Raw genomic sequence first — 136,491 nt, 5'->3', positions numbered from 1 at the left:
GAACTGGGAGAACACTGGTGCCACTAGGGGATAGAGAAGCGGCAGAAGAGGGGGATGGGGCCATATCATAAGCCTGGAACTGAGTAAGTCTGACTCACCGGCCCCCTCCTAATTCCTCCCCTGGATGGCCTCTGCCCACCTTCCCACCATTCTGCCACTCCTCGCTCTGGGCAGCAGGGGGCTCCCACCACACGTGGATGAGAGTTGCCGAGGTGGCAGCCAGCCTGGAGCGACTGACTGCCCCTTTGCAGGGAAGGATGTGGGCCTCCATCCAGTGTAAAGCCCTGGTCTGGCCAACCTCCTGGTCTACTGGGGCATGCAGGCTCCAGCAGCGCAACAGACCCGCAGACACAGACGGGTAGGAGCCTTCCCCTCCCCTTATGCTGGCCGGTCTTCCCTGCAGGCCTGGAGCTAGTCCTGAAGTCTGGAGACTCCATTTCCGTCTACATTTCTGGCCACGGGGCTCTGAATTAGTTGTCTGCGCTCTCTGACGTGATTTTCCTCCCTGATAGATTGGGCCAGGTGAGTTCTACGGCACGATCCCTTAATGGGGATGTCCCTGTACCAGGGGGTCTCAGGCCTGGGTATAATGCTGCTCCCGGCCCTGGAAAGAAGGGGAGACAGCAGAGGATGGAGGAAGGAGCAGGAGCCAAAAAAGCCATTTACTGTGAGAGGACACAGGGGGCAGCGGTGACAGCACCCAGAGGGCCTGGGTTAAGGTCCAGCTCTACCCTGTGCAAGTTTCCTAAGCTCTCTGGGCCTCAGATTTCCCACTGATAAGATGGAAATAATTAAATATATGCAAAATGTTTAGAACAGTGCTGGGTAACTGCTCGGGGTTAAGTGCCGCTGGTATTATTACCACAAGGCAGACTGTGTATGTGCTTTCCTGGAGATACAAAACAGGCTGGGGCCATTGGAGGAGGAAAGATTCACATGGGCAGTAGGTGGGGAGATCTGGGAAGGCTTCTCAGAAGAGGTGCTCATAATAGTCAGGCCAAGCAGAGGCCTGGGCCCTCCAGCCGGTGGGCCGGTAGAAGGCAGGAAAAGGTGAAGTATTTCTGAGACTCCCGTAGGCCCCAAACACAAAGCACTGTGGGACAAAAGGACGCAAGGTTGAGGGAGGCCAACGCTGACTGAGGCTGAGCTGTGTGCATGATGCTGTAACCCCTGTGTCTCCGAGCTGCAGCTCTGACTGCACAAAGCTGACTGGGGCATCCAACAATGCAGCTGACAGACGGAGCCAGCCCAGCCTGAGGGAGGGCAAGCTTGGCACAGGAAGGTCAAATTGGGGTAGGAAAGGGCCAGGGGACTCTGAGAAGGCAAGGTAGACCCCTGCCAGGTTCCTGGGAAGAGGAGCCTCTCCATCCCAAGTCCTGGCACCCAGAGCTGGCACTGGGGCCCTGTGCCCAAATGCCAGGGGATGGGGGGCAGGCAACCCAAATAGAGCGGCAGGTGTGAAAGATTTGGAGAAATTGATTTATTAGGGACGATGAAAGGAGCTAAATATGTTTGCCGGCTCAGCGATGACTCAGGCGTTCATTCCCTAGGGGTCTGCAAGTGTGAGCATCAAAGAATCAAAGACAGGCCTCCTGCAACCAGGGCACTGCCAGCCTGAGCCCCTCCTTTCCTGTGATTAAAGGACAACCTCCGAGTGTCCTGAGAGCCTGGTCTCGGAAGGGCACCAGAGACCCAGCCACTCCACCCTGCGTGTCCACAACCCCTCCAGACATCACCCAGAATGGCTGAGCCTTGGAGTAAGACACGTCTGGGTTGAAATCTTGGCCTTGCCTCCAAACTGCTGTGTGATCTTGGACAAGTGGCTGATCCTCTCTGGACCCACATTGGGTGGGAGGACTCAGCCCAACCAAGCCAGGCCCCACCTCCCCCTCCCTGCCTGCCGGTGTTGTTTTAAGCATACCCTCCTCTGCCTGAAATCTACCAACTGCTCTCCAGGAGAAAAGCCAGACTCCACAGGGCCTCATTGCAGCGGAACATACTCTTTCAGCCCAGCGCTGAGCTTCCAGAGAAACTGGATGAATCAGAGTCTGCAGGCCAGAGGCAGGGCAAGCAGAGGAGGCAGAAATTACCTCACCATGGGAAATCACGGGGGGGGGGCTAGAGCAGGGATGTGGGAAAGCATTGGGAGGCTTTAGCAGGGATGTGGGACAGCACTGGGGAGGCTAAGCAGGGGGTGCAGGAAGGGGGATTGAGGGGGCTGGGAGGAGCAGGACTTGGAATGGAACAGAAGCAGGACCAGACTGACCGGCCTGCATGGGTAGCCTCTGTCAGAATGGCACCTGAGAGGCAACCGGAAGGGGCCATTTCGGGGTGTTCCCTCCCACTTGTGGGGCTGGATTAAGGAGGCTGGGGCAACTGTAGGGGGCTGGAGGAGGGAGGGCTGCGGGGCTGGACAGGAGCAGAGAGTACCTGGGAGAGGAGGAAGAGGAAAGAGGCGTGATAGGCTCAGGGCTCCCAGGCTAGGGCCTGTGGAGGTGAGGGCAGTCGCATTGAGTGACCTCCAGGGTGGAGAACTTTAGCTCCAAGTTAGACAAGGGCCTGGGGCTGTGCCAAAGTTTCCCCCACCTCCCCCTTCTGCACCTCTTATCTTGGCCTCTTCCTCCCCCTACCCTCTTTCCCATGTGTCCCTCCCACTTTCTGTGATATGGCCCCCCTCTGGCTTGGTCATCTAGTCCTGGCCCAGTGGCGTCTTGCCAAGCACCTGAGGCCTAATGTCTGCCTGCCATCCTGGGTTCCAATCCCAGTTTCCCATCCCCGCTATATGGCTCTGGGCCAGACCCTCCACTACCTCTGGACCTCATTTCCTCAACTCTGAGCTGTGACTGCTGACTCTTGAGTTAGAGGCTGGGGCCCTACCAGTAGTCATAATCCCCAGAGTCTCCATGATGACCTGATGCCACAGGCTGGAAGGCAGGGAGCTACTCAGACCTTGGGCCTACCCTGGAGGAAGAGGGGAAAACTTTAAAGAATCACAGAAGTCCCTGCCCCTCCCAAGCCCACCTGGTTTCTCCTGGACCCACAGTGCTAAACTAGATCTATGGTGGGAGTTGTTGGGGACCCCTGGCACCTTTGCCCCCAGAGGAGACACTTAACCTTGCAGGGCTCCTTTTATTTTCTCCAGTGACTCATAACAGCAAGTACCCTTCAAAATTAGCCCACAAAGACCCAGTGTTCCAGATACCTGGACAGCCCTGCCCATGCCCTACCATGCCCAGCATCAATACGTCGTGGCCAAATCTGCCAATCTTAGAGTACGGATAATGTCAGGCTTTCTGCCAATGCTGTTTCCAACTTTCCAACACTCTCCAAAGTGGGTACAATTAACCCCACTTCACAGGTAAGGACTCTGGGGCTTCCTCTGACCCAGCCAAGAAGGGTCTGAGCCAAAATGGAACAAAGGCCATCTGATTTTAAACCTATATAAATGTAGGGTGGCCACAAAGACATTGTCCAAAATAGGACCTTTCTAGGAGTACTGGATTTGAGGGGATGCTGGGGGGAAAGGAGCAAACCAGGACTGTCCCACGTACCCCAAGACATATGGTCACTCTAGAGATTAGACAGATCCATAAGAACCCAGCAAGAAAGTAGGGTCATCCCAGGTGGCCCTGTGGACCCACCCAAAGGAATGAACACCGCGGCTGCTTTGCCCTGGGGAAGCAAAAGGGAGCCACTGTATCCAGAACAGACTGGGTTCAGCCCTCTGCCACCACCCAACTCCAAGGAACTCTGCTTCTTGCCGAGTCTCCCTCAGTCCTGCCCCTAGTAGTGTGTGGACTGCTAGTGAATTTGGTGGGCCCGGTCTACCACACCCTGTCATAAGGATTAGATGTCACTATTATATTCTGGATGGTGTCTCTTTTAGGGCAGAATGTGGGGTCTAAGAAGGAGGGCTCTGGACAGAACCACCAGACATGATAGAGGCTGTCCATCTCATCCTTTTAGGAGCAGTTGGCAGCCTTCTTCCTGCAGGAAGTCCTCCCTAACTGCTATAGCCCTCCAAGGCTCCTTTAAGCCCCCAGGGGTTTCAGAAAAACAGGTATAATAGCCCCAGAATCTCCAAAGGAGACCCAGTACCTGATTCTGTCCCAATCTTAAGTGTTCACAGTTTGGCTTCGTGGTCTGACGCTGTCAGACTCAAGGAAGGGTATAAGCTTTCGCTCTATTAGACTGCAAGGCTTGCAAGCTCTCTCCTTTTCCACCTCCCCCTGCTCCTTCATGGGGCCTTCCAGCCCTATCCAGGAATGCCTGGACACGTAAAACCATCTTTCCCATTCCTGCCTGAGGAAGAAGTTAAGGCACATGCCTCATGCCTCGATCACCCAGCATGGAGGCCCCATGAGGAAGACGAGGCAGAAACCAACAATGATTGAACATCCTTCACCTTCTCTCATCCTCCCAGTAGCCCACAAGGTAGACAGGATTATTCCCATTTAACAAATGAGGATGTGGAGGCTCTGAGAGTTTGTGGCTTGCCCAGAGTACCAAGGCTAGGCAGTGGCATCTGATGGTGTTATTAAGGCAAGAGGACAATGTACACAGCTATGATTTAATAAAAAAAAAGAAAAAAAAAAGGGCAAGAGGACCCAGCAACCAGCAGGAAAGCTCCCACAGAGGTAGAGGATTAACTCTGTGACCTTTCCAGCCCCTTTGATCCTTTGAGGCTAAAGCTTAACTCTCTTCTCTTTCTCCCTCCCCCAAGGGATTTTCAGTTAATAAACAAGAGCCCAGAGAGAACCTACCTTTGATCCAAAGAAATTATTTTTAATAGAATGTGTCCCCCATTAAAAAACATGAAAACATATCGTAGAAAATTAGAAAAGGCAGAGGTGAGGGAAAAAAAACTTAGACCCAGAACTCCTCAACTCGATTTTATCAACATTTCTGAATCTTTGCAGCACATCCGCTTTATGTGCTACATGTCTGCAATGTTACTGCATATACAATTGTGTAACCTGTGTTTAACTTAATACCACGGAATCCAGATGTCCCCATATGGACCAGTCAGGGAAGGTTACGTTATGGTGTGGTAACAAATAACCCCCAAATCTCAACAGCTTCACAGATAACAAGAGGTTATGTTTTGCTTGCGCTGTATGTCTGGTGGGGGGTGGTCCGGATGAGGGTCTTCTGCTTATCATAGTCACTCAGTGATACAGGCTGAGGAGGGATCATCAGGGTATGGGCCATCAGAAGGACTGTCTGGACGGGACGCATCACTTCTGCTCACATTTCATTGGCCCAAGGAAGTCACATGGCTACCTCACTTCAAGGGGAGGGGAAATATCACCCCACTGTCTTCCCTGCAAGGAAGGAGAACAGAAATACTTGGTGTGTAGCACTAATGCCAATTATACCCAGGGGGACCAATTGTACCCATTTGCTCAGGATCAAGGAGTTTTCAGAACACAGGACTTATAGTTTTAAAGCTGGGAAAGTCCTGGGCAGCCCAGGAGGAGTTGTTCTCTCTCCTTGTACCACATTATATATTCTTCACAAACTCATTTTCAAAACTGCACAGGAACCATTTTGAAAATAAGTCATAGTCTTTTTCCCAATCCTCTACTTCTAGAGACTTAGACTGTTTCCATTTTTTGCATGTTTATAAAGACCTGGCCCTAAATATCTTCATGAATAAAACCTTGTCTACAATGGCTCAGGCTCCGGGTACCTGTTGTCCATACACAATTCAAAACAGTTGGACCAACACACTTGCCTTTTACAGTGTGCAAGGGAAGTTCTCAGTCCTGTAGCATCAGAATCCCCTGGAGAACTTGTTAAAACAGAGTGCTGGGCCCCACCCCCAGAGCTTCTGACTTGGTAGGTGTAGCATAGAGCCTAATCCTTTGCATGTTTCCAGGTAATGTTGCCAGCTGCTCCAAGACCACACTTTGAGACCGATTGTCCCAGTGGTTAAATGCCCCTGCTTTGAAACCTGACAGTCTGACAGGTGACTGGCTCAGCTGCTCACCAGCTGTCTAACCTTGAGCAAATTATGTAAGTAGCCTCTCTTAGCCTAGTTTCCTATCTGTGAATTGGAACCATTGAGAGGATTAGGATAGACTGGCCTTTGTAGAGCTCCTAAAGGACTACTGGGTGGCAAAAGTTCAGTTAAAGATGGTCATGGTTATTCTGTGATAGATTAAATAACTTCATGTTTCAACGTATTTGTTAATTTGAATGGAACTGCATTTATTAAAATTTCCACTCCTTTTATATCTCGGTGGGGATGGAGTTTTTCCATGCAAGAGTTAAGCATTTGTGCTGCCTTCCTAGTGAGAATCATCCCTCCTGCCCTTTGCCCGTTCAGCGGGTTTCTCTGCCTTTCCTCACGTCTGCTGGGGTTCATTACAGAGCAAAGATAACAAACACCTATGGCCTGTTCTTGTTCGCTGCAAAGATTTTTTCCAAGGTTGCTGCTTGCCTGTCTGCTGGGGCCATTTTTCTGGCTTACAGAGTGGCCGAATCCATCTGACTTTCCCATTTTTATTTCCTCTATCACCTTTAAGCTTAGATTGGAGCCCTTCTCCAGAATGTGACAAATATAAAGGAAATGGATTTTGAATGATGGCACTTCTTACACCTTGACGGCTGGCAAGGGAAGGCACAATCAGGAACAGGTGGGGCCTCAGCTCTGCCCCAAACATAGTCATGTTGTCTCTCTCCCTAGCTGCAGAATCTCCCTCCAGGGAGACCCAGAGCAGTCCAGAGCTGGATGGGGCTATGGAAGGTCAGTCATCCATCTTCCAGCTGGAGACAGGAGACAAGATGGCCACGGGAGCTGGAAAACCCCTGGTTCAGGACTCTCCTCATTGCTTTGGGGATGGCCATTTTGCCTCTCTGAGTCTGTCCTCTTATCTACAAAATGGGCGTGATAATGCCCAAGACCACCCACAGGAGGTGAACGGGACTGCAGCCCCCACTGCCTTTAGTGCAGTATTGGGGCCAGGTACATGCCCTACAGATCAACAAATGGGGTTCCTAGTTGTACCCTATTCACTGGCGAGAACCCCAAAGTTCTGCCTTTGTTCGGACAGAAAATGTCCTGCAGCACAGGCCTCAAGTCCCTAGAACTAGGCAGAAAAGAACCCCAGGGCCTCCAAACTCTTGCTTCCTGGCTTTGGAGCAAGACCCCAGACCTTCCGACTGCAGCTCGGGCCATCAGCTCTGCGTGGGAATGGTGGTACCCTGGCTCCCTGGCCCAAACAGGCCACACTTGTCCCAAGAGCGCCCGGGTAGTGGTGGCTGGCAGAGCTGGTCAGGCACGGCGCCGCCTCCAGGCCAGCAGAACCTCGCGCAATGCTGGCTCCCGCGCCATCGCCACCAGGGCGCCCTGCAGGGTTCTAATTTCCATAATAATCAGCCATAGATCTCCTGAAAAGGCTGGGAGCGGCCACCGCCCACCCGGGAAGCTCCCTCAGGCGGGCGCCCCCCTCCCCACCTTCCCCCCATTCCCTCCCACCCGCAGCCTAGAAGGAAGCTTCATTTTTAAAAGCTTTCGAGAAACCCTCGGCACAGGAAGCAGCTGGGAGACACCCAGGGCGTCATTCTCCGCCTGGAGGGGGCTGGCAGAGCCAGGAGGGGAGGCAGGAAGAGCCGGCACAGGTGTGGACTGGGCTCAGATTCAAAGAAGGGAGGAGGGAAACTGAGGCAGCCAAAGGGGGACACGTTTCTAGGCACATTCTCACTGCAGCCTCACAGTGACCCTACAGGTGGATTCTCTGCTATGCCTCACTTTACAGATGGGGAAACTGAGACCCAGAGAAGTTTCAAGTCTCCCAGCTGATGAGTGGCTGAGTGGGGACCTGATTCTGTGTTGCATGATCCAGAGAGGGTAGCCTACCCTCCTCGCCCCCTCCACACACAGAGTCTCCTCCCAGCCATGGCATCCTGAGAGCCGGTGCACTCTTCACCTTAAGATGAACCAGACTGCAAGGGACAGACCAGGGAGCAGACTGAGCAGAGCCTCCAGGAAGGGGCCTAGGCTGCTGCCTGTGCTTGGAGCTGATCTGGTCAGGAAGTCATTGGACCTGAATAACCTAGTTTGAACCCCAGCTCTGCCACCCCCATTCCTCCCCACCACTCTCTCCCAAATTCATTCACCTGTCCTGTTTTGGTACAACCACATGGTTTTTATTTTGGAATATTTAAAAGAAAAAAAAAGATTATTTCCTGACATGTGAAAATTAGAAAAAAATTGAATTTCCAAGTTCATCTACCTTGTTTTATTAAGACACAGCTTCTCCCATTCATTTCTGGTACTGGCAGCTTTTGGGCAGAATTGAGTAGTTCAACCAAGATATATGGCTCATAAAACCAAAAATATTCACTACCTCACCCTTTCCAGAAAATGTTTGCCCACCCCTGCACTAATGGGACAAAGGACGAAGTCTCTCAGCCTCAGTTTCCTCACCTGGACAACGGGAATCTTAGTAAATAAAGATTGAATGGAAAGACTGGTGAAGACCCAAGTTAGCTCCTGTCTACTCCCTTCTGGAAATACCCTTTATTTGTGTCAAGCCCCTGCTGCTTGCTGCCACCCCCATCCCTAATCACAGACACTGGGATGGGGGCACTTGGAATTCAAAATGTTCATCATCTGCCCCCAAGTCCTGCTCCCTTTCCAACCCGTCTCGAGCCCCCTCCCCAGTCAGTAACCAAGTCTGACTGCTTCTACCTCCTACACCCCACACTGTCCCTGGCACATGCTGGTCCTCAACAAACATTTTCTAGATGGGCAGACAGGTGACTACTCTGCAGTCCCCCTTTTCTCCATTCTCTCTATTCTGACCTCCATTATGTCCTGGGAAGTCCCCTGTTCCCTTTTCACTCTCTCTATTTCCTCCCCCACACTGCAGCCAGGGTGACCTACCTCCTTCCTGGCCCCTAATTACCCTCTCTCTCCCTTAAGGCCACACTCCCCAGTGGTAGGCATGAGTTACTGGAATACCACCTCCCTCTCTCTTACCTAACAGCCAAACTTAACTAACACCCAAACTGCTGACAAAGCCCAAGAGTGTCAGCCCATGCTGTCCCTCTGTCTGGAATTTTCTTCTTTATTCCAAGTCCATGGGTGTGGGCATCATCTACCCTGTTTCCTCGAAAATAAGACCGTGTCTTATTTTAAGGTGTGCTCCCAAAGATGCGCTAGGTCTTATTTTCAGGGGACGTCTTATCTTTCCTGTAAGTAGGTCTTTTTTTCGGAGGATGTCTTATTTTCAGGGAAACAGGGTACTTAACCCCGCAAGACCCAATTTAGGCCCTGAGTCTATGAAACCTTTCCACTGCCCCAGTGTGCAAAGCTATTTTGGTACCAGCAGGACTTCATCACCCTTATGAAGATGTGTGAATTTCTCCGGGTGAGCCTGTGACCCCTCGAGGGCCACGATCATGAACTGGTATCTCCAAATCATCAGTCCCAGCATAGGCAAGCCCCAGAGAAGACATTTAATATTAATAAATTCTTAATAAATGAATCGAGGAAGGAAGGAATTAATACAGATGGAATTGTCTCCTTCCCTTGCTCAACAACTTTCAAAGGCTCCCCAGTTCTCTGTAAGGCCAGCCATCAGCCTGCTCTTCAAGTCCTCAAGCCCTATATGAAGCGGCTCTGGTCCACCTCTTCCTATTTCAAACTCCAGGCCTGTCTTCCCTGAACAGTCCAGAGCTCCAAGTATTTGCTCAGGCAGATGCCCCTCCCTGTTTCTCTTCCTCACTCAGCCCCCTTTGTACCTGTGAGGGTCTTGGTCATCAAAGACCTTACAGACCTTCAGGGACCCAGGAGCACCTGAATTAGGGGACCAACTACTCCCACAGCAAAAGGCTGTGAGCAGGGGCTTTGGCCAGGAGGACCTAAGTCCAGAATGAATCCTTCCAATGTCTACTATGGAGATGTTGCCTCACCTCTTGGAGTAAAGCAAACTAACACCTGCCTCAGAGAAGCTGTTATCTAAAGTTTCCTGGCACACAGAAGGTGTTCAATGATGGGCTGCTATTTCCAGCCTGGCAGCCTTCCTGCCCAGAAAGGAGTCTCAGGGAACAGCTAGAGCTCCCCACAACCTGCAGCCCTAATGTCTTGCACTCTCTCCCTCACCCCCAACAGCGGCTGCAGCCAGCGACTGATGCTGCTGTGGACAGAATGACAATGAGGCCAGGACCTATGCAAGCTCATCTCATCAGGAACCCAAAGCTGGGGCAGAGGCTCAGATGGAGACAGGGCTGAGGAGGGACTAGACAGGGACAGAGCAGGACTGGGCGGTGGGTAGGAGGGGGCAGCACTGGGGTCAGAGTTACAGATGAAGACAGGGCAGAGCTAGGCAAGGCAGGGGACAAGGTCGGGGCAGGAGCCATAATAGGTTGGATCTGGGCCTGGAGATGGGGCTGGGCCAGAGGTCAGGACAAAATGACCCCAGGGGCAGGAAATGAGCCCATGAGAGAGCTGAAGGTGTCTCAGACCAGAGGAGGGAAGGAGGGAATATGAGAAGGAGTTGGAGCAAAAGAAGGGGAGTGGGAGCAGGGAGAGGAGAGGTGGGAGCCACCCATGCTGAGATCCTGAAGGCAGCCCCACCTGCACCAAGCTTCTTTGGCAGGTGGGACCACTCCAGAGAAGGCCAGGACTCACCCAGGCCCCAGTGAGAGGGTGGCAGAGTCACAGATTCCCTGCGTCCAGACCCAGATGGGAGCAGGAGGGCAGGTATAGAGCAGGGTGCGATAGAAGACAGGGTGTGACTGGCCCAGACTGCTAACAAACCAGAGAGACCACTGCCACCCCCTTATTCGAGCCTGGCACAGGGGCTCACTCCTGCCCAGGTCCTGCTCATCCCAACTCCCTACCTTTGCCCAAACCAGGTCCCCATCTGGGATATGTTTATTTCCCTACCTCTACCCCAAACATTTCACCCTCTGAGCCTCAACTCCCCTCAGTCGTGGCCCTGACCCTTCCAACCCTGACTTCCCTCTACATTACTGTCTCTTCCTCACCCTCAGAGCTCAATGAAACCAGGGTTACTTTCAAGGGTGCATGACGGTACCCCATAAAGGTGCTCAGTCCTCACAAACATCATGGAGAAGTGTCATAGCCTGGTTAAGCTAACACTCTTGCGACTCTGCTGGGCCAGCTTTGAGTCCCAGTAGCTTCATTTTCATATAGTAGATGCTTCATAAATGCTAGGCTCCCTCCTCTTGCTCCACTGATAGCTCAGAACATGCACACAGCAGGTGCCCAAAAGTGGCTTCTGGGCTGAGCAAAGGTGCTCTCCTGTTCCCTAGGGGGCCACAGCCCTGAGAAGACACTTGGGTGTCACACCTGCCTTACCTCCAGGCCCAAGCCGGAGCATGACAGCTTGGGAGAAAGGCCCATTGCTCATTCCCCTTGAGTCTGCAGCTCAGGCAATCAATCGGTCACCATGGAAACCAGCCCTCCAATCAGAGGCAGGCACTTCTTAACTGAGCCATTGCCACCTACCCACCCACTCAGGCCTGGCTATGCAGGTCCCTCACCTAGGACTATTGGGGTTGGGGGTGGGGAGGAGAGAAAGGAGGCTCTGGTACTTGCTTGCATCTCCCAAGACGAGCATTTTCCTCAGGGGGAAGCAGCCGCTCCAGTTGCCTCCCTGATTTTTGTAAGGTTAGTCCCTATACATTGTGGCCCTCAGTGTTCAGGGCAAGCTCAGGGGACCATTAACTCATTGGACATAAGGGAAAGCTGAGGTTCCACTGTGGAGCTAGCAGCAAAGCTGGTACAGGCCCCTCCCTGAGCCCCACCTTCCACCCTCCTCCCTGACCTGAGGAATGGGAGCCAGAAAAGGGAAGGCAGAGGAGTTCCTGGCCCCGCTGCAGCCAGCACCTGCCTTCCCACTAAATCTGTGCCTGGCACTCCTAGTGCCCATTAGCTCCAGGCCCACTAGGGACCATTAGCCAAGATCTGTGGACTCACGCCTGCCCACCCACGCTCAGCTGCAGCTTCCCTCTCTAGGCCACCTCCCCACTGCCAGCCAGGACTGGACAGGGCCCAGGCTCTGTTTCAGAGAGCCCCAAGTTCAACAGTTGGCTCCTCACTGGTGAGTCTAAGCAAGCCAGGTAACCTCTCTGAGTCTCAGTTTCACTGTGTGGAAAATTGGATTAATAATGCCCGCCTTATAGGAGTCAAACAAAGGCCAGGCCTGGTATATTCCTTGTACCCAGTAAATGTGAGGCCCCTTTCCCTATCCCTGCCCCCTCTCAGTACCCAAAACTGTCCCTTGGAGGTGAGCTGAGGTTCCTTCAAGGCATTCATCCTGCAGGAGGAGGCAGAAGGCAAACACTACTATTCCCTTTTTTTGTTTGTTTTGAGACAGAGTCTCACTCTGTCCTCAGGGCTAAAGTGTCATGGCTTCAGCCTAGCTCACAGGGATCTTCAGACTCCTGGATTTAAGCAATCCTCCTGCCCTAGCCTCCCCAGTAGGTGGGACTACAGGCACCTGCCACCATGCCTAGCTAATTTTATTTTTCTATTTTTAGTAGAGATGGGGTCTTTTTCTTGCTCAGGCTAGTCTTAAATTCCTGACCTCAAGTGATCCTCCCACCTTGGCCTCCCAGAGTGCTAGGATTACGGTGGGAGCCACAGCACCCGGCCAGATGCTACATTCTTAATAACCATCCCAGGAATTGGAGACCAGCCTGAGCAAGAGCAAGACCCCATCTTTAAAACAGAAAAACTAGTTGGGAGTTGTGTCGGTTGCCTGTAGTCCCAGCTACTGGGGAGGCTGAGGCAGGAGGATCACTTGAAGCCAGGAGCTTGAGGTTGCTGTGAGCTACCATGACACCACGGCAGTTTAGCCTGGGCAACAGAGTGAGAATCTGTCTAAATAAATAAATAAATAACCAGCCCAGGAAAAATGAAATAACAGATGAGATTTAGAGAAGAGTAGCAACTTGCCCCCAGACACTGCTAGGAAGGCGTAGGATACAAACCCAGGTTTGTCTGACTAAGACCTGAACTATCTCTGCAACAGCCCAGCCCTGCTCCAGCCACAGCCTGTCACTCAGGACTACTACTATTGCCCAGCTCTCCACTGTGCTCAACAATGATTGCCTGCTGTGTACCTGGGACGGATGGCAGGTACCCTCTACTCACAGAGCTGCAAAAGGGGAGTCAAGGGAATGTTGAGATATGCTGGGGTCCTGACCTGGTTGAGGATGCTGGGGAGACTTCTGGAAGGAAGGAAGAGGCTAGCCTGGCTTCAGCACATACAGCTGGTCCTGCTTGCTGGCCACTCTTTGGAGCTGCTGCCCTCTGCCTAGAAGTCCCCCATTTTAGTGCCCTGTCTGCTGGGACCCACAGGGTTCTGTACAGAAAACCATCTGGCAGAGTGTACTAAGCCCAGCTCATCAGGGAGCAATTGTCTCAGCCCCACCCTCTCTGACCCCAGCTTCCTCTCTTCTTTACTGAGCACCTACTATGTGCCATACACTGCATGAGACACGTTAGCCCAGTTCTGCTGGGCTGTCCCCTCTTAGAGATGAGAAATGGGGGCACAGGGAGTTAAGTGGATTTCTCAAAGTCATACAGCTGGTAAATGGCAGAACCAGGATATGAACTCAAATATGTGAGACTTAAAAGGCAAAACTTAAAGGAAGACACTGGGGGCCTCCTCTACTGGGTCTGGCTTCTCCCCCGTAACTCCTGTAGGACAGAATGGAGAGACTTGCTTCCAGCTATTATTACATGTCTGCTTCCCCTTCCCTCCTCCAGAAAACAAATTGATTCATCAAATTACACCTTTAATCTGTCCTGGGAAAGGGGAGGAATGGGCCTCAGCACCCCAGCAGGAAACAGGGCTGGTAATCAGCCCACCCGTCCTCCCCAGCCTGGGCACAGTCCCCCATGCTCTATCCTCCCATGATTAAACACTAATTGCTGCCGCGCTCTCAAATTGAGGACTTTAATTTCCCGAAACGAAAAGTACATTTCAATCAGTTCCTCTCCCAAACCATTCCTTCTCAGGAGCCAGGATGAGAACACAAGCCCCTCAAGGCCATAGAGAGATGAGCCCCCTCCCACATGCCTGCTGTCCCCACCCCCACAAGGGCTCTTGAGTGCATGATGAGTATCCAAGAGACCCTACAATGTGGGCTCAGAAAAGTGAGCAGCCCCTCCCTCCCCGCCCAGGGCAAGGACACTGGGACTGTGGTCCAGCTGCCAGCTCCCCCCCACATACACACACCTGGTCACAGTCTGGGCATTGCATGCTTCATCTTAGCCTGCGGGAGGGGACAGAGGCTAGACAGTTAGACACCTGAGCTTTAGTTCCAGCTCTGTTGGAAATCTCCCTGCTTTGGGTCTCAGGAGGAGCCTGGGAAGCAGCTCAGAGTCAATAGCTGGAAAGTTTGTGCTTCCCAGACACAGGTCTAGGGCCAGGACTGGGCTGGCTGCAGAGTCTCCTGAGGCTCTGGATCACCAGGTTGGAGGGGTGAGGCAGGAACTGACATTTTTTTAAAAAGGTCTCCAAATGTTCTAAGATGTGGCTGGGGTTGAGGAATTGCCAGGCTAGTGCAGCCCCTCAGTTGGCAGATGTGGACCCAGAGATGGGGAGCAGCTAGTCCAGGGTCACACAGCAAATCACAGAGGTAGGTCAGATGATGGCTAACAGCCCTTCCAGTTTGGACATTTCGGAGAAGGAGATGAATATACACAGTGGAGTGAGGCGGGGGTAGCACCCGCTGTTATGGAGGGGAAGGGCTACTGAAAGATACAGAGTCAACAATTTCCACCTGGGAATGGCATTGTCTCCCCAGTATTAGATGTAGACCTTGAGTCATTTATCCTTCCATCCCTAAAAATAAAGAGGAGGCTGGGATTTGAACGAGCTCTCCCCAAAGTTTGTTCTAGGTCCAGAATCCTCCTGCCAGGCCAGCTGGAATCATAAATGAGCATCATCAATCATCATAGCAGATATTTATTAAGCATTTACTAAGTCTTGGACCTGAACTAAGCTATCAGCATGGGTTGCTTCTTTCTACCCATTCCACCGTCCTAAGCAAGGTTCTCTTATTCCGCTCCAGTCCCCTGATAGATGTCGCTCGCCAGAGGTCAGCAATGACTCTGCTGAGATTCGAACCCAGGATCTAAGGGTGCCGACCGCGCTCTAGGACCCAGCGGTGCCCAGAAGACCCGGCGGAGACACGCACAACTGGGCCCTGAACTCAGTAGCAGGGCTCAGCGGGGGCCTTCATTAGCGCTCAGCAACGCTGAGACTGCTCTCGACAACCCTGCCTGGGCTCTCCGGGCCAGACCAAACTTGCCGCGTACGCCCAGGAACAGCCGGAAAGGGGACGCGGGGTGGGAGTCGGTAGGGCTCCCAACGCTCAGGGACCCGCCCGGCCTGGAGCTGGGGTAATAGAGAGTTTGAGGCAGTCGGAGGTGGGGAAGCATCAAACAGTCCGAGGGCGGCGTCACAGAGCGGCCCCAAAACCTCGAAGGGCGAAGCCCCTGAGACCCCCCAGCCTGCCGCCCCGACATTGCCCCGCCGGCCTACACAACACGTTATGCACCCATTTTACAGACTGCAAGTCCTCGGTGAGGCGGCTGGGGCAGTACTAGCACCAAGTCGTCACCTGGAGAAAGGGTCTGGTTGGCCCCTGCCAGAGAACTTGCATGGGGCAGAGAAGGGCATCCTGGAAGGCGCCCTGGGCCCCCACCTGAGAGAAGAGACGACTAGGGGGACGTGGGGCAGGGCTGTGGGCCCCGGGGCTGCCTGCTCCCACCTGCAGCCTCCAGAGCGTAGGCAGCAGGAACCCGAGCCTCTCCCGGCCCCGCGCCTCCCCCGCCTCCTCTCCCTCCCGGCTCCAGTCTCCGCGCTCGGCTGGCCACCCGCCCCGCGCCGCCGCCGCCTCCGCCGCCTCCCGCCTCCCGGCGCGCCCCAGCCTCCCAGCGCGCCCCTCCTCCTCCCACCTCTCTTTCCTGATACTGATCCCCTCTCTTCACCCAGCCTGTTGACTACGGTCCCTACCCACCTCTCCACCCCTGCTGTGTAGCTCTAGACTAGTGTCTTAACCTCTCCGAGCCTAGATTCAAATGGGAAAAAAAAAAAAATCAGAAGAGCTAGGTGATGGAATGCCACCCCTTAAAGGGTTAAAAGGGGGAAATGTATGTGTATATATATTTCCTTTTCCATGCATATGTTTGCGTGTCTCTGTGCAGACGCCCTGAAAGCCAAGCGAAATCGCTGGCGAAGCCGGCTGTCTCCGGGGAGGGAGCCTGCTCCCGGGAGGAGGAGGGAGGAGACGGAGACTCGGTATTGCGCACACACCTTTTAAATATTGAAATGTATAAATGCATTAACAATTCCAATGAATAAATAAAATAAAACACAAACATTTACAAAACTAAACTTTAATAATAATGCTGGTGAGGATCAAGCTAGATAGTGCGTGTGAAGCAGACAGGCACAGGAAGTTTCAGTAAAGCGTCCCTGTTTTGATTGTCACAGCTCGCTAGCTTGCTCTCTCAGTCCCTCTCTTCTCCAATTACTTCAGGCTTCCGCCTCCTTGACCACCCCCTCTCTGCAGCCCCACCCTGTGCTGGGGCACCTTGCTGCCCACCCCCCATCTACTCAGAAGGTGAACGGGGCTGCAGTGGGGAGGGAGGGGCATCCCCCTGAGCTCACAACATCCAAATTTAACCTTTGATAAGAGAATGGGAAGAGGTAGTTAAAAAAAAAAAAAAAAAAGGTGAGTGAAGCCCCAATGGACCACTAGACTCCCTTCAACATGCCTCCCCCAGGACATAACCCCCCCCCCAACAGGCATACTTGGTTACAGCATCACTCAAGAGGCGTTCCTCCTGTGTGCTGCAGAACCCCTGACCCTCTTCTCAGTGACAAGCTCCTCCACTCCCCACCTCCTCAAGCTGTCCCCTTAGTGTCCTAACAGGCAGCAACAAAGGCCTGAGGCCAGTCTGAGGGTGTGGCAGTGTGGGGCTGGGGGGCTGCCCAGGAACTCAGAAGAGGTGTTCTGTGGCTGGGGAGGGGAATCACCCCAGCAGCTCCAGAAAGCCTGTCCAAGGGGTGAGGCTGGCTGGGAACCCAGATAACTTCAGTCTTGGGATGCCCTAAAAAGACCCTCCCCACCAGCTTTCCTGCCTCCTGCCTCCCCCCATCTGGGCTCCCATCTCCAATGCAAGTTGTTGTGGGCCAGATACTGGGCTGAGTCTTAGCAGGGCTTGCCCAGTGCCCACCTGCTAGCCCCCACCCTCTCTGTCCTTGAGGATCAGGTCAAACCTGGAAGCTTGGCATTCAGGCTCCCTAAACCCAGCCCTGCCCAGCAGCCTGGAATCAACTGTAGACAGTTCTGTCTACATGATCCCTATCCCCACGCAAACGCACTTATTCCCAATTCCTGGATTGTGCTCTCTGCTTTGTCTGCCTGAGTGGTCCCCTGGCCTCAAGGTGGGGTGAGGTGGCCTCAAGGTGGCCTCCCTTCTGAAGGCCCACTTCACACACACATACCTCCCTTCCCTTTCTGGGAGCTTGAAGGTACTCACCTGCCTGCCTTTTGTGAGAGCACTTTGTCTGCAATCACAGCCTAGCCCAGTGGAGAGCACAGAGGCCAGGGTCTGACCATGAAAACGACAGCAAGTTTGCCCATGCCATTGGCACCCAAGTCCTGCAGAGAAACAGCCTTCTTACCTATGCCCTCAGCCTCTGAAAGGCAATGCGTCGCTTTAACAGATGAGAAAGCTGAGGCTCAGAGAAAGTGATTTCTAGAAGACCACATAGTCCAGGTTTCTGCTCCCATATCAGTGGGCTCCCCGCTGAATTTGGCCCATGGGAGACCCTCATAGGAGCCTAGAGGGCAGGAGGACGGGAGAAGCCAGGGGTCTCTTCCCTTTCTGTCTGCCTTGCTCATGGCTCTGGCCAAGTCTGCTTCCTCCACGGAGCCAGTTCCCGATGGAATTACTCCACCTGTTTCCATGGCCTTGAGAGTTAAGAGATACCACCTCCTCCTTCTGTCCCCCTATCCTGAGAGTTAAGAGATATCACCTCCTCCCTTTGTCCCCCTATCCTGAGAGTTAAGAGATACCATCTTCTCCCTCTGTCCCCTGTCCTGAGAGTTAAGAGATATCACCTCCTCCCTTTGTCCCCCTATCCTGAGAGTTAAGAGATACCATCTTCTCCCTCTGTCCCCTGTCCTGAGAGTTAAGAGATATCACCTCCTCCCTTTGTCCCCCTATCCTGAGAGTTAAGAGATACCATCTTCTCCCTCTGTCCCCTGTCCTGAGAGTTAAGTAGCACGACTTCCTCCCTCTGTCCCCCTGGCTTCAGGAAGCTGGGATTTCCTACCTATGCTAATCTTTCCTCCTTGTCCCCTTCTAACTCTTCTAATCACCCTGTGCGTCCAACCCCCTATAGTAAGTCCCTTCTTTCACTGTGCTGATTTCCATTTCCAGGTTTGACCCTGAGAGATACGAAGTAGTCCCAAGTGGGCCAGCCCCTGACCAGCCTCCTTGCCCCACCTCCCCTCATGACGTCTGCTGCTTCTTAACCTTCTCTGAGTTCTACCAAGCAAGACTCTGGGACCGCTGGGCCATCTCATGTGATGTTCCCTCTGCTTGCAATGATCTTCCTGAAGCCCCGGCCTGGCAGACTTAGCTACCACTCTGCATAGTAGCCTTCTCTTAGGGGGGCCCTCCTTGATGCCTAGTCTCAATCCAGCTTGCTTCTTAGACCCTCACAAAGCCCCAACTTATCCCCCAAAGCCTTGGGCACTACCTATGGCTAATGCATCATCCGATTATTTGCTTGATGTTGGGTTTTGCCATTGGGTCACAGCTCAGGAGAGCTAAGAGAGCAGGGTACATCTGTCCTCCTCACAGCTGCAGCTGTGGCGCAGTGTCCGATGCAGTGCTGGGGCATAGCCATTCTCAGAGAATACTTAGTAAATGGAAGGGTCAGTGAGTGGCAAGATTTGCAGATGAACACGTGAAATGGGCCAGATAACAAAAGACCTTAAGTGTTAGAGTAAGAAGGTACGGGAGGTCCACGAAAACCTTTCAACTTCTCTTCTTTCACCAGAGACCTGACTTTCTGTGTCCCCAAGCTTATACTGAGGGCATGCTTTGACCCCACAGGGTTGAGGGGAACAGAAGAGCAGAGGTGCACAGGGTGTGAGGAGGGCACACAGCCTGGGCAAGTTCCATAGCCCCTCTGTGCCCCTTGTTTACTGCATGATAAAAGATGGCCATCTGATCATGCTAAGGGAAACAAGCAAGACACAGAAGAACAAACATTGTGTCATTCTACTTACACGAAGTACCTGGAACAGTTAAATTTATAGAGACAAAGAACAGTGGTTACAGGGGCTGAGGTGGGAGGGGGAGGTCATGGCTTAATAACTTCCTCTTTGGGACGATGAAAAAGCTCCAGAAATGGAAGTATGATGGCTGCACAGCATTGTAAATGTATTTCATGCCACTGCCTCTTGTAAGTTTCTATGGTAAATTTTATGTTACTTATATTTGACTATAATTTAAAACACACCCACCCTCCCACTCCAATCTCCACATTCACACAGGGGGGGCTCCTCTCCAACCCACAGGCCTGCCAAGGGTTATTCCAGGGGAGGACGTGGGGTCATGAGCCCTGAGCAGCTATGTCAAGCCAGGGCTGGTGGACTGGCTTCCTGGAGCTGGGCCCCTCTGAGCTCAGGGTGGAATAGAGACCTAGGACAGAGACCTAGATAGAACCCAAGGACACATGTGGAGCCAGAAGGGGTCCGGAAACTCCACCGGCCTCCCGCAGCCCTTGGCCCCTCACCTTGTCAGCACCTTCACCTGTGGCTGGGCAAAGCTCTGTCCCTTCCTCAGGAGGGTGACGTGGATCACAAGACCCACCTCCCAGGAAGGAAGACTGATGCCCCAACAGCCTCAGAGATGCCCCTGGGGTCTCAAGGTGGGACCTGTGACCCCGCTCCTGAGCTACTTCTACTGTATTTAAGTCCAGCCCAGCACTGGAAGCTGCTCTGGACGCAAGGTGCTGCCTGGCCCTGGCTGGCCCTGGCCTCCCACCCACCTCTGAGAGCCTCCCTCAGTTGACAAATGCCTCAAGAGTCTCCCCTCTTTCCCTTCTCCATCACAGCCACCCTGAGAATATCCTCACAGAGAAGAAAGAGGCAGAGGAGATGCCTAAAAAAGCCAAATATCCTGGTGAGAAGCTGCTATTAACCTCCTGGGAAGCTCAGAGAAGAAATAGCAGGAAGCGGGGAGCTAGCCGGGCCTCCTCAGCAGTGATGGAGAGCTGGAGGCGGGTGTCAGGTGGCGGGTGGGTGGAGAGGCGGCTCTGGAGTCCAATGATTGCTATCACAAATTTCACGTCTGGCAGCTACCACCGAGAGAGCACCTGCTGAATGCTCAGGGGTCTCTACAGACACCGTAAACCTCCAGGCCAGAGCCACAGGTTTTTAACCCCATGGCACAGATGAGAAAAGTGAGGCCAGGCAAGGCAATGGGCAAATGGATACGGCCAAGGTCACATGGCTGAGAAATGCCTGATCTGGAGCCTGGAAACCACATCTGTCTGAAGCTAAAGTCTGAGAGAGAAGTAGGCAGATGGAGAGGAGAAGGAGGAGAGAGAGAGATGGAGAGAGGGAGGAGTAGAGACCGCAAGCAAGAGGGAGCTCATGGGGAGGATGAGGATAGACACCTGCTGTCCACCAGCAGCCACGGGGGCAGCTTACAACATAAAAGGAAAATGGGTGCTGAGTGGCTGGATGTGGCTATAGGAAAAGGTGAAGGTACCGCCTTGAGCAGCCCAGGCTGCCTCCAAAGGCTCTGGCTGTAGCTCAGTAGGAACTTAAGGGGGCTCAGTCCCTCCACCCCATTGCTATCCCCTATGCAGTCCTGCTGCCCCAGCACTGTGACTGGCTGCCGTGGGACTTGATCTCCCTCCCTGCCCATCCCAGGCCAACCTGAACACCTATGGAGCCCAGGACCGCTCAGCACAGCTGGGCCCAGACTGAAGGGGAAAGTCTGAAGACCTTGGTCCCTGCTCAGCCGCTGGAGTGCTATATGGCCCTGGGCATATCACTTTGCCTCTTTGGGCCATATTTTCAAGATGATTGAACATTTTCCAGATGCTTCTATTTCTGGGGTTTTCACACTGTCTGAGAACAGCTTCAGCTCAGAGAAAGCTCTTTGGCACTATCTGGAGAGAACTGTTTCTGGTGTTCAAAGTCTGGAATCCTGACTCCCATTGCTTCATTAAGCACCTGTCACGTGCCAAGCACTGGTTTAGGAGCCAGAAATACTGGTTTCTTTAGTGGCCTCTAATCCTTGACGATGCTGAACTTCGGCTTTTCTTGTGTGTAAAATGGGTCAGTGAGGATGGAGCCCCTCCCCCCAGAATGAGGAAGAGGCACGAATGAGACTGTTTAGGAGAATTCTGCTTGCAGGCAGGCAGGTCACTACCAGGATCCTCCTCCAGCTGGAGCCGTGTTGCCAAACATGGGCCACAGGTCAGGCTTGGTCACTTACACTTGCAACCCCCAGTGGGAGCCCTGACCCCGAGATAACCTGGCACAGGGTTGGCACACCATCTCTGCTACCTCCCAGCCCCCCTCACCTCCATGTATTCTTCACACCCCTCCCACTGGACAGGATGAGGGCTTGGTCCCTGAAGGCCATATCCTTAAGATGACCTGACCAGAGGAGGTGACACCAAGTTTTCTTCATGACTATCGCTGTTCAGGAACCTTCCATGACTCCTTGTTGTCCTACAAATGATACAGTTTCTCCCAGCTGTTTCAGACCCTTCCGAATTGGCCCTTCTGACCCCCTCTCCCCTTATTCCCCTTTCTCACTATTTTCTCTAGCCACCTCTGTGTTTCCAACATGGCTCTGGCCACAGCCCAGCCCCTGTCTTCTTATGGAAAGGTGGAGGAGAAGGCCACTCCAGGCAGAGTGACCAAAGTCTCTATGGTGCGATGAGAAGGGCGGGGTCCGTGGGGTCCCACCCCTTCGGTGCCAGGCCAGTCCTGTAGGCTGCCAAGTGTGGTGGCTGTTTCTCTCTGCACCCTCCTTCCCAGGTTCCAGAGCTGCCCCTGGGTTTTTCCACCCAGCTCCTCCGGAAATCCACTCATTTCTCTAGACTTTCTCCAGGGGCCTGGGAGCTGCTGAGCTTCACTGTTGATTTTTCACAAGTGATTATTGGCAGTGGAATTTGTCACCTGCACAATGAAAGGAAAATGAACCTTTCTCCAGAGCCAGCCCATGTCCCTGAGGAGGCTCCAAGAGCTGGGAACAAGGTGTGAGGGGAGCAGGGAAGAGGGGAGGAGGAAGTGGGGGAAGGGAGCAGGGAAGGGGGGAGCAGAGAGTCAAATTTACCCCACTAGGCCAGGCCCAACAGGAGGGGTACAAAAAGGCACAGAGTGCTTGAGAGAGTCGCCCAAGGTTGCACAGCAGCAAAGGGACAGCTTACCTGTGCCCATCTGGCACACAATTAATGCTAGCAAGGTGGGTCCCTTGAGGCTCAAGTCACAAAAGCTGAAAGGCAGATGGATGGTCTCATCCAAGGCCTCCTCTGTTTCACAGACAAGGAGACTGAGGCCCCCAGAGGGGCAGCCACTTGCCAAAGACACACAGCCAGGCAAGAGTGAGGCAGAGGCCAGACTTGCAGGCTCTGCCCCTCAGGTGAGATCCTTCCTTGATTCAAGGAAGCCCGAGAAGTGACGTGGGTAGGGCTCCAAGTCCCCCCTTCCCTGCTACCCTCTGGTCCTTCACTCTCCTCTACCCCCCAAGTCATGGGCTCCATAATCCCAGCTCTGACTAGCTGGCTTTGGTGACAACTGCCCTCCCTGAGCCTCAGTCTCACCACCTGGAGATGGGTGCCACACCAGCCCATTTCTGGGTCTGTTGTGGGGATACATGGACACAGAAGACAGCCTGGCCGCCACCTGCCTCTCCCTCCAGGCCGCCTCCAGTCTGAGGTTTCTGTCTCTCAGCCTCCACCCCAGGCTCCACTGTCTGTGTTTCATGCCTCCTCCGCCTCCACCTTGGCCAGCTTCCCTCCCTGCTGCGAGCCTGTCCTGCTCCCTCCCCAGAGCACCCCATGCTCAGTGCTGAGAAGATCCACACCCATCTCCCTTCCAGTCAGGGAGCCAGAGGAAGCAGCACCCTCCACCTCCATGGCCTTCATCCTGTCCTGGCCTCCCCTGACCTCCAGCACTCTCCCTCTTCAGCCCCAAGTCCCTCCAGGTCCCCTTCAGCCACCTCAAGCCCCCCAGACCCACCCAGACCCTTCTAGTCCCTCAGAACCCCAGACTTTACCAGCCCTCCTCAAGCCCCCCCCCCACACCCTCAGACACCTCTAGGCCCCTCCAGAACCCCTAGCTCCCTCTAGCCCCCCAGAACTCCAGACCCCCAGAACTTTAGACCCCTCAAGCACCCTCCAGATCTCCCAGCCCCCTCCAGTCCCTTCCAGTCCCCCAGAATCTCAGACTTCATCCCTCAAGGCCCCTCCAGACCCCCAGGCCCTCAGACTTTTCAAGGTCCCTCCAGGACTCCCCAATCTCCACCAGCTCCTTCCATCTCCTTCCTCCCCCCCAGAATCTCAGACCCCAAGAAAACCCTTCCACCCCCCAGCACCCCCAAGTACCCTCCAGCACCCTCCAGCACCCTCCATTTCTCCTCGTCATCCCGCTCCTGCTCTTCCCCAGTCTCCCCTGCACCTTTTCTGCCTCACTGTCTGGATCCTTCACTCCATGTCAAATGGGGGTGGACCAGGGCGGTAGGTGGAAGTGTCTGGAGCTTAGAGTAGGACTGGCCTACTGCCCAAACCCACCTGTCCACACCCACCTGCCCACACCTACCTGGCAGCCAGGACCAGAGACTGGAGAGTCACACTCAACTCCTGCACTCTACTGGTGGTGGTCACCACCCCTCCTACTGCCCAGTCCCAGGGCCCATTGGCCTCTCCCAGTACTGAGTGACAGACACCCCCCTGCACTGGGTGTGCTGGCCTGTGTCCACACCTACCATGCACACGTACACAGAGCCCAGACCCATCACTCAGACTTACACACACAGACTTACCCACAGGCACCTCACACAAACACACACACCCCTCACCCAGGAGCCCTGACCCCATCCCCAAAGCACTGCCACTCTCAGGGGCGGGTGGCAGGGACATAGGAAGCAGAAGGACAGCAGTTGAGGCCCTGGCTTACTGCACCCGAGGAGTTCTGCCCCAGAGCCCAGCTCTCCTGCCCCGGACGGGCTGCCTTGCCAGCCCTGGCCCACTACGATCCCTGATCCTTGGGAAAAAAATTGCCCCTTGTCCATGTCCTGGTGCTTTTGTTGGTGCCTCTTACTGGGACCCACTGGGACCCCGCCTTCTCCAGAAGACTCCCCATGCTCCAACCTTCAGCAGAAGCCCAAATCTTCAGCATGGCCTCCAGGGTCCTCAGAAGCGGCCTCTATTGACCTCTCTCTTCTCCCCACACCACCACATGGGTCCCTTCAGCCACTCCTCAGGTAGTGTTGCCTTACTGAGGGCTGAGCTTGGGTGAGATTCCCAGCTCTACCGCTTCTTAGCTCTCAGCCCTTGGGCAGGTGGCTTGTATCAGCTCCTCCACAATAAAATGGGCCAGTCATGGCACCCACCTCACTGGATGGGTGGATTCATTTATGGGAGGCCCTGAAAGCAGTGCCTAGCACCTAGACCCTAGGAAGTGCTCGGCGTGAGTCATCCACCCCTGTCTACCTCCGGGCCCTGGCCCACGCCATCCTCTCTGGCAGGTGACCCTGCCCCTCCCTGCCCACTCACGCCACTCTCCCACCATAGGCCAGTTCAGGGGTCTGTCCCAGGAGGCCACTACCCTGACAGTCCTGGCAGAGCAGGCCTCTCTCGTCTGGACCTCCCTCCACCTCAGTGCCACCCCCATGACAGGAATGAGCTTGGCCTGCCACCTGTCTGCACCCCCTTCCCAGCCTCCCCAATGTGCAAGTGCCCCGAGTCCTGCCACACTGGCCTCATCCTTGCCATCCTTAATCTCCCCCGCGCCCCCCACTTTGCCTGTCATTGTGCAGTTTTCTCTCTGCTGCTCCCTCCTCATCATTTTCAGAAGCCACCTCCTCCAGGAAGCCCCCACCATGCTCTGGGTGGCGATGCACAGGCCTTGGATCCAGGATGACATGGGTTCTCTCCCTGTCTGTGTGACCTCATGCAATTTGCCCTACCTCTCTGAGCTTGAGTTCCTTATGCATAAAATGAGTTAATAAACTCCTCTGCCAGAGAGTTGATTTCCTGGCACACAATAGGTGCTCAGCAAGCCCCCAAGGCACAAAGGGCCACAGCTTCCTTCCTTTTATCCTTGGCTGTGGCATCTGCTGACCTGTACTGCCCCAGGCACAGTGATGAGCAGTCCCTATCCATCTTCACTTGGAATCCTCTCCACTATACTCTTAAAAAAAACTTCACTAACCTCTCTGGGCCATAGTTTCTTGGTTTCTTCATCACTAAGACGGATGATAACACCGACCCGGGGTTGATGTGAGAATTAAGTGAGATAATGCAGGAAAAACACTTGGCCCTGCGCCCGGCTCAAGACTTGGCAGCCACATCATTCCTGGGTTTATAGTTGAGACCTGATTATTGTTCTGCCCTGAGGAGCTCAGGCCTGCGCACACATCGGGCACTGCCCCAAGTGTCCCAGACCAGGCCCCCAGCAAAGAATTGTCATGGAGAGGCCTGGAGAGGCTGAAGCAAATCCCGTGACTGAGGCAAGTCCCGTGACTGAGGCCAACCCAGCCAGGGACTCAGAGTGCCTGCTGGCCCAGAGCCTCCTGCTGCCCCTCTGCCTCCCCACCTCAGACCCTGGGTGGCCCTGGCAGCTACTGTGTCCCCACTCCACACGTTCCTCCCACCTTCTTCTTATTTCTCTTTGGTATCACTTCTCCAAAAGTTCATTTTGAAAGAAATCGATTTCCAAGCTGCTTAGAAATGCAGTTTGGTTTTTCATTTTGAAGAAATGGTTAAGGAAAAGTTTGGAGACTTAATCACTGTGGAAGGCCGTGAAAATAAAGAATTCCTCTGTCCTTGGCATGCTTTTGCTGTGACAGCAGAAAACAGGTGCATACAGGGAAGCACACAGCTGCAAAACACACAACCACACTCATGCACATACAGGACACGCATGCACGGATATTACACACACCAGAATGTGCCTACACACATGCACACACATCCCTCAGTGGAGCACTCTGCACCCACTCATGGGCATCTACGGCCCTCCCTCCAGCCCCCTGAGCAATGCAGTTCAATGCATCTTGCTGGTGGACCAACCCTATCTTCTTTGTTTTTGAGACACAGCCTCAAGCTATTGCCCTGGGTAGAGTGCCAGGGCATCACAGCTCACAGCAACCTTAAACTCCTGGGCTTAAGCGATTCTCCTGCCTCAGCCTCCCAAGTAGCTGAGACTACAGGCACCTGCCACAATGCCCGGCTATTTTTTTGGTTGTAGCTGTCATTGTTTGGTAGGCCCGGGCCGGATTCAAACCCACCAGCTCTGGTGTATATGGTTGGTGCCTTAGCTGCTTGAGCTACAGGTGCCACCCAACCCTATCTACATTATTTCTGGTAGGGCTTAACTACCACCCCCACCCCAAAGGTCCTTTTAAGATCTGAAGCTACAAGTATTCATGATAAGATATCATGCCTCACTCAAGAACCTTCACCAGCTCCTTATTATCTGGCTGGATAAAGATCACATCACCTCCAGCTGCCGAAGCACATCTGCATTCAATATCACTTCTGCCCCAGCAGCCCCAGTTGCTGGGCCTATGCCTAGGGCCTGGGACCACAATCTCCATGTTGTCAATGAACCTGAACTGAGAGGTCGAGGTGCTCACCCAAGGTTATATATCTGATAGGTCAGCGGTTCTCAACCTGTGGGTCGCAACCCACAGGAACTGTATTAAAGGGCCGTGGCATTAGAAAGGTTGAGAACCACTGTGATAGGTGGTAGTACACACAGACACACACACACACACACACGTAGTCACTGAGGCTCCAATCTATCATTCTCAATCCATTTCTGTGCATCTGCAAGATTACCCTGGGAGGTTCATAATATCTGATACTCTAAGTCAGGGAACCACCCAAAATTCCTTGGACCTGGTGACAGAAGAGGCTATAAATTCCATCTAGTCTATCTTCTCTTAAATTTGAACCCCTCGACAATATCCCTGCCTACAGCTATTCAGCCTGCATTTGCACATCTCCAGGGCCAGAGAGCTCACTCCCACCATCTCTGATGTCTGGGGAAGATTAGAGTCCCTCCTTATGCTGAGAGAAATTCTGGCCCCCAGAGCTTCTCCCCTCTTTGGTCTTACTTAGATCTCTACTCTGGGGCTCTGAGCCCTTTCCTCTTCAGTAGCCACCCAGCCTCAGAGGGCCCGCTGTGATGCTGTCCTTATTCCAGGCCCATTGGCCAAGGACACAGTACCTTGTAGGCCACTTCAAGCTTGGAAATTCACAGACACATGCGCACATGCATGAGGCACCTTGACTTCAGGCTGGGGAGGAGAGCAGGGGCTACCCTCGCGGGGGTGGGCAGCCCTCAGGAGCACCATGAGAGCACCGTGCAGAGAGCAAGAAGGCAGCCTCCTGCACACTGTGTCCTAACTGGGGCTTCCAAGCTAGGTGGAGACGAGTGTCGGGCGGGGGGTGGGGGGGGGAAAGGGGTGAGAACAGAGAGCCCTGTGTTGGGGGTAGGGAAGGGATGAAGGGCTTCCTGAGACAAGAGAGAGGAGAAAGGAGGCTGAGTTGGGCAAAATGGCCCCAAATTGTGGAAGGGACAGCCTTCCTGGGGAGTCTCTGAGCTGATCAGTCCAAGCCCAGCTATGCAAGAGAAAACAAGGTCCAGAGGGTGAGGCCCAGCCTGTCAGACCAGACCTTAGAGCAGGACAGGTGCAGGACTCCTGTCCCCACCCTTCCACATGGTCTGGCCTCTCTCTTCTGAGTCCCAGGAGGGTGCTCAGGGGCTGCCCTGGGCCCTTCCTCTGTCCTCAGCCCCAGGGCCCCAGGACCTGCCAATCCGTGTGCCAGCTGAGAAAGGTGCAGTCCTCCCCCAAAGGGGCAGCTGAGATGGTGGCAGCAGGAGAGGACATGGAGGTCAAGCAGGCCCTGCCAGGAGGGCAGCTGAGTTCTACCCAGGTGGAGGGGGGTAGCAGAGCACAGAGGCCAGGTTGGGAGAGATGCCATTTGCTTGGTGGAGATGGTATCAGGGAGGCATCCTGGGAGAGACAGGTATGAAGCCATGAGGGCTGGGGAGATCTGCCAAACTGGGGCTCCTGGCTCCTAGGAGCCACCTGTGTCCACACTTCTTACACATTGACCCACTGGTTGGTTTCCCATTTGCTACACCCATTTGCCCACCATCCAGCTGGGCGGCCCATGCATGGAGCACCTGTGTGCCCCGCCCCTGGTCTGGGCTGGGCTGGTGACTCTCCTGGGTCTTTGGCTCCCCCACGCAATGTGTTACACCTGGAAAAAGACCCCACCCCAGCATCAGGGCAGGTACACATCCCAGCCCTGCCACTTAGCTGCCTGTGATCAGAAATGGAGCCAGGAGGCAGCAAATGGCTGCGCAGGGACTGAGGCGGGTGGCCTGCAGCCCTGCCCTGGGCTCCTCCCACAGGGACAGGCGGTAGAGAGGCACCAGTGCATGAGGCACAGCCTGGGGACCAGCCAGGACCTCGGCCCAGATTCCTTGCACCTGTCCCAGTTTGGGGCAGTCCGGCCTAATTCTTCTCAAGGATGTTTGGAGGTTCCTGAGAGGCCCCCCAGGGGCCCTTCCCAGGCCCACACAGCAACCCATGGTATTGACAGCCCACCCTCACTACCACCAACTTATACCCCGCAGCTTCTTCCAGCCCAGAACATTCCAGACTCACTGCTTTCAGGGTGTGGTTGTGCCTACAGAAGTTAAGGCTAAGCTTTGAAATTTGAAATAAAAATGTAAAGCTTGTGTCAGAGCAGCACTAAGCGAAAGGAGATTCCAGCCCAACCCCTGGGCACAGAAGGACCCAGGGGAGCCAGCTTTTCCTCAGGACAGTTGGGAGTTAAGGGGCTGCAGAGGTCCGGGCCTCTAGAGATGCCTCTGTGAGTAAGAGGAATGCAGCAAGGGCTGATGAAAAAGAAAAGTTTCTGGAAGCAAAAGAAGTTACATTTCTGCCACTTCAGTTTGCAGCCTGAAGGAGGTCCCTCCTGCCACCACAGTGTGTAGCTCAGCGAAGGGACAGTGCTAGGTGGCTGCAGGAGACACAGTGGCTTCAGTGAGCTTCAGCCACCTGGGGGTGAGGGGAGCGAGGTGAGCACTCAGGCCCACAACCAGCCCCACATTGTTGGGAGGATTGGAGACAGACCCAGACCCCCTCCTTATTTCATCCTCCCTCCCCTTTCTGGCCCTTCCCAGCCTCCCGGCACTGCACCCATGTGGGGCTGAGCGCATATGAGAGAGAGATAACAGAGCCCCCAGGCCTGTCATCTGCGCTAATTATGGGGGATGAAAGGGCAGAAGAGGCAGCTCTGGCGCCTACCCAGCCCTCCGCCAGCAGCATCAGAAGTTCCAGTCCCACCTGCTCCATGAAACTAGTCAGCCAGGGACAGGCAGGGCCATGCCCTCCCATGACCCCTGAGGTCTCCAGACAGTCTCCTTTCCCCACCTCCAAAGCCCCCGGAAAACCTACTCCCCCTCACCACCCCATACCCCCATCTCAGGATCCTCCCTTCCCAGACCCCTCACTCCTAGGCCTGGGAGGCAGAGAACCTATCCCACTCCTAGGCCTGGGATAGGCTCTCCCAACCTATCCTGCCCCTGCCTCAGCTGACCCTGTGCCCCAGGTAAGTCCCTGCTTCTCTCGGGGCCTGAGTCCTCTTTCATACAAGGGGGTGGCATTTCCAGATTCCCTCCCGGCTGCATGATCTGCCAGCCTTGCAGTGACCAGTGTCCAACTGCCTGTCCCCAAGGGGTCCAGATGCTTTCTCTCCTTGCTCCTCCCTCCTGCTCCCCTTCTCTCCCTCCCGCCCCCGCTTTTCCTCTCCCCTCCACCCCCAGCATCCAGCAGCCTCCTTGCTCCTGTCAATTAGACCAGCTCTGGCAGGAGGCCCAGAGCACAGGCTAGGGCACCCAGCTGGAAAATTGGGTGTCGGGAGCTGCCTGGAATCCTAATGCCCTGGCCCTGGCCCTGGCCCTGCCCCCTCCCTATTCCTCACCTCTCCCTAAAGGCAGGGCCTGGTGCTGGCACTCCTCCAGCTGCCCTGTCCTGCCAGGCCTGCAGGCTGCTCACTGCTCTCACCCTACCCTTGAGCCACCATCCCCTCCCAAGGCTTGGAGGAAAGAACACTGGTCTGGGAGTCCAGAGGCCTTCATGCCCAGTTCACCAATCTTCAGAGTGAGGTTCTGCCCAGAGCCCTTCTGTCTTGGCTGCACACTCCGGACCTTCAAGCCTTCTAGCCTCCACAGCAGACAGCAGCTGGGTCACTCTGTACCTGCCCTGGGGCTGGCCCCATGTTTGTTTGGTTTAGTTTTCCTTTTCTTTGTTATTTTTTGAGACAGAGTCTCACTCTGTCATCCTGCATAGAGTGCTGTGACATCATTATAGCTCACAGCAACATCAAATTCTTGAGGGTTCAAGCAATGCTATTGCCTCAGCTTCCCAAGTTGGGACTACAGGTGCCTACCACAACAACAGACTAGTTTTTTTTCTATTTTTAGTAGAGATGGGGTCTCGCTTTTGATCAGGCCAGTCTTGAACTCCTAAGCTCCAGCCATCCACCCTCCTCAGCCTCCCAGAGTGCTGGGATTACAGGCGTGAGCTACCATGCTAGTCCACTTTTGTTTGGTTTTCAATGGGAATGGTTATAGGTCAGGCATGGGGCTCTGCTGTCCACAGATCCTCTCCTTCCCTTCTGTCACAGGAACCACCTTGCTCATCTTCACTCCTTCCTGGCCTCTAAGTGGACGGAGCTGCCTGACTCTGAGTTAGCAGCCACCCACTTAGGTAACACAAGTCCTGGCCATCAGCACCTCCTGCCCTCAGCCCAAGGGTGCCTTCCTGACCTGCTCCCATGAAATCCAAGAGTCAAACAGCTTAATAGTTGTATTTTGTAATTACTATTACTTGTCATAATTTTTTTTACTTGTTACTCAGATGCCAGGCACACCCTCTCCAGCTGGTGGAGCCCACACAGGATCCCAGAGGCGACTCCAGCAAGCGTCAGGCAACCATGGTCATCAAGTACCTCTTGTGCGTCAGGTAGGTGCTAGGACTCTGCGGACACAGCAAAGGACCCCATCGATGTGTCCCTTTGTCTCCCATTCTACAAACAAGTAGATAAGAAGATGGATTATTTCAGAGTGACCACTGTCATGAAGGAAATGATACAGGATGAGGGCCTAATGACTCAGGCAGAACGGCCTAATGACTAGGCTCAGGAAGGATCTCGGGGAAGGGGACATGGGATGTGGCCTAAGTGACAAGAAGCCAGTGTGAAAAGCTTGGGGCACATCATTCTAATGGAGGGCGCAGAGAGTGCAAAGGCTGAGGCTGTAGCAAGCGTGGCTGGTTAAGGAGCAGGTGGCTGGTATGGCTGAAGCGGCCAAGTGGTCAGAGACACTATCTGACCCAGATCACATCCTGCCTGCACGTGGACTCCTGGAAGTTGTTTGTGATGAATTCTAAGTGCAAGGAGTAGCCACTGGAGGCTTTAAGTGCGAGAAAAATGTGCTCTAATGTTCTTTTAAGTGATCTTGCTACTCTGGCTGCTGGCTGCAGAAGGGTTGTTGAGGATGGAGGGGAGGGAACAGGAACAACAGCCAGGAGGCCACTTTAAAGGATGTCACAATGACTCAGGCAAGAGATGGGACATGGGCCCAGCGGCTGTGCAGAGGGGACAGCAGTGGCTCTGGCTCATAAGAGTCTCTTCAGTGTGTTCTGCCCAGGAGAGCACGAAGCCCCTTCCTGGGACCCTCTCCCCCTTCCTCGTTGCCCTGCCCCCCCCCCCCATACCTTGGTTCCTTTTGATTCCTTCTCTCCACTGAAGTCCCAGCATGGGTTCTTCTCTGGCAACCAGTCCTCAGCATGGGTTATCAGTCCTCTGCAACTGTCTGGCTCCATGGGGAAGGGGTGGGAGCTCAGGTCCTCAGGGAAGGAGAGGAAGGAGCAGAGGCCCTCTTGGGGTCTACTCCAGTACTGGTACTTTATAGAAGACAAGCAGACCTGTTCACACTGCAAAGATTAACCTCCAGCTGTTTTTTGTCCTGTAGCTTATTACGCTAAGAGCATCTGTTCTCTTCGAAGTCTTGAGTCCTTTACAAAAGGTCCCCTCCTATTACCTGAGCCTGGGTGATGCCGGGGTCCAAGACAGCATGGAACACTGTAGGCAAAGGAAAAGGCAAGCCACAGAGTGGAAAAAGAAATTTGCAATAGGGGCTCAATTGCAAATCAATGAGACAAGGCGAGATTACCAAATAGAAAAATAGACAAACGACTTGAACCCACATTTCACAAAAGAGGATAACCAAACGGTCAATAAAGAGATGAAAAAGTGTCCAACTTCATTAGCAGGGAAATGCAAGTTAAAATCACAGTGATTAGCAATTTATACACCTACTGGAGGGACTAAAATGCAATCGAAAGACTGTATCAAATTGGGCAGGATGTGGCAGCCAACCAGAGCTTTCACCTGCAGCTGATGGGCGGGTAAATTGATACAAACATTTTGAAAACTCTGGTCATATCTAGGGAAGCTGGACATACATGCTTCCTATGACTAAGCGATTTATTCCTAGGTTTATACTCAACAGGAATGAGTACATATGCCCCAAAAGACTTGTGAAAGAATGTGCATACCAGCTTTATTCATGACGGTGCCAAGCTGGAAACGACCCAAATGTCTATCAAGGGTAGAATGAATACATCAACTGTGGTATATTTCACAGCAATGAGAATGATCCAACGTGAACGCTGCACTCGCCATGAATGAGTCTCACAGACACATTGCTGAGGGGAAGAAGCCAGACGCAAATGAGCACATACCACACAATCCTGTTTACGTGAACTTCAAAGCACATTAGAAGTCAGGAGCGTGGTGATCCTTGTAGCCCTGGATGGAGAGGATGTCAGGGAAAAGGAGGATCTTCACCAGGAAGCTATGTCTGGAGGTGTTCGTGTTGTGAAAAATCCATCTTTTTGATCTGTGTGCTTTCTCTATGCGTGTACACATATATGTTCACTTTGATCATGATTAATTTCAGAAAAGTTATTACCTTCAAAAATAATGAAACACTGGGCGGTGCCTGCAGCTCAAAGGAGTAGGGCACCGGCCCCATATGCTGGAGGTGGCAGGTTCAAACCTAGCCCTGGCCAAAAACTGCAAAAATAATAATAATAATAATGATAATGATAATAAAAACACTGAAGAAGTGTTTAGAGTAAAAAGAATAAGGAAATTCCAGAGAGCTGAGCATGGGGAGGTTCCTAAAGGGTATGTGATTTATAATATCCTTTATTATAAACCACTAAACACAAGTAAGGGTTTCCCTGAGCTTTGCGAGCCAGTCTAGTAATTTAATCAAACTCAAAGAGGGAGTCCTGGGAACCCCAACTTGAAACCAATTGGTTAGAAGTTCCAGAAGCACAGACTTAAGGTTGGTGTCTGGTGGGAAGGCAGTTTGGGGGATAGAGCCCTCATCCTATGGCACCTGATACCATCTAGTTAGTGTCAGAATTGAACTGGAGGTCATCCAGCTGGTGTCCACTGCAGAACTGATTGCTCCTTGGTAGTGGGGAGAAACCACTCCTCCCATGTTTCATCACAGAAGTCTGTGTTGATGACTATTGTGTTTGAGAGCAGAGTTCAAACAGTTTGGAGTTTTTTCCAAACACAGAGACAGATAAAAGTCGGGGTAATATTATTGGAAAAGAGATTTAAAAGAAGTAACAATTATCAGGCTTGGCGCCTGTAGCTCAGCAGCTAGGGTGCCAGCCGCATACACCAGAGCTAGAGCATTCGAACCCAGCTCTGGCCTGCCAAACAACAAGGAAAACTACAACAAAAACATAGTCGGGCGTTGTGGCGGGCACCTGTAGTCCCAGCTACTCAGTAGGCTGAGGCAAGAGAATAGCTTAAGCCAAAGAGTTTGAGGTTTCTGTGAGCTGTGATGCCATGGCACTCTACCCTGGATGACATAATGAGACTGTGTCTCAAAAAAAAAATAAATAAAATAAATTAATTAATTAATTAATAAATAAAAGGAGACCTTCCATTTCACCTCGCAATCCCCCCCCAAAAGAAATAACAGTTATCAAACTGCAATTCCTCTAGAGATTTCGGGGGTTTTTTTCCCCCTTTTTCTTTTTTTTAGACAGAGTCTAAATAGAGTTCTGTGGCATCATAGCTCACTGCAATCTCAAACTCTTGGGCTTAAGAGAGCCTCTTGCCTCAGCCTCCCAAGTACCTGAACTACAGGTGCCCTCCACAACACCTGGCTAGTTTCTCTCTCTCTCTCTCTCTTTTTTTCTGTAGAGACAGAGTCTCACTTTACTGCCTTTGGTAGAGTGCCACGATGTCACAGGACTCACAGCAACCTCTAGCTCTTGGGCTTCCACGATTCTCCTACCTCAGCCTCCCGAGTAGCTGGGACTACAGGCGCCTGCCACAACGCCCAGCTATTTTTTGGTTGCAGTTCAGCCGGGGCTGGGTTTGAACCCACCACCCTCGGTATATGGGGCCAGCACCCTACTCACTGAGCCACAGGCACCACCCTAGTTTTTCTCTTTTTATTTTATTTTATTTTATTTTTTTGTAGAGACAGAGTCTCACTTTATGGCCCTCGGTAGAGTGCCATGGCATCACACAGCTCACAGCAACCTCCAACTCTTGGGCTTAAGCTATTCTCTTGCCTCAGCCTCCCAAGTAGCTGGGACTACAGGCGCCCACCACAACGCCCGGCGCCCTACTCACTGAGCCACAGGCGCCACCCTAGTTTTTCTCTTTGTAGTAGAGCCAGGGACTTGATCTTGCTCCAGCTGGACTCAAACTCCTGAGCTCAAGAAATTGTCCTGCCTCAGCCTCCCAGAGTGCTAGGATTTCAGGCGTGAGCCACCACACCCAGCCTCTTCTAGACATTTCTTAAGTTTTTGAGCTATGGGAATTAATATATTGCACTTATCTATTCAGTGGTTCTTTAACAGGAATGTATCAGAATCTTGAGGAAATTTTTTGTTGTTATTATTAGAGATAGAAAAAGGGTCTCACTATGTTGCCCAGGTTGCACTTGAACTCCTGGGCTCAAGTAATCCTCCTACTTCATCCTCCTGAAGATAAAGTGTCACTGCACCCAGCTTTGAGGAAATATTTTTAAATACATACATGTCCTTTATATACAGACCTTATTAGGTTTACTCAATCAAAATCTCCAAGGGAGAGCCTAGACTTCTGTTTTTTTTTTTTTTTTTTTTTGAGACAGGGTTTTGCTCTGTTGTTACCCAGACTAGAGTGCAATGCGTCAAGATATCTCACAGCAACCTCAAACCTCAAATTCAAGCCATTCTCCTGCTTCAGCCTCCTGAGTAGCTGAGGCAACAAGTGTGTGCCACCAAGCCCAGCTAATTTTTCTGGTTTTTGTAGAGACAGGGTCTCACTCTTACTGACGCTGGTCTCAAACTCCCGGCCTCAAGCAATCTTCCCTAACTTGGCCACCCAAAGTGCTAGCATTACAGGCATGAGCCACCTCGCCTGACCTAGACATTTAAGTTTTTAAAAAGTTTCCGCAGGTCCCTGCGATGCACAATTCTGACTGAAGCACAGTAGACAGTGACGTCAGTCTCCTCTCCCACCCACATAAATTCCCTTTATCATTTGGGGATGGGGCCAAAAAGAGGTAAATATAAGAGAGAGAGTCATTTACTAAAAATCCCATTTAATTTTCCTGGGTAGAGGGAGAACAGGGACTAGTAAACTAAAAATGCAACGTGATTGTGCTATTTATAAGCTCCTCATCGCTCACCTTCCCATCAAGACATTCTAGATTTAAGTGGCTGTTTCTACCAGAATAGGATAATAAGTTAATTTCTTCTTCCCTCTTGTAGCCCACTTCATCATCGCCTATTCACTGCCAATCTGGTTCCTCAGAGTTCTCCTAAAATTGATCTCTAGGAAAGCCTACCACTCACTCTTTCCTAAACTGAGAGTTATTATTCCCCAAACTGAAGAGAACCTTGTCTAAACATGTAAACTTGAACCCCCCACACACAGACACACCCATATGTAAAACCTCTTCTTGGTTCTTTCTTCCCTCAATGACCTAACTTCCAAATCGAGCTGCGTATTTCTGATTGCTCCTGTTTCCCTTTTCATTTCTCCCTCTGAAGCCTTGCCACTGAGAGAGAAATCACTTTCCTATAAATTACTTTTATCGAGAACTTGTCAACAACAGCAAGATTTCCATGTATTGGAAAACACTTTTATTTTGTTGGCGTTTGAAGACAAAGCCTATTTCCTGGGCAAAGTTCTCTTTTCTGTGTTGTTTTACACCAATTAGAAAAAAAAAAAAAAAAAAAGAGGGCGGCGCCTGTGGCTCAAGGAGTAGGGCGCCGGTCCCATATGCCGGAGGTGGTAGGTTCAAACCTAGCCCCGGCCAAAAAAAAAACCCCCAAAAAAATAAAAATAAAATAAAGAAAAAAAAAAAAAGAAAAAGAAAAAATTGGGCTGGGAAAAATTATTTGGGGAAAAAAAGTTTTGTATTTAACATTTTCAGTGTTTTCACAAATATTTACCATAAGGACGTAAGAGGAAGCGGTACCCTCTAAAGCTCCTTGTAAAGCATCAATATTTAAAGTAAATCGCTTTTGGCTGAGATCAAGTATAATATTTAAAATGAAATCTTAAACAATTAAATTATTTCAAAATATTTTCATTCTGGGAATGCTCGAGTTTCCACATATAGAAAATGGACCCTTACACATGTCAATGTTAAAACAAATGTGTGGTGATCTGTCAATCTCCCATTCTGATGGGCATGTTGATTGCTATGCAGTGGGAGGCTTTCTGCTGCGTGTGACAGAAATCCCTGCTCAGTCTCACGCGGGCCACAAGCACGTCCACAGTTCTACCTGGCAGGGAACAGAAAGGACTTCCAGATGAAGGAAGCTTCCTTCCCTAGTCTCTGCTCCACCTGGGGTTGGCCTTCCAAGCCTGTCACCCTGCCCTCCCTCCAAACCACCCCCCCATTTTTGCCAGCTGTGTCTGAGGCTACCCATGGACCCTCCCTGATGTTTCATTGGCCAGGCCTGGCCACTCCCAGCCTATCACTGGCAGAGGTTGTGGTCACCCTTAGGCCAATCAGGAGCACCTGCAGCCCAGAGATAGCAGTGAAGCTGGTTGACCTTCCCAGAAGCCCCTCTGGAGGTGGAGCAGTTCCCTGAAGCCCATGTGACAGTGGGGTGTGGCAGGGCTGTGGATACCCTTAGGACAAAGAGGGCACGAGTGCTGGGTGGGTAGCAAACCCCACCAGCTGATTCTTCATTTGCCCTATCGGCACTAATACACCAGCCACAACCCCAGCAATAGCTGAGATGCCTTCATATGATATGGTGGTGCCCCCACGCATCATTTACTGTTGTTATTGACCCAAGAAACTCTGAGCTCCAACATATGAAGTGGCCTACACCAGTCCTCCCATTTGCCAGCTCTTGCACCTCCCTCTCCAGCTTCCTAGTGCCTCTTCATAGAAACTATTACCCTGCCTCAGGGCCTTTGCATCTGCTGTTCTCTTTGCTAGGGCCAAGCTCCTAGGTTCCACCAGATCCTTTCCTGGACATCAGGTTGCCCCCAAGTGCCAGCTCCAACGCAGGCTCCCCGCCCCCACCCTAGGGCTCTCCTTCTCAAGTGTTGCCAGAGGCCACATTGCTTTGTTTATGCACCTTCTCCTCTGTCTTGAATGTCAGCTCCTTGAAGGGGAGGCCCTCACTGTCTGGGCTACTGCTGTGTCCTCAGCTATGTCTTTGGGTCTTCTGGGTGCAGTCTGTGGCCCTGGGAATTTCTCTACTCACACTCAGTGAACAAGAAAGGGCACATCTTTGTGTGCCAGGGAATATAGACCAGTCCCTTATTCAGCCTGTGAGCTCCAAATGCTCGGAGGATTATACTCCTTTTCTTTACCTCTTTGGCAGCAAACCTGACCCAAATTGATGCACGACTATTTCGAGTCTTTGTTTATCCCACTTCCTGTGACTGGGTGCAGCTTGCCGCAGAAACATTAATGTGTTTCATTATGGGGTTTTCTTGGGCTGAGTCTCCCAAAAGCAGAACCTGAGATAGGACTTGGGGGCAGGTGTTTTATTTGGAAGGTGCTACCTGAAAGCTGGAGGCCAGAGCTGGGGGGAATGAGACAGAGATAAGAAGAAGCCAGTCAAGGGTCGTTAGGGAGGTCACGGCAGAGATCAGGGGGGGACGGGGTGGGTAACTGCTCTGGGACCTCCTGAGAAGCATGTTCTGCTCCCCTGGAGGACTGGAGGCTGCTGGGCACTTACCCATGGCCCCTGGGCCCTACCAGTTGAGGGTTACCCTAAGGGGCATTCTCTCCCCAAAACTTCCCAGCTGTACTAGGGTGAACACTGCAGTGGGTCCTGCAGCATGGGGCACCCCCAGACCCTGTGGCATAGTGACACGGAACAGGGCTTATGCACCAGCTTACCTTCCTAAATCTGAAACACATCTGGCCCCAAGAGTTTCAGGTTCCTAGATGGAGTTGCTGGGTTAGAAGGAGGGACACTGGCAGGAGTCACGTATGCAGTTTTAATGTTTTATTAGATATAGCAGCAGCCCTCTGAGGTGGCTGACTACAATTTACGCTCCTTCCAACCAAGTGCGAACATGTTTCAGCCTCACCCACACACCAAATCAGATACGCTAGCTAAGTAGTAATAACCACAGCAGACACTTTATTGCATGCTCAGTACCAAGCACTGTTCTAAGCATTGGTTTCTCATAATGACCCCATGGACCACTATTGTTTTCTGTACTCATTTTTCTTAGAAAACTGAGGCACAGAGGGTTACATACTTCAAGTTTCCACAGCTGATAAGTCCAGGGCAGGACCCAAACCAGATGAGACAATAACCACAGCACTACACTGTCTCTAATGCATCATTAATGCTATAATCATCTTTTTAGTTCTGACCAATCTCATGAGTGAAAATGATAGTTCATTGTCTTATTTTGCATTTCTCTATTGTCATTTTTTCAGTTAGGAGTAGGCCTGGGTCCAAATAACAGAGACATAAACCAGAGATGTGTTGCTTAAGTCTAGAGGATGGCAGTCCAAAGCTGGCATGTCACTTCTACTCCATGGTATCAGCCACCAGTCTCCTTCTCTTTTTCCTTTGCTGTGTGTGAACTCTGGTCCCAAAGTCTTCTCATAGCCCAATATGGCTGCTGGAGCCCCAACAATCACATCTCATCTTCCAGCAACAGGAAGAAAGTAGGGATAAAGAAAAAGGAAACAAAGAAACACTACCAGATGTCTTTTAAGAAAAGTTCCTAGAATCTGTTGCTTCTCATTAGCCCAAACTTGAGCACATGGCCTCACCTAGATGGGAGGCTGGGGCATGTCTTTATTCTAGATCACATGCCCAGACAAAAATCAAGGATTCTGCTCCTATGGAAGCAGAAGGGAAGGTGGATATTGAAGAACAGCTTGTGATCACTGCCAGAGTGTAGGAGTATCTCAATACAGGTTTCTTGGCCATTTTTATTTCTTCACTTAAGAATTATCTCTTTATGCTCTTTTTTTTTTTTCTATTACATTGATTATCCCTTTCTTACTGATTTTTAGACATGCTCCTTATGCGGAACTCACTACTTCCCGATGCAATCTATAACACTGCTTGGCTCTAAGGATTGGGCCAAAATCAAATGGGAGACACAGTGATAGCCCAGCTTAGCACCCAGCTTGTGATAGTTATCCCATAATGTTGGCTCCTTTCCTCTAAGTGGGGGGCTGCCAAATGCTTCCAGAATCCCTTGGACTGTGAAGAACTCAGAGGCCCTGGCTGATCAACAGACAGGGCCTGGGTCTTTGTGCTTTAACAAGTTCCTGGATGAGAATGATACCCACGCAAGTCGAGTTGCCCTAGGTTGCTAACAAACTCTCCTATACTATCATTGACTTCCTCTCGGTCATCTGGAGATGCACAAACGTGCCAGTCTCTCCTGCATTCAGTAGCCCACACATATCTGAAGAGACTAGTTAGGCCTCCCCTGAAACTTCTCTTTGCCAAGCTAAAAGCCCCCCATTTTCTCACTTGTCCCTTATGTGAAGGGATTCCAAACTCTTCTAAATGAGTCGTTCTCAGCAGATGGACCCTTGTGGGTCAACCTCCCTCCTGGAATGGTCACCCTGAAGGACTATAGCCTCTCTAGATGGTGTGTGAGCTGTATGGAAGAGCATAGAATGCTCACCTCCCCTGTCCTGGATCCTATGCTTCTATTAATAGGGCCCATGGCTGTGTCAGCCCTGAGAGCAGCTTTGTCACTTGTGATCCCACCCTGAGCCCAAATCTACCACAATCTCCAGGAGCAGGAGTTACATGTTGATGGTGTATATTTGCCTGTGGCTGCAAGTGACACAAAAATACTACCCAAGCAAGTTCAATCAAAAGAGGCATCACTTCGGGCAAGCAGGCAGTGGCATGCAGACCCAGACCCAGGGTGATCCTCAGCTTCACTGTTTCTTCAAATATGAGCTTTGTTCTGTTTTCACTTGGCCATCCCAGTGCATCCTCCTCGCTCACAGAGAGGGCCCAGCTTCTTCCCAAACTTCAAAGATTCTGGTTATCCACATCCCAATTGTTAGATACAACAAGGACATCCCTTTTGCTAGAAGCCACCAATAGGTTTCCTGTCCTTGATTGGAACCGGGTCACATGGCCATTTCTAAACCAATCACTGGCAAGGAAGTAGGACACCCCACAACTGGCTCAATCCAATCCAGCTCCTGCATCCTCTCCCCCAGGGCTGGTGATGTGTGTTGATGGGGAGGGGTCTCGTAAACACAATGAGGGTTCTGTTAGGGAAGGGGAAGGGGAGAAATAGACTGTCCAGTGGGACCCTCCAGCAGAGAGAATAGCAGATGTTATGGTCCAGAGGCATGAATGGATGATGGGCCTTCCCAGCCTGGCTGGAGGAGGCTGGAAGATTGCTTAACAGATGAGGGGGTACACCCACATGCGTGCTCTCCAAGGGCCCTTTGGCCACTTCAAAGAGAGTGACCAGGGCTCAGAACTGAGACAGAGAGGCCAGTTAGGAGGCTGCTGCAGTTGCCCAAATAAAGGGTAACATGGCTTGGACCGCAGGAGGACACAGAAACGATCAGTCAGATTTGAGATGGGTTTTCAAGGTAAAATCCCTACAGCATGCTGCAGTATCAGCCATGGGGAAGTCAGAGAATGGCTCAGCAAGGATGGCCCATCCTGTTGGCTTGAGCAGCTGGGGACTGCCACTTGGATAGGGAGCAGGAGACTTGGGAGCTGCTGGAATATCTGGGGTGGACATGGACCTGAGAGTCATCAACATATGGATGGTATGTGAAGCCCTGGGGGTCTCGGAGAAATGCATGGAGTAGATCAGGGGACATTTTTGTGCCTCTGTGCCTTTCTCCAACTGTTGCAGAAACCCAAGAGAGAGACCCAGAATAAGGCCCTGCAGGGGATCAACTTCAGAAGCATTGAAGATATCGTTTCCAGGTCTCCATGACCTAAAGTGATGTAGGTGAAGAAAAGTCTCCGAGAGGATCAGAGGATGTTAGGCCCTAGTCACCAAACCTCTACACAGAGGGCTCGCCTCTGGTCATTTCCGAGCCCTTCTCCTCCCTGGATGAGCAGCAGCGAATCCCACCTCACCAGGCCACTGCCATTGCCCCTTTTTTAAAATCTCCCTTGGAGGTTCTCTGTGCCTCTCTCTCTCCTGGCTCATATCTGCTCGCACTCTCACTGTGGGTCTGGTTTTTGTTGTTGTTTTTTGTTTTGTTTTTTGTGTTGGGTGAAGTGGATGCTCCCACTGCTCTGTCCGAGGCTGTGCCCGCCTCCTTCCAGCCAGCATCCCTGAGCTGCCTCCCTGACCAGGTCCCTGGGAGATGCTTCTTCACTTCTTGCCTCTCAGGTTTTCAATGCCTCGCTACAGCTTTGGGAGGTGGGTGTAGCTCGCTCCATTTTACAGAGTTGAAAATTGAGGCACTAGAGTTCAGATGAGCGCTCCAAGGCTCAGTGCCCGGCCTCCATCCTATCCTCCTTCCCTTCTCAGCGTCAACCTGATGGTTAGGCTAGTACTTCACACATAGCCTGGCATGGGATGTCTCGGCATGGATTTGTGGGTCTAGGGACAGCAAAACCTGGCACAGGGGCACGAGCTGTGGGAGTCGGGGCTCAGGCAGTCCGCCTTGCCTGTGCTAACCAGCATTTGTTCATCTTCAGTTCCCTGGTCTGTACACGGCGGGTAAGAATAACCATGTTTATCTCACTGGCAAAGATCAATGGCCTGATGCTTACCTCATGGTGCATTGGTGAGGTTTCAATGGACAACACACAGTAGGTGCTTTGTCCTTAAGTGAAGTCCTCCAGGGCAAGCACCATGGTCCCGCCACAACCTGCCCTTAGCGACCTCCATCAGGCCTGGCCCAGGACAGCTCAGGGACTGACTAAGGAGAGTTGAATGGCAACTGGCAACAAGGCCTTGGTGGGGAGACATCCACCCACTGATCCTAAAGTCAGGAAGCTCCTCAGACCAGAAGGGGCTGAAAAATGGGCCCACCTGCATGCCTAGACCCTCCCCATTTCTCTGTAGCAATTGGAGCTGACAGCAGCAACACCACAGGGGCAGGGTGCTGGGATGGCTTCCAAGAAGGAGACAAATGAACAAACAGGGTAAAGAAAGGGTTACGAAAGGATTGCCGGGAATGCTATGTGCAATCCGGATGTCCTTCAGGAGAGCAAAGAGAAGCACAGAATTTCTCTTTAATTGCTATTTGCACATTGGGCTGTGCTTTTTGGAGTGGAATCACTGCAGAGACTGAGCCATGTGAGGCTTCATTGTCTATGAGGGTTACATTCCAGCATTTAATCCTCACCTGAAGACGGTGAAAGGAACTTTACCCGTAGCTAAGGGATGGCCCATCCAGGAAGCTCCCAGGTGAGAGGGGCTGTGTCTCCTTTAGGCTTTTCCACTGCAGGTGCCAGAGGGCTGGTGCCCCAGACAACACAGAGGACAAGGCTTGTGGATTGACCCACAGAGTGAGAAATGGGGGAAAGCAGTTGCTCTGCAGGATTCTGCTGAATAGCAGAAGAAAGAAGAAAAAATATGTTTCTTACTTAGCTGCAAAAGGCGAAAGGAAGACACACCCAAATGCAAACTAACTTTCTGACATCCCCTTTCCCCATCCTGTCTCCCTCCTCTCAGAAGACAGGGCCAGCATCCCTCCTCCCTTAGAAGACGTTAAGTATCAGCCCCAAGTCGTATCATCCCCCCCGCCCACTCCCTCCTCTGTGACCAGCTTCCATGCCCACCCTGCTCCCACCCAGATGTGAAAAAGCAAAACCATTTTCCCTCCTGACTTCACTTACAGAGGCTTTTCCTTCAAACAGAAGGCCCCTCCCACACTATCTGGCTTCCACCCACAGGCTCCATTACCCCTGAGCTCAGGCCCACCCCTCATGTTTGCAAGGTCTGGGCAAGAACACAAGGGAAGCTCAAATACTATATGTCTAAATGTTGAGAAGTTATATATTAGAACATCCTCCTGCCTTGACAAATGTATCTTCACAATGACCTATGGCAGGTTTGAATTTCAAATTCATGGCCACCTTTAATGTGGTGGCCCAGGGAGAGTGAGGTCCCACTCCCTGACCCTCTTTTCTTCTTGCCCCCAGCACTACCCCGTAACTTACAGGGTCTGGCTGGCACCCACGTAGACCCCAACCCACATGCCCAAGCTCTATCTACACCTCCCACACACAGAGGTGGCTGCACCCCTCGGTTATCTCTCATGCCTAGCGTGCCCACACAGGTGGTACAGTCCAGCTTGGGAAGGACAGGCCTTGGTAGGCCCAGTTGATCTGGGGCCAACTGGGCAGAAAAATCCTGGGGTCCTGGGTGTTTAGAATGTGGTCCAGAAGTGCAGAAGGCCTGGGCATGCACATGGGCCTTGCACTCTGGTCACCCTATAGGGAGCAGCTGGGGCTAGGGGAGAGTCAGAGCAGGCTCCTCTAGACCCTGGCCCCATTTGCCTCCTCCCCCACCCATCTCTGGGGCATAATCAAATACTACATAAGGCCTCATTTCCACCCTCCTGGGTCCTGCTTCCTATGACCTGGGGGAGGCTGTCCTCACCAGACCCTGTCTTCTGGGCTCATTCTTTGCATCTTTCAATGAGGGGTTTGGAGCAGATGTCTTAGAAGTAACCAGAATTTTAGCAGCAAGAATTAGAGGGCAGGGTCAGAGAAGGCCATCCCAGGCCTTGGTGTCCCTCAGCTCTCTGCTGGTCTACAGATTGGGACATTCTATAATGCCCAGTGTAGGACTCAGGTCTTTCAACCCTGGCTGAGGGAGTATCCAGAAAAAAAACAATCTAAAGCCAAAATCAAAGCTAGAGGATAAACAGGGTTGGGGTTCTGTCCTAGCCCTGCTCTGGGTGAGTGCCAGGGCAGGGAAATTTCTGTCTGTGATCCTGTTCCCCAAAATGTAGAATAGCTCCCACAACACAGGGCCACTGTGGGAGTTAGACATACCCTAGTCTGTGAACTGGATGTACGGGGCCAGCCTGCCTCCTGCAGGGGCCTGTGGTGCCCAGGAGGCTGGAAAGCTAAAAATGACCCTGCCAAGTCCTTCTTTAAGCTGAGGATCAGATGTGTTTTGGGCTCTGCAGATAAGAAATTCTTCAGAGAGGTTTGGGAGGCAATGTGGCAGGTGCAATGCTTTTTTTTCTGCAGACATCGTCCCTGCCTTACCATAGGACCAAGGGGCAGCAGCTTCCTTGGTGGCCCAGTTCTTCCTTGTTACTTTGAAAATCAGTCCTTGAAGCACACTCTTGAGTTTGGCCTTTGGCCTTCCCAACAATTCTGCCCATCACTTGGTCTCCTCTTGAAAATTCTTTCCTGCTTAAATTAGCTATAGAGAATTCTGTTCTCTATGATAGAACCCAGTCCGAAGCTTATAAACTTACAGCTATTATGCCTAGCAAATAGGGGTGGGCCACAAATATTGCTGTGGAAGTCAGGGAGAAGAGGGAGCAAGTGGGTGGGTTTTCTCTCTTGGACCTGGCAATGTAGCTACATGGTAGGGGAGGGGAAGTTGCTGGAGGAGGAGGCTGGAAAAAGTGGAGGCAGGAACATTGGGGATGAGGATTGAAAAGCTACAGCTGCCTATGTCCCCATGTCTCCACTCCTGTCACCAGTAACTCCTTCACACACAATCTTGCTTAGTTTGGCAAGAATCATGAGGATTGAAGACACCCACCGTCACACATGCAGGTGAGTGCTATTTTAGAAGCTAAGAAGGGGAGATTGGGGGTGGGGGTCTCCAGTTTACATGAGGAGGCAAGGCTGGGCAGGAATAGGAGTAGCAGACTTGGCCCTGACGAGAGAGAACAGGGACCACAGGCTGTGGCTCCAGGCCTAGGGAAAGAGAAGAGGCCTCCCAGGCTTGGAGAGGCAGCCCAGACCCTACCTAGCGGTTGGGGCCGGGAGGGCAGGCCATGAAACCCTCTAGATGGTTGTGATGAGGAAGGCAGAAAGTACCTCTTCCTGAGAAGTGTCTCCTGAGGCACAAGACACAGCTGAGCTCCACAACAACAAGGCCAAATGCAGGTCCAAAGGGTGACTCACGGGTGTAGGGAAGGGAAAACAGTGATGGTGTGAGCCCAGAACCATTACCTCTAACATCTGACACCTGGTCTCTGCAGGTAAAGGGCCCTGCGAAGGCGGTTCATGGGGCCAATCCATTACCAATGTGGGAGGCCCTGGACGCAGATAGGGCCAGTTCTCCAGAGCGGTTAGGACAGAATAGGGCCACAAGTCCAACTCGGAACTGGATTCCCCAGCCCAAATCTGGGAAGAATTGGATGAAAACACCTGAGCTAGCAGGAAACACCCCAAGAATCTAAGGGCATTCCTGGGAGAAGCAGTTTGCAGGCCCAGTGTCATAATGAGAGCAGGATGGAGGCCTCAGGGTGGAGGGGGAGAAAGACTGGGGCACTTGGAGCCAGGGCCAGGCTCAGACCACAGGAGCTCGGGAGGGAGGATGGAGCCACTGAGCGAAGACCCAGGGAGGGGAGCCAAGGGGAACTGTGGCTGGAATACAGCACCCTGGAGACAGCTCCACTTAGCCTAGATGAGGGCACTTGTGTGGGGAGTAGGAGGCTTGGGCTGAGGTGGGGGCTGAGGCCTGGGCAAGGGAAGGATGAGGGTCTCCAGCCCTGGGCAGTCCCAGATGGTCCTCGCAGTCCAACCAACTCCAATAGAGGCAAGAAGGCAGAAGGACAGCCCTGCAGCACCAGAGCCTCCAGGGAACATCTCCTGTTGATCCAGAGCTGAGCTGCTGAATGCCATGGTGTGACATCTTTCATGAGGATAGCTCAGACCTGAGAGTCCCCTCAAAATGTCCCTGTAGCCATCTAGGCAGAACCTGGGGGCCTCCCAGAGGAGGAGTTTGTAGCAGTTAGAGAACAGGGGTCTGAACAAAGGGCAGGAGGCTCTGGCTCTGGGAAGTAGGTGGCTGGAGCTGGGTGGTGGGCTGCAGAGCCACCGGGGCAAGGGTTTGGGCAGTTCAGCCTGAGGTCACTGAGTGATGGCCCCAACTCCCCAGTCTAACCAAAGAGACAAGAAACATCTCTTGACTCTGAAGAGCAGGATGGTTCCTAACTATGCAGAAAGGGGCAGAAGATGGGGGAGGGCTGAGAGACGGGCAGGGCAGGGGCCCAGGACAGGCTGCCTGGCCAAGGCTCAGAGGAGGCCCGGAGGGGCCCTTGGAGACCCTGGCCCTGCCAAAGGAAGAGCAGGAGGAGAAGCCTATGAGAAGCTGGGGGCTGGGGTTCCCAGGCCCCTGCCTTTTAGGACTGATCTCTGAGAACCAGCTGAGACCCACTGATCCTTCTTAAACCCTGCAACCACAGGGCTCCTTTTGAGGATGTCTTTGGAGAAAAAAATTTTGCTGTTGCTGAGGCTGGTGGAAGGGAAATTCAGCAACTCAATAGAAAAGGAAGTTCCCTGGAGGAGCAGCTACAAGGGTCACCAGAATAACCTTGGAACTGTGAACACCTTCAAACCAAGCCAGGCAGAGTCCAGGAAAGTGCACTGTGAACAACTGGGAAAACAGGAGCCCCCTCCCCCCCCAAAACACACACACACCCCAACATTAAAGCATCTAGAGAAGGAAGCAGGCCCGGGGGCATGGGTGAGATTGTTGACTTCTGGAGGACACAGAAAAACGGAGATGCCTGCAGCTTGGCTCACTGACCTGGGTTGGACAGAGTACCCCATGTAGAGGGCACAACACAAAAAGGGTCTCAGTGGGCCCCCCACTGGCAATTGGGATCATGCCTACAGCACCCAGATCCCTGTCTCAGCTGAGATATTTAGTTCATGGGGGTCCGGCCAGCAGAGAAGATTTTTCCCCCAAACAGCCCACAGAGTGTACCCAAATCAGGAGACAGTGGTCTCATCATTGGATAGACACCTCTTCACCCCCACCCAGGAGGAATTAGGAGTGGCCACCGTGAGCAAGTCACCTTTTTATAGCCAATATTTTGTATTAAGAAATATGGGCATATTTAGTATTTCAGGAATTTGCGATGTTCACTCTATTAAAACGCCAGAGTCTCCTTGAGCTTTGAATCGATTATTTGTAAATAAGGAATTCATTCAGAATTGTGATCTTCCTTGAAATAATGGCTCATGTGATAAAACCGTTGAGACATCACAAGAAGCCAAAGTCACCACAGGAATAAGTGAAAATGTATCGGGTCACAGGTTTCACTTGTTCTTCAAATAATTGAAGTATTTAAAAAGTAAAGCAGATATGCAAAGTTTCCAAAGTTTGGAGTAGTCAAGGACATTTCCTTAATTACATTTGAAAAACAATACTAAAATTAGCCAAAGCCTCCTTAAATGGACTTGCTTAAATTTGCTAGATTTGGAGATAGAATAACTTTTGTGTTGAAATGAAAGGTAAGGATATTTGTTTATGTTGTAATATTCCACACACAAAGTGAAGCCATCCTTGGTGACACTTCCAGATTCCCAGGAGCTATAGGTTTCCTCCTAACTAAGGCCCATGGGGGCTCAGGTGGCCCAAGAGGAGGGACCTGGATCTGAACCACTGGACTCCTGTACATCTTAGTTCCCAGGGAATAAAATAAACATTTCTAGAAAAAAGGCCAATGGTGATAAAGAGAAACTCATCAAAGGGTCATAAGAGGGAGACTGGGCAGGGGACTCCTGGAGCCTGAGTAGCTGCAGGGCCTGAGGCAACAGAACCTATTGGGGAGGAGGAAGCCACACCTGCTCCTCTGTCTCCTCCTCCTATGGTGCAGATTCATAGAGGACTCTCCCTGAGAAGGAAGGATGTGGCCACTGAGAGAAGAGTTGGGAGCAAAGCAGGGGAGACCGTGGCCAGGGTGCAGCCCCCTGGGAATGGCTGCACTGAGCCTAGGTGAGAGCACTTGTGCGGGGCAGGATGCCAGCTGAGGCTCAGGGCCATCCCAGATGATCCCCATAGTCCAACCAACTCCAACAGAGGCAAGCAGGCAGAAGGACAGCCCTGCAGCACCGGAGCCTCCAGGGAACATCTCCTGCTGATCCAGAGCTGAGCTGCTGAATGCCATGGTGTGACATCTTTCATGAGGATAGCTCAGACCTGAGAGTCCTCTCAAAATGCCTCTATAGCCATCTAGGCAGAATCTGGGGGCCTCCCAGAGGAGGAGTTTGTGGCAGTTAGAGAACAGGGGTCTGAACAAAGGGCAGGAGGCTCTGACTCTGGGAAGTAGGTGGCTGGGGCTGGGTGGTGGGCTGCAGAGCTACCCGGGCAAGGGTTTGGGCCATTCAGCAGGAGGTCACTGGGTAACACTCCACCTCCCTGGCCTGGCCAAAGAGATAAGATCCATCTCTTGATTCTGAGGAGAAGCAGGATGGTTCCTAGCTATGCAGAAAGGGGCAGAAGATGAGAGGGGCAGGCCAGGGGCCCAGGACAGGCTGCCTGGCCCAGGCTTGGAGGAGGCCCAGAGGGGCCCTCAGAGACCCTGGACCTGCCAAAGGAGGAGCACGAGGGGAAGCCTCTGAGAAGCTGGAGCCATGATCACTGACTAAGGGAACTTGCCTCTGAGAAGCAGCTGAGGCCCCGGGATGCCCCACACAGCCCCTGCCTTCGCACAGGGGTCTTTTCAGGGGTCCGAATACAGGCGTGTGAAAGGCCAGGACAGCAAGAAACGGAGAGGGAGCGCAAGGGCGAGGGGCCCCCAGCCTGTGAGGCCTGTGTGGTATTGGGGTGTACAGTGACCCCACCATCCCTGCTGACCCATCCTCTGTCTGGCAGACCCCTTCTTTTTCCCTTGGCTGTGGGCAGTGACCACCCTATCCCATATGGGACAAGGGGCTCTGAAACTGAAAGCTGCTGGGAGTGGGACATGGTGGCGGGGGTGGTGATTCATCACAGACCTTGGCCCCGTAGTTTTAAATAAGAAATTTATTGCAAATATAGAAATTGATTCTCTCCATACAGGAATCTCCGAGTTGAGGAAAACAATTTCGTGCCATTCAGTTTAAAACAGGAAATGGAATGAAGGGAGAGGCAGATACAGGGAAGAGAAAATAAACAAAGATACCCCCCCAAAAGAAGAAAAGGAAAGGGTTCAAGGCCCCCAGAGGAAGGATAGGTCCATACACAGCTAGGGTTCACAGGTTCAGAGTCCAGGACCACGGGCCAGCTCTGCAGGACCCAAAGTCAGGTGCCAAACCGCAGCACCTCTGGGGGCTGGCGGCTCCTGAGGGAGGGAGGGGCGGGGAAGGGAGGCATGGCCCTGGGAGGAAGGACTCCGAGCCCCTGCCCCACTCTGTGCTTGTCTGGCAGAGGGGCAGGGGGAAGGAAGAGGAGCTTCCGATGCTCCCAGCTCACTCCCCTGGACCTCCCTCTTCCTCTCCCTTTAGTGGGGGGCTTGAGGCAGCCTCAGGGGGCAGGAAGTGGAAGTGCTGGTTCCATTTTAGAGCAGGGAAGACGCTGGATCGGGAAGGGATTTCAGAATGGGGTCTGAGCTGAGGGCTGGAGGAGTTCCCCTTTCCTGGGCTGAGGGAACAGAAGCAGCAATGTCACCAGAGAGGCTACGGGGTCAGGTGAGGCAGCCCATCCTTCTCACCAGCTTCCCTGGAAGCTGCAGCCCACCCCGTAAGACCCCCAGCCACTTCCTCCCATGCTCTGCCCCACCCATCCAGGTCTCATTTTCATCCTCACCCATCACCTGGCTCCTCTTGTCACTCAGAGCTTGGCCACCTGTCACTTCCTCTGAGGGATGCTCCCGGGCCACCTAAGCCCTCCCTCCTTCACCCTATTTTAATTATCTGCACAGTGCCCACCTGCCATCACTGGGGAACATTCTGTGCCCATCCCTTTCCTGCATTTAGACCCCTTACTAGCTGGGACCCATCACGGTTGTCCCTAATGCCTGTTCCCATCTCAGCCCTAAATGTCCTTTCCTTTCCCTTTCTGCACCTCAGTTTCCCCTTCAGTTAAATTTCCAGAGGGGGGGTGGGGCAGGTGGCCAACTTCTAGTTGGGAACATGAGTGACCTTGGCCAGCATCAAACTCTCTACCCTGCCACCCCAGGTGCCTCTGTGGGGGCTCTCAGGCCTGGCCTTCCCAAATGCGTCTTCCCACTCCCGCCATCACACCTCCCAGCCTTTCCCCTGAGCTACCCAGACACGGGCTCCAGCCTGGGCACGGGCTGCCTCCTACATTGCCCTCGGCAGCGGGACGGAGTGAGGGGTCCCTGGTGGACAGAGAGAAACCCTTCCCAAGCAGGGCAGATGCCCACCAAGGGCCTTTGAGTGGGTAACCACACCAGACTGAGCTTTCTACCTGTCAGATCTCCACTTTTTGCTTCTAAAAGGCCATTAGCTCTAACAGAGGGTTAGCTGCAGTAGCCGTGCCCTCCAGGAAAAAGCAGTCACATCTGTGCCACTTCCCAGGAGCAGGCTCAGGGGACAACTCCAATAGGGATAGGCAGGCCCAGGTGTGACCTCTTTGGGGAGGCCCTAGACGCAGTGCCCACCCCACCAGCATCCCTCTTGCCCACCCCAGTCCACAGCCCAGCCACACTGTGCCTGCCATGACAAACACAGGGCCTCAGCCAGACTCCCTGATGGAGACACTTGTTTGTCTTTGTGACTATTTCACTCCCACTGGAGAAAACTCATCTTGAACAGGACGCAGGACACAGGAAAGCCTCCAGGTGGGCTCCTTCCCGTAGGGGGCCAGGCCTGGACAGCTGGGGGTCTGTCTGGCTCTGGCTCTGCCTCACAACGAACCATGTGACCTGGGTCCTGCCAGTCAGTTCACCTCTGGAGTGTTAGGGTCCTCACGTAAAGATGGGGCCTATCTGTGCAGTTAGAGGTTTTTATCTGTCATTTTCAACCAGGAAGGATGGGGAGCTGATAAGGATGGGGCCCCCAATCCTTGCTGCCAGGAGCCCTCCCTAGGGGGCAACAGCACCTCCAGAGAGGTCCCCTCTAGACCCCACTCCTGCCATGAAGCCCCAAACTCTTGGCCTCCTGTACTCAGCAGTGTGACTGCCCTCCCCACCTGGCCGGCCAAATCACCAGGCCCCTCTCTGGGGGCCCTGACTTCATCTGCAAAATGGGAACAGGCAGAAGAGATAAGAGGATGATCACGGTCCCTTCTGCTGATGTCCCTGGGCTTCCCTCCCTGGCCTGGAAAAGGGGAAGGGGCTGGAACCAGGGAAGGGGAGGTGGCAGTGGACGGGGGTTGGGGGGTGGGGGGTGGCACTTGTGGGCTCAACACCCAGAAAGACAGGAGGTGGGTGTGGGGCAGGGCTGTGTCTTGGTGGCACCTGTTTTGGGTATTTTGCAGAACTGGCCCCTCCCTGGGTTTCAAGAGCTGCTTGTCAGATCACAACAGAGGGAGTTTGGGAAAGGAGATGGCGGGGTGGGGGAGGCAGGGGAGTCTGGACAAACTGGCACATACACGACAGATGTTTGCTCAGAAAAATACAGTAAAATCGTCATGCAAATATAACAGGGAATCTGCTTTCTCACACCACTGGCTTCTCTGCCCACTCGCTTCTCTCAGTACCAACTGGGTGTGAGGAGGGGCAGGGGCAGATATGGGGGTCTGGGGAGGTCTGCTCTACATATCCATGCTGGCCCACCCTCCTCTCCACAGGAGAACAGTCTTTTCTTTGCATATGTCAGCCCCCAGGCCAGCCCTGGGCTTGGCCCACCCCGGAGCAGGTGAGAGAGAGCTCTGCTATCCTCACACCCAACCCTGGCAAGAGGGTCTGAATCCTCCCACCATGGGATGGCACTAGCTTGCCTGGTCAGAGACCCCCAGTAAAGGTCTTAGTTCCACCCCAGTCCACCTCACCCCTCAGGCTACACTCCCCAGATCTCAAGATACCCACATGAGGTACAGGAACTGGGGCTCTCCAGCAGGGGTGGGAGAGAGCTGAGGGCCCCCCCATCCCAAGGTGGAGGGGAGCCCAGGGATACACGGTAGGTAGGCAAAGTTGCCCAGTAGGCCATCTCCACTCCCTGGCCCACCTCCCATCCAAATGTAAGGGAGTGATGGACTCTGGCCCCTCAGATTCTGACTATCTACAACCCCAAGTCTTAGGACCCCAATTTGTCCCCCCCACCTCTGGCCCCAGGAAACCCCTGCTCTTGAGACAGGCAGCCTCTGTCTGGCCCTCCCTGCCCTCACCCCTCTGCCGCCCACACTGAGAGAAGCCCCAGAGCCCAACGGTTGCTCTGGGCACCAACTGCCAGGCACCAGGTTGCCATGGTGACAGAGGCGGCTGGGGGGGGAGGGGCGCCCCACCCCTGTGGGTGGGGACCTCACTGTTTGTGCTTTGTTGGATGTTGGGTGGGGGTCAGAGAAAGGGGCATCTCCATTTCCATGGAAACGTGGGAGCCCCTCTGGCCAGGAGGTGACGCAGGGATGGGCAGCCTAGAGGGGTGGGCAGAGAAGCCCCAAGACTCTGCTCTGAGGTCCCAGGATGTGGGTCCCAGGCACTGAGTCCCCATTACAGCCATCCCTGCTGTCCCTGGCATCACAGTGCACTGCTGCCCTTCTTGGGTGGGCAGGGGTCCCGGAGGACCAGGGAAGCTGGGGGCTGGAGGTACAGGGGCCTGCACCTGAGATGCCAAGCCCACAACACCCCTCTCCTCAGACCCCATAGACAGCTCCCCAGGCCCCCTGGAAGACACTTGAAGGGGTTGGCAGGATGTCTCCTTGTCTGGGCTCCTTCTCTGTCAGTGAGGCCCCTCTTCTCCTCTCTTAGGCGCTGGTGGGGGAGCAAGGGCCCCCCCAGAACTGCAAATCACACACTAGACACGGCCGTGGGCCGTCCCCACCCCCGGCCCACCTCCCATCCTTTTTTTTGAAAAAAAAGGAAAAACACCTGCCTGACTCTCAAGTTCCTCAGCCCCCAGGGGGTCACAGCTTCTGAAGGTGGTGGTGGGACAATGGGAGGCCCAGGGAGCTGCTGGGGACCAAGGCTAGCTCTGGACTGGGAAGTGGGGAGACTGGAGACTAACCTGCTGCATGACCCAGGGTTAGCACTTCCCTTCCCTGGGCCTCGGCTTCTCCATCCCTAAAGTAGAGGGACTCAATGCCCAATGTCCATCTGGTACTACATCTACATTGCCTCCTATCCCCTAGCTGGGGAAGTCCTCTCCCTGCTCCAGAGGGGCTTCAGTCCCTCTCTACCCCTGCCTCCTTTGCCCCCAAACCTGGCCCTAGCCCCAGAACCCCACACCCAACACCCTCTTCTGGCTTCCTTGCCTACCTCCTGCCGTCCCCCAGCCCCACGCACCCCAGCAGAGTCCCTGGGCAGCACAGTAAAGACGACTGGTTTCGGTATCAGTTTGTAAACTTTAAGGAAAATGTGTCTTTGTTTTCCTGTCCGTTATTGTTGGATGTTGGTTTGTTCACAGTCAGGTGGTGGTCAGGTGTGTGCGTGGGTGCGTGCGTGCGGGTGTGCGTGTGCGTCCACTTCGCGGCCCCGGTCCCCTAGTCTGCTCCCTGCCCTGGCTGCCCGGGCCCTTCCCTCAATGGCCCTAACCCTCCAGCTCCAACCTCACCAGGGAGAAGAGGGTCACAGCTTCTGCTGGGCTGAGACCCCTTTCCAGTAATCGAGGATGTCATGCAGGTCCTCATCCTTGGCGAACTGGACCTTCTTGCGCAGGGCGTGGCCAGCGGCCATGTACACCTCCTCCCGGTGGTGCTTCTTGTAGGGCCGGAAGCGCTCCCAGATCTTGTGTGTGCTCTCGGATGAGTACTCGGGGCTGGAGGAGTACCCTGAGTAGTAGTGTCTGGGGGAGAGCTGTGAGTAGGTGGAGTCACGCTTGGAGCGGGTCAGCGGCTTGAGGAAGGACACACGCTGGCTCAGACTGTCGGTGCCCTCCTCGTAGTACAGAGCGGGGAAGCTGTGCCGGTGCTCGCTGCAGTGGTAGGCCGGCTTCACCTCCAGGTGGTGGATGCCCCCACCCCCGCTGCTGCCCCCGCTGCTGCCTGCCGGAACCAGCGGGAGCCGGTCCAGCGGGCTGTTCAGGGGACTGCCCTTCTCGATGTACTTGGAGTCAGCTTTGGCCAGTCCTGTGGTGGCTGGGTGGTCGGGCACGTCCAGGCTGAAGACCTTGGCACTCTTGATAGAGCCACTGGATGACACACTGCAGGTCTTGCGGGTCACAGCGGCATCGGCGCTCAGCTGGCGCTGTAGTGGATGGTGAGAGCTCTCCTTGTAGGGCGGTGAGAGGAAGCTGGGCCTCTCAAGCGCCCCAGGGGCAGCAGCTGAGGAGGTGGTAGTAGCTGCAGGGAGGGACTGGCACTCAAAGGCCAGCTCAGGGTCCCCACTGCTGCTGCCGCCCCCCAGGAAAGAGGCTGAGTCCAGCTTGAGGGCATCAATGCAATTGTTAATGATCTGGTTGACTTTGTCCACCTCCTTGGCGATGGTGGAGATCTCTGCAGCCGAGCCCTGGCCGTTCTCAAGGTCAGGGAGTTCATCCTCAGGGCGAGGCAGGCCATCCCCCCCAGTGCCCGTGCGCACCTCAATATAGTTGCCTTTGGTGGCCACCTTGGGCGTGTCCAGCCCAGCCTCCAGACCCTTGGCAGCAGGCAACTTCTCCCCGATCATGGAGGGGATGGAGGACATGCGGGACACGGGCAGCACAGGGGGCTCTCCCAGCTTCTGGGCGGCATGCACAATGGAGCCAGCGTCCACATCAGCCCCATAGCGCATCTCCAGGATGGTCTTCTTGACGTTGACTGACTTCTGCTTCTCCTCCTGCATACGCCGCTTGCGCAGGCAGTAGTAGACAGCCCCCAGCACAATGACCATGCCGAAGAGGCAGCCCAGGATGGTCATGATGTAGTGGGTTGTGGTGGAGGTGCTGGGCGCCATGTCGCCAGGCACCGGGTCCCGCGTGGTGAAGGTCAGGCAGGTGTGGTTGAAGCGGCGGCTATTGCGCAGCGAGGTCACGCAGAAGGTGTACTCGGTGTGCGCCCGCAGCTTATCCAGCGTCACGATCTCCTTCTTGTTCTTCAGCGTCATGACGTCGGAGAAGTAGCTGTTGTTGTACTGAACCAGAACGTACATCTTGCTGTAGGGGTGTGGGATGATGACCACAAGGGTGGCCGAGGTGAAGGTGACATGGTGCAGCTTGATGGCTGGCCCTGCAGACGCATCTGTGGTAGACGAGGCCGGCGGCTCCACTGAAAGGATCTCATCGGGGTTGAAGCCCGAGTTCTCATCAGGCTCCCTCTGGGCATCCGTGGAATAGGGTGTGGGGTGGCTCACAGGCCGGGCAGACAGAGAGCCATTGCGGCACTTGGCCTGGAGCACGGTGATGGCATTGAGGCTGTGGTAGGGCCGGGGCACCAGCAGCGGGTAGCCGGCGAACTCTCGGGGCGACTCGCACTGCAGGCGGTCGTAGTTCTTGGTGACGTTGTTAAAGACCACGAGCCAGGCCAAGAAGCCGAAGAGGTCGCACTCACAGTTGAAGGGGTTGCCGGCCAGCTCGCACACCATCAGACTGGCCAGGCTGGCAAAGGTGGCGCCATCCAGGCGGCTGAGGCGGTTGGAGGACAGGTCGATGCTGATGAGGCTAGGGCACTCGGAGAAGGCCGTGGGTGTGACCACCTCGATGAGGTTGTGCTGGACGAAGAGGAACTGCAGGCGGCTCATGCCCCGCAGCATGCCTTCAGTCAGGTTGCTGAGCTTGTTGTAACCCAGCTGCAGGACCTGCAGGCTGGACTGGCCCAGGAAGGCACCGTCCTCGATGTAGGAGATCTCATTCTTGGTGAGGTTGAGGTCGGTGAGGTTCCCGAAGCGGTTGAGTGAGGAGTAGAGCACGGCTTTTAGTTTGTTCTCGTTGAGCCGCAGGTCATGCACGGTGCTGTTGATGTGCTGCGGAATGGTCTCATAGGGTGGCTGGTTCTGGCTGCAGATGGCCAGCCACACATAGCCCTTGTCACCCTCGATGAGCCAGCAGTCGGAGCGCACAGCACCCGGCCCACACACGCACAGCAGTGCCGCTGCGCACAGCCCCAGGCGCAGCATGGCGCCGGCCTCGGCCCTCCGACAGGCCGGGCCTGGGGTGAGGGGCCGGGGCGCTGGAGGCCTAGTGGCTGGAGGCTGTGGATAGCAGCACAGTCCTCCTCGGGGCCGCCACCATCTTGGGGGCGACCCCCAGCACAGGGTACCCCAGGTGAGGCAGGCACCACCAGTGCCAACTGCTGGGGTGCTAGGGCAGGCGACACACGGTAGAGATGGGGGCCCACAGCCTGCTCCTTGTCTCCTACGGGGAAGGTTCTCAGCTTTTCTGGTCTAGATTTCCTCTTCCTCTTCCTCTCTGGCTTCTGGGCTCAGAGCTTCAGATGATTCCCACAGGAGGCTGGAGCGTGCAGTGCTGGCAGGGAGCGAGAGAGATGAGGGCAGGAAGGGAGAGACCCATCGGCACCTGGTTCCTGAAAGGCAGCACCGAGAGGGAGGCCAGGTCAGTGTGAGGGCTCAAGCAGCCCCTTCACACTCCAGGGCAGGTCTCAGTCCCCTCTCCACACCCCATCCCTGGGGCCTCTGTGCCAGCGAGCACTCTGGGGTCCCTGTTACATAAAAGAAGGGAGGGCTAGTGGGTGGCAAGAGGGGGAGGGGACCCAAGGGGGGCTGGGAGGAGGAAGAAGGAATGGCAGGAGGACCCAGCAGGAAAGGGACCCTGGAGAGGAACAGGTGGGTACAGGTGCACACACACATGCTCACGCCCACACCCAGCACACTGGAGGCCACACTTGTCCACAGGCGTGCACGAAGACCCACCTGTCTCCACATGAGCCACAACCCCAGAGCATGCACACAGACAGGTACACACATGAGCACATCCACAATCTGCACACAGCAAGCTGGCCCGTACACACATCCATGTATCCATCGGGCACCCCCAAGTCCAGATAAAGGATTAAGCAGCCCAGCAAAATGCCTCCTCTCCTCCATGCCCAAAGATAAATAATTCATTTGTTGTGTAACTGCTCTTGTTCCAAAAATAATTCCCTTGTCTCAGCTTCCATGGGGGAGGGGGAGCAGAACATCTCAGCTGTGGCCCCTCCAAGCTGGGGGATGCAGAGGCAGGGTCTCCTGTGGGGGCAGGGGGCCCTGGGACACCTCACCCTACATGCAGAGCCAAGCCCAGGGAAAAATAGGACAAGAGGTTGGGAGGCCAGAGACACTCCCAGTACCATCTACCCAAAGTGCTTTCCCTGGGAGCACCATGGTTCCATTAGGGGGTCGTAGGCCTCTAGAATAGCATGGCTAAAGCCCCACATCCCCCTTCATAGCTAGAGAGTCAGAGGCCCAGAGAGGGACAGGGAGTTGCTCCAAGTAACACAGCATAGCCTAGACCAGGATCAAGGCTCCCAAGCTATGTGAGCTCCAGCCAGGAGTCAGCAGGCCTAGACATCGACCATCCAGCCTGATTAGCCAGGTAAACACCATCTCTCTGAGTCTATTTCCACATCTCTAAAGTGGGGTCCAAGGCTCTGCCCAGCCCATTTGATGGGGGAAGAAATAAGTGACTCTAGCTACCCATTCCCAAGATCTAGAGGGTGGGGGCAGGGTGTCCCAGCCCACAGGCCATCTTTTCAATGCTTCCAAGTGGGGAAACTGAGAGCTAAGGCCCGGGGAGACTTGCCCAGGCCTCCCAGCAAGCCGGACACAGCTACTCGCACAGATCCCAGCCCCAGTTCCTACCCTGTGCCCTCAACTACAGAAAGATCTCAGTTCTTCCTCCCTCTGCCCTGGACAGGGGCCAGGGATGTGAAAATAAGGCCTGAGAAATCCACGTTTGGACGGAGAAAGCTGGAGACTGCTCACAAGTGCCACCTCCGCCTCCTGCTCCTCCTCCTGGGAAACTCCAGGAAAGAGAGTGCTTTGAAAAAAATGTTAAACCTTTGCCGTGAAAGCAAAACTAATTTACAGCACTGAGCTCCAGAGAGCTGGAACAGAGGAAAGGGAAGTGAGGTGGGGGAGGAGCCAAAAGAAGTCCAAGGCCAGCTGTTGGTGTCAAGGAAGTGGCAGGTGAACAGGGCATCCAGATGACCCACTGCATGCAGATGCTACATCAGAGGCTGTGATGACTGGGACCTCTGAGGCCCGCCTCACACCTCCTGGTGCCCTGCACGACCAGCTTGGGGGTGGAAGGAGTTAAGCAGGCAGGAAGGGCTGGCCAGGCAGCAGATAGCATCTCAGGACTAGAGGACCTTAGATCCTGCCCAGCATGGCCACTGGCTCCTGGGGGACCCTAGGCCAGTTCTACCCCCTCTGGGCCTCAGTTTCTCGTCTCACATGCCATAAGGCTGAACTGGAAGAAGCTGAGCCCCTTTCTGGTTGCTTCAGGGATCAACGAGCCGGCCTGTCAGAGAGCCCTTGTCTGCTCCACTGCGGTCCCTCTTCCTCGCCAGGGAACGTCTGGGGACCGCATTTGTATGCAGGTGCACGCGCAGGTGGCTCAGAGTGCCAATGCAGGGATGTGCTGACGTGTACAAGCAGACGACGTGCAGGAGGCGTGTTCACTTACGTGCACGTGTACGTCTTATACAGGAATGCACGCTCATGTGTGGCGGGTGGAGACACGTATGTGTGAGGGGCATGCCCGGGGAACTCAGGCACCTGCCTGTATTACAATCAACATGTTTAGTTACACACGTGCCCCACCCCCACCCCCTCTCCTCAATCTGAGTTGCTAAACCACCATCCCCTTAGCCAGGGCGGGTGCTGACTGCAGCCTTGGGTGGCCTGGGCCCTGCCAGGGATGTGAAGAGGCTAAGGGGAGAGGGAAGGGGAGGAGCAGGGGCCTGGGGTGCTAATCCTGCCTGCCCAAACAGCCCAAGATGGGCAGAGGCCCTCTGTGCCCTCAGCCCACTCACTCTGAGCTCTGCCACCTGAGCCCTCAAGGTGACCCTGTCTGTGGCCCTCTTTCCTCCTCCTTCTGGTCCCCAGGATGCCTTGGGCCATGGCCCAGCTCTGACCCTCCCCCGTGACTCAGACAGAGTGGGCAGAAGGCTCCCACCACCCCGTCCCAAGTGAGTCAGTCACCCTGTCCCCATCCCTGGGCTGTCTGACTGCCACCCGTCCAGGCCTGACACAGCCCCAGAGGGAACCAGAGGCCAAGAAGGTGCTGACAGCAGCACTTGGTCCCTGCCCAGCTCCTCACCAGCTAAGGCCTGTGGCTGAGGGTCCTGGGATGAAATGGGCAAGGTCGTGCCCTTCCCCTCCTCTCATGAGGGTGATGTTCAGACACACAGGCTCTTCCCCCACATACCTGGGAGGGGTGAGAGACAGAGGGAAGGAGAGAAGGGGCCACAGAGAGGAGGTGAGCACTAAGAAGACAGGGCAGCAAAGCTACCAGACCACCAAGCGGGAAAGGCAGAGAAAGGGAGGGATAGGAGTGCGCCTGAGGATGTGAGATGGATGACAGATGGCGGTGAGGGACATGGGCACCTGCTGTCCCCAGCCCCCCAGGGACCAGGGAGACAGATGACACCGGGTCTGGCCGAGTGGCTGAGATGTAGCCTGTGACCAGCCCAGGGGGAGCAGGGACACAGAAGCAACTGCTGGAAGAGGTGGCCTTTTCTGCCCAGGACCTCAGTGATGCTGGGCCGCCTTGCACAGCTGGGGCAGGGGAGGGAGGGCACAGCCATGCAGGGAAGCAGGCATTCGAGGGTGGTATCTTCCTAACCAAACAGCTGCCCTGAGGCCTGACCAGACCACACCCCAGAGCCTGCCCCCATAATGGGTACCAAGTGCCCCACCAGCACCAATCTTAAGCATCCCTCTCTCCTTCCACCATAGAAAAGAGGGATGTGGCAAAACGAGGAGGCTTCATCAGGGAATCTTCCGTGGGCCCCAAGTCCGCCGGCTACACACCGCAAGATGTCCCCTCTTGTGGGGACATCATTGGACAGAGCAGAAGGAGAAGAGTCAGTGAGACCCGGCAGCACTTGCTGCTCTGAGAACAGAGCTGGGCATAGACCCCAGTGTCACCGTGGGCAGATGCCACCCCCTCCAGCCCCAGCTGTAGTTAGCTGCTAGTAGCTCCAGGTAGTCTTGTGCCTTCCTGCCCAGGTGCCACAGGTTCCCAGGCTCCTCTAGGGACTCCAGAGTCCTGAAGCCTCAAAGCTGAAGCCCCTCTCAGAGGAGAAACTGAGGCCAGGACAGGGGGGTGTTCAGGATCTTATACCAAGCTGGTAGCAGGTCAGGCTCAGGACCCAAGTGCCAGTTACAGGTCCTGATCTGCCAATCCTGAGTCCCTACTGGGATCTTACCATGCCCTGACAAGGGTTCCCCTGCCAGCTAACCTGGGACACCAGGCACGGGCCTCAGTTCCCTCACTGGGGAGGGAATGAATGATCCCCCTCCAGGGAGCATCTGCAAGGATGCAGTGAGCTCTTGTGTGTAAGGCGCCCAGCTCGGTGCCCAGCACTGTGAACAGCAGCAGCTGTTCATGCAATTTCATTACTGTTTCTTCACAGCCCTCATCACCCAAAGTGAGGATTCTCCTGGGCTCAGGCTTGCTGAACCCCCAGGTTCCCCTGCTGCAGGCTGATCACCAAGCTCCCTAGGTATAGGGGAGTCCTCCCTGCACCATGGAGTGTGGGAGGGGCTGCATGGCCTCAGCCCCCTCCCTGGGTTAGGTAAGAGGATGGACAGAGCAGGTCTAGGCTGGCTCAGCCAGGTATGCAGGGAAGAGGAAGTCAGCAGGAACAATGTGGGCCTGACCAGCTCAGACCTTGGGTGTGTCTCAGGGAACCCTCTATGAGCCTCGTTTTCTCCTCATGTGGCAAGGTGAGTACCACCCAATTCCCAGGGCTCCTGCAAAACTCTAAGACACGATAAAGGCCAACACACTCTGTGTAGAGCAGGAGGACCCACAAATTCCTCAGGCTCCTGCTCATGAGTCTCACTCTTTCAGGAACACAGATCAGCTCCAGGCAGCAGGTTGAGGGAGGTGCAGTCTGTATTCTGGCCTCCCAAGAGCAGGAACAAGAGGCTCAGCTGGGGAAATCTCATTTGCACCAGCTGATAAGCCCTGGCATGGGCTCTTCTCTCGGCCATGCTGGCCCAGGCTCCCTGAGGTTTCATTGTCACTGTCTATGTCAATGCCATTACCCAGGATTAGGAGGACCGAGGACTCCTGGGGCCCAGCCAGCACTCTCAGGCAGGCAGCTGCCTCACCTCTCTGTTAGAAGCACAGCACCAGACCATGTGGATTTGGGGTGCAATCAACCCCAGCTGCAGGGCATGGACGTTGAAGGCAAAGGGTCATGGAACTAAAAACTGAGCTATGTGACATCAGACACATTAATTAACTTCTCTGGCTTGTTTGTGTCTGACATTTTTTTTTTAAGTTACTTTATTAGAGAAGTGAGATTTGAGGTGAAGTCGTTCTTAAGTAATTCTTCTTTTTTTTGCAGTTTTTGGCCGGGGCCAGGTTGGAACCAGGTTGGAACCCGCCACCTCTGGCATATGGGGCCGGCGCCCCACTCCTTGAGCCACAGGCGCCGCCCCTGTGTCTGACATTTTATCCTCCTTGAATCTTACATCAACCCTGCGTAGCTGGTGCTGTTAGCCCCATTTTACAGATGAGAAATCTGAGGCTCTCTCCTTCCTCAGATCCCTCGAAAAGACTGGGGCCATGGCAGGGACTGGACATGTGCCGGTCATCTGGTGGGTTTCTTGACCATGTGTAGGCACTTCCCTTCCTATCAGAGGAAGGGGTGCAAGTTGGAACAGGACTTGAGAGGCTCCGATTTCTCCGTCAGTCAGAAAAGTACTGATTCCAGGCCAGCTGTGCTCCTCAAACCCTCTAGGCACATCTCAGGGCCTTTGCACTTGATCCCAACATTCTTGCTGCCTGGAATGTTCTTCCCCCAACATCTCCACAGCCCACTACCTCACTTCATTCAGTTCTCTGCTCAACTGCTCCCCACCCCCACCCCACCTTTTAAGATAACTCACTCATCACACGATACTGGCTTTTGTCCCCTCACAGCACTCAACACTGACATCACTGAGTTCTGTACAAGCCCCCCCTTAGTCCACCACCAGCATGATAGTGAAGCAGGACTTCATCTTGTTCACTGCTATAAGCCTGTGCCTATGACAGTCAGACATCGCCATGCTTGGCAGCGGTATGTGGAAGGGGAGCTCAGGCTAGGGATGGGGGAGAGGGTCTAGAGTCCCAGACACCTCCAAGTCAGGGTGTTAAATATCAGAGAAGGACCAACCCCTCATGGGGTGCTCATGCCATATCAAGAAACCTGCTGAGCCTCCCTTTTAGCCTCGTGACCTTAGGCCTCCCATTTTACAGATGAGGAACTGAGACTCAGAGAGGTACAGTGACGTGCCCAAGACCACACAGCCAGGAACCTGGGCCAGCCTGAGCTCTTGGCACTACAGACTCTCCAGGATCCCTGCAGAGATGACCTCCCATGACTTGCAGACTTCTTGTGACAGGGCTCTCAGGACCCACCGAAAGCTACTATTCCCTTCTTGAACAGCTCTGATTGCTAGAAACTTCAATCACAAAGCGAACTCTGGCTCCTGGTATCTCTGTTCATAGGTCCCAGCTTGCCTTCGGGAGCCACTGGGAATAAGGCCAATACCCCACAAAGGTCCTTCCAGTATCCAATGATCTGTTATCATTCCACTTATCCAAGCTAGACAGCCCCATGTCCTCCACCTGCTCTTCCTGTGCTGTGATGTCACATCCCTCCCACCCTTGGGTCCAGCTGTCCCAGGTCTTGCTGGCTGTCAAGGTCCCTCCTATAACATGTTGCCTGGAGCCAAGCATCAATGCGACAAGGTTGGTGAGGAGCAGTGCCTCTGTTGATGCAGTGAGGGTGCGCACCAGCGCTATGTCCTCACCTTGTCCTAAATATCAACCAAACCCCCAGGCCCCTTCACACACTGCCAGGCAGCCCCAGTGCCCTCACTGTCTCAGGCAGCTCTGGGCAGTATCAGCTCGGGTCTGACCTGAAGTGCTGGGTTTTCATCCACCCCCATTCAATCATGTCTTGTTAGTCTCAGCCCTGCATGCCAGCTGCTCCGGATCTCGGGGAGCTGGCTCCTGCCCCTCACTGCCTCAGCACCCATTCCCTGCTCCATGTCATCATGCACTGGGCCATAGCTGTGTCTGTGCCACAGGGAAATGAGGACCAGGCCCGGGCTAGGAGCCTGCCCACAGTACGGCCCTGGCCAGCCAGTAGCACTCTCATCCACATTCCATGCATATTAATTGCACACCAAGTGCCAGGCAGACTCACCTTCCCATCACCATCTTACTCAAAAGAGCTTAATAAGAACAACACATCAAGAGCAGCAATGGCTGACAGTTAATAAGGGCTTAAGTGGGTCTGTAAGGCCTTGATGCATTGAGGGCACATCTCCAGACCCATGACGTTGGCCAAAGAAGGGGTGAGGGGATAGCCTGCTGTCCCTCGAGCCACCGCAGGAAAGCACCATTCTGAGTCAGATGCTCATTGTGGAACCTCGGGCAAGTCAGAGCCTTACCTCTCTGGGCCTCAGTTTCCTCATCTGTGTGGAGGAAAACAGCAGTGCACCAGTGTGTCTGATTTGCTGGGGCTGCCCCAAAGCCCTGTCAACTGCCTTCTATGTCACCCCCGTGACATCTGGTTCCTGTGCTTCCCCCGCTCCCAGAGTATCCCATCTGTCTTATTCTATGACTAGGCCTCAGAGGAGAAAGAGAGGCAGAGAATGAAGGGTTTTACCAAAGGCCTGGGCCTTGCAAAACCACACCTCAGCCTGTCAAAGAGAGGCCTAGCCTCGGTGCTATGGGCAGCTCTAGACACACGGCCCACCCATCCATCACCAGGCACCTGGAGGCAGTATGTGGCCCACAGCCAAGGATGACTTGTGTTAAAATCCACCTCCTGGCATCACCCAGGGGTCATCTTCTGGCTTTCCCAGAATCCTCCAGGCTATTCAGGGGATTGCCTCCCTTACCCACTCTTCCTCACCTGGCCCTCATCTCTCCTCCCCTGGACCCCGCCTTCCCCAATGACTTTGTCTCCCTCATCTGACCCCTGCCCTTCCCATCTGAACCTTGCCCTTCCCATCTGAACCTTGCCCACCCCACCTGACCCCTGCCCTCCCCACCTGACCCCACCTTCCCATCTGTCTCCACCTCCCCACCTGACCCCTACCTTTATCCCACCTGGACCCACCTCCCCCACCTGACCCCTGCCCTCTCCCCACCTGACCTTCACCTCCCCCACTTGGCCCTGCTGGGCCACTCAGCTGCAGCCCCTGGGCACTACTCACCAGTCTCCACTGGACCCGCTCTTTCACCAGTGCCTGCGCACGCACGGCTGCCTCTGCCTGCATGGCCTCCATTCATTCATTCAATAAACATTTATGGAGCACCTACTATGTACCAGGCACCGGCTAGGCCCGCCCTCCCAGCTCTGCCTCTTTGCGCCTCTTCCTCCCCCAGGGGCCCAAGGGGTGAACATTTCCCTGCCTTCTAACACCCTCAGAGCTATCCCAAGGGGGCCTCACAGGGAGAACTGGAGGCTTTGGCTGGCAGAAAGTGCCATTCAGAGGTCACCTGGCAGGGGATAGATGGGCAGCTTTGGGCAAGATGAAGAGTCATCGGTACTTACACAGTTGGGCCTAGGTGCTTCCCATGTTAACTCGTGTAATCATGAGTACTTATGAATCAGTACTGTTATTATTCCCACTTTGCAGATGAGGAAACTGAGGTCTCACAACTGCTATGTAATGGCTTCTAACCTCCATGGCACCAGGCTCTAGTTCGAGAAATGTTTCATCTGGACAGTGATCTTCAATTTTTTTTAATTAACTGCCAATATCAAAAACTTGGGAGATTTTATTTCAAAAATCCGTGTCCCTGGGATCTACTGACAAACCTGGAAGACCTGGCTGCCCTGGGTCTGCATCCCGCGGGATGGCAGCAGCACAAGTGGCGCCCAACCTCCTCCCTGCCTCTCTAGCTTGGGTGGCCCACTGACCCTACACTGGAGTCTATGAAGCCAGAGACAAGAGGGAACCCCAACTTGCATGGGAGATGCCATGAACTTCTCAGTCTGGAACCTAAGGCTGCCACAACCCCTACCCCCTACATTCGATCTCTGTCTAGCCCCCCCACCCCACCCAACCTCCCCAGTCTGCAACTCTGGGTTTTTAGCTCTAGGATATTAACATCTTACATCTCTCATTTTGAGGGGTCTCCAATTATGGGTTTGGAGCTCAAGGATTCTAGAATGTATCTAGAATTTGGTCTTCAAAGTCTACTGAGTCTTGGCCTCTGTGAGCCACCAGGACTTCAAGCTGCCCTAACCCACTGACGACTTCCCCTTGGCTCCAAATAGGCCCATTGGGGAGAGGTCCCAAGGCCAAGGGAGCAGCCACACCACCTCCCCAGGCCTGCTTGTCACCCTCCTCTGTCCCCCAGAAACCTTGCTGGGTCAAATTTTGGGCTCCTGCTGGAACTTGAGGGTTACTGCCCCTCCAAACATGAATCTCACCCCCCATTAAACTCTGTCGGGTTCTGGTCAAGGCTGCTGTGGACCCCAGGAGGCCCAAGGCCTCAGCTCCTAAAGCCATAGAGTAGCTCATCACAGAAAGTCTGTACCAAAGCACTCTGAGGTTTCTGGAATGGCCCCTTCCTCCCATCCTTCTCCTCACAGACTTCGGGTCCCCTTACACTGCTCACCTGGGACTCCTGCCTGCCACCCCACGCCCTACCTCTACCAGGCCCCATCACCTAGGGCCCTGGAGCCCTCCAGTGCCAGGCTGAGAAACTCCTCCCCAGACCACAACCTTGAACCAGGAAATCAGGAAGGGTCAGTGCAGATGCTGCCCAGGATGGTCCAAAATTCCCTCTCCTGCCCCTGAGACCAGCTTCTCTGGAGCAGGTCGGGGAGGCCAGTCCAGACTGAAGGATGCCTCAAAGGCCATGGGGGGCCGCAGCTGCGGCAAGAGCACAAAGGAGGCTGTGTCAATGCTGAGGAGCTGACACGGAGCCCCGGAAATGCCCGGGGGAAGGCCACCCCATGACTATCGGCTGGGGAGAAACCATGGCCCCAACATGTGGTTAAATGACAGTCCTATGTCCACCAACTCAGAGTGGCCAACCCACCAAGACCAGCCCTCCCCAGGTTGCCTTTGGAAGAACAGAGGCCACGTTCAGCTCAAATCCAGGCTCTGCCACTTAACACCATGGCCTTGGCAAGCCACATCTTTCTTAAGTCTCAGTTTCCTCTTCTGTAGAATGGGACAAGAAGGGTACCACCTCAGAGGGCTGTGATGGAGACAGCCACAGAGCAGGGTCTGGGGCAGGGTAACTGCAGTAGAGAGGGCTGCCATGAAGCTTTCTATAGTGGCCAGCTAGTGGAGTGTGGCACATGCCTGGCACACAGTAGGGCCTCCCCGCCCACTGCTGCAGCAATGACAGCCAAGAAGGATGAGGCCTAGCCCTACAGTGCTTTCCTTTCAGTCTTAAGGGCAGCACAGCCCCCTGCCCCATCCCTGTCCCTTCTCTGAGGTCCAGGCTCCCCCAAAGGCGTGCTCCCAGCCCGCCTGCAGCCTATTCTCCAGCCTTGGTTTCTCTCCCATTGCCAAAGCACAATGGCTGTTATAATTAATGAATTATCTCAGTGCGACAGCTGTGGTCCTTTGAAAATTAGGTTGAATAACAAGATCCTGGTGTATGGTAATTTCTTTTCCTCTCTTTCTCCCCCTTTCTCTCTGCCTCGCTTCAGCTTTGCTGTGCACGCAAATGTTCCTTTTCCTCGGGCCCCAGCATCTTCCTCTTCTATGGCTGCCACTTCCTCAGGATGGCAAGGGGACAGACTGAAGTTCTGCCTTCCAGTGAAAGGATGGGGGGTGGGGCCCTCCAGGCCCCTCCAGTGCAAAGCACCTTACACTTATAACTTCTGTCATCTCTGAGAGACCTAAGTCCTCCCTAGGCTGGGGACCTCCCAGGCCACGCCCCCTTGCACTTAGGCAGTGGCCTTCCCTGAGGTCATGGTCCTCACTTGTTGCTCTTTTCAAACCTACTTTCCCCTCCTCCAAAAGCATGGCCCCTTCCAAGGCTTCTAGTGCCTGCTCTGAGCTGACCACACCCAAACCACCAGACCCCCTCCCTGGCACCTGAAACTCTACCCATCCTACCCATCCATGACTGGACTCATTTCCCTCCCCACCCTCCACTCCTGGCTTCTCTCCTAGTTGGTCCAGGCCCCCCGAGTTCTCCCCATTGGGAGCTCCGAGCTACTGTCCCCATTGCTCCTGCTGTGGTTTAGCCTCCTTCATCCCCCAAAATGCATTTCTCTGTCAGTACCCTCACTGGTCTCTCTACCTCCAATCCTACAGCCCAGTTCCATCCACCCTCCACCCAGCAGAGGATGAGCTTTCTAGAACATAAATCTGAACGTGGCACTCCCCTGCTGAAAAGCCTTTATTGGCTATCGGCTGATCTGGGAAAATTCCAAAGACATCCAGATCCCAGCCCATGTGGTCCTGCAGAAGCTGGAACCTGCTCTCCTCCCAGACCCTCCTACCTCTCTCACCTGGCTGGGTCTCCCTTGTGGGTTCCCATAGCACCTTGGGCTTCATCTGTCACAACCAGAATCATAACTGCTGATCTCCCCCACTGGAATGCATTCTCTGAGGAAGGGTCCCAACTCCCCATCAGCACCAGGCATCTAGTAGGTGCTCAGTAAATAATCTACTAATGACTGGGTACAGGAGGCCTGCTCACCTTTTTATAGATAAGGAAGCAGAGGCTCAGAGTAATTAATGACTTACTCAAGATCACACAATTCATGCAAGACAAAACCAGGATTTGAACCTGGGTCCGTGACTCTAATGCCAGTCTTTCCACTGCCTGGGGAGGTCTGTGAGGGATCAACTTTTTGCACAGATCTCAAGGGACGTGAACCTCCTCCTAGCCTTAGTTGAATGATAAGGATACAGGGTCCCAGCCCAGGCTGTCACTCCCTTGTCTTTGACCTTGGACCAGCCACATGACCCTCAGGGCCTCAGTCTGCTCATCTGTAAAGTGGGAAGGAGCCCCACCTCACTCCCCATCTTGAAGGCAGCTGCCAGGGAAGACACTCAGGTCTTAGAGAAAGCCAGTCCTAGTAACAGCTTCCTACCCTCATGCTCCAAACCCAACTGGGTTGCCCTCAGCAGGGCCTCCTCAAGGCTTTAGGGAGGGTCTTCAGGGTGGGAACACAGAACAGGGACCCCTCAAATAGAGGCTGTAGGAGAAGGAGGGCGAGTTTGGGGTTCAGATCATGACCTTGGGCAAGAAGCTGCCCTCTCTGAGCCTCAGTGTCCTCCTTTGTGAATCGGGCCCATTAGTGCCCCCCCTTGACTGGGTGGGGAGGCATGAGGACTAATGTAGAAAGTGCCCAGCACAGTGCAGATGCCCCCATGGCCACATGGCTGCAGGTTCATGGGAATCTGATCCTGACGAGGACCCCAGAGAAAGGGGGAGGAAAAGAGGGTGGGACACAGACGAACCATCTGTTCTTGACTCTCCCTCCTCAACAGCCCACAATGGCTCCCACTGGCCCCAGAATAGAGCTCGCACCCTGATGTGTGGCCCTTGAACCCCTCTCTCCCTAAGCTCACACCCTCCATGTCCCCTCACAACTCTATGGAGTTTCAGAGATGCCCACCCACATGTCCACCAGACCTTTGCCTATGCTATTTCTAGGGAGCCATTCTTACCTGTACCCAACCCTCTGGGGCCCAGACCTTACACCTCCTCCTCTGAGAAGCCTTCAGAGATTTCCTCTCCTCAGGGAGAGAGATGGCCTCCCTGCTCTGCCCTACACCCCCGTTCCATGGCCCATGAAGTCCTGGAAGGGTGCTAGATATCACCCTACTCCTCTTCCCATTTTACAAGTGGAGAAACTAAGGCACAGGCCAGGAATAGCAGCTCTGCCGTGATGTACTTGAACTTAGGTCTCTGCTGCTTCCAGCCCTCCAGATGACTTCTCTCCTGCTAAGCTGTTCAACCCTTGCCTATCTTCTCCATGCCCCCCAAGCCCAGAGCTACCTGAGGATGGTACCCCATTTTCCTCTCTGCACTCCTCCCTCCCAGTGCCTAGCCTAAGGCCTGGCGCATAGTAGGCACTCAGTAAATGTCTGTTGAATTGAATTGCGCTCAGGGCGGCCAGTCGTCTCTGCTCTGTAAGAGAAGCATAGAGTTAGTGGAGCTGTTCCCATGGCAACCACGGGGTGGGAACCAAGCTGGTGGGATGAGGAGTCTGGCCTGCCCCAAGGACCCAAGGGCCCTGGGGAGGGGACCTGGGAAGCTGGAACATTCAGACTTAGATGAGTCCAAATTCTGCCCCAACAGGTACATGGCCCTGGTAAGTCACACTGCCCCCAGGGCCTCGCTGGCCTCATCTGTCAAATGGAAATGACACTCCAGTCTCCAGGCTCTGAGGACTGCTCACCAAGAGAGACATGAGGAGTGTAAACAGTGACTCCCAGCTCACAAGCATCAAGGGCTCAGCACCTGACACAAGAGTCAGTTGGGAATGATGTCCATTATACAGATGAGGAGACTGAGGCTTGGAGAGGGGCCTGGTTTGCCCAAGGCCACACAGCCCATGCACTTGACCTCATGCTGTATGCACATCTCCCTACAGAGCTGGAGAGAAGCAAGGTGTGATAACAAATCCCAAAGAAGTCAAAGGGTGACCTGGGCCTCACCCAGGCCAGCAAAGATTCTCCAGGAAAAGGACCCAGCATGAGCCCCCAGCTGTGCAAAGGGAAAGGTGAGAAGCCAAATTTTCCCCTCCCCCTGGGGGTTAGCTTTAATTCCACAGCCCCCCAGAGGGTTCAAAGCCATCCTCAGATCCAGAGGCTGCAAAGGCCTTGGCAGGACCCAGTATTAATATAGATCAATGGGGACTATAAATACACAGCCTGCTGGACGTGGCAGGACCTCATCTTGCAGAGGCTATGACCCCAGCCCTGCTCCCACCCCTTCTCCCTTCTGGGCCTTGGTTTCCTCATCTGTCAATAGCAAGCAGCACCATGACCATGACTGCTAAGGTTCTCTACCCAGCAACACATAGTTCTCTGACTCTATCTAGGCTGGCCCAGGGGAGGCCGTTAAGGGCCAGATGGAGACCTGGATCTACCTGGGACAGTCAGGTCGGAGGGCACTTAGCTATGCCCCAGCTCACTGGGTTGGAGCTGGGGACAGGGAAGGAAAGGGACCTAGCAATCAGCTATTCACTCATTCACTCCTTCATTCATTCAAACAGTCCTTCCTTGAGGCAGCTGTGGACTCATAGCCAAAAGACATGGTCAGGGCTCTAGTGGGGACAACAGTGAGATAAACAAGCGCCTATTGCCCTCCTGGCCCATGTCCGGGTGGCAGCTGTCCTCTGACTCCCATGTCCTGTCCCAGCCTGCATGACAAGATGCTGATTTCACATCTACCTTCTGCCTGGACCTAGGCCTCACCAAGGATGGGGGCAGAATGGACAGCCTCACCCACCACAGCACTCAGCAGGCCTACCACAGCACTCAGCAGGCTCTCAGTAAACATTCCTGGGCTGAAAGGGTAAATAAGGCACCCTGGGAGCATAAAGGAGAACACCATGCACTAGACCATGACACAGGCCTGGGGCAGAGGAGCACATCCCACCAGCACCAACTGTGCACCAGGCATTGCTCACGGAACACAGGCAGCCATCTCATTGTGCCACTTGAAGGATGAGGAAACTGAGGCCAAGATGATGAGGGATGTGCCCAAGGGCCCTCAGCTAAAATAGCCCAGCACCCACAGCTCCCCAGACACATAGGAGATGGGCCCATGTATATAAACCCATAATACAGCAGTCTGACCATCAAAGAGACATCTGAATCCCCTAGAGGCTGAACACAGGGGAGAGGTCAGTGTCCCATTTTCTCATTAAAGCCTCAAAACAACCCTGAACATCAGACAGACCTTCACACAACAAGTAGAGAAACCGAGGCTCTGAGAGGTGGTCCCACCCCCAGCCCCAAATCTGACAAATACTGAAAAGTCCCAGTTCCATCCTACTCCCTCTGAGATCCACTGGTAAGGGGTGCAGACCTGGGCCCAGGCCCAACCTTGCCCCTTGCTGGCTGAGTGACTTGGCAGTGACCAGCCCTCTCTGAGCTGCAGGTTCCCCAAGACCCAACTCCTCTGCCCCACACAGCTGCTGCAAGGAACCCAGGGTAGATGGATGACAGACCCCATATAAACAGTGCCATCCATCTTAAGGGAATTTAATTGCCACTCATATACTTTCCTTGGCTCTCTTCAATCACTCCTCTAAAAAAGTCACAATGTTTATCAGATGCTCTTAATGAGCCTGCCCCACACTGAAGGCTGGTCTCATGTTCATCATCAGGATCCTGGAAATCAGGTCATATTTTTACACCCATTCTGCAGGTGAGAGAATTGAGGCTCTGGCAGATTAAGTGACTTCCTCAAGATCACATTGCAAGAAAGTGAGAACACTTAGCCACGACACTGTGTATCTGCCCCTGGGTGTCTGTAATCTTCGGCTCTCTGTGGCTGTGAGAGTCCTCTGGTTCGTCAATGCCCACCTGCTCCCTGGTTTATCCAACTTCACAGATGGATGCAATATTCATATCTCTATCACAAGCAGCTCAAGCGCCCCTCTCCAAAGCCTTCGGGAGCCCCATTAATCATTCAGACACACCTGCATATTCATTAACTTCTGAATTAATACAGGGTCCCTTATTACTTCGGGCTTGCTGTCTGCATTAAAGACACTTCAACTTCATTCATTATTAAATTCCCCTGATAAATTATTACGTCCCTTCTTCACAGTGGGGAATAGCACCCAGGCCCCAGCGCTGGCAGGCCTATTCCCAGTGATAGCTGCTGTGTGACCTTGAGCCAGACCCTCACCATCTCTGGGCTTCTGGCATGTTTACCTAGTACAATGGGGCAAAGGACAGTTTCTAAGCACTGCTCAGCCTTGTCAAAGTGGTCCTGTCCCCTCCTTTGTCCCTTCTCTGGGTGTGTTTTTCTTGGACTCACATAATCCCCCCCATTCTCCTCCAAATGGCAGAGAGGACCTGTCATCTCTGGAGTTTTTCTGCATCTTCCCCCATAAGCGGCCTGCACTCTTGCTGGGCCCAGGCCTCAGAGTCAGTGGACCACAGGACCTGGGACCTGCCCATCACTTTGAGGGCATCATCTGTCCCTGGGCTAACCTGGCTTGGCAGACCATGACATGTCCCAAATCAGAGGGCAAAGTGACCCCCCACAACCAGTTGGTAGACTCCAGCTGCCATACAGCAGGACCAATGACGACAACAACAGCCTGTGCTAAGCCCTGCACCATCCCCTCCTTGAGCAACTTCCACCCAACAGAAGGGAAAGCTAAGATCAGCAAGGCCAAGGTCATCCATCTCCTCAGGAGGGCTGGAGCTGGCTATGAACCCAGGCCTCTCTCACTAGGGGTCCTGAGTGACTCCTGCCACAAGCACCACCTGGAGTCTCCCGGCCCCCTCCAGCACCTCCTTCCCTGATAGTTCCTCTGTGGGCTGCTCCCTGTCTAATGGAGCCATGGGCAACACAGAATGGATCCCTGCCACTAGCAGACACCCCAATCAATCTCCATTGTGCCTGGCACTGAGTGGTCATGAATAAAGGGTGCTGATACCACCATAGGCGTCACCCCTCTTGGCTCTGACCTATCTGCTGCTTCTACTCAGCGTGTGCTCACTAGGCCACAGGGCCACAATATCAGCAGACCCAGCTGCCACATCCTACAGATGCCAGACAGAGCTTTGCTGGACTCCACCGGCTGTGTGACTGGTTGGGCCCATCACCCAACCTCTCTGTGCCTCAGTCTCATCATGTGAAACACACCTGACTCCGCCTTCTCACTCATCCCTCACTTCTGATCCATCCTGATCCCTATGCAGGCCACATACCTGAGTATCCACTGCCACCCCTCCATCCAGGCCACCAGCAGCTCTTATCTACATGGCAGCAACTGCCTCCCAGGTCTCCAACGTCCCCTGGGTTCCTCCCCTCCCTCTGCCCAGCTACCAGAGAGCCTCTCAAAACGCTATCTTCTGTGAATCCACTGAGGCCCCTTTCTTAACGTCCCCAGGCTGAAGCCAAAAGTCCTCCTGAAGGTTGAAGCCACTCAAGGCCCTGACCCAGCCACCAGCTCTAAACCTCCCTCCTACTGTCTCCCCCAGGCAGTCTCTCCTCTCCGGGGTGACTCTCCTAGCCTGTTGGACTCCTTGGTGAGCATCTGTCCCTCCTGGACCATCAGTGCCACACAGTGCAGAGCACAGTGTGTCCTTCCTGCAGCTCCAGCGTGCAGCTCACAGTAGGTAGAGTGATATGAAGCCTAAAGGGAGGCCTTTGTCAAGTGCAGAGAGGAATCCTGCCCACAGGCTACAGTGACCGTCAACAGTGCACCTTGCACACTATAAACGACGAACTCTTCACTCCTCGTCTGGGACCAAGCGCCAGGCTGGCTGCTACAAACACAACCCCTCCCCACTTTACAGGACAGCAAGGTAAAATCACTGGACCCATTTCCCAGACGAGAAAAGCAAGGCTCAGACAGACAAAACGGCCTTGCCAAGTCAAGGCCAATAAGAGGTAGGGCTGGGAATCTGGCTCTGGCTGTGTCTGGCTCCGGCAACTGGCAGGGAAGTCCCGACAGCAATTAAGAAGCACCGAGTGCTGGCCACGTGCCAGGCCCTAAAAAGGGTTTTACATTAATGAAATCATTAAGCCCTGTGAGATGGGCACCAGTACTCTACCCATTTGAGAGATACTGCAACTGAGACCCAGAGCAGTGAAGCCACTTGCCCAAAGGCACACAGTAAGAAGTGCAGCCCCAGACTATTCTGCCTACCGCTAGCTCTGCTCAGATCCTCCCAGGCCCCTCTGCTGTGAGAGGCACCCCTGTGCTGGCTCTGTGGCAGCAAGGACTGGACCAAGGCCGTTCCCTCTCTGGGTTTCAGCCCCCTCCTCTGTAAGGGGTCCTTTCAGCAATGGCACAGGATCCACACACCCCTGGGCTTGGCTCCAAGGGCTGCAGAGACAAGCAGAACTGGTCTCTTGCTTGCAGGGCATCCCAGGGGTAGGAAACACAGGGAGGGGGGTCCTCCCTGCTGTCCCCAAGAGCACAAAGCCAACAGGAAGCCAGAAGAGAGGCCATGGAGTGGCTAATCACCCAGACACCTAATGCTGGTGATTAATTGGGAAGGCCCAGCACCTCTGAGGACCTGCTGCCACCCAAGGGGGCTGGGGACCCCAGATGGGGCCGCACCCTGCCAACTAGACCCTCTACATCTAACAGGCACCTATATAACCTAACTGTGTGCCTGACCTGTGACTCGGGGCACACAGCAGAGCAGACAAAGATGAGCAAGAAGGTCATAGACAAGCATAGGTCTCAGGCAAATGCAAACCCCTCACACGTGCACTAGACGCTTCTGTTATTTAAGGAAACTTCTTGTGATGTACTTTGTAAAATAAATAATCAGCCTCTAATTTCCCTTATACAAAGTTTCAATTTTCCAATTGGTTTTGCTTAAAGTGAAGTAATACTCCTGACTTTCTGGGTGTTTCTGTATTGTACACCTAGTGTGAGCACAGGAGGTGGGGCCAATGGCTGCGTCCCCTGTGTCCCCAGCCCCCAATACAGAGGCTAGCACACAGAAGGTGCTCAGTAAATGCTGCAGCAAACTCTGTTAGTGCGTTCATTTCCAAGTCTGAGTGTCAAAGCTGCCTATGTGCAGGATCCCCTATTTCCCCATGCTCTGGTCACTTCCAGACCCTGGAGCCACTTTGAAGAAGGTCATAGCTGGCAGATCCCTTAGGCCAAAGAGGGCAAGGGCCTTGACCAAGGCCTCAGAGCTATGCCCCATCTCTTCCCAGACACCCCTTCCTGCTACATCCCCTTAAATCCTGCTGCTCCTCCTGGCTCTGTCCTTGGCCTATGGTGTCCCCATCTGCGCTCCCCTCTGGGCAGGCCTCATGCATGCTCTGGACACCCAGATCTCTGGTGTGTCACAAAGGACACCCAGCCTTTGTTTGTCAGACTTCCATAGGTTGACCTTCAGATGCTCTGGGCTCAGCTGGTCCAGAATTAATCTCGCCCAAGCCCAATTCCCAAGCATCTTCATTGAGTCAAGGTCACCACCACTGCCTGGTTGCTCAGGCTACAGATCCCAGCATCATCTTCAACTCCTCTTCCACTTTGCCAGAAGATGAGAATCAGATCAGCCATCAAGTCCTGCCATTCCTGTCCCCACTTTGCAGGGACAGGTCACCATCATCACTTGCCTAGTCACCTCCTCCTTTTTCCAGCTTCTCTGAACAGCTGTGTAAAGGAGGCTTCCAGAAGGCAGCTCTGACGAAGGCAGCTCTCCTGCTCAAAAATCTTTCCAGAACTCCCTAAAGCCCCAGGGACAGAGGCCAACCTCTTTATTAGTGAGTAACACTTCTGTGAGTGGGCCTGTACCTTCCCCACCAACACAGTGAACTATGAGCTTCAGCTCAGGCATCACCTCCTCCTGGAAGCCTTCCCTGAATGCCAGGTCCACAGCACCACTCCACAGCACCCCCACATTCACCAGCTCCTAGTAGTTTCCCACTAAAAGGTCATTGTTTCCTGTCCAGAGGGCCAGGACATTACCATGTACATGTCTGTGCCCCCAGTGCCAGGAGGAAGCCTGGCACAGAAGAGCACTGGGGAGTGGGAATTGAAAAAGTTAAAGAATCATAGGGTCCCCCATGCATGTAATTCCTAGCTGGCCTCTGTTCTCACCCATCTACCTCCTCACATGTGGAGTGTGCCCATGTTCCATCTGATGACAGCCAAGACCAATAGGAACCCGACCAGCACTACAGCTCCCACACCAGCCCTGGCCTTAGCCCACTTGGGACAGTCTGAGCAGGGGAGTACAGAGAGATGGGGACAGGGAGGCAGAGCCCTGTCAGAGATAGATACACACAGAACCCATCCCAGGAGCTTCCTGTTCAAGAGGAGGAAGAACAGAGCAGCGCCTGTGGCTCAGTGGGTAGGGCGCCGGCCCCATATACCAAGGGTGGCGGGTTCAAACCCAGACCCGGCCGAACTGCAAACAAAAAATAGCTAGGCGTGCCGGGCGCGGTGGCTCACGCCTGTAATCCCAGCACTGTGGGAGGCTGAGGAGGGAGAATCGCTTGAACTCAGGAGTTGAGACTCGCCTGAGCGACAGTGAGACCCCAACTCGTGAAAAAAATGGAAAAACCCAGCCGGGCGCCACGGCGAGCGCCTGTAATCCCAGCGGCTTCCGGAGGCTGAGGCAGCGGGGTGCCCGCAGCCCGAGTCTGAGGTTGTGGTGAGCTACCACACCCACTGCACTCTGCTCAGGGGCATAGGGTGGGACCCTGTCTCAACAAAAAAAAAAAAAAAAAATAGCTAGGCGTTGTGGCAAGCACCTGTAGTCCCAGCTACTCGGGAGGCTGAGGGAAGAGAATCACCTAAGCCCAGGAGTTGGAGGTTGCTGTGAGCTGTGACACCACAGTCTATGGAGGATGATAAATTGAGACTCTGTCTCAAAAAAAAAAAAAAAGGAGGAAAAACATTCTCGGAGGCTGTGGGAACTGGGGAAAGAGCACCAATTCTGGAGTCTGCACAACCCGGATTCTGACCCTCAGTCTGGGCCCTCAGTGGCCCCCAGCTCCTCTGAGCCAACTGGGGACATGAGACTGCCCCGTAGGCTGCTGTGAGTGTCAGATGAGATTGTAACATCTCCCAGGCTGGACTGTGGGGGGATTATTTTATCTAATCTTCACAATGGCCCATCAAGCAGGTTCTAAGAGCATCCCCATTTTACAGACAACAAAACAAAGGCACCGGGGTCAGATGCCCCACCCAATGCCACACAGCTGTGCCTGGAAGGAGGGGACACAGAAGACCCCACTAAATGACGTTCCTTTCTGGCTCCGACGTACCCTTTAACTCCCCACCACCACCGAAAGCTCCTAAATACACTGGCCTCTCCCAGCCACCTGCTGCTTCTGTCTCCTTTTCGACCACTAGAGAGCAAACCTGAACATTCTAAAGCACTGAGCCATCTCTGGGCTACACCTCCCTCCTCCTGACACTCTGTCCCCCTCCCAAATAAAGCTCCCTGGGACATAGCCGGGCATTGTGGCAGGTGCCTGTAGTCCCAGCTACTCGGGAGGCTGAGGCAAGAGAATCGCTTAAGCCCAGGAGTTGGAGGTTGCTGTGGCCACGGCACTCTACCGAGGGCCATAAAGTGAGACTCTACAAAAAAAAAAAAAAAAAAAAAAAGCTCCCTGGGACAGCTGCAGTGGTCTAATGGATGGTCACCTCCTGCCCACTCTGCCTCAGCCCATCCTCTGCAAAGCTGCTGGAGAAAACTTCCTGAAGCACAAGCAGACTCCAGAGTCACACCGCTGCCCTGCTCTGAAGCCTCCCGTGTCTCCTCAGCTCCTTATGCCCACCTGCAAGGTCCTTCTTGATCTGGCTTGGCCCCATCTCTGCCTATCTGCCCTCCAACACCATCAAGACAATGGCTACACATGCACACACACACACATGCATATGCCTGGCGTGCACACCTCTGCCTGGTGCGGGGTCTCTCCCTCCACCACTTCCCTGCCCACCAGCAGCCTCTTGCCCCCAGGCTGACCCTAGAACAGAATTCCAAGAACCCCCTCCTCAGCTCCTCAGTTCTCCCCACCAGTGTGCCGTCCTAGCACACATATCCACACTCCTGTTCCTAACTGCCCCTATGATCCATGCTGCTGGGAATTGCCACCTCCAACCTCCCTCTCTTGGCCTGGGGAGGGGAATCTTAGAGACCCTGCTCTCCTCCCCAGACTCCTGGATCCCCCACCAAACTCCCAGGCACTGCCATGTGAGCTATGAACTCAGAGAGGCTTCTCATGCCTTGTGGCCTTTCCCTTGCAGATTCCCGTGGCCTGCAGTACCCTCTGGCCCCAACCCCACCTGCTAAGTGCTACTTCTCATGCAGGACTCAAAGCTGCCTCCTACAGGAAGCCTCCAGCCCACCAGGCATCAGTATCACTGTAAGGTCAGGCCTCCTAATGGCAGGGACTATGTTCATTCAGCTCAAGACCCAAGCGCCCTGGACAGCCCCATACAGACCCTTCCAGAACTGTCTGCCAAATGAACTCACTTCTTCCCTCCTGTGCCTTCCCTGAGCTCCTGGAGGCAAAGCGACTGAGTTCATTAGCCCTCAGTGATCAGCCGCCACCAAGCCTCTAGAGTTGTACCCCTGAACCACCTACCTCCCAGCAGGTTGGAATAAAATCCTAAACCTTCCCACACTTCATTTCTCCACTTCCCTCCTCATTCACAGGCTCTAGTCACCCCCCACTCAAGGCCACCTTGCTCCTCCTCAGAGAATGAAAGAAGGATTTGCAGACACTTCATCCTGCGCTCTCTTATTGAATCCTCAAAGTAGCATCATCCCCAAGGCAAAGATGAGGAAACCCAGGCAGAGGAGGAAAGCAGCTGCCTAAAGCTGTGATCACCCTCTCCCTGCTCCTAAGGCCAAGCCCTCCAAATCCTGAACCCACCCAGCAGGTGCCCTGAGGGAGGGGTGGAGAAAGTGGAAAGCAGAGGGAAAGGGAAGGGGCGGTCATCACCCTCCCCAACAGTGGCCTCCCCTGCCCACCCTCCACTCAGAGACTCTAACCTCCTCCCACGTGGCTACCCCCATCCCACCACCTTCCACCCCACCCAGCCCAGGGCCAGTCTGACTTCACCTCCGTCCAGGTACACACACAGAGACCCTGCCTGGAAACCTATGTGCATCTCAGGGGCCTTCAGCCACCTGGATAGGCCAGGGCTGCATGCACAGGGCTGGGGGAAGACCAGACAGACGTCTCAGGACCTCCTAGCAAGTAACTGGTGACAAAACCTGAACCGCTGAGAACCATAACCCATCACAACTGGAAGAGGCTGTAAACCTCTTGGCTGCCACCCATGAAACAGGAGGGAGCTTGAGGCCTGCAAAGGTTCCTCAGCTTCCCACCCAGCTTTGTTGTACCTGCCTGTTAAAAGCAGCCCCTAAGCCCCTGGAAGAAAAGATGCAATCTCACTCTCCCCAAGATCTCAAGGAGCTCAAGCATTTCCTTGAGCAAACAGAAGAGTGAGCAAGTGAGAGCAGAATGCAGCCCTTGCCTTGCCTTCTCATAGGGCATCAAAAGGTGGGAGATCAAACAAGGGCATCAGCCAGAAAGTGCTTTTAAATCCACAAACCACCACACACCTAGAAGAGACTTCTAATTCCTAAGTAGTAAAAACCAACACAGGTTAAGTATTTCATTCACTCATTCATTTAACACCATTTCTCAAGCCCCAATTCCAGGCCAAGGCCTGGGACAGGTGCAAGGATCTGCAATGACCAGTCCCGAGGAAGCTCACAGCTCCAAGGGAGTCGTGCAGAACAGTAAGGGGGCCCTGGGGCCGGGCCGGGTGAGGCTGTCTGGTAAGGCCTTCTAGAGGAAGGGTCATCTAGCCCTCAGGCCTATCGGAGACAAAGGGTGCCCCCAAATCCAAGCCAACTAGCAAAGGGGCAAGGCTCCCCAACAAGCCAGTGTCTATAAAGAGGACCCAAGTTAGGAGGCATGTGTTATCACTGTCCCCATGTTACAGATGAGGAAACTGAGGCTCAGAAAGATGCCACAACAAACCTCAGATCCCACAGTTCTCAGGCAGCAAAGCTGGTGGTCTTTGTGCCTTCCGCACCTTCTCAACACTGCACGTTCTGCACATTCTAGAACACTCAGACCCTGCAGTCGCTTCAAACCAGCAGCTCCCAAACCCAGCAGAGAGAAAGGAAGCCACAGACTCAGGGCCAGGGCCAAATACACAGTGGGCCCTCAGGAAACATGGCCACAGCCATGCACAAGAGCTGCTTACTGTGAGCCCAGGGGCCTCCACTCTGGGAGCGACGTGAGGTTTCCCAGTAACTGCACTGGCCCTGGCAGCCCTCCCTCTAATGCATGCAAATGAGGGGCATAAATTTCTGCTTACTTAACTTCACAAATGTTAACAAGCTCATAAAAAATAAGTTATTCTTCCTCAGCTCCACAACACCCTTCGTTTGTTTAATTTTGTTTCTCCTCCCTCCCCCAGCCTCCTTAGTGGTGAGAGAAAAGCTGCAGTTTCGGTGTTTCCCTGCCAAGTGGGTCTGCCCTTCCCTCCCTCCACCCAGCCCTGAGGAGGCTGGAGGAGAAAGCCCCAGGTAAGGAATCAGAAGGCCCTGCACCCTCCTCCACAGCTGTGTGACCTTGGCTCCAGACTTAACCTCTCTGTGATTTAATTGCCTCATCTACAAAGTAGGAATAGCAATTGCCGGCTGCCTGCCTCAGGCTGGTGTGAGGATCACAGGAGATAATCCCAGTAAAGTGCTTAGTTGTCTCCTGGCACACAGCAAGCCTCAATAAATGTTAGCCCTTGTTATTATGTAAAGAAGAGTTAAATACCCCCCTCCCCAGTTAATCCATTTGTAGTTTGCCTTCTGGGGCAAGCTGGAAGCTCCAAAGGCAGCCTGTGGTTCAGTTTTGTTGGCAGGCTCGGTGTTGATACAAGTTCAAATTTTGATGCAATCCAAGCTGACTGCTGGAATTTGCCACAGACCTCGCCACACCCTATTGCCCTACTCAGACCAGACAGGCATCTTTAAGTGACCGAGCTCCCATGAGGTTCTGAGTTTGCTGCCCTAGTTTATGTCTCTCAAAAGGTTTTCCAGCTGGTTATCTCAGTATAGGCAACATTAAGCCCAGCTGACAGATGAGGAAAGTGAGGCTCAGGAGGGGGCGGCAACTTGCCCGCAGTCCCAAAGGGCAGGGCTGTGGAGCCCAGGAGAAAGCCCAGTCACAGTCTCAGCTCCCTTTCTCTTCTGAGGCCCTGTCCTCACCACCACAGTTTGGAAGATGCCTCTGTAGTACCTAGAGGAGCAACTGGCCAATCAGGCGGTGGCAGGAGAGCGTGTTCAGCTTCCAAGAGCTCAGTGTGTTCTGAGTGGTGAGGGGTGGAGCGGAAGCCAGCACCTGCCCCAGCTCCATCCCACCAACCCAGGGCATGCCCAACCAGGGAGGCATTGCCCAACACTGGGGGCTCTGAAACACAGGGGGCCTGTCCTTCTGAGGTCACCTCTATCTTCTAGTTGAGTCTACTTCCAAGCATGGCCCAGGCCAGAAACTGCCCCTCATTTGCCTAGAATCACCATCCTCTGTCAGCACAAGCATAAAAAGCCACACCCCCAACCTATTTCAGCCAGTTACTCGCAATTTCATTCCATGCTCCTTATCCACCAGGAGAGGAAACTGAGGTCCAGGCAGGAGGGGTAGATTCCCCAGGATTACACAGAGGGAGACTTGAGCCCTGTCTTATGCTCCCCTGAAGCCAGTACCATCCAACAAGATCCAGAAAACAGTGTTCAAACCCCTGCTGGAGAGGTCAGCCCCTGTCCCACACCTGCTAGTAGCCCAGGCCGTGATTTCCCCAGCTGCAATAAGGTGGGATCTGATACAATGAACTCTTCTCAGAGAAGAGAAGGTGATGGAGGGGGCACCTGCCTCACCTTCCCCAAGAAGAGAGTGGGGCTTCTGTCCCCTCTGTTTCCCCGCACCAGCCCATTTCTCAGGGCACCCCCCACCCCCAACCATAGCCTCTGCACCCAGCAGCAGCACAAGAAGCAACAGAGTGGAACCACAGACTAACGCCAGGAGCTTTGCGCAGCTCACGGCAAACTGACCAGGTGGGTACTGCTGTGCCCACATTTCAGATGATGAAACAGAAGCAGAAAGAAGCTAAGAATTCACCCAGGCCCTCAAGGAAGAGACAGAACTGGATGAAGTGATGGATAGACCCGTGGTCAAGGATGGAGAACACAGCCCTGGCTACTGGTATCCAGATGAGGCCCTAGAGGAAGGGGTGTGGGCTCAGGATAAGGGGGTAAGGAGGGAGCCCAGAGCCTGGGGCGCAGGGAGGCTACCAGCCCATGACCACGGCACACCTGCCTTTAAGCAGCATCCGTTCCCACTGCCATCTCAATGGCATCCCAAGTTGAGGCCACTTTCATTCTTCCCTCTCTCAACATCCTCACATGTCCCCACTGCACGACCCCAAAACCCCCAACCCCAGGCAGGTCCACCCTTCCATCCATTCATTCCATTGAAACAAAGCAGGCTCCCAGCACTTCAAGGACTTGCCCAAGGTCCCACCAAGCCAAGAGCAGCAAGTGGGGACTCCTACCCAACTTTTAGTCCTACCACTGCCTCCGTGGTTTTAGAAGTGTCCCCAAGGGTACCCCCAGCTGCTACAGGGGAGAGGGTGGAGCCCAGGAGGCAGGAGAGGGGCCAGGAGGGTGGGGGCGGGCTGAGGAGAAGACTGGATCCCGGTCCGGTCCTGGTCGCCTTGGCAACAGGACTAATTAATTCCAACTCCATCTGTGCCTTGGCTGGATGGGCGGTTTGGGCTCATGGGTGTTTGTTTTGAAGTAAAGGGAGTGAAGCGGGAGGAGCTGCGGAGCTATGGTCTCAGGGTCTAGCAAGGGGCTGACACCCCCCACCCAAGCTCACATGTAGCATCCCCACCACCCACAGGAAAAGGCAGGCTGGGCCTGCAGAGACCATCCCCGACCTCCTCTCCCCAACAATGTGGCTCATCATCCCAGCCCAAACATAGCCTCACACAGACAGCAGGGCCCGGCATGTGCACACACGTGTGCACACACACATGCACACTGAGCAGAGCGCAGCCCCCCAATGAGAAAGCCTCAAGTTCAGGTGCCACCTCAGCTTTCTGAGTCTCAGCTTCCCCATCTGGCAAAATGGGCAACATCATTCCTTTTAAAGGGTTCATAGGAGAAAGAGAGGATGTCCCCCGTGCAGGGACACCTGAGGGGCCAGGAGAGGCTTTGCTGAGAGGTACATGGTACCCAGCAGGTGGCACTGTTGAGGAACTGGCATGAGGCCAGAAGGACTGGACCAGGGCATGCGAGAGGAAGCCCTAGGCAGAAGCCCCAAGGCTGGGCCAACCCCAGGCAGGTCTCAGAAGCCAGGCCAAGGAGTCTGAAACTTGGCCCAAGGTCAGTGGGGAGCTGCAGCCAGTGGAAGGGTGCAGAGTGAATCAGAGGGGCAGGAGCTGCCACAGCCAGCCCCTGAAGAGGCAGGAGGACATACAATGGGTGGGCATAAGAGCAGGCTGCATGGAGGTGGCCACAGGATGGAGCATAGGGAGCCTCAGAGCAGGGGAAAATGGACAGTTGCAGGAAGAGAGAGGAAGAGTCCATAATAGGACAAGTTGAGTTTTAGGGGCCAGAGGAACACCCCAAAAGCTTGTGCAGTCAGCAGGTGACCACACCCAATGCCAATGGCCCGAGGCCAGCTATAGCAGAGGATGGAGACTCAGGCCTCCCCTGCACATGGCTGCTGAGAACAGCAAGGGAAGTGGAGGTGCCATCCTGAGAGCAGTGGCTGAAGACTAGGCCGGGAGGATCACCCCTCAGGGACAGGCATGGGGGGAGTGACCACTGGTGCTCAGGAGCCTGCCACACAACAGCACTAGAAGCCAGACCACCAGAGTTCACAGCCATCCCCCCAAACCTCACCAGCTGTGAGATCTTGTGCACATCTTATCTCTCTGAGCCTCAACTTCTCCATCTTTAAAATGGGAATAAAAGCAATACTTACTACATAGGTTGTGTGAGAAGAGACCCCCCACAAGATCCCCAGGCCAAACCCCAGAGACACAGAAACTCCAGACCCCAGCTCCCTCAGGGACAGGGTCAGGACCCTAACTTTGCTGGAGCACCTACTATGTGCCAAGCACCTCCCACATGCTATAGACAGACCACAGGGAGTAGTGATCAAGGCGGAGGGGCGTGCGGTCCCCTGCTCACTCACCATGGGGCCGGGGGAGGCCCTTCACCTCCCTGAACCTCAGTTTCTTAAAATGTAGAATGGGGACAATGAAGGTATAAACCTCTGGGCTCATGGCACCACTGTGAGCACAAAATAAGAAAACATGTAAAGCATTTGTCACCTGCCTAGTACACGGCAAGTACAAAGAACTCATCATTGTTACCATTATTATTACTGTTACTGTGACTGCCTCTCCAACAATGCATGAAGGTGGATGTCTTGATCCCCTCGTAACAAACGAGGACAAAGACCTCACCCACCCTGGCACCCAGGACTTGGACTGACCTCTCTCCCAGCCCAAAAAGCTTCCTTAGCCTAGGAAAGGATTGCATGAGACTGTCGAGCTCTGAACCCTGCTCTGGCCTCTCCAAGCTGTGTGACCTTGGACAAGTCACCTCACCTCTCAGAGCCCCACTTTCCTCCCCTAAAAAATGAAAGTCCCATATTTGCGTCATTATCCTGAGGGCTAAACAAGGCAATACATGAAAGGTATTCAGCCTGATGGCTGCACACAGTAGGTGCTCAATAAATGACAGCAGTTATGATCAGTGATTGGATATGCAGACCCTGAACACAGAAACAAAGGAATGCATACAAGCACTCACAGGAGAATGTCAGGACAAGAAACCCCCTTGGATCAGTGACACCCCTAGAGGGCTGTATGTCTCCGGAACCACTCCCAAGCACACCCTCCCTGGCATTCCCCCACCAGGGGAAAGACAGAGAGCCAGGGGCCCTGGGACTGTATAGCCATCCATGCCCCTCCCACCTCCACCTCCTGCTGCAGCAAGCTCGCAGCCACACACACACCCCCCCCCCCCCACACACACACACACAGCCCTGTGACCAACCCAGCAGCCCCTCTCCTCCCCATGCTCTGCATCTGCTCAATTAGGGAAACAGGGGAGTGAGGGAAACAAAGACTTAATTTCTGAGCTAATCAGCCTGCTTCATACTAATTACCATCCTCCCGGGCATTAGGGCAGACTTCCTGGGGAAGGCAGAGGGGAAGGCTGGTCCCTGGGAATGACCCCCATTCCCCAAAGCCGGAGAGGGCCCAGCAATGAGGGGATGGTGGTAGAGAGGTGACCGGGAGACTTGGGCAGGTGGGACTAAGGGGATGTGACCAGCAGGAGACAGAAAGTCTGCTGGACACAGTGGGGAAGGTGCCTGAGGTCAGGCACTACCTTCCCAGGGCCCTCTTAGGGACTCCTGATCCGCCCCATCCTGGGGGCATAGCCATGGGCTGTGGGAGGACCCAGAACAGGTGCCCCAGTAGGTGTCCAGCCCATGGACTTGGCAGAGAGATAGACAGATGGACGCTTTTAGGCTAGAATATTGAGCAGTGATCAGAAGGAAGCTCTGAACTGTGGCCTGTGTGCTGCGTTTGCGTGTGCTTGTGTGCATGTGCGTGAGTGTGTTGTATGCGTATGTTAGTGCACAGGAGGGCTGGCTTCAATCCCCTGCTCTGGCTCTGGGAAAATCCTTGCTTTTCTGAAATGCGGTGTATACCATGAGAGAGGCAAAGGGGGCGGTTTTTAGAAATCATTTCAGAAATGACTTAAGGTCACTAATTCTTCGACAAATGCTTATGAAGCCCTTGCTATGCACCCACCAGCCTCTGTGCTGGCACTGCAGGCACAGTGTGAACAAGACAGGCAAGGTCCCTCTCCTTGAGGTGCTCCCCTCTGCTGGAGGAACCAGGGAGGGGACTCGAGCCTTGGCACTGGCAGAGGGAGAAGAAAGGCCTCTGGGGGGACTCAACCCGGAGGATGTGGGCCAGTGACGAGGCCACCACCGGAAGGGCTTGTCGAAGCATTTTTTTAGAAAAGGCCCCACCCAGAAATTACACTCCAGATGATCTGAACTCACTGTGGGCCCCAGAGCAAATCCTTTCCCTCTCTGGACCTTAGTTTCCCCACTGAGGGAGCTGGGTGAGATGTCTCCACAGCTGATTACAAGCATGTCTCCACAGCTCCACTTACAAGCATGGATTGTCCAAGTTTCTCAATGGTGGGTGTGTGCGTGAGAATGTGTGTGTGATGCCCAGGGGCTGTGATGGCCCACACACTGACACATACACACGCAGATGGCCACCGTGTCCCTAGTCCTGGGCCCAGCTGCACAGTGGATGCACCAGGTGGACTGGTGTGTGCCCAGTGATGAGAGAGCCCTGGTCACACATGCCCCAGGGCTTGCCACACACACTCCACGAGACACATTCAACTCTGCTGACACAGATGTCCCTTGATGTCTCTGCTGACACAGCCCTGCCAAGGAAATATTATTGCCCTGTTTTACAGATGGGGAAACTAAGGCTCAGCTAGGTCAAGTGATTTGCTTAGAAATTGATACATTAAGGATTCAAATCTGGCCTGATCCTAAACTTCCACAGGTGCGAGGACCCTCTTCCTGGACCACTGTCCAGGCTCCGCCTAGGGGACCAGGTTGGTGCAGGCCCTGCCCAAGACACCCAACACAGTAAGGCAGGTAGATTCAGATGGCCCAAGGACCAAATCCAGATTTCATCACCAACACACTGTGTGATCATGGGCAGGATTCTTTTACTTCTCTGTGCCTCGGTTTCCCAATCTGTAAAATAGAAATACTGATCATATCTATCTCATTGGGTAATGAAGATGTAGTTAATTTCTGTGTGCCTGGGCGGTGCCTGTGGCTCAACGGAGTAGGGCGCCGGCCCCATATGCCGGAGGTGGTGGGTTCAAACCCAGCCCCGGCCAAAAACAGCAAAAAAAATAATAATTTCTGTGTGCCTAGCATACGATGCTACTTAAGTGTTCAATAAAAAGAAAATAAATGATTTCCTTTGACTTTGTGGGTGGCCTAAGAAATGAGTCTCATAGAGGGTAAGGGGCAGAGCTGCAATTTGAACCCTAGGCTCAGGACTCTGTCCAGTGCTCTCTCCCTACAGCACCAAGGTGTCTCCAGCTTGAGACAAGAGAATGAAAAAGTCCCAGGACTGGGCCAGGTTCAGTCCCCAAGGAGGAAAGAGAGACAGTGAGGAAGTGCCAGGCAGGATGGGGATAAGAACTCCAGGCCCCAGGGCCTGCTCAGTCACCTGCACCCCCTCCTCTGTGAGTGGCACTCACCCACCTTGCCCCACCCCCAGGTCCAGGAGGCCCTGGATACCAGGTCCTGAGCAGCTCCCCTTAGCACTGAAGGGGCCAATGCACAGGGATCCTGGGACACAGCAAGTGGGAACAGCAAGGGACAGTATAGTCCCCAGCACCTACTACAGTCATCCAAGTTTCTGGATACTCTATCCCTGGGGACAGCCACAGGTTCCTGGCCTGGGACCTTGACCAGGTCCCATGGGTCCCCACTAGCAGGAATCCCCTCCAGAATGACCTCCTGTCTAAAATGCTCAGCCTACACTAGGAAAGAAGCCCAGCTGTCAACACTCAACCTTAAAAGCACAGCCCCACAGACCAGCCCGCCGCGCCAGCCCCATCTGAAGTCATGCACTGCTAGTGAAAGTGGGAAAAGTGCACACAAGCCAGTCACCACAACAGGGAATTGGCCATTTGAGGGAGACCCATGGCTAGGTGGGTCCCAGGATGCAGAGTCAGGGGCCACATGAGGGTGCAAAATGGGCTTTAAGGAGAATCCCTCATGGGTAAGAACAGATGGTGTGCGTGTAGGTGCTGGAAATATGGGACCAGCGACGGCCTCGGGGCAGCTGCAGGCCTCTGTTGTTGTACACACAGAGAGCACGTGCCAGTCCCCTAGTTTACAGTGTGCCCAGAACTTGCAATTCCTTGATGTGTACAAGCTCCAACACACAGCACACACTCAAAGATCCCCAGTGCACATGCACGCGCACACACATACACATACACACAGCCAGCTTCGGTCCAGCCAGCTCTTCCTCCTGTGGCCTGGGAAAGGGACAGTAGACCACAGCAAACAGCTGGGGCAGGGCCAGAGAGATAGGTAGCAGACAGAGACCAGACAAGATAGACAAAAACAGAGCTGTCAGGCCCCAGGGTGACCCTGCTCAGAAGGAGCCACTTCAGGCTGGCCTAGGGGCTATGAAGTGAAAGTGCCCAAGCTGAAAGTTGGCAGTTCTGGGTTCCACCCTCAGACTGGCCTCACTAAAGAATGGTCCTATATGAGGACAATTAATGAAAATTAAGTTTATGGGGGGGGGAAGCAGAAAGAGGGATGGAGGGAGGAGGGTTGGGCCTTAGTGTGTGTCACACTTTATGGGGGCAAGACATGATTGCAAGAGGGACTTTACCTAACAATTGCAATCAGTGTAACTGGCTTATTGTACCCTCAATGAATCCCCAACAATAAAAAAAAAAAAAAAGAATGGTCCTAAGCCAGTGCTTCACCTCCCTGGGCCACAGCCTGCCCACGAGTACAGGTCATGGGTGGGAGGTCTGCTGGCTCTGACCTCCAGCACTCTGGGGTTCTTATTCCCCGTCGAGCCCCCTCTTCCCAGACCCCTTGGTGCCTGTAGCTGGTCCCTGAGGACAGCCCCCTGAGTGTCCAGGTCAGCTGTCATCTCAGCTGAGCTGGAAACCCACTTCTAAAGCCCCTCCCTCCCTTGCCATCAATCCCAGCACGGAGTCACAGGGAGGAGAGCAGGACAGTGACAGGAAGCAGCAGGAGCAGATGGCCACTGTCCTCCCGCATCATCTCACTTAATTCTCATTACGGCCCTCGTCCCCATTTACACACAAACAAACCGAGGCTCTGACAGTGATCTGCCCAGAGCCCACAGCCAGCGAGGTGGTGAATGAGCTGGGGTGCAGCCCACGCTTTACTCCAAAGCTCATCGGCTCCTGCCACAACATCCTGTTGGGTGGGCAGTGGGGAGAAGGGAGGGGCCACAGAAGCAGACACCCCACATCCTCCTAGGCCTCAGGAGTCCTCAAACCAGACCCTGTCTCCAGCAGCCGCACAAGGTAGGGGCCAGAAGAGCCACTGATGCTCTGCCTCCCTGCTCCCAGGACACCCAACAGCAAGTACAGGTTAGCATCTTAAACACTCACGGTGTAGGGGGCATGGTGTAAAGCACCTTATAGTATCAACTCTACCAGGTGGGCACTATAATTATTCCCATTTCACAGTTGAGGCCACCGAGGCCACACAGGTGAAGCAACTTATGCGAAGAAGCAGAAACTGACACCAGGACCCACACACTTAACCACTCTGTCACCACTGCACAGCTCAAGAGCGTGTCTGGTGGGGCAGGGAGGGCCTCCTTTCTGGAGACTCTGCTTAGATGTAGGGCTCTCTACCATAGGTCTGGGCTACCCACACTCCTCTGTTGACCCCTCGGCAGCCTAACTCCCCCGAGGATGCTTAGGATCCCTGAAGAGCTCCCACCTCTGTTCTTGAAGCCCAGCCCTGGGTGGGAAGGGAAGGAGCTCAAATGGTGTCCTCAAGGACAGGGTGGGAGGGACCTCTGCCTGAGGTCCAGAGAGGATGTGGGACAAGCCAGGGTCGCATGGCAAGTTGGAGGCAGGAAGGAGCCCTCTAGCCCTGCATCTGTGCCCCACAGTTCAACACAGACTCCATGCTCCCTCCTATGCCCATAAAGATTACAGCTGTGTTGGCTGAGCTGTAACCCAGTGTGGAGATGGGGGTGAGGGATGGGTTTGCAGTAAGTCTAGAACCTCTCGGATCCTACTCCCTACCATGCAGCCCCAGCAGCCATGTGGGCCTACTGTGCACAGTATTTCTCCTTCCAAACCCATCTCATTCCATCCCTCCAGGAGCCTGGCAGATCCCCATTTCGCAGATGCACAAACTGAGACAGATGCATGTGACCACTCAGAATCTGGATCAAATCCACCATGCCTTATTTCTAACCACAAAACAGGCCTTCCTGTAGCCCCTGTCTCAAATCCAAACCCTTCCTAGTCCTTAGGGACTGACTCTTCCAAAAACCCTTTCCAGAACTTAGGGAGCCCCCACTCAGTGGAACCATCTCTCTTCCTACACTCAGAAAACAGATCAAGCCCAGAATACCCACGGTACCTCCGCCCTCAGACTGGGGCTCCTGGGAGTTGAGGCTCTATTCCCCCTTAGACAGGGAACTCCCCGTCCCTGAGACTAGGAAGTCAGGAGGAGGGGACTCCCACATTCCTTCTCCAGCACCTCCATCTACACAGCCCCACCCCCACCCATTGCAAGACTCTGCCCCAAGGGGATGAGCAGGACTTCAGGCCACGCCTCAGCCCCTCCACTCCTCCCTCCCTCCCTCTCTTCCTCCTGGCCCTCCTCCAGGCCTGGCCAGTACCAGGCAGGCCACCCCCAGCATGGAGCCTTGTCCATGAATCCCACCTCTGTTGGGTACCACAGACCCCCCTTTCTCCTCCCCAAACAAATGGGGTCTTGAGCAAGACACTGGGACAACGACACACAAGGCAAGATCTATTTCCTTGGACTAGTGTGGCTGCCAGCTGGGGTGGGCAGTTAGGCTGGGGGGGTGGGCAGTCTGTCCGTGCCACAGCCCCTCCAGGTCCAGCCCCTCTGAAATTGGGGGCCAGTGCTCTAAGCTTCATGCTGGTGGGGAGTGGGGCCTTAGAGCAACAGCCCACTCCCCAGGTAACCCAGGAGCATCTGGGCACCCATCTCAGGTGCCCTCCCTCCTCTCTCCCCATTCCCCTCACAGTGAGGACAGGATCCTCTGAGCCTAGGTCCACACCCCTGCTGTGCACCCCAACAGAGAATTTCCTCAGACCTCAGTTTGGTTGCTTATAAATGGGCATAACAATCCCCATGCTGTAGGGGGCCACTGGGGCTGTGGAAGGAGCATCAGAAAGCCAGTCCCAGCACAGCAGATGCTCCATTAAAACCAGTTTCCTTCTCCTGACCTAGAGGGGTAAGAGGTGGAGCTGGCAGAAGGAGGGGTGGGAGAACTTAGGCTGGCAGGACAGAAAACAGCCTTTCCAGGTACTTAAAATGTCCCCTATTCAGAATTGAAAATCTTAAGTTCCTCTGGGGCTGGCAGCGAGGCCTCCCTGGACCGGGAGGTGGGGTTCGGCAGAGGCTATTTCTCTACTTTGAGAAAAAGCCCCCAAGCCAAGTCTGCAGATCAAAGCCTATGACCTTCCAGAAGCCACCCTAGATACTGCCCCCATCTCACAGACAAGTAAACTGAGGCACACAGTGGTTAAGGTGACAGACAGCCAGTTAGCATGTGAACGCTGTTTTCTTAACAATTCAGGCTGCTACCAAAAGCTCTTCCTTATGGCCTGAGACTTCCCTATCCAAGAACCTTCTGTGACTTTGACTGGGCATTCAGAGTCAAGTCCAAATTCCCTAGCCTGAAATGCAAGGCCTCCCAGCAAGGCAACACAGTGCGGCAAAACAAAGCACTAGACCTGGAGTCAGCCCAGCCTGAGGTCATATGCCGAGCCTGCCACCCACTTCCTCCTGCAGGACCATAGCAATTGATCAGGCCTCCTTCCTGGGCTCACCTTCCTCGTGTGTAAAATGGGAATGATAAGACTGAGCTCACACGGTGGCTGCTGGGGTTACCCATCCATGCATTCACCAAATACTTACTAAACATCTACTATGTGCCAGGCCCCATTCAAGGCACTTGGGATAGGGCAGGGAACGAGAGAGAAAAACTCAGGGAGTCAATACTCTTTAGGGGTGGGAGAGAAGGTAAACCAGCAAACAAAACACACTAGGTTGTGTTATGGGCTAGAAGGAAACAGAGTGGGAGGCCAAGAACAATGGACAGAGTGCTCAGGGAAGTCTTCCCTGAGGAGGTAACAATTCACCAGAACAGGAGAAAGCCACACATTGGTCCAGGGCAGCAGCAATGAGCACAGAAGGAACAGTACCTCACACAGAAGGAACAGCCAGTGCAAAGTCCCATGAATCAAATGAGCCCTGGGGCCCCCGGGGAATACCTGGCTCATACGGAATGCTCAGAGGACAGCAGCTGCTGGCATCACTGGAAACCCCTCACTTCCCCCTGCTTTCCTCTTCTGGAAAACCAGCTGCTGTGAATTCTAGGTCTCTTCCACTCACCTTAATTCATTTAAAGCAACCCTGGTTCTGTTATCAGTCCCCCCCCATGGTGCAGGTGAGAAAACTAAGGCCCCCAAGATCCCATAGCCCGTGAAAGGCAACATCAGGACATGAACCTAAGCCTGGTAGTCCTAAACCCCATGCTCCTTCCACCTGTGTCTAAAGCCTGTCATTATGATGAAGTAAAGTCTGCCTGGTTGATCCTACTTGTGTCTGCCCTTTGAGGCCACCTGAGACAGCCCTCTCTCCTCTTTCCTCAGTTCAACCTGAAATGTGAGCAGCTGCCATCCAGAGCACTTCCCAGCACCAGGCCCTGTGCTTCACTTCATCCCCATGCCTTACTGGCCAGGTAAAGTAGGGAATTTTATCATCCCATTGTACAGATGAAGAAACTGAGGCCCAGAAAGGTGAAGAAATGTACCCATGGAAAGTGGCATGTCAGGATCCGAACTCAGACCCTTGTCACTTGAAAGACAGTCATCATGCCCATCACTCCCCAGCCCCCTCAAATGGCCCCCTTTTGGCATCCCTTTGAGCCTCTTGCCTGGTCTGTCCCTGGTGGTGCCAAAGAAGGACACAGGACAGACTTGCCCTGAATCCATTACTCCCAGGGCACCACCAGCCACGTGCCTGACACATGGTGCCCCAGGCCAGAGTTGGCTGAACAGGCTCAGAACACCGGAGCCCTGTGAAGGAAGCCAGCAGGCAGGGGGGTCAGCAAGAGCTTAGGGGACAGGGCTTCATGATTAAAGTACACACGCAGGCCCTGGGGTGCGCACCAGCTAGGGAGCCAGCCACATCTGGTCCCAACTGGGCTCAGCTACCATGGTGCTTGTGTGGCCATCCAGAGGCTCTCTGCCTCTCCAGGTCCCCATCCCGTTACCACCAACTCAAGACACCACCCAAGGGTCAGATCTCTAGTGAGAAGACACCACTGACCACCCTCCCCAGGCATGTCAGAAAATCGTTATTAAATCACTCTTATAAGGAATTATGAAGATAGTAGTAGGTATCAGTCACTGAGAGTCTACTACATGCCAGGAACCACATGAGAGGAATCAGACACATTATCACAAATAACAGCAACCCTGCTGATGAGGCATGTGTCCCATCTCTGTTTTACAGAGCAAAAAACTGAGGCCCAAGACCATAACACTGTAAGAACCAGAGCTAGGATCTAAATCCAGAACTCTGGCTCTCTCATGCTGCTTCCTGTTTCATTATGTTGCTTCAGGAGCACCCCTGGGGACTTGGGGTAGGGAAGAGAGAAAGGATTTTGAATGGTCTGGATGTTCTAGGAGGCGCAGGCTCCCCAGGGAAAGTTAGGCCTGGTGAGTGGGCCACTCGGGGAGGGAGTGCTCAACAACCAGGCTGCGGGGGGGGGGGGGATTGGACTGAATTGAATCCCAGTCCCAGCAGCGCCTGCTGTGTGACTTTGGGCAAGTCACCTCCCCTATCTGATCCCTCAAAGGCAGATATCAGCGCTGGGCTCCCTGGAGTACAGCACTGGGTCAACAGGTTCCCAGTGAACATGAAGGACAGGGATGAAGTCATTTGAGAGCAAGAAAGAAGCAAGTGTCCAAATGGGGAAGTTGTGTGATCAAAGGCCCTGAAGGAGGGTGGGCTTGAGGAGGTAGAGAGGACAGCATGGCCAGAAAAGCGGGAGGCAAGAGCTGAGAGAAGGCCTGGGGAGGAGGGTCACTGTTGGTGCAGGCTGCTCTGCCTCGCCACAAGGGCAGGCAAGATGAATATGATCAGACTCACCTACCTTGCTTGCCATTCCTGCCTCCGCAAAGAACCCCACTTCAGCCTGTAATAGTAACATCAGGTCCCCTACAGCAGCCCCTCCCCCCACACCTCCACTATCCTCCATGGAGCACCCACCACCCCCACCCTCTCTTTGCACAGCCCCTTCCAGGGCACCTATCACCACCCCTTGCCTGGGACCTCAACACCTTGGCAGTCACAGCCCCTCCACGTGGGGACCACCGCACCTTAGAGACAGCATCTCCTCATCCTTAGCAACCACCAACACCGTGCCCAGACAGCCAGCCTCCTCCTTCTGTCTCCTCCTCTCTCCATGGAGACCACAATGCCACAGAGGCCGCTCCCTCGCCACAGCAACCATCGTCACTCAGCACCGCCTGGACAACAGCTCCCTCCACGTGGCCACCACCAACACAGCCATGGTGACAGCCCCAGCCTCTCCTCTCCAGGGCAGCCACCAGCCCCAACCAGGACAGAGCCGCTCCTGCTACTGCCTGCAGCCTCCTAGTGTCAGCCAACTCTCCCTGCACCTCCATAATTCAATGACACTGGATCAGGCCCCTCATCAATGCAGCTGGCGTTATTTCTTGCTCCCAGCTCATTCTCTGCCCCTCTCTACAATGGAAAGACCCCCACCTGAGGGAGAAGAAGAGACGGCAGTTCTCCCAGGCTTCCCCTGGAAGTTGGCCCTCGGCCCCCTGCAGGTGCATGGATACCCCCTCCCTGCTGGGGTGCAGGCCAGACCTGATGCAGCCTCTCCGCTGGGTGATGGGGCAGGAGCTGGGGACTCTAAGCCAACAGGGGCTGCCTCCCCGCCTCCCCAGTGGACCTGTCCTACTCCCCAACAGGCCTGCCACTTGCCAGCTATCTCATAGGCCCTGTGGGAGAGAAGCTATGGAGACGTGGAGGGGTGCCTACAGCTGGGGGCAGGGGCCAGGCCTGCAGAAAGGGACATACAGAAGGCTGAGGCTGGGCTACATCACAGGTTTGCAAGGCCAGGTCATGTGAGCTGTGACCACACTCAGCCACACACACACACAACGCACAGTCCAAAGGATCCCGTTCTTACCAGATATCTGCAGGCAAAGGCAGCCCCTCCAGCTGGTGAGGCTCTGTCCCACGCCTGGGTCTCAGGGTGGTCCCCAGGCAGTAGCGGTGACAGCAGCAACGACAGCAATGGGCTTTCGGGTCCTGGCCCAGCTCAGGCAGCAGCAGCTCCTCACCCAAGTCCTCTCCTTCTGCGAGGAGGAGGTGAGGGGGAGAGAGGGGAGGGAGAGGAGAGGAAGGGAGGAGGGGGGCAGCGGAGGGAGGGAGGAGGGAAAAATGCTGAAGTCTTGAAGGGTACACTCACTTCTTTCTTAGGTTTCCCATGGCAACCGAAAATACCACAAATGAATATCAGTGTGAGAGAGAGGGAGGAGGCAGAGGGAGGAGAGGAATGAAGGAATGGGAGGAGAGATAGAGACAAGGATGGGGAGAGATGGAGAGATACAGACAGAGATAAGAAGAGACAGAGAAGGGGAGAGGGAAGACGGAGATGGAGGAGAGATAAAGGGAGACAGAGACTGGGAGATGGGGGGCACATGGAGAGAAAGACAAAGATGGGAGAGATGGAGGCAGAGATGGAGAGCTGGGGACAGAAAGATGGAAAGAGTTGGAGGTAGAGAGACAAAAGGATGATGGGGCAAGAGACATGGAGAAAGACCTCAAGACCCAAATGGGGGGCCCCGCCATAACCCACAGGGTTCAGAGGCATAGGGAGGGGCCAGGGGACCTCAGGGGGTTCAGAGGCATAGGGAGGGGCCAGGGGACCTCAGGACCTCTTTCAAGCCCCTGGGCAGCAACAGATGGGTGGATTTTCTGGGAACTAAGAGACCCCCCCCCAACCCCCACATCTTGTCCCATTCTCCCTGCTGGGCCCCATAGCCTGTAGGGGCCTTCCAAGTCATATTTCCTCTCCTATGCCCCACTATGGTCACAGCTATGGTCACACATGTCACACAGACTCTCACACTTACCTGACACCCAGTGCCCACACACAATGATCACTCTGAACACCAACATCACTCACTCCCCTCCTAAGCTGGGCCCCATCTCCTGTGCTGCAGGGAGCAAAGATGCACCCACCCCAGCACATTGCATCTTATTCAGAACTCTGCCAGGACTACTGCGTACCCCAGGTGCAAAGCCTGTGCCACACCAGCTGCCCCATCTCCCCGCTATGGGTGTTCACACACTGCCTAAGAGCAAAGTACCTGACCAACCTCCGCCTGCTCAGACTCATACTCCAGGCAGACGGGCCTGGGCAGAGCCTTGCCTCCATCTGTCCGCACACGTGCACACACACACTCAGCCCCTTCCCAAAGAGGCCCCTCTCCTCGTCCACCCTGCACCCCACCCCCAGCCCAGATGGTACTCTTGGCCCTCCCCCGCATGCAGGGGCTCACACCTCGGCTCCCTTGGCACTGCCATTCACAAACATATGTAGACCCACCGAGTGCTGGCAGCCAGTGGCACCCAACAGAACATAAACACACACGTGGCCCCACGCTGCCTCACCTCCCTCAACAAGGGCTCCCCAGCCCTAAAGGGAGACACCCACTTGACTCTGAGCTCTACAGCCAGCAGGACTGGGAACATACCCTGGGACACTTACTATACCCACACACGCACGTGCCTGTCCTCACAGGGTGGGCCCAGATGGAATCCACACAGAACTTCATACCCTGCAGAAAAATGCACATCACAGACCCAGACACCGTGTGCCCAGGGACCGTGCACTGCACACAGCTGCCCACGGAGCCTGGATGCAGGGATGCCTCATACAGACCCACTCCAGCACCCAGGCCCACGTCTGTGCCAACATGCACAGGGACACTGCACAGACACACACTGGGTCCACACTGTGGACTGAGCCTGTCCAGGTTTCACCCGACACACCCAAACATGCCCAGAGGCACAGGGGCACCCTACAGAGACTCCAGCACCAAAACAACATGCCGCAAGCACAAGCGTGCCCATATACAGGGAAGCACTCCCAGACACACGTGCCAATGCACATGTGCCCACACACCCCCAGCATACACGGCCTCGCCTGCCGGCTACAGAACTCCAGGGCAGTTCACCAAAGCGGCCCCTATGCCGTCCGCACACACCCCCTTGCCAACAACTCGCGGGCCCTCGCCCCCCGTACCTTTACCCGGGGCAGCCGGTCCTCGCCGCCCCCGCCAGCTGCTCCCAGATCCAGCGCACCTGGAGGAGCCCAGTGGCCGTGAAATTGGCTGTGAGAGTCGGAGGCTGCGGCTGCAAATTCTCAGCACAGGGAAGTAAGGCGGAAAGCGGGACGGCGGCTGGGCTGGGGTGGGGAGGTGGGGGCGGGGGCGGGGCGGGGGACGCGCGGCCCCTGACAGGGCTCCAAGCGCGCGCCCGGCCCCCAGCCTGCCCTGTCCGCCGCGGCTCCCGCCCACTCCGCACCTGCCCGTGCGCAGCACTGGACCCGACACGCCCCACTGCTCGCCAGACCCAGACCGGCCTGGGCCACAGCGCCCACCGATGGACGGCGCGGGCCTCGGATACGAGCTTTGCGTCGCCCCCTCCAGGACGCCCTCACTGCTCTCCGCCCTTCTCGCAGCTCCTCTACCCCCACCTCCACCCCCGCCTCTGGCCTCTGCCCGCAGCTCAGCACAGCCGCAGACTCCACCCGCGCCCTCCCGCCGAAGGCGGGCAAGGGGAGGGCATTCGCTCTGTCCAAGGTGCTGGGGCAGGCCGGCTCCAGTTTCTGCCCAGCTTTCTAGCTGTGCGGCCTTGAACCCGTGACCGCAGACTCTGCCTCTTGTTCCTCACGCGCATGCAGTAGGAACCACACTGACGAACGGTCTGAGGATTCAATGAGGGAGGGACTCCTGGAACAGGGTTGGAACAACAGTCAGTGGGCATGGAGGATTATCAGGAAGTATTAGTCAGTATCGGCCTCTGCCTGGCTGCTGTGTCACCCAAGGTGAGGCACTCCTCTGAGCGCAAGCTCTGGAAAATAAGCCTGGGTTTGCTGCCTCCCCAGGAGTCCAGGAGGAGTGCCAGAGACCCTGGGAAACATGAAACAGCTGCTCTCACTTGTCACCCAACCACCAAACATGAGCATCAAAATTGCAGGTTCCTGGGCCTCTCGTCAACCCTAATGAATCAAAACCTCAGCAGGCAAGGTGCAAGAATCTGCACTTTAACATCCAGAGACTGATTCTCCTTGACAAAGAAGATACTGCTCAGTTTCCATGGCCCACCATTTGTGGTCCTGTGTGGTTGATCCTTAAACTACATATCCAGACTCAGCTTGTCAAAATCCACTCCAGGTTGCCCAACCTCTGGGACCCAGCTCATGAAATCACTCCATCTGTCATGCCCCCACCCAACAGTCAGTTGGATCTCTTTCGCCATCCTCCAGCCACGATTAAACAAGATACTAAAGTGTGCTTCATCCTATACCTGGCACACAGCAGGTGTGCAATAGAGGGAGTTCTGTAATGCCCAAAACAGAAGTCTCTGACCTCTCCCACCCTGCCCAGAAAGTTTCTCAGCAACTGGCCTCCCTTCTGTCAGTCAGGTCACAGACTAATGAAAACCATCTGCCAAGCAAGTCCTACTGTGTGCAGGCCCCGGTCTGGGCACTTCCGCGTGTCTCATCTCTCCTCCAGGACCTGAGCTCCACCAGCCAGGTACTCCTCTCTGGGAGTTCCTGCCTGAGCCTCAGGGTCCAGAATTTCTCCCTGCATGAAATACGGGTGAGGGAGGGCAGTGCCTTCTGAATATGAAAAACGTCGATCCATCCTCAGTAGCATACAGATGAAAGGGGTCTGTTCAATAAGTATTTTTTGAGGGCCTACCAGTCTCCACCTGTGTGGAGCTGACATGCAGAGGGAGAGACTGACAGAGGACCACCAATAAGCAGATCCTGGAAGTTCCCTCAGGTAAGAAGGGCAAAGGAAGTAGGGAAGCAGGAAGGCTGACCCCACAGCCTCTGTTTTTCCAAGATCAAAGGAGAATTGTAATGGGAGAGAGAAGATGGAGAGACAGGTCAAGGAGGGAAACTGATTCAGGCCTGAGTCTTGGGAATAGACTCAGAGAAGGCTGGTCAGGCAGCCCTGGGGATCCATGCCCCACTTCTCCCAGAGAGAGGTGGTGATGGGTGTACACACAAACATAATCACAGACGCCCAGGCCCTTCTCTAGCTTCCTCAGGCCCCCCAAGCCTGAGCTCTGGGAAACGATCCCCATGCATTTCAGGGCTGAAAAGCAGAGGCTGGAAAGGGCAGGAAGGAAAGAGACAGGCCCAGGCACGTGCAGCCCAGACTGCTCCAAGGAACCAGGAAGGCATGGAGGGGTCAGGTGGGAAGGGGGCAGAAAATACTCAAACTGACACCTCCTCTGTGCCAGATGGCTGCTGTATACCTAACCTTTATCATGACCTTTAGGCCACCCAGAAGCCTTAAGAAACCCAAACCGTTCTCTCCATGTTGCCTTTAGGAAACAAAGCCTCAGGTAGGTGAGCTGAAGTGCCCAGGACACACATATATGAGGAAAAGAGAGAGAATTTGGAGCCTCAGGAAGAGGCCAAGACTCTGCTCTTTCCACAACAAGATAGGGCAGGCGGGGGCAGTATGTTTGGGAAGGGGAGGCCAGTGGGCCACAGCTCAGGCCATGACAGGCTCAGAACCTGGGGAAGATACTGATCCTGGGTAGCACCCCTTACCTGTACTCTACAGGAGCACTGCTGTCTGAGGCACTATGCGGGGGCCAGGGAATGGGAGCTGCCCTTGGGAACCTCACAGGTCACTTCAGGGGGTGGGGCACAGGAGGAATAGGGTATGGGGATTGACACTCAGGAGCCATCTCTAAGGCCTCTCCTTTCCTGCCTCTCTGTCCTTGTAGCTACTGAAAAATGCCTCCTAACCCACTGCCTCCCTTTCCAAATAAGCAAAGTAAAGTCCACAGAGGGCCTTCATCAAGAGAGGCACCCCAAGAGGTTAAGGTCTCCCAGCCCATCTGGCAAGAGAGTTCATCAGTGAATGGCACTGATGTGAGGGTCCACCTGCAGGGGTTCCATTCCTGGTTCCAGATCGCTGTGTGGTCCTGGGCTGATCTGTAACCTCTCTGTGTCTTGTCTGTGAAATGAGGAACAGTAATAGCTCCTACTGCAGGAGGCTCTTGTGGGATTAAACAAGTGCTGCTTATAAAGAGCTTCAGACCCGGCCTGGCTCCCAGTAGGAGCTCAGTGAATATTAGCTAATACCAATATTATTATTATCACTGTAATTATTACTATTGCCATCCTCAGCATAATGCAGCCAGCACACAGGCGTAAAGGCTGCCCAGGTGGCTTCCAGTCCTCAGGGTCTCTTCAGGGCTTCTCTGGGGACTATCTGCAGAGCTGGGAGGGGGAAATGGGACTCTATTATTCCAACTCCCAGATGTTCTCTCCAGTAATGATGACAGTGCCTCTATCCCAGGTGCTAACTGAGCCACGAGAAGGTTGATTTAATGGGGGATTGGGCTGGGGCAGCAGGAGAGAGGATAGAGTTAAGCTTCTGCACTGTTAACACCACCCCTGAAGAGATGCGACTTGCTAATGAGGCCTTGCTTCCAGGCAATTCCATTTCTTAGTGTCTACTCCACAAAGTGGGGGGGTGGTGGCAGAAGGGAGCACCTGGACCCCAGGGCACTGGGGCACTGTAGCTGGAACCGGTGGGGTAAGAGTGATGGGCACATCTGGGCCCTGCACTTTCACACTCGCTCATCAAGCCTGCAGGGCAAGCAGCCACCACTTTACAGAGAGAGAAGAGAGGCTGGCCTGTCACACACAGCCAGGATGCAGCAGAGGTATTAATGGAACCCAATTCTTCTTCCAAAACAGATGTCCTACCAGACCTCACGGGACCCTGGGGAGCAGGCATGGAGCTGACAATGACCACCCCAGACACACCCCACTAAAGAAGGCATGGCATCTGGATGTGCCCATTTCTGTCACCCTGTCTCTGGATCTTGTGTGGTGGAGGAATAGCAGGCACTGGCCGGGGAGTCAAGAGCAGCCTCTACTGTAGCCAATGACCTCTCAGCCTCCAACCTGTCACCTCAGCAGCCCCCACCACCACTGCATGTAGCTCCCTATCCCTTCCCAAAAAGGGAAGGGACTTGCTCATCAAACATGTCTCCTTGCAGCCACAAAGCAAGGGGAGTGCACATTAAAGACTAAGTCAACAGACAGCTTGCTCCAACCTCAGTTTGCCCGTCTGTCAAATGTCCACATAATAACAACCAGCCTGTCCACCTCTCAGAACCACTGAGAAAATCCAAGGAAAGAAAACAACGTTCTTTACAAAGTTAGACTTCAACCAAAACAGGGGAACAGCTGCTCTGCTGAGCTGGAGAACAGGAGGCGAGGGGCTGGAGCTCACGTGGGCAGAGCTTCTCCTGGTGCAGGGCACCAGCACCCCCAGAGGCTCAGTGTCTCCTGGGACCACCCCTTCACCTCTTCAGCACCACCCCCACCCCCACCGCCCGGATGTTATAGATGTGAGCGAGGCACAGAGATGGGGCCTGAATGCCTAAATAATCAAACACAGACAGTGGCAAAATGGGGCTAGAACCAAAAATCTCAGGCTCCCTGGCTATGGCCTTTTTCAACTGTCAAACACATACACTAAAACACGCGCACTCAAGGGTCTGGGGAGGAGAACCAGGACTACAGAAGGGACTCTGACAGGGACACCATGTGGGGACAGAGGAGATGTGCTACTCAGGACTCTAGGGCAGATCTTAAGGAAAGGGCTCTCACACCCACTCAGGACACTGGGATATGGGGCCTCTTGGGACAGATCCCTCACCCTAGGGCTCCATGCCCTCACTTCCCATGGCCCCACAGGGTACTCAACAACACTCAGCCACAAACACACCTACTAACATCACACTCACACTCTGGCCACTGGGGGTGACCCCCACACTGTTATCCCATTGACGTCACCAGCAGCCTGGAGCTGATGTCACACCCCAAGGTTCTCACTGACGTCACACACTTCTTCCCGATGTCCCCACAATCACTCCTCTTTCTTCCTGCCCAGGGTCTGATGGCCCAGAGGTCCCCACACACACAGCTGTAGGGCCCCCAGCTCACTCTGGACAACACCCGTGTATGCATGTGTACACCTATCTCAGGTCACACATTTACACATACATGCAGGCCCATGTACCCTGCCAGTGGCCCAGACATGACACATCCCACAGGTGTCCACAGGCCACAGGAACAGGGGTGTGAGCTATGCACACGCACACAGACACAGGCAGACACTCCCAGTCCCATCCTGTGATGAAGCTCCCCACATTAAGACGTCCCTCAGTGATGGAATCAAGTGGTCTGGGCCCGGCAGCTTCCACCACATTCCTCCAGGTGCTGCCAGCACCCGCCTTCCCCCCACTTCTCACCTCCGACAGCCTGGCCAGCTGACAGTAACAGCCGACAGCGACAGCCGCAGCCTGGACACACACACGGTCCAGCCCAACACCTGTGTCTCTCACCAAGGGACAGAGGCGGTGCCCTCTAGAAGCAGCTGCTGGCAGGCAGGGGAAGTGGTAGAGCGCAATGCCCAGAGCTGCAAAAAGTGCCCTGAGTACTGCTGTCAGCATCACTGTCCCCTTCTCTCTCTCCTTGGGCATGCCTAACACACCATGGCCTGGTGGCCTCTGTCCTGAACACAAGCTCCCTGAGTGCACACATACACACACAAGTGCACACAAACACACATACAAGCTCTCTCCCCTCCATACATCCTGAGGAAACCCTGGTGGGCCATGGACACCATGTGTGTGTGCGTGCACAAGTGTATAGAGATCAGGTCCAACCCATGCACACGCGCGCATGCACACACACACACACACACACACACACACGGCACGCACATCCCTCCCCACATGTACACACTGCCCCACTGGCCAACACACCCACTCCCTATCCCCTCCCCCGCCAGTTGCTGGAGCCCACACATGCAAACACACACACTGGCACACACACGCACAGACACACACACACAGCCCAGCAGTGGCCCGAGCCCTGCCAGAGCTGCAGTCTCTGCGATTTATGCTGCTTCCCTGGGCTGCCTCCCTGCTTGCCCTACACCAACGTCACCACAGAGGAGGGGGCAAAGCCTTAGCAAAGGTCCCCACCCACCGATTCTGGTCCTCCTCCAAACCCCCACTGCCACCCTGTGGGGAAGGGTCGCAAAGCCGCACCCTGGCTCCCCCCAGCCCCCCCGGACAAAGCAGACCTCCAGCACCGGTCCCCCTCCCTTACCCGCTGGAGGATAAATTCCTTCACCTGGCAGCACCCCATGAAAGACAGGGGCTGGGGACCCCTGATTCTCAAAGATGGGAGCAGACTGATGTGGTGTGGCACTGCCTGGCACACCGTCCACCATCGAGCTTCTGCACCACCCCCCAGAAACGCTCACCTCCGGACCGTCCTCCGTGTCCTCCCACCGCCTCCGCCCACCACCCCCGCCACCATCCCCGCGCAGGGTGGCCCCCTGGGGGTCTCACGAGGATCCCCAGATCCCGGAGGCACTGGAGGTGGCTCTCTCGTCTCATCTTCCCCCTTCTGTGGCCCCCTCCAAGCCCCACCCCCGTTAGCAGAGGGGGTGCCCTCCGGCTCCAGCCCCGACTCTCATCGGCCAGCCGCGGACGCAGGATCCTGAGGAATTCACTCACCTCCTGCCCCAGCCGCGATCCCGGCCAAGCGCCGCCTCCCGGCAGCAGCCGCTGCGGGGCCTGCGGGTGAGTGCGAGTGTGAGTGTGAGTGTGTGAGTGTGAGTGTGAGAGAGCGGTGCAAGTGCGCGGCGCCCGCGGGCTTGGCGCGCCGAGCCGGGGCTCTGTGCGTGGCGTGTGTCTGCGGGGCGGCCCGCGCGTGTGTCTGTGTGTGTCTGTGAGCGAGCGTGTGCGCGCAGACACCGCCGCCCCCACCGCCCGCCGCCGCGCCTCTGCCCGGGAGGGGCCGCAGCGCTGCGTGCGTCAGGCCGGGGCCGGCTGGCGGTCCGCCGGTCTGTCCGTCCGCCTCTCCGGGCCCGGCGCCGGCTGCCTCCGCAGGCCCTTCCGCAGCAAGACCTCTCCCGCCCCTCTGCTGGCCGCTGTCGTCCGCGGACACGCACGCTCACAGACACACACCCGCGAGGCGGGGGCTGCGCCTGGCTCCGCCGCGGCAGCTGCAGCGTCCAGGGAGGGCGGCGGCACCAGGACCCGCCGAGCCCCGGGCACCGGCCGGGCACGCACCCTTGTCCCTGCCCCAGCCCTGCTCATCCAGAAGGGTCCGGGTCCGTGTCCGGTCCCCGCCGCCGGCGTATTCAACAGCTGGAGGGAAACTTGCGGCGGGGCGGGCAGCCCGAGGTGCGGAGCGCCCCCCAGCGTCCGCCGGCCCACCCGGGGACGCCCCCAGCCCTGGGCTCCGCCTCCGCGGGTGGACCCATCCCCACACCCCCGCCGCCGGAGCCGGTGAAGTGTAACTGCTCTGTTCCCATATTTCAGGTCAGACAACTGAGACTCAGTGACTCCCCAAGGTTACACAGCGAGTTTGCAGAGAGTATTAAATTCCATGTCTCCCGACTTTTGCGCCAGGGTTCTCGGCTGCTGCTTATTACCTTTCCTCACCCCTTGAGAGTAAGCCCAGGGAATTACTGGGCTCTGTTGCAACCCCGAGATGCTTCATAAGGCCTTGGTGCCCCCAGCTTCTCCCACCCCGCCGCCTCCTCTCCCTCTCCCTTACCCTCAGCCCCAACCCCCTCATCCCCCCACCAAAGCCCTCACACACGTGCACCACCTGCAAAGGGGTGGACGCTGGGAGATGGAGGTGGGAGTTGCAAGAAGCCTTGCGCTTGGGCACACAAGCACCTCCTCCTGGGCCCCTGTGAGCTGCAAGCCCAGGCTCCGAAGCTGCAGGCCGGCCCTGTGCTTCTCGATCACTTTTATGGGGCTGCACGCACCAGTGCCTGTCCTCAGGTGGTGCACGGCAGTAAAGCCAGGCCGCGGGAACCGCCCGCAGTGGCATCTCAGCCAGGACTGGAATGAGGAAGACTCTCCAGAAGAAGCCGTTGCCTGAGCTGAATCCTGACTGATGAGTAGGAGTTGGCCAGCTGAAGAAGGTGGAGAAGGGTGTCCCAGGCTGCGGGAACAGCATCTGCAAAGGCACAGAGGCGTGAAACAGCCTTGTGTGTATGCTGGAAACTCCATAGAGTTGGGTATTACTAGAGAAGAAAGAATATCTGTTCAGAAATTCCTCCCTACTGTCCACTGAGACCGGGGAAGTGTCCCAGGATGGAGCTGGGAGGGCAGGCAAGCGCTGGGACGCAGACCACCCGCTGTCTCGGGGTAGGGAGACAGACTGCTGGGTGTTCCCCACCTCTGCCTTGCACCTCAGGCTGCCAGGCACACTCCTACCCACCCTCCATGGTCCCTCGCTGCAGACTCAAACAAGCGATTATACTGTCTCTGCCCTGTAAACTGAGCCCTCCTAAACGGCAGGAGCCGTATCAAATACATTGTGGGTTCCCCACATAAGATTGGGCACGAACTGGGCCCCAGTTCCGCGTAGGTGCTGGAAGATCTCAGACGCCGACATAACGGCCCCTGCGCCCTCTGGCGGATCCGACCCGCAACTGCAGAGTGCTTCCCGCTCTACCCGCCTGGCTGTGGCTCCCGGGGCGCGCGCTTTCTGAGGGGCACTGGCAAAGTCCACCTTATCAGCTCTAGCCCAACAAACCAGAGCAAAGATCCCAAGGAATATCAGGCAGACAGTAACAAAACGGCCTCTTCCGGCTCCGTTTGCGAGACTTTCTCGATTATCTGCCAGAGTGCAAGTCACAATCCTCTCTGAGCCTCAGTTTCCTCCTTTGTGAAATGAGGGTAACAAAAGCAGCCCCCCACACACCCCCAATGAAATGCTGGAGACCTCAGACGTGGGCACCTTCTTCTCCCTTGGTGCCTTTGGGTCTGGCTGAATTAGCTCAGAGGTGGTTTTGAGCTCTAACACGTTCTAAATAATTCTCCCTTCTGAGACTTTGCCCTTAGTAAGCAGATGAAAATCAGTAAGAATTTCAGACTCTTAATTCAGTGAATGCCACCATATAGAAAATGGAGTTAGCCTGAGCTGAGGCTCAAGGTGGACCCTGCCATCTAGACACTCTACTGGGCTTTCTCTGGGCCAATAAAACTTTCTGCTGTGGTGGAACTGATACCCGTCCGCGCTGTCTTATACACTAGCCACCAACCACAGGCAGCTAGAGGTTGGAATTGTGGCTAGTGCAACCGAGGAACTGAATTTTTAATTTTTATTTTTATTACTTTAAATATGTGGCCATATGTGGTTTGTGGCTGCTATCTAGAATAGTAGGGGCCAAGACATACAGCAACCTCCTTATTAAAATAGAACCTAGGAGACTTAATGCATGCCCACATAGACACACACAGAGGACCCTAAGCATTCTGCAGGCAGTGGGGGAAGCTGTGGAGACTGCTTGGAATCCACACTGCAATGTGTCCATCCCCACAATCACTGTCCCAGGCCAGACCTTACCATCCCCTATCACCTGGATACCTCCAACAACCTCCCACGTCACGCATCTGTTTAACCCTACCCCCACCCCTGCAATAGCTCCCAGAGCCCATGCAGGAAGGCAAATATGTTGCATTTCTATTGATAAATGATTGGCAACAGCCGCCTGAATGCTCGCTCCTTGCAGAAAGTGTCTGATCAATTGGTGATGTCTGCCTTAGGAATAGATTCAGAGACAAATGGTAAGCCCGCTCTGCTAGAGAATAAAACCCAAACTCCTTCACTTGTCCAAATAAGGCCCTTTGCAGCCAGGACCTTACTTACTCCTTCAGCACTGCTGGTATCCCCCTCACATGCTCTGGGACACCAGAACATGCTGAGAATCTCTTATTCCATGATCTTCACTTCTTTGTGCTTTTGATCGTGCTTTTCCCTCGGCCCGGGAAACCTTTCCTCTTCTTGGAACACTTCTCCACCTGTCTACTTCCAGACTAGGGACTACTCAAAGACCACCTCCTCAGTGAAGCCTCCCCTAGGCTGAGCTGGCAGAGCTACTTCCTCCTCCACTGGCTCCCAGAACACTCACTGGAGGCTTTAATGATAGCACACATCACAATGTGTTATTCATTCTCCCCTGACTTACTTTTTACTTGATCACCTCAATCAAGCAGCTACTATGTATCGGGGCTCACTCAGGCCTGGGAACTGTGCAGGGCCTATTCATATATTTTTCTCATTAATAAGCCACAAAAGTAGACATTGGGGGGGCTTTGTTCTGGGCACCCAACCTCTATCGCCTTTCCCACCAGCATCCCAATTTCTTTTCTCCCCATTTCCACGTACAGCCTTGCTGGCATGTGGATAAACATGCCTCTCCCTGCCCCCAGTGGGGCAAAGTAGAGTGAGGTGTAGATAGGAAAAACAGCCAGAGCAGACCATCCCAGAAACTTCAGTGCTAGATGACATGGGTGGACATCTCCCCTGCCCAGACCCCCATCTTCTCTGACATCTCCCACTGATTCATAGGAGCTGCCCTTGGCAGCCTACCATTAAATGTCCTTTATTCCCTAGTTGACCAGATGTGGTCCACATCCAAATAACCCCACTGCTGGGGCCACATCACTACAATATTTTTTTCTGGAAGATCTTCCCTTCTGCAGTGCTTAGAGAACAGAGGAGGGAAAGTGAAAGGAACACAGAAAACCTAGAAGCTTCATGAATTGTTCGAGGTAAATAACAAGATATATCCTCCTTACTTAGGTGAATTTTTGTTCTATTGGTCTACACGGCATTTCAAGTTGATGCTAAGAAAATTAGGTTAAGTGATTCCAAGAAACACACACGCTAGAGCACGTGTGGGGTGTCACATTCCTGTTTTGGATCCAGACCTATAATCAACTTTTCTGTTGTGCCTCCAGTACTGGAAATGAGGGTGACAACTCACTGGAGAGAGGAACCAGGGATGAGACACGGAGCCTAGAAGGAGAAACTGAGCCTCTGCCCTTGCCCCCCGTGGAAGCACCCAAAATGGAGTAGGAAGAAATGGAGGCTGAGCTGCCTTCCCAGAAAGGTAGGCCTCCTTATCTAGGGCTGTGTAGTTTTTCTGGGCACTGTGAACAGGTGAGGGCAAGCAAGGTCAAAGACAGGGGTTAGAGGACAAATGATTATTGGGCCTCATAAGGATGAGAGGATTTGAAGCCAGGGGCTGGCAGAGAGTAGGTAGGAGGTGGAAGATGGCACAGGCAGGAGGAAGGAGAGGAGAGGGAGTCCCCCTGCCCCAAGAGGCTGGGTTGTGAAGAGATCATGAGGAACACAGACATCCTAAAAGGGGTCTTTACATGATTTTGCTATGGGGTGTGCAGTGTAAGCCCCTCCCCCAGTCAGTCTCCCCACCACCTTCCCTCCCCTGCTGCCTTCAGGAAAGTCTGCATGTTTATCTTATGAGTCATCTTTTGCTGTGTAATGAATTACCTTAAAACTGGTAGCTTAAGTCAGCAAAAAAATGTTTATTATTTCACAGTTTCTGTTGTCAGGAAGTTGGGAGGGGGTGATTCAGGCATGGGATGTCTCATCATATTGCAGGGGAGTCGTCTGGCTAGGGCAGCACCCACCCGAAGGCTGGACTGGGGCTGGTGGACTGCCTCAGAGACCGTTCGTTCACACAGCTGGAGGGTCGGAGCTGGCTGTGGGTGGGAGGGCTCAGTTTCTTGTCACATGGACTTTGCCAGAGGACTGCTTGAGTGTGCTCACAGCATGGCAGCTGCCTCCCCTAGAGGGATAGTAAGGAGGAAGCCACAATGTCTCCTATGACCTATCATCAGAAGTCACACATTGTTGTGTATGCTGGTTTGCCCTGTTCATGGTAGGAGGGGACTACACCGGATATGGATTCCAGAAGGAAGCCACCATCAGGAGCCATCATGGAGGCCAGGGGGGTTTGAGATCAATCAGCTATATTTGGGGAAATTGAGGGAGTTCTGTGCTCTACATCCAGACTAACAAAGGCAAAAACAGAACCAAGGTGTGGATCCCAGAGCAGACTGGCCTGATTCTGTAGGATTCTATGATTCTGAGAGTCTATAGTCTTCATAGCCCATGAACCAAGACTATTGGGGTAGAAAGAATGTCATGAAGTTTCTGATAAGGCTAGAATAGAGTGAAGGGTGTGGGGCAGCCTGGGATGTGGCCCAGTGAGATAGTGCCTATGAGGGCCAGAGGCCAGGGCCACTCTCTGAGAGGCATTTTGAGGTGTCCAGGTAAATGCCCTTTGATCCAGAGATCCAGTTATGGGAGGGGTCCCAGGGAAGCCCTCAGGACTATAAATGGCACCATGCTTGCCCGGCTTGGGACTGCCATTACTGGGTGGTGAGATTTGTACCTGCCACCAGGCTTGGTAAAGCAGCCCTGGAACATCCCCTAGGATAGGGGGAAGACACGAGAGTGACAGGGGATGCCCCTTTGGGCACACTCAGTGCCTTCACGAAAATGTGAACAGTTCCCAAACCAATGCAGCCTGTCTGATCCAGGTCTTTGTCCTGGGTGCCCAGCCCCTTCCCAGGCACAAAGGGGATTCTTGGGGATCCCTGATGAGCTGCCCTCCACAATGGTGCAAGTGTCAGACTGAGGGTGTCCCCATCATCCCCCCCCAAGGCTTGCTCCAACAGAGGTGGTATCTACCAGGCATTTTCAGCCCCACAGCAGACCACCTCCCTCCAGTCCTCTGAGCCAGGAGTCTCCTCTGAGATACCCCCTAGGGAGAGCTAGAGGGCAGGGGGGTGCTCAAGCCTTCTGTATCTGCCTGACTCATGTTGCCCACTAGGCAGAGGCTGCTGTTGTGTGGGGGCCATTGGGGTCTGGGCTCTGGAATCCTGCCATCCTGAGATTCTACTAGAGCCTCAGGCCTTTGGCCCTGCAGACACAGCAGGGGGTGGGGTGAGTCTGAGCTGGCTCAGCGGCCAAGAGGCCAGCCCAGCAGCCTGCATTATTAAACCATCTATCTGGCCCTGCCCAGAGGGATGCTGGGAGTGGGGGGCACACTCGATGCTACTGCCTGGGTCTGGAACTGGGGCAGCCGGAGGCCCCTGGGAGCTAGAGGTCACCAGCCTCATGGCCAGGCTTGTCACCACTGACCTGCTGCCAGCTCTGAGGCGCTGGATGCTGCAGGGACTGGAAAGGCACTGACAGGCCGTTTTCTTCATGTTCTTTCTCTGCTCAAAAACTTCTAGACTCTGACTTCACGGGGTAAAGTGCCAGCTCCTTGCACAGGCATCTGGCATTTTCTGCAACCTGACCACACTGTGCCTAGAATCATAAGGTTTACCATTGCTTTCTGGCTCAATGCCAAGTGCTCCAAATGAACTCAAGTCTCAGTAAATAAAGAAAATAGCCCTACAAGGTGCTCATCATTGGACTCCCTCGCCCTGAGAAGGCTCAGAGACACTAAGCAGTTCCACCAGGATCACACAGTGAGGAAGAGGCAGCGATTGACCCAGGTTTTCCTGCTACTGGAGCCGGGCTATGAACTCGGGATTCTTGGGATCTTTCCACCTGGCCGTCCCTTTCTCAGCTGCTCTGCTGCGTGCCCTTCCCCAGAAGCATCCCTTTCCCAAGCTCTCTCAGGCTAGAAGCTGGGCGAGGGAGGATCTGTGTTCTCCAGGCTCCCTGGAGAAGGGAGGGTTTGTGTGGTTGTCACCAAGTTACTCAGGCCCAAAACCCAGATGCCACCTGGATGTCATCTGAATGCCACCTGGGCTCTGGCAGATCTAATCCATCACCAACTCCTATCAGCTCCGCCTCCCAAATGCACCCTAAATCTATCCTCTCCCTCCTGCCACAAAGGCAAGGGCGGGTGTGTTCCTGTTCACCTCTGCTTGCTGAGGACCTGGTGTGCAGTTGGCACTCCAGAAACATTTATCCAGTAAGATGATCAAGTGCATGGCTGAGTGCAAAGAAAAGAAGGGAGAGAGGGAGGGAGGGTGACCAGTGTGAGGGAGGAAATGGGTGGGTGAAAAGATAGGCAACTGAACTCTGCTCTGCCCTGGGGTGGGGCAGGCATGGGGCAGTCCTGGAGGGGGCCGGGAGAGGAGCCCAGGATCTGGAGGCGGGTCTCTGAAAACTCCACCTCTCCATTTACAGGTGGGGACCTGGGACCCAGGAAGACGACACGGAACTCTGCCTGGCCACTCCTCAGGCGAGGGAAGGACCTTCTCAACCCAGATCCAGATGCTCCTTCACCTCTCCCTGGGTCAGGTGGCTGCATGTCCACCCCCAGATTGCCCTGGTGGCATCTCTCCCTTCCCAGCCACAGCGCCTTCCTGGGGCAAAAAAAAAAGCAACTTCCCACCTTTTCACTCAAATCCTCTAGTTGCTCTGCCTGTGGTTTCTCTGAAATTTCCCCATTTCCGCGCATCTCCTGCTTCTTGCCCACCCTCACACTTAGGGGACTGTGGGACTTCAGCCCCCACAGCCCATCTCATCCCACTCTCAGGACAATCGCAAGACAGCCCTAATGACTCAACGCCAACCTACACCTCAAGTTTGCCGGGTCTGGCCAGGCCAGGTCAGACCAGGAGAGGGCCTGTCTGCAGGGCATGGGGCAAGGACACCAGGCATTCAAAAGCAACAGCAGCTGTGCAGGGGCCTTTTTAAAAAATAACTGTTTTATTTTGATATAATTGTAGATTTATAGAAAAAAATCAGAGTTTCCATATACTCCTGATGCTACTATCTTACACAACCACAGTACATTTGTCAAAATTAGGAAATTAGCTCTGGCGCATTCCTACAAGCTAAACTCCAGATTTCATTCAGATTCACTTGAGTTCCCACGAATGTCCTTTTTCTGTTCCAGGTTCCCACTCAGGAGACCTCATTGCATTTAGCCGTCATATCTCCTTAGTCTCCTCTGGCCTGTGGCAGTTTATCATGGCCCATTCTTGTTTTTCATGATCGTGACTGTTTTGTCTGTTTTTTCAGATTAATGCGAGGGTACACTTAGGTTCCAATTTTGCATCTGTTAGGTAGAGTCCCACTTGTAGTTGTGTTCTGCACCCAAGCTGTGTGCCATATACCCTTACAGTGTGCCCTTAGGTGGGAGCACCCCCACCCCTCTCCCTTCTCCCCCACTCCCCCTCTTTTCTCCCTCTACTCCCTTCCCCCTCATTCCCCTTCCCCATAACTTGAATTGAATTGCGTTTTTCTCTTATGTGAGTATGTATTGGATTGTCTACTGGCTTCATATTAGTATCGAGGACATTGGATACTTGCTTTTCCATTCTTGTGATACTTTACTAAGAAGAATATGTTTCAACACCATCCAGGTTAATAAAAAACATGTAAAGTCTCCATCTTTTTTTATGGTGGAAATAGATAAGCAAACTGTGCTATATCTATACTATGGACCGTGACAGTTTTGAAGGGTACTGGTCAGGTGTTTTGTAGACCGTCCTCTAATTTGGGTTTGTCTGATGTTTTCTTATCATTAGCTGAGGTCATGGGTGGGGGAGACCAGCACCGAGGTGTAGATCATTGTCATATCTTATCAGGGTACATGACAGCCATATGACTGATCACTGGTGACATTTACCTGGTCACTTGACATTAAACCTGGTCACTTGCCCTATCTATTAAGTGGCTCTTCTGCCACTTAATAGATAGGGAAACTGAGGCTTGGAGAGGTTAAGCTACTTGCCCTAGAGTGAGTGAAGGGGCAGAATGTGATCCAACAGATAGATTGGATGTCTTCTCATTTTATGGCTCTGATATTTTTCACCAGGAAATTTCTGAGCTCCCATGACCTAAAATGCTAAAAGTCAAGGGGTCAGAGCTTCCCCTGGGTGGTCTCAAAACCCTGGGGATCCCTCGGCAGCTTAGAGATTTCAGATGAAAGAAGAAAGGCAATTCTTTCGCTGACATTTTGCAAATTTGAATTGTGAAATTGGCTGTGATTTTGGCAGAAATTGCTCAGTTCTTAAAGGTGGGTGTGTGCCACGAAGTCCATCCATCCAAAAAGGAGTCAAAAGGGGCAGAACTTCCCTCAAGAGGCTGCCTACCCTGGCTGGCACATTTTACATTTTGTGCTTTACTACTTGTTTGTTGACTTTGCTGTTTGTGCCCTTAACTATTGTCTAGAAGAAGCAGACTAGAATCCACCTGCCTGTACTCACCTCATCTCTACCATGAGCATATGTGCAAGTTGCTGAATCTCCCTGGGCCGCGTTTCTTTTTTTTACATTAAATTTAATTTTTATTTTGTTGAGACAGAGTCTCACTCTGTTGTCCAGGCTGGAGTGCCATAGAGGCATAGCTCACAGCAACCTCAAACTCTTGGGCTTGAGCAATCCTCTTGCTTCAGCCTCCCAAGTACCTGAAACTATAGACACCCACCCCAACACCTGGCTAGTTTTTTTCTATTTTTAGTAGAGATGGAGTCTTGTTCTTGCTCAGGCTGATCTCAAACACCAGAGCTCAAGCTCTCCATCCACCTTGGCCTCCTAGAGTGCAGGATTACAGTCATGAGCCACTTTGCCTGGCCATTTATTTTTTGAGATCGTCTAACTCTGTCGCCCTAGGTAGAGTGCCATGGCATCATAGCTCACTGCAACCTCAGATTCCTGGGCTCAAGTGATTCTCTTGCCTCAGCCTCCTGAGTAGCTGGAACTACAGGCACCTGCCATGATGCCAAACTAATTATTCTATTTTTATTAGAGATAGGGTCTCACTCTTGCTCAGAATGCTGTCTTGAACTCCTAAGCTCAGAGGATTCTCCCGCCCTGGCCTCCCGGAGTGCTAGGATTGCAAGTGTGAGCCACCACTCGCTGCCTTGGGCCTCAATTTCTTTATCTGAGAAATGGAGATTAAATGAATTCTCTGTCTTCTGATTACTATTGCTAATTAAAACTTCTAGTGGTACCAAAAAAATTTTAAAAGCCTAGCCTTTTTATTTTGGTCACAGTTTTGTGGGCCAGGTGGAAAGGCTCAGCTGGGCTGTTCTTGCTTGGGGTTTCCAAACAGTTGCAGTCAGATGTCTGGTGGGACTGCCATCATCTGATGGCCTAGCTGGACCACCCTGGACACTCACACAGCTAGAACTTGGTGCCTGCCATTGGTTGGCAGCTCCGCTAGACCTGGCAACTAAAGTGGCTATCTCCATCCTGGCAGAATCAGACACGGTGGGTGGCTTTCCCCAAGCATCCCAAGAGAACCAGGAAGAGACTAAGTGGTTTTGGAAATCATAAAACATGCCTTCCACTGTTTTCTTTTTTCTTTTCTTTTCTTTTCTTTTATTTTATTTTATTTTATTTTATTTTTTATTGTTAAATCATAGCTGTGTACATTAGTGCAATCAAGGGGTACAATGTGCTGGTTTCATATACAATCTGAAATATTCTCATCAAACTGTTCAATGTAGCCTTCATGGCATTTCTTAGTTATTGTATGTAGTCATTTGTATTCTGCCTTTAGTAAGTTTCGCCTGTACCCTTTCTAAGATGCACCGTAGGTGTGGCCCCACCCATTACCCTCCTTCCACCCAACCTCCCCCCTCCCTTCCCCTTCCTTGGCCCTTTCCTCATAGTCTTGTGCTATAGTTGGGTTATAGCCTTCATGTGAAAGCTATAATTTAGCTTCATAGTAGGGCTGAGTACATTAGATACTTTTTCTTCCATTCCTGAGATACTTTGCTAAGAAGAATATGTTCCACCTCCATCCATGTAAACATGAAAGAGGCAAAGTCTCCATCTTTCTTTAAGGCTGCATAGTATTCCATGGTATACATGTACCACAATTTGCTAGTCCATTCATGGGTCAATGGGCACTTGGGCTTCTTCCATGACTTAGCGATTATGAATTGGGCTGCAATAAACATTGTGGTACGGATGTCTTTGTTATAGTGTGATTTTTGGTCTTCTGGGTATAAACCTAGTAAAGGTATTTATTATAGGATCGAATGGTAGGTCTATTTTTAGGTCTCTAAGTATTCTCCAAACATCCTTCCAGAAGGAACGTATTAGTGTGCATTCACACCAGCAGTGTAGAAGTGTGCCCTTTTCTCCACATCCACGCCAAGATCTCTGGTTTTGGGATTTTGTTATGTGGGCTACTCTTACTGGGGTTAGGTGATATCTCAGAGTAGTTTTGATTTGCATTTCTCTGATGATTAAGGATGATGAGCTTTTTTTCATGTGTTTGTAGATCGTGTGTCTGTCTTCTTTAGAGAAGTTTCTCTTCAAGTCCCTTGCCCACCCTGAGATGGGATCACGTGTTCTTTTCTTGCTAATACGTTTGAGTTCTCTGTAGATTCTGGTTATTAGACCTTTATCAGAGGTATAACCTGCAAACATTTTATCCCATTCTGAGGGCTGTCTTCCACTGTTTTCTATTGGTTATAAGCGAGTCACTAGTCCAGGCCAGATTTAAGGGGAAGAAACACAGACTCCACTTCTCCCCAGGAGGCGTGTCAAAAATCAGGGGCATGTTTTAAAACCAGCACAATATCTATAAAGCACTTAGAATAGTGTTGGCACATAGTAAGCCCTCACTACGTTTGCTGTTAATGTGATAGCCCCAAGTAACAAAAATGGATTGATAATGTAAAATGGTTTGTTGAAACATCAAAGTCGGGATGAAAATATTAACAAAACTTTTATAATTCAGAATATAGCACGATCATAAATAGTGTATAGGATTTCACATGCCTGTGGAATGTGCTGGCTCAGAAGAAAAGTAAAAATAGAAAGTGCAACCCTAAATACCTGAAAGAGGAGTCACATCCTACCTGTGACCAGTGTGAGGTCTCTTATATCAGGCGTCCAGTGGTGGCTGGAAGCCTTTGAAACTTTTTCATCTACTCCCCCACAAAACAAGGCATCGCTCTGGGGAACCACTGGAATGTTTCTAGAATAAGCACAAAATAAAGCTTTTCAGTACAAAATTGATGACTTCCATCACTAAAGGCAGAGAAGAGACCAAAAGTACTGAAGTGTTATTCGAAGTGACCTCCTGCGTAGAAAAGCCATTCTATTGCCAGGACACTTCTGAAGTCAGCCATACAGTAAACAAGTCAGAGTGAACAAATTTAAATATTGGTAAAATTATTTTCTATTTTATCACTTAATACTACTAGCAGAGGGGGGACATGAAATTAACAGCCAGCAGTATGGAAGGTGGGTAGTTACCATACGTACATGCCAGTAGGTATTTCGCTTACAGATACACAAAGCCATGGGTGAGCAGGGCATATCAGACCTAGGCACGTGTGCAGGACGAGGTGGCAAGCATGCCCCTCTTCATTCTCTTGTTGGAGACCTAGCTGCTTTTGATTAAGCGGCATGTCCTGTTCCAAGCTGATCTTGAGAACCTTGTCCCCAGTTCCCAGCCTCCCTTGCAGCTAGGGTAGCCATGTGACCCTGGCCAGACCAATGAGATCTAAGCAGAAAGCAGAAGGTGGGTTTCTAAAGAACCTTTTCTTTCCTTTTCTTTTCCTTTCTTTCTACTTTCTTTCTATTTCTGCAGGAATGCTGACATAGCACCACAGCCAACTGTGGCAGCCATCTTGTCCTGCTGAGGCCTCTTGTCAGGCAAGGAAAACAGCAGACACTCACCTCCTCCGTCCCCAAAGATCTCTCCCAGCCACCTTCATCTGAGCCATCCGTGACCTTGTTTCCTGTTTCGCTGAGGGAGCAGTGCAATAAAAAGGGGCTCCACAGGTGCCCACATTCCCCATTCCAGCTAAGTCTCCATCCTTGCCACTCGCCAAGTCCCGACTGCCCTCGACCCCATTCTCTCTCAGTTCCTCAGGGATGTTCCTCCACCATTTTCCCTTCTGTCCTTCATTCCCTTTTTCCCTCTCTCTGCCATTCCCATCACTACACACATGCTGTTATTTCTCCATCTTAAAAGACCTGACTTGACTGCACGTCCTCGTTTCTCTCCTTTCAGTAATAGAAAGAAAATATGCCCAAAGAGCTGGGTTTTTTCACCCCACTTCCTATGCCTGAGGCCTTCCAATCAGGGGTTGTCCTTCCTCACCTCCTGACCTGTCAAGCTCTCCAGTGACCCCCCCGTGGCCAGACCTTCACTCTGCCTTTGACTCAGCTGACCACTGCTCTCCTTCTGGCTTCCAGACACCAGGCTCTCCACCCGTCTTGAATGTAAACTTTGGGAGAAACAGGACATTTGTGGTCTTATCTCTTGCTCTATCTTCACCACCTGCAACAGTACTTGGCAACAGTGGGGTCTCAACCCTGTTCTTTGAATTAATGAAGAGACTTCTAGTTGTCCCCTCAATGTCCATGCTCCCCTTCTTCTACAGTCATAGTTTACCAAAGCCTATAGCTGCCTATATAAAGACTACATTTCCCAGCTTACCATGCAGGTAGGTGTGGCCACTGGACTGGATTCTAGCCAACGAAGTAAGGGCAGAAATGAGTTGTGCACCTTCCTGTTCATGCCCTCAAAAGAACAGGTGCATACCTCTCCTTTGTTTTTCTGCCCTTTCTTTCCATCAGCTGAAATGCAGATGCAATGGCAGGAGCTGGAGCAGCCATCTTAAAGCAGATGGTGGAGCCACCTGTGGGGTAAGGAAGGCAGATAATAAAATAAAAGCAGCACCTATCAGCATGGGTCACATTACACTCAGATGGTTACATGACAGAGATGTAATCATCTATCTTATTTAAATCACAGTTATTAGGGCCTTTGTCATAGCAGAGAGACTCTCAGGAATGCACTTTTATGCATTAAAGCAATTACAATTGGATTTCCCATCCTTTTTTTTTTTTTTCAGATTAATGTAAGGGTACAAATGTTTAGGTTATATTGTTTTCATTTCTAAGGTAAAGTTCAAGTTGTAGTTGAGCCCTTCCCCTAGGGAGTGTACTGAACACCTTCACATTGTACACAAAGGTGAGATCCCGCCAATCACCCTCCCTCCTACTCCCCCACTAGACTGTACTTATTTTTTTCTTTCACGTGGGCCTGTAGTTGTTTATATATTGGTTTCACATTAGTATTGAATACATTGGATACTTGCTTTTCCATTCTCTTGACACTTTACTAAGAGGAATGTGTTTCAGCTCCATCCAGGTAAACACAAAGATGTAAATTCTCCATCTTTTCTTATGGCTGAATCGTACTCCTTGGTATACACATACCACAGTTTGTTAATCCATTCGTCTGTTGATGACCACTTGGGTTGCTTTCACGTCTTGGAATTGTGAATTGAGCTGCAATAAACATTCTAGTGCAAGGATTTCCCATCTTTTGCAACCCGATCCATACATGCATTGGGGAAGTGAATTTATTCGTGTCTTGGGCACCAGTCAACACTGATGCTGCGGGGGAGGACATTGGGTGCGGGGTAAGCTGATGACTACTTTGTAAGCCACTATGTAGACTGAAAAAGGACACTGGGAACTGAACCAACAGCACGCCTGCCATGCGGGCTGCCAGGAAGGGCACTGCTACGCGGGTACAGGCGCTTGCCCCGAGTGCCAGCACTCCGTGCTTATTCACAGTCAGCAGCTGCGGGCAACAATGTGCCTCCGGATCTTCATTCAGCGCCGAGAGAAACTGAGAAAATGACAATGAAACCAAGGCCACCGCGTGGACGTCTTTTTAGCCAGCTGTCAGAAGAGATGGGCAGAACAAAACTCTGTTTTTCCAACTCGAACAATTCTCACTGTTAAATGAAGGTACACATGAAGTTTTCCGGAATGAGGAACAGGGTGCTAAGTGTGTCCCTATGACACTATCATGCCATCAAATACCATTTCCCTGGATCTTAGGAAACGTGACTTGGCAATACAGTCAGGACCTTCAATACTCTGATTCTGCCACCTTAGAGTGAAAATACAATTTTTATCTCTGATAAAAGGATTCCAGGAGTTGGGCGGCGCCTGTGGCTCAGTGGGTAGGGTGCCAACTCCATATACCGAGAGTGGCAGGTTCGAGCCCAGCCCTGACCAAACTGTAACAACAACAACAAAAAATACCAAGGGCAATAAAGTGAGACTCTGTCTCTACAAAAAACAGAAAAAAAAAGAGGGCGGCGCCTGTGGCTCAGCAGGTAGGGCGCCGGCCCCATATGCTGAGGGTGGCGGGTTCAAACCCAGCCCCGGCCAAACTGCAACAACAAAAAAAATAGCCGGGCGTTGTGGAGGGCGCCTGTAGTCCCAGCTACTTGGGAGGCTGAGTCTAGAGAATTGCCTAAGCCCAAGGATTTGGAGGTTGCTGTGAGCTGTGTGACGCCACGGCACTCTACCGAGGGCGATAAGGTGAGACTCTGTCTCTACAAAAAAAAAAAAAAGATACCAGGAGTTTGCAAAACCAAACTGGGGGGTAAACTTCTTAATCCCTGAGAGCCTGACTCGGTCTCAGTACTTGATGTTTTTTCTCCAGTGTTTGGCGGAGAAATTGATGACACAGCCATGAGCATATTAAAAACCACATCCCAGGGCTGCTGCCAAACAAGGAATCCTCTCCAGTGTGAAATGCAACCGAAGCGGTGTCCCAGCCACTGGTCGCGACGATATCCCAGCTCTCTCCTGTGCCGTGCATGGTGTCTCCTCTTCTGACCGGCAAGGGATGAGGCTTTCGTGAGAAATCGCTTCTTCGTCACCTCTAGGGCTGTGTCCAATCCCCGAAGCCCAGAACAGCCCAGTGCCTCCACCATCTCTGATCACCTGCAGCCTCATGATGGGCTGTTCAACTTGGGGAGAAAGAAGAAAAAGAAAGTAGCTGCCTGCATAGGAAACTCAACCTGCTGGTCAAACTAGCTGGTCGTTAAGCCAGATGGGACTGACCATTCGTCCATTCAGCAAATAATGATTGAGGATCCACCATGTGCTGAGAATACTGGGCCTGGAGGCAAAATGGTGAGCACACAAAGAAAAAGACAGAAGGGGTCGGGCCTGGTGGCTCAAGCCTGTACCCCTAGCACTCTGAGAGGCCAAGGCAGGTGGATCACTTCAGCTCAGGAGTTGGAAGGCAGCCTGAGCAAGAGCCAGACCTCGTCTCTACTAAAAATAGAAAAACTAGCTGGGCACAGTGGCATGCACCTGTAGTCCCAGCTATTCAGGAGGCTGGGTCAAGAAGATTGCTCAAGCCCAAGAGTTTGAGGTTGCTGTGAGCTATGATGCCACAGCATTCTACCCAGGGTGACAGAGTGAAACTCTGTCTCAAAAGAAAAAAAACAAAAGGATTGCAAACAGAACCATCCCTCTCAGTCATACTCAGCCTTTTTTGAAAAATTGCAGTAAAATACACACAATATAAAATTTACCACTTACGTCATTTTTAATTGTACAGTTGAGTGGCATTAAGTACATTCATGTTGTTGTGCAACCGTTGCCACCATCCATTGCCAGAACTTTGTCATCATTCTCAATAAAAACTCTGTACTCATTAAACACTAACTCCCCAGTTCCCCTCCCCGTAGCCCTTGGTAACCTCTCTTCTACTCTCTGACTCAATGAATTTGACTATTCATACCTCACATTGGTGGAATCGTGCGATGTTTGTCCTTTGAGGTCTAATTTGTCCACCCAGGTTGTGGCATGCATCAGTTTCATTCCACTGCGTGAACAGACCACCCTTGGTTTCTCCAGTCCACTGATGGACCCTTGAGTTGTTTCCACCTTTCGGCCATTGTGAATGATGTTGCTGTGACCGTGGCTGTTCCAGTCTGAGTCTCATTCCCATCAGGTGCATACCATGCTGCATCTCATGGTAATCCCATGACTAACATTTTAAGGAACTGCTGAACAGTTTTTCCACAGCGGCGGTGCCACCTTACGTTCTATTATTAATTGTAAACCTTATATTGTATCTAGATTTTTAAATTATGACCAATCTTTTCTTAACTTACCTAAGATTGGTAGTTTACATGGGTGCCCTCTGCCATCGTATAATCCAAAATGTCACGCGTTAAACCGCGCTGCTCCGGGGTTTTCAATTCTAAGGTTCTCTGATCAATGACTGAGATTCTAAGGTCCTTTTGTGCAAGACGAAGCTTCGTGGTGCTTCATGGTGAGGTCCTGAGGGCAGGGTCTGTACATGCACTTCCAGGCCACAGTGGTGGGCGTGGGGTCAGTCGGCTGTCTTCCCCAAACTGCTCTGGAAGGAGGCTGCTGCTGGGTGGGGAGGGACAGGAACTCCCTCCACCCCCACTGCAAGGAGTGGGGCTGGAAAACTTTGGGAATGGAGAGGAAGAAGCAGAGGTGAGAACAGAGGGAGGAGGAGAGATGCCAAGAGTCTCAGACACCCCTACCCTCACCCCAGGTGGCTGGGACAGGTGCAATCTTTAGGAAGGGCTGCGAGAAGAGAAAATCGTTCATTCATTCATTCAACAAACGTCTATGAACACCAGCCCCAGCTGGTGATAGAAAAAGACCCAGCCCTCCCGTGTGCCCACTCCCGTGTATCTCTACTTTCAGTGAGCCTGCCATGCCTGACAAAGGTCTCCCTGAAAGACCCACTGCCACACAGTAATAGCCACCACTCACGAGCCTTCACTCTAAGCACTGTATGTGGATTACCACTGAATCCTCCCAACCACCATTACCATACAGGTGAGGTGGCTACAGCTCAGAGAGGCTGAGTAGCTTCCCCAGGGTCACACAGCTGGGAAGTGGAGGAACCCACCCTCATCACCCCAAACTGCCTCTCTTGATGCAAGAGACTTTTCTGAGGTCACCAAAGGTGAGACCTGTAAGGGAGGTGACATCACACACTCCACAGCTTCCCCAGTTTTACAAAGTCCTCTCAGAGGCTGTGCTGCCACCAGATTTCTCCCCATCATGTCTCTGGGTCCTCCTTCCTGCAGCTCCTACTGCAGTGACAAATGTCTTCTTCTGTAGAGCAGTGGCTGGCACGCCCAGCCACCATGGCAGCCTCTGCAGAAAGCCTGGCCCTCCAGATAGCAGTCCCCACCTTCTCGGGAGCAGTCAGGGCTGCTGAGAGCAAACATTTTTCCCCTTTGTCACATAGAGTAATAGACTCTTGAAAAATCACATTCTCAGAGGATCACAGCTGAATCTTATAATCTGAAACTCTCCATCAAAGAACCTTCGAACCACCGACTAATAGAATTTCAGCGTCAGTGACTGAGAATCCCAGCACGATACTATCTCTCCATCATGGGCTAGGCGGTGGCCGATGCACAGAGCAGGGCAGGCCCGGAGACTGAGGGATCAGGGAGGCGAGGAAGCCTTGGGGTCCAGAGGACAGGGTGGGGTGATGGAGGGAGGCTCAGCCTGTTGTCATGCTAAAGGAAGCAGTTGGCGGGTGAGGCCTGGCTCTGTTACTGATGGTTTTTAATTATGTAAATCAGCCCAGGGCCTGCGCCTGGCACAGGCTTGGCATCCATCAGCTGGCAGCAGAATTAATCAATAAATAACCAGCTGGATGGGGCCTGGGCATGAGCACCAGCCACACCCCCTCTGCCGCTCCAGGAGGGTCCTCCCAAGCTGGCACGGGTGGAGGGATCACAGCGCAGTTGTGCACACACATACACACGCATGCATGCATACGCAGTGGCAGCTCTGGACTCATCACGTATGAACTGAGGGACACACCTGCACACACAAAAGGGAGTAGTGCACACAGCACCCAGACAGCACTCAGACAGACCCTCAGCTGCAGCAGCCCCCCATTGTGCACCCAGGCACACATCCCCGTGCAGAGCCCAGCACACGTGCAGGAAGCTGGCAGCAGGAGGCAGGGCCTCATTCCAGCCTCACTTCACAGCCACACCGTCTACCTGCCCTGAGAGGCTGGCTGGTCTTGGCGGAGGCCCTCATTGTACAGATGGCGAAACTGAGACCCAGAGAAGGGATTTGATGAAGGTTGTGTCCAGGGGTCCTGCCTCCCCACCCACCAGCACTCCAAGGTGCAAGGACAGGCAAGCTCCAGAGGACCGGGGAAGAAAAAGAAGGGGAAGGGTGGGGGCGGCCTCAAAGGCAAGGCCACCCCCTCGAGAGGAGGATCCTGGACAGAGAACAGGGCAGGGTGGGTGGCCCAGTGGGGACACAGGTGGGAGAAAGGGTCAGGCAGTAAAGAGCTGGGCGCCACCACCCTCCCTACTCCCAGGGAGCCGTGATAGATTGCTTCCTCCTGGCCACCGGCATGCTCACTCCTGCGCCCAGCCATGCCCCATAAATCAGTCCCCTCATCTCGGCCTTGGCTGTTCCTTGATCACTTTCCAGCACGGGGAGTGGCAGGGCTGGCAGAGAGAAGCATAAAATTAATGGGAAGATTTTCTCTTCCCCTCTTTTCCCTCTCTCTGCCTCCAGCTTTCTGCCAGCCTCTTCCCCACTCTGGTCGGGGATCATTAAATACCGAATGAGGAAATGAACCAAGACACTAGTGAGACACGGGTCCCTGTGTCCCACGTCCCTCAGCCTCAGCTGAAGGATTTCCCAGGAGTCCCTGGGGGCAGGAAAGGGAAGTGGGAAGGTGTCCTGCCTGGTCAGAGCAGATCTCACAGGGCCCTGCAGGGAGGCCCGGAAAGGGCCTTTTGAGCACCTGCCCACCTGCCCAGGGCATCAACCTTTTGGAGCCACCCACCCCTTGGACCAGCTGATGAAAGGTTTGGGCTTTACAAGGCCAGGGCAGCACTGGGAATTAGAAGCCCATAGAGCAGCCAGAGCAGGTCAGCCTCCGCAGCCCAAGTTCAGGCTCTGCCATGTAGAAGCTGTTTACCCCTGAGCAAGCTGCTTTGCCTCCCTGTGCCTTGGTTTCCTCATGTGCAAAATGAAATAAATAAAAGGCCCTGCATGTCAGCTGAGCACCTGTGCCTGAAGCGGCTAAGGCGCCAGCCACATACACCTGAGCTGGCGGGTTCGAATCCAGTCCAGCCCCGCCAAAACAACAATGATGGCTACAACCAAAAAAAAAAAAAAAAAAAAGCCAGGATTGTGGCAGGTGCCTGTAGTCCCAGCTACTTGGGAGGCAGAGGCAAGAGAATCGCTTGAGCCTAGGAGTTGGAGGTTGCTGTGAGCTGTGATGCTACAGCACTCTACCCAGGGCGACAGCTTGAGGCTCTGTCTCAAAAAAAAAAACAAAAGGCCCTCCATGTAAGTGTATGGATACATATTCTTTAGAAGAGCCACTGGTGATTGATTATAGAGCTAATGGTCTGAAAAGTGTCAGTCGTTAGCATTACTGAAGGCACTCCTCCTCAGTGCACCAGAATCCCAGGAAGGCTTCGAAAACCCAGATTGCTGCCCCCGCCCACCTCCCAGAATTTCTGCCTCAGTAGATCTGGGAGGAGCCCAAGATTGCATTTTTTTTTAAGGCAAGTATAGAACAAAATTTATTGAGGAAGAGCAAGGTAGGTTACAGAATAAGAGCAAGATACAGGCTTATAGAGCAAGAGAGAGTCTCCATAGACGCAAACGGGCCTAAATTTCCATGGTAAGTAGACAAAGAGGCCCCAGAGTTCATTTCTAACAAGACATCATGGGCCACACTCCAAGAACCCACTAAACCCATGCCAGTGCTCACTGACCCAGCTCCGCTCCCGGCCCACGTTGTAACTTGGGAACCGAGGCTCAGAGAGGGGAGCTAGTGCTCAAGGCCACACACAGCGGGGATTCTAGTGGAAGGTGGGGTGGGGGCCCTGCAGGTGGAAATGGCTCCCTCACTGCCACCTTCTACCCCCGCTCCCCCACCAGCTCCCTCCCAGAGCAAAGAGGCAGAATTTGCCTTCCTGGCCAGAGGTAATCTTTTAATCTCTTTGGTTTTAATCTTGCAGCCCAACATAAACCCAAATCCACACAGGAGAAGGAAGAGGGTGAGGGGCACGGAGCTCCTGTCCTGGGGATGCGGGTCATCTAGGCTTTAGTCTTTCCCTTCGCCAACCCATCTCCTGGCACTCACCTGGGGGACTCCATCTCCCTCACCTGTCTGGCTGTTTGGTCTGAAAAGTTACCTAGAAAAACAGATGGGTTTCACCTTGGGGTGAACAAGACTCTCCTGTATGCTGCAGCAAAGATGTAGGGTGCCCTTCCAATATCCCCTCTCCTATTCACCTTGAAAAGCCAAGGGGCAATGTGTCTAGCCACAAGTTTCCATTTCTCAGCCTCCCTTGCAGCTAGGAGTGACCCCTGAGAGGCAAATGTAAATTGTTAGGTGAGACAGAAGGGAACATTTCATCAGCCCACGCCCAATTCCTCCTGAAAGTTAGATGTGATGATGGAGGTCAAGCAGCCATCTTGGGTCATGAGGTGACCTTGAGAACAGAAGCCATATATCAATGTACACAGCTATGATTTAATAAAAAAAAAAGAGAGAGAGAGAGAATGGAAGCCGTTTGCTAAGGTAGGTGGGACTGAAAAGAGGAACCTGGGTCCCTGAGGATGCCAACAAATACCCCAACACCCTGAATGCCCACCCCCAGCCCCCAGCAGGCTTTATGGGAGAGAAAGATAAGGCTGGGTCTGGTTTAAACCACTATTATTTCCATCCTCTGTTATGAGCCCTGGGAAGTAAGCCCCCACTGATATACAAAATCCCCTTGAAGTAGATATTACTGTGTGAACCCCACTTCTTGCACCTCCATTTTACAGATGCATCCTCAGCCTGTCTTCCTTCCTCCCCAATGTCCAGCAATGGCCAAAAGATCAGCGTTCAATCCCCAGCCCTATCACGATTCGAGTCAGCCTCGGCCCGACCTGGAGCAGCCCCAGGGCCATAAAGTCAACTGCGCTCCACGCAGATGGCTGCAGCTTGAGCTGGTGACACGAGTGCTGTTGAGACAGCCAAGTGCTGGCCTGGGTGGCATGTCCTCATGTAGAGATCAAGAAGAAGTTGGAGAAGAAACAAACACGGTGGGTACCAGCCCGGTGGAGTAAAGCCTCTTTTAAACTTCGCCTCCCGTGTCTTTGCCGTGTGAAATTAAGTGACAGGAAGCTGTCTGCTGAGACCACAGAGGAGCACTGTGAAACCCGCACATCTGAGAAATGGGCACCAGAGGGTGGCTGACCTGGTAAGAGTTGGAACTGGGCCTGTCACACAAGAGGGACTGTTAGGTACAAGCTGCCGCTATCAGTTCATGGTGAGAACTTAATTCTTTTTATTGTACGTTTGTTATACGAAACTGAATTTACTCATTGGCGTTGGAACATTCTGTCTGCTGACTCACACTCACTGCTCTTACTATAATTAACCCCGTGTAGGGTCTCCTGGCACCAAGAGGAGCAACCCAAAGCTTTTCCTCTCACTCAGGTTTATGCAAGTAAAAAAAAAAAGTGGTGATTAGAAGCAATTCATTTGTCAAACACAAGGTCAAGAATCCCAATTTGTCCATGTCACTAAGGCACCATCAAGAAGCTCCCCACATCCCAAACTATCTCCCCTCTGACACTGATGGCAATTTCATCATTACAGCCAGAGAATCCAGAGGAGGAGAAGCAATTTAGGAGCACAGCATCTTAGAGTAAATGCTCATATCCAGGTCAGCTAAGGGAGGGGTGGATCACAGCAGGGTAAGGGAGGGAAAGCCACGGGCAAATTTTTGGACCCTGTCAGGGGTAGCAGAGGCTTCCACAGCTGCTGAAGGCTGTGTGCACAAAAGCAAACACGCACACACACACTAGTAATCGCTTTACTCCAGCAGCAGGGGCTTAAGCCTCTATCTAGGCTAGCCCTACCCCCACCCCAGCTGCACCAGCCACCTCTGTCCCAAGGCAGAATCCCCAGGAGCTCAGCCAGGGATCCCTGCCGGGCCAGGAGCCAGAAAGCAACAGAGCTGGCAGGTACTGATAATGACACACACGTCACACATGCACATCCACACACTCCTGCGCTCAGAGACACAGACAACACGCTAGACACAGGCACAGACTGAAGCATCCTCCCAAAGGCATGACAAACCCAGAGAGACAGACACAGAATTGTCTTGTCCCCGAGAAAGCCACAGAAGCCCGGGGAGATGCACGCTGAAGTGCTCACACACAGACTCCAGCCCCCGGGATCTGTCTGCCTGGGTTCCCCATTCCTGCCCCCAGCTGGGTGTCTGCCCCAGAGCCACCAGCTCCCCTCTGCCCCAGGAGCCCCAAGTCTTCTCCCAAGGGGGCCGAATCCTCGGAGCTTTCCTCTCCTCCCCAGCTCCCTTCCCAGCTACTGGGTACCCAGGAACGATTCACCTTTCCTCCTTCAGTGCCCCTCCTAGCCCGGGAACTGAGCGCACAGGAGCAAGGACAGGCTGCCATTTCTGTGCCTTCCCCAGCCCCCACCTAAGGGGCATCAAACCTCCCCCCACTTTTTGCTTACTCTCGCCTCTTCCCCGCTCCTGGAGAAGCTGGCGGCTCTTTTCAACTTCCAGCAAGTGCATGAAAACTCAGATTAGAGCAATTAGGCAAAAGTCATCAGAGGGCAAGGCCAAGGCACCACCGCACCTAATCACCAGCACCAGCAAGGCAGAGAAGAGGCAGAGGAGCAGTAGGGTGGGGGCGGCGGGAGGGGACCAGCCGAGTTCCATTTCAGATTCCTTTGGTTGTATTTAAACTGCTCACTGCTGTTGCAGTACCCTCACATCCATGCTCCTGAGACAGGCAGGTAGGGTGGAAATAGTTTCAGTCCCACTTTACAGAAGGGGAAACGGGACCCAGGGGCCTGGAAGGACAGTTGCAGAAGGCCTAGCCCACCCAGACTTGTCCTCATTGCTGGAGGTGTGGATCAGGCAGCCCCAGTCCCCAGGAGAGGCCCCTGTTGGCCTAAGATCCTGCTCTCTGCCCTTCTCTCCCTGGATAGAATCAGCAGAGTTGAGTGAGAGGGTAGGGTCAGGGTCCGGCCACTGTCTATACTGCCAGCAGGCCTAGCATGTGAGGCAACCTTGTCCTTCACCAAGTGGCAAGATTATTTAATTGATGGCTGCTGTCCCCAGTTCATGTTTGTTGAATCTGATAAAGAGGCGTGCTGTGAGCTTTTCTTCCCCTGACTGGGGAGGATTTTCTGAGAATCAGAATGCAAAGGACCCACTTTCATGCCCCTTTATCCCATAAGACCCCTGCCAAGCCTAGCCTTGTTCAGCCAGCAGCACCCAGGGCTCCTAACTTCCAGCCAGGCCCACCTGGCCCTGGCCATGGCCGTCACCTGGGTGAAAAGTCAATGGTGAGGCGTGAGTGCCCCCTGCTGGTAACATTCCACACTGCCCGCTGGGACTCCAGCCCTAGGCCAGGTGGCAACATTCCACACACACACACACACACACACACACACACACACACACACACACACACGTCTCCAGGACCCACTGGCTGGGTGAGGGGAAGGGTGGGGTATCTGCAGAAGGAGCGCAGAGGAAGTTGGGGCAAGTTCTATTCCTGTTCCAGCAGCAGGGAGTATGGCTGTGGGTGGTGGGCAGACACCAGGCTTGATCAAGTCGTCGGGTGCCAAGCATTGTGCACAGGCCACAAGAGAGTGGGGAGTGAGTGACAGGAGAAGTGTGTGAAGGAAAGAATGAAGGAATTCCTTATACCCTAAAAGACTGTGTGAATAACACTAGCAATATCAAGTGATTTTTCGATAATAGTGATGAACTTGTTTAAGAATTATGTATCTGGGCTCAGCGCCTGTAGCTCGGCGGCTAGGGTGTCGGCCACATACACCAGGGCTGGCGGGTTTGAACCGGGCCGGGCCTGCCAAACAACAATGACGACAACAACAACAATATAGCCAGATGTAGTGGCAGGCGCCTGTAGTCCCAGCTACTTGGGAGGCTGAGGCAAGAGAATCACTTAAGCCCAAGAGTTTGAGGTTGCTGTGAGCTGTGATATCACAGCACTCTACCAAGGGGGACAAAGTGAGACTCTGTCTCAAAAAAAAAAATAAAATTATGTATCTTGCTCACGCCTGTAATCCCAGGACTCTGGGACGCCGAGGCAAGTGGATTGCTTGAGCTCATGAGTTCGAGGACGGCCTGTGAAAAAAGGGAGGTCTTGGCTCTACTAAAAATAGAAAAACTGAGGCAAGAGGATCGCTTGAGCCCAGAAGTTGGAGGTTGCTGTAAGCTATGATGCCATAGCACTCTACTCGGGGCAACAGCTTGAGTCTCTGTCTTGGAAAAAAAAAAAAGAATTATGTATCTGTTTTGATTTGTATCAGAGAAAATGTATCTGGCCTGTCACATCCATAAAATCTAAAACAAATGTCTTTAGGTACAAAAGGGTCAATGCAAAGGAAAACATTAGGTAAATAACGTGTGTTCTCATCACCTAGCGTAGGTATTCATTAAATGCCAGTAATAAATGAATGAATAAACTCATGAATGAAGAGATGACAAGGCAGATCATGAACGATCTCCGCAAAGCAATATGCCCCACACTTGGCTGCACCTGGGAATCATCTGGGGAGCTTGAAAAACTACCTCTGGGTGACTCCATGTCTCTGAATCTCAGGGGACGGAGGGGGAAGTTGGTATGTCCTGGACAACCCTCAGAGGAGGGGAACCACCCACACCCAATCTGGGCACCAAGTAAGGAGCATCTTGGCTTCCCAGCCTTTGAGACAGTGAAACCGCTGTCACTGGAAGAGGCAAAGTGTGCTTGGGCGACCTGGAAGTCCTCTGCTGTCTGAGAGGTTGGCCTAGGTGAACTCTAAGTTTCATGCAAGGAGAGGGCAGTGAGCCAGCATTTATCTGAACTTGATCCTAGATTCACACAGAATGTAAAGCTAACATGTACGTTAAGGCTTTAATATACACTGCTTAAATATGTCTCATTTATTCACCCAAATGTCATGTTTTATTTAGCATATGTCTTTATTGTTCATTAACATAAATATTATATTAGTTGCTGTGGGGAGTATATAGAATTTCTGTCCTGAGTTTTATTTATAAGTCAATTGTTCATTTATGAGAATTTTCTCCCCTTAAAAAGAAATCCCCCTTCTTCTTAAAAACTCTAACTGGTTAATTACAAACGTATATTCATATAATGTTATTAATGTGGCTCTAATCTGTTTATCTCTTAATTGGGTCTCAATTTGCTTGTAACAATTTTCAGTTTCTTTCTTGATTAAAGTTGGAGGAGAGTGTGGTTTGGGAAGGGGTTCTGTTTGCTTCTCTAAATCCACAGATAGCACATGTGCAGGTTGAGTTAATATTTGATGTATGAGTTGTTCTCTTATCTTGTTAGATACTCTTGATAAGAAAAAAGACTTTCCTGTTGTGAAATTTCATGCTGTACCTATGTGAAAGAATTGGGAAAAATAAGCCGAGTGTTGTGCCAGTCACCTGTAGTCCCAGCTACTTGGGAGGCTGAGGCAAGAGAATCGCTTAAGCCCAAGAGTTTGAGGTTGCTGTGAGCTGTGACGCCACAGCACTCTACCCAGGGCAATAGCTTGAGACTGTTTCCCAAAAAAAAAAAAAAGAATTGGGAAAAATTAATTTTTTACCATTTGGAAAGATGGGCAGACACATTGCAATTGAATCTGAGTTTTGATATCAGTTTAATGGTATTTAAATACCAGTGCCTTTTTTTTTTTTTAAGCTTCGAGGAGATTTTTAAAACATAAAGCATAAACAGATTTGTCATAGTACAGGGTCAAAATTAGTTCTGTTGAGAGCAAGTTATTCGATATTAATTCTGTTTTATGAACAAATGCAATTAAGTTGCAAATCCCTTGACAAAGTGCAATATTGGGCCAATGTTTTAATCTGTATTAGGGAAAGTCAGATTAACATCCCCAAGGAAGACAAAATCTTTGGCACAATGTTGAAAACATACATGTTAGTTTTAAAGCTGTGCCTTGATTTTTTACTTGGCTATTGGGAATGAACTTTGGCACATCCATTCTCAAGGGCAATTGGACAGTATCTATCTAACTCTCTTTAATTCACTAGTCCCATTGCTAGAAACGTATCCTCCAATATACTCACATGTGCACATAATATTGTGTGCAAGAAAATTAGCATTGTTTAAACAGCACATCATTAGAAACAGCCTGGGCATCCATTAGCGAAGGTCTGGTTGAAGGAAAATTTTGTAACTGTTATTTGGAATACCACATGGCTCTAAAAAAGAATGAAGACTCAACAACAACAGAACAACCTGATTAAAAATTGGACAAAGGATTTGGGTAGACATTTCTATAAGGAAGAAACACAAATGGCCAATCGCCCATGAAAGGCTGCTCGATGTCACTAATCACTAGGGAAATGCGTACGGAAACACAACGAGACACCACTTCCCATCTCTTTCTATGGGTATTATTTAAAAACAAAAAATAAGTGTTGGCAAGGATGTGGAAAAATTTGAACCCTGGTGCAGCTGCTGTGGAAAACAGTATAGCCGCTACTCAAAAAACTTAGGTATAGAATTAGCATATAACCCAGCAACTCCACTTGAGATATAACCCCAAAAATGGAAGGCAGGAAATCAGACAGATGCCTGTACTCCCATGTTCACAGCGGCAGTATTCATAATGGCCGGGAGACAGAAGCAACCCAAGTGTCCAGCAACGGATGAGTGGATAAACAAAGCATGCCAGATACACACGACATAATATCATGGGGGAATAAAAAGGAATGGAGTTGGGCCAGACACAGTGGCTCACGCCTGTAATCCTAACACTCTGGGAGGCCAAGGCAGGAGGATCGCTTGAGCTCAGGAGTTCAAGACCAGCCTGAGCAAGAGTAAAACCCCGTCTCTACTAAAAATACAAAACTGGGCATTGTGGTGGATGCCCATCTACTTGGGAGGCTGAGACAGGAGGATCACTTGAACCCGGGAGTCTAAGGCTGCTGTGAGCTAGGCTGACACCATGGCACGCTAGCCTGGGCAACAGAGTGAGACTCTGTCTCAAAAAATAAAAATAGGGCGGCGCCTGTGGCTCTGTGGGTAGGGTGCCAGCCCCATATGCTGAGGGTGGTGGGTTCAAACCCAGCCCCGGCCAAACTGCAACAAAAAAAATAGTCGGGCATTGTGGCGGATGCCTGTAGTCCCAGCTACTCAGGAGGCTGAAGCAAGAGAATCACCTGAGCCCAGGAGTTGGAGGTTGCCGTGAGCTGTGTGACGCCACGGCACTTTACCAAGGGCGATAAAGTGAGACTCTGTGTCTACAAAAATAAATAAATAAATAAAAATAAAAATGAAAAGGAATGGAGTTCTGATATACATATATGCTACAATGTGGACAAACCCCTTATGGGAAACATTATGCTTAAATATTGCGAAAAAGTTGTCATAATGGTTGCACAACATTGGGAATGAAATTAATGTCACTACATTGTACACTTAAAATAGTTTAAATGGCAATTGTTATGTTATAATATATATTATTTCAACACAACGTTTTTTTGAGACAAAGTCTCATTCTATCACCCTTGGTAGAGTGCTGTGGCATCATAGCTCACAGCAACCTCAAACTCTTGGACTCAAGTGATCGTCTTGCCTCAGCCTCCCAAGTAGCTGGGACTACAGGCACCTGCAATAATGCCCACATAATTTTTCTATTTTTAGTAGAGATGGGGTCTTGCTCTGGCGCAGGCTGGCCTCAAACTCCTGAGTTTAAGCAATCAACCCGCCTCGGCCTCCTGGAGAGATGGGAACCTAGTTCCATCCAGAGGGCGAGGGTCTGGGTGGGAGGAGAAAGGTGGCTGGGGCTACACAGCATAAATGGGCAGGTTTTCAACCCAGAGAATTAACAACAAACCTGTCAGCAGGTCCTTGAAATATAATCTACATTGGGAGGACTTGAGTGATTTGTATCTCAGGAGAGATGGGATTTCCGGAGACTGAAGAAAGAAGTTGTATGGTCAAAGCTAGGGAACTTCGCACCAGGACCTCTGAGGGCCTGAAGGTTTGTTAGCTTAGAAGAACTTAAAACAGATCCAGAATGTATCCTCTCTAGAGATTCTCCTCTGTCCCCTTCCTGTTTACTTCCTGGTCACTCTACAATTGTCAAACCCTCCTGCTTTTGTTGACCTGTCTGTTATCTCTCTGCATAGTGAGGATAGGCTAAGTGCTGCAGCAGCAAACACCTTGAAACCCAGGGGCTCAATTCAACACAAGCATGTTTCTAGCACTTGTAACAGATCCCATCTCCAAGTGCCACCTTCCTCTCATCCAGAGCCCTCTCTGTCCAGCCAGGGATGAGGACAGGGAGAGTTCATCTCGTGCAGGAGGATTTTATGGGCCAGGCATGCAAGTGGGGCATATCCATCAGACAGAATTCAGTCTGCACATGGCCACCCTCACTGCAAGGGAGGCTGGAAACAGTCTAGGTGGGGGACTAGGAGGAAAAAGGGAGGAGCCATGTCTGCCTCACTCCCTAATACCGGATCCCAGAGTTACCAGCTTTTATTCACCTTCTTCTCCAGACCTGGCACCAGGCCCGGCAGGTAGTGGACCTTTAGTAAATATGGAGTCTGTGAGTGAATGAACGGTGCTCTGGCTGGGTCCTGGGCACCAGGCTAGGTGGGCACTTTCCTTGTACATGTCCCAGGGGGCAGGGGGTGACAGAAGAAGGGTTGTCATCACTCCCATTTCTCAGATTGAGAAACCGAGGCTCTTAGAGCTAAGCAGAATGCAGAAGGCCACACAGCTTGTCAGTGCCAGCTCTCAAACCAAAGAAGCCTCAGCCACCAAATGCCTGTCCTCTCCACTCCCCTGGCTGCCTCTCTGACACACACACTGGCTGGCTCTGGGTCTGGTTATCTTCAAGGCTGAACTCCTTTCTAACAATCAATGAACCATGTTCGACAAGCTGTGAGTTGCTTGGGGCAGCAGCTCTATCTCTCTCATCCCTACAGGCCCCTTGGCTACCAGCACAGCCCTTGAACACAGTAGGTGCTCAAAACATGTTTGGGGGATTAATTTTTTCACACAGGCTCGGGCTTCATGCTTTGCTGCTTGCACAGTATGGGGATCGCTTACAACTTATAAAAGAAATCAAGGGGATATTTATTATGGGGCCCCTCCCTGCACAGAGTCAGAGCTGTCTCTGCAGCAGGACTAGTGCCCTCCCTAAAACTTGCTCCTGTAGCACAGTCAAGGGCTGAGTCACATGAGGGTCAAGACCACAGGTGTCACCTGGCCCCCATCAGTGCTAGACTATGGACTCCTGTCGCATGCACACGTAGTCTGACCTTGCCCTTGGCTAGTCTGAGGAAGGAGATTGGATGGAGGCTGCTTCCTGGCTCTGTCCGGGGTGCTGAACTCGTCTTTCCCCATCCCCGGCCTCCTCCTCTAACACAGTAGCAATTTAGAACCTCCCCGGAGCCAGATAAAAATATAGATTCCCTGGCTCCTTCTTTAGGCACTTGTGTTCTGAGAGTCCAATATAGACCCTTGAAAGCTGAAATCTGTTATTAGCAAATATCCAAGCACCTGTAATTCTATCCAGACAGCTCGGTACTGGCCTGAGTTTGAACACTGACCTCAGTAATCAGCTGATCTTCATAGAGTACCTGCTATGTTCCCAGTGCTGTGCCACATACTGGGAGGCACAGTATGCGTCTGGTAGAGTCTCTGCTCTGGGGGATAATTTATGAAGTCATTTAGGAGGAGAGGTAGAGAGAGAAGGAGGGAGAGTACCACTTTCTGTTTTGTGGAACACAGTACCAGGTGGATACCTTTGCCTTTATCCAGCAAGATGAGCTGAGGAGGCTTGTGAAGGTAGCAGTAATCAGAACTATCACTAACATTTGTATCTTTCCTTTGGGTGTCCATTGGCCTGTGTGCAAAACATGGTGTGATGCCTTCTGCTCCTTCAGAACTTCTCACCACCTAAGACCCAGATCCAACACATCAAGTGTTCATGAATCCTACACACCCCCAGAATTTAGTCCTGCCTCCCTGCACCCTACAGTTCCTTTTCATTATTGTTTCAGATAATGTTTCAACTGAGATTTGAGCTTCCTATTGCGGGCTGCTACCTGATTGCCCTGTGTAGCAGCAAACACAGGGACACCCCCCCACCCAGGAAGTGTGCAGTAAATTCTTATTGGAGGATGAGTGGGGACAGTGGGAGGGAGGAACGTGCTCAGGGAAAATGCTACTGGGTTACAAAGCAGCTGGGACAAGTGCTCAGAACCAAAAGAAATCAGGGTGGGCCTCAGGGAAACCAGGCAACAGGCCAAATGCAAATCAGGCAGGGGCCAGCATCCAGTCAAGGTCTGCCTCTCCTTTCTCTGGGTGTTTGGGGATAACAGGAAGCGGAGCCAGGACAGCTGTGCCCAATGAAAACAGATGTTCTCTGGGCCTAAATGTGGGGCATGAAAGAGGGCAGAGGGGAGGGGAAAAGGGAAGGAGAGGACCACAGCCGGTGAAATAGAATAGCACAGACCTTCTTTTATTTATTTAATTGTATTTTTATTATAGAAATTTTCCAATACCTACCATAAAGGAGGAAATAACAGGAGGGATTCCCATGTGCCATCAACCCAGCTTCAACCTCCACCTTGCCAGTCTCACTTCACTCCTCCCTTTGAGCTCCTTTTTTTTGAGACAGAGTCTCACTATGTTGCCTTCAGTAGAGTGCTGTGGCATCACAGCTCACAGCAACTTCAAACTCTTGGGTTCAAGTGATTCTCTTGCCTCAGCCTCCCAAGTAGCTGGCACTACAGGCACCTGCTGCAACACCCAGCTATTTTTTTGTTGCAGTTGTCATTGTTGCTTAGCTGGCCTGTGCTGGGTTCAAACTCACCAGCCTCGCCGTAACCACTGCGCTACGGGCGCCAAGCCTCAAGCTCCTTTCTAACAAAAATCCCAGATCAGATCATTTTACCCATAAATATTTCAGAATGTATCACTCCCATATGAGAACATTTCTA

At 53.2% G+C, this 136,491-nt stretch overlaps 1 protein-coding gene and 1 long non-coding RNA gene across 8 annotated transcripts; one reads left to right on the top strand and one right to left on the bottom strand.

Annotated features, from left to right (window-relative positions):
• Positions 1 to 52,623: 52,623 nt before the first annotated feature.
• On the bottom strand, positions 52,624 to 104,953 carry ELFN2 (extracellular leucine rich repeat and fibronectin type III domain containing 2). 7 transcript variants are annotated; one of them, XM_053584049.1, is made up of 3 exons: positions 104,384 to 104,941; positions 95,706 to 95,874; positions 52,624 to 57,299 (listed from the first exon to the last, which is right to left on the bottom strand). In XM_053584049.1, exon 3 carries the CDS (start codon positions 56,890 to 56,892, stop codon positions 54,430 to 54,432), a length of 2,463 nt encoding a protein of 820 aa, XP_053440024.1. In that variant the 5' UTR covers positions 56,893 to 57,299; positions 95,706 to 95,874; positions 104,384 to 104,941; the 3' UTR covers positions 52,624 to 54,429. The 7 variants fall into 7 exon arrangements, 6 of the variants coding, with proteins under 6 accessions (XP_053440024.1, XP_053440027.1, XP_053440026.1 ...); XM_053584052.1 differs by lacking the exon at positions 104,384 to 104,941 and adding an exon at positions 103,971 to 104,091; XM_053584051.1 differs by lacking the exon at positions 104,384 to 104,941 and adding an exon at positions 97,830 to 97,961.
• Positions 104,259 to 112,196, top strand: LOC128581367 (uncharacterized). Its single transcript, XR_008378802.1, has 3 exons — positions 104,259 to 104,449; positions 108,635 to 108,786; positions 111,852 to 112,196. It is a non-coding gene; the product is annotated as an uncharacterized LOC128581367 (long non-coding RNA).
• Positions 112,197 to 136,491: the final 24,295 nt, after the last annotated feature.

This window comes from Nycticebus coucang, chromosome 3, assembly GCF_027406575.1.
Source record: "Nycticebus coucang isolate mNycCou1 chromosome 3, mNycCou1.pri, whole genome shotgun sequence".
Lineage (NCBI taxonomy): Eukaryota > Metazoa > Chordata > Mammalia > Primates > Lorisidae > Nycticebus > Nycticebus coucang.
This window is presented reverse-complemented; position numbering and strand designations above follow the sequence as displayed.

What these genes read in the sequence shown, in the direction of transcription:
- ELFN2 (XM_053584049.1), bottom strand. Translation starts at nt 56,892, where the DNA reads ATGCTGCGCCTGGGGCTGTGCGCAGCGGCACTGCTGTGCGTGTGTGGG.